Below are 108376 nucleotides of genomic sequence, written 5' to 3' on the forward strand. Positions count from 1 at the left end.
CAAGCGTGTTAAGGCGTCCGTCTCGTAATCTGAGGGTGCGTTATAATGTGACGGTCAATCCCACTATTCGTTAGTAAAAGAGTAGCTCAAGAGTTGGCAGTGGGTGGTGATGACAAGCTGCCTTTCCTCTACTCTTATGCTGCTAAATTAGGGACGGCTAGCGCAGATAGCCCTCGAGTAGCTTTGTGAGAAATTCAAAAAACAAAACAAACAATCCTTCACAAAATTTTCACAAACACTTCCAAAAGATTAAAATGAAAAGTAATAATAATCTTCAACACGCGTAACACAACCAAACTTTACAGCGCTCAGTATCACACTAACACTCCGCTAATTTCACTCTCCGCAATACAGCCACACACTCCACAATCACGCGATCGCAAGCCACGCCCACTAAAACTAAGATTGTCAGCACCGGCATGTGCGATAACTGATCCTTCAGCATAATTCCTCTGTAATCCTTGCTGATCCGAAATTTCTTTAATCCTTGACTCAAATCTAGCATTAAAATTAGGATTTAAATTCGTAACTATATTTAATAACAATGAACATCAAACTTACCTTTTAATTCAGTGGACTCTCAGTTTATATCCGGTATATAATTATGAAGCTTTAAATTTTTTTATTTACCTTTTATATTAATTTTGATGCAAAAAGGAGCTCAGCCAACATATTTCCGCGAGCCGCACATCGTACTTGATTTAAGTTTTAATTTTATTTAAAAAATACGATGAGCAAGTTTGTTGTCTGAGGTGTCTTGTCCAGGTAAAATGTTCAAGATAATTTTAAATGCTACAGTACTTTTGTAATAGAATCCACATTGTTCAGTAAATTCACCATATCTTTTGTTTTCACACAAGGCCCGGCATGGCCAGGTGGGTTAAAACGTTCGACTCGTAATTTGAGGGTCGCGGGTTCGAATCCCCGTCGCACCCAGCTAGCTCGCCCTTTCAACCGTGGGGGCGTTATAATGTTACGGTCAATACCAGTATTCGTTGGTAAAAGAGTAGCCCAAGAGTTGGCGGTGGGTAGTGATGACTAGCTGCCCTCCCTCTAGAATTCAAAAATCAAACCATTTCTTTTATTTTCACACAATGCAGCAAGATTTTGTAGTTTATTCAACAGCTTGCATCAGTATGAAATCTCAGAGTAGAATAATCATACTGTTTTGACAATATTTTTGATGCAACAATTTCAGTTTTTGAAAGTATGAATAGAATTATTTAAAAGTTCTAAGGTCATCCAGATTGTCAACTTTAAATAATCTTATTAGTCAATTTGTTCGTTTTCTTGACGTAAGTCTCACTAAGGCCAGGCATGACCATGTGGGTTAAGGCGTTCGACTCGTAATCTGAGGGTCGCGGGTTCGAATCCCCGTCGCACCAAACATACTCGCCCTTTCAGCCTTGGGGGCGTTATAATGTGACGGTCAATCCCACTATTCGTTGGTAAAAGAGTAGCCGAAGAGTTGGTGGTCGGTGATGATGATTAGCTGCCTTCCCTCTGGTCTTACACTGCAAAATTAGGTACGGCTAGCGCAGCTAGCTCTCGTGTAGCTTTGCGCGAAATTCAAAAACAACCAACAAAGTCTTACTATTCTAAATACACTGCTGGCCAAAATTTTAAGGCCAATGAACATAAAGATAAAATATGCATTTTGGGTTGTTAGACTCAACCACTTATCTGACTAGAGCATCAAAAGATAAAAATAAGAAAAGGGAATATAAAAATAAAAACCTTTTAGCATTTAATAGGGAAAATGTGAACACTATGAAATTAGCCTAAATATGAGCTGGTCAAAAGTTTAAGACCATACCAAAAAGAAATCCTAAACAAGGTAGGAAATGCCCAACAAAAGGTCTCAGTAGTGAGTTGCACGGCCATCATTGCGAATAACTTCAAACATTTGCTTTGGCATGGTCGATATAAGCGTTTGCAGAAGGCTGGTTGAAATGTTATTCCAAGTGGTGAAGATGGCTTCACGAAGATCATGCACTGTTTGGAATTGACGTCCATTTCTATAAACTTCCCTTGCTATCCACCTCTAAACATTTTCAATGGGGTTCAGTTCAGGCGAACACGCTGGATGGTCCAAAAGAATCACGTTATTCGCCATGAAAAGTCCTGTGTCCTGTGGGCATTGTGGATTGCAGCGTTGAAAGATCCAGTCATTTCCAGACAAGCGAGGGCCTTCAGTCAATAAGGCTGCTCTCTCCAACATGCCAATGTAGCTACCTACTGTTTGACGCTCCTGTATAACCTGAAGCTCCATTGTTCCATGGAAGGAGAAAGCACCCCAAATCATGATGGAACTTCCTCCAATGTGTCTTGTAGAAAATGTCTCCGGTGGGATACCCTTATCGTGCCAGTAACGTTGAAAGCCATCTGGACCATCCAGGTTAAATGTTTTCTCAATAGAGAAAAACCTTCGTCCACTTTTCTACGTCCCGTGTTTGGTGTGTGTCAGCAAAGTTTAATCGAGTTGTTTCGTGGTGTGGAAGACGTTTATGGGTTTTAAAGTCTTTCTCTCGAAGATGCCATCTTGTTGTTCTTGAGCTGCATTCTCCGCTCGTAAGGGCCTTAATTTGGTTCGACAATCGGCTGGTGTCTTGCTTGACAACCCGTCGAATCCTCCTGCTCGAAATTTTCTTGAGCCGATCACTTGAAATTCTCGTTCTGTATCCCTCAGGGTCTTTTAAGAAATTTGCAACAGTAGTTTTAGGACGGCTAGTAATTAGGGACGGCTAGCGCAGATAGCCCTTGAGTAGCTTTGCGTGAAATTCAAACAAACAAACAAACAAACCGTCCACTGTGATAAACGGAACTCTGAAGTTTAGAATTATAAACCCAGAAACGTGCCTGCTGACCTACACGTAGTTAGTAGTTATTAGTAAAATCACAAAAACATCTGTTTTGGACTCCTTCTCTTGTTGGTGTGTACACAAATATTTCATCAGAAAAATAAAATGATCGTTTATTTGACATTTCGTAATAAGATCTATTCTATCGCACACATATTAAAGCCCCCAGTGGCTCAGCGGTATATCTGCAGACCAACAACGCTATAATCCACGTTTCGATACCCATGGTGGGCAGAGCACAGACAGTCCATTGTGTAGCTTTGTGTTTAATTCAAAATATCAACAACATATATTTAAAAAAATATAAACTATCTGACTTTCCTTACCGCCGATCTCAAACTAAACTGCCCATCCCAGTGTCTCAGTGGTAAGCTTTCAGGCTTGTAGCGTTAAAAATCGTGGTTCGAAACCCGAAGTAAGTACAGTGCGGCCAGCAGGTTGCGTAATCATGCGCTTAAGCCAAAAATAAACCTAGGTATTTGTAGTTACTTTAAATAAAAAAAAAAAAAGAATTTTGCGGTAGATTACTTTAGGATCAATAATAAGAAATGACGTTTTAAAATTGCAAAAATAAATAAATAAATGATTGTTGTATATATTGTTTCAAATACTTTTATTCGCTGCTAAATACCCTATTATAAAATGAATGTGAATCTTATAACTGCAACAAATAGTTCTTCTCTACTTGTAACAGAAAGAGCCTATCTAAAATATCGTTCATCTTTTTTTAAAAAATTCTGGAACACCCCCAGTGTCACAGAGGATGGTCTGCAGACTTCTAACGCCAGAAACGAGTTTCGATATTACCAGTGGTGGGGAGAGTACAGATAACCCATTCCACAGCTTTGTGTTTAAATACAAACAAACTTTTGGAGAAACACATAACGTTATTTTTAAGAGTACATATCTTTTAAACAGAAATTATGAAAGGAACGGTAAAAAAACACTTAACAACTTTTGAAGGGATTTCTTTTTCATTTCGGAAAACGATACTAAACAAAATATACATTTAAACGCCTCCTTTGATGTGAATGATTATTAAGGATACGTATAAATAGTAGACGAACAGAAAAGGAAATCAGCGTAGATTATGGGAGTATTTGAGAAAATCTAGAACAAGTTACTGCATTTATACAACAAACTTCGAACGGAAGTATTCATTTACTAGTAGCCTCTTTCTTGATTCGAGACATATTTAGTTATGTTTAATGACATTTTAAAACTCTTTCACCATTATTTTTACATGCTAAGCTTCCATTATGCCATTAAGGAGACATGTTTGTGTGGTAACACCTTTAAAAAATTACGAACGCTGCAAAACAATTGATTTATTTATTAAATGTGTGCAAAACTAGTCATGGGGTATTTGATGTAGTTGTCCTCAAACTTGAGGTGTTAGACTAAACGGAAGGCAGCTGGTCAACACTAACTACCGCCAATTCTTTTACCGATGGGACGTGGTATTAGCCCTAACGTTATAGTACTCCCACGACTGAAAGGACGAGCATGTTCGGCAACGAGATTCGAACTTGCAACATGCAGATTGCGACTCACTTACCCTAAATATACTTGGTTTCTGCAAAAAACGCACACTATGTATAATTTTTCACCCCCTGACTTGTGTTCTGACATGCTACTTGGATAACATTTCTACTTAACTTCAATATTAGCCTCGAAATTTATAGAATTCAAAACAAAAAACTTCTCAGCAAGATTCCTACAATAGCAGCGTTACCTACTCGTCATGGCAAAAGTATATTTTATTTTTTAATAAGTAACGGATAAATATATGACAACCTGGTATACTGACATTCATAACTTTATATTTTCGCTGTAAGTGTTCTTTTTCTTTTTTCGTTAGTGCTTGCCTGATTTCTATTGGCTGAAATGATATTGAATATATTGATCCCTCCACCCTGTTTAGCTGATAATTTACTTTTATGTATTTCATATGTAATTCATATTCGTCTGAACCAAAATCATCCTACGATATTTATGAAACCACATACAGTATAAAAATACAAAACCCCTTTTTTCCTGCTATGTCAAGATATAGACTAATATCAATTTTTGCGCAATTTCCTCATTTGTTCTTTAATTAGCACAAAGCTACACAATGAGCTATTTCTCCGTGCCCTGCATGTCCAGGTGGTTAAGGCACTCGACTTGTAATCTGAGGATCGTGGGTTCGAATCCCCGTCACACAAAACGTGGGGGCGTTATAATGTGATGTCAATTCCCGTATTCGTTGGTAAAAGAGTAGCCCAAGAGTTGGCGGTGGGTGGTGATGACTAGTTGCCTTTCCTCTAGTTTTACACTGCTGAATTAGAAACAACTAATGCAGATAGCCCTCGTGTAGCTTTGCGCGAAAATTAAAAAAACAAACAATAATTCTAATGCTTTAAGTCCGCAGACATGCCACTGTGCTACTGGAGAACTTTTGGCACGAAAATTTTGCTCCAATAAACTACATTTAGCAAGACAAAATTCCCTTCAATTAAATAATATAATAAAGTCGTGTCAGTTAAATATTTATAATCCTTTTTTGTTCCTTGTGTATAATTGTAAACGTATGTTACGCGATTTCTTGTTTGCAATTAAATTTTAATTAAATGATTTGAATTTTTACTTCGTGTTTTAATTTTTTGTCATTTGCTTTATATATTTTATGCTGGTGATAGAATAAGTTTTTTAAAACATTATACTGTATATAAACACAATGTTTTAGTTTGAAACATACACATCAACAGGTTTTAGATTTTTTGTATAATTTGGATTTCTAAAGTGCTCAGTACGGCCTTGTGTTCTCCAGTGGCACAACGATATGTCTGCGAACTTACGCTACTATAAATCGGTTTTCGATACCTAAGGTGGGTAGAATACAGATAGTCCATTGTGTAGCTTGTGCTTAATTACAAACAATCAATCAACCGCTTCATGACTGACGTGCTGGACTGTGGATCTGAGGTTTTGTGTTTTATTCCCAGTTGCCATAAAAAAACTAATTAAATAAATTATCACCCTCTACACTTCTCTTAGCTGTAGATGCTTTACAAAAGTAATGGTCAAATCCAAATTTTCGATTCGGATAGCCAAAGAGTTGGCAATGGGTAGTCTTGACTAATTGTCTTTTTTTTAGTCTACCACTTCAAACTTAGAGACCACTAGCACAGACAACCATCAAATAGTTTTGTAGTATATTCAACAACGACTCAAAAGTACGTTATTTTAAATTGAGACAGATGACAGAAACTTTGTCTCTCTCTGACTCAGCGGTAAAATTTGTGACTCATAATGCTAAAATTCAGGGTTTAATTACTGTAGTACACCTGGAGTAGATAATATATTGAGTATCTTTTCACTTTGGCTAAGAAATATTTTCAGAATTGGTTCTGTTTCTCGAAATATTGAATATGTCAGGGATAACACTGTTGTGAATATATTTGTTAATTTTACATTTTAATTATTTTAATACCGCAAAGCTTTAAAAAAAACTATTAACTGTCCATAAATAAAGTAATATGGTTTCAGTTATTTGTTTTTACTTTTCTATTAAAATAAGTGAAGTATTTATTTATTTATTGGTTGATTAATTTAAATGTTATTGCAAAGTTATACGATGGTCATATGCGATAAAGCCGTCTCAGATTTATAACTGATAAAGTGTAAGGAAGGGAGCACCAACAGAGAGGTTCTTCGGCTTTTCTCTTTAATCAGCAAATGGTATTTGACCGTCACTCTTACAACACATTCATGACCACAGAATGCAGAGTATAGTTTTGTAGAAGCGGGATGCGAACCAACCAACGAGTTCACAATCTGACAAGTTATCCAAAGGCCACAGCCACCTATTTTTAATGACTTACTTCTTTTTTTTTTTTTTTAATTAGTTACAATCCATATGTCAAGTATCTCATTTAAACTTGAAGTGAATGTAAAACAGAGACAATTAATAAAAGTATTAAAAACTTATTTCAAACACGAAACAAGCATCATCGTTTCGGCCTGCTTAGGTCCTTCGTATTTCATCAGCAGGTTGAAAATGATAATTATCTTAGCAGGTGAAAACGTTTTTATTTGTTTTGTGTTTTTAAAAAAACTTGTTAACACCTCATCAGCCGTCTTTCTTTGTATATATATACATATATTATATATTTAGTTACAGTATACTCTACTAGGGGACACAATGGGCCTCATATGGCCAAAGAGTTAGTTTAATTCTATAAATTTTTAAACAATAAGCTGGATTTATATGAATTTTGCTCTGCAGATAGTTTCTTTAGTTGTCATAATTTTAATTTAAAATTAATGTATCAGTGCTATTTATTTAATACGTAGGTAAGTTTACTATATCATACAGGAACTATGTGTATTATTATTAACCCTGAAGAAACCGTAAAGATGAAATTTTGGTTTAAATAAAAAATACATATTCTTTTGTATTTATCTGGAGTGTAAAGGTAGTTTTTTTCTGAACTTTTATGAAAATGTGTAAATTCTTCCAGTATACACTAGAAATTTTGTAATATAAAGTTGGTTGTTTTAGCTTCCCCACTGTCTATCGACGATTTGATGAAGTTATGTTTGAAATTAAACGGAATATCAGTTTTTATCATCGTACCTTTCCTTTAAGGTCATTCCATGCCAACTCGCCTAGGGCTTTCCAGTTCATGCCTTAGATTTCCTTGAAAAAAATTCAAGCAAAAACTTCATCTTGATTTATTCAGCCACAGAGTACAGCTTTAGGATTCTGCATGGCTGAATAAATCAAAATAAAGTTTTTGCTTGAATCTTTTCAAGAAAATTTATAACATAAACTGGGAAAAGTTCTTTTTTTCTGGATGAGTTGATATGGAATGATTCATTAGTTTAACTTTAGAATACTATTTTTATGACTATTACAGGGTGGCTCATAAGTCCCTACCCATCCATATATCTTATGTATCCAGTGCATCTGTGTGTTGTCCCTCATTCTTGCTGCATAATATTATGTGATGATTATGTCACAATATGCTCTTTAAGTGTAAATGGGCTTACATCAGCCATATTTCAATGAATAAAAAGAAACAAATTTATAATACATGCTTAATTGAATATAACATAATAACATGGATGAGTAGGGACGTTACGGGCCACCCTGTATAACGTAGATTAACATTTGACGACTGGAAGTTTTGGTTCTATGTGTTTTGCCAGCGAGGAAGCCATTAATATAGAAATGTTATCCATTTACTGTCAAGATAGTATGCCAATTCTACTTTTTAATAATTTTTGACATCAACTGATATGTCTACGTCCACTTCTATTTTATTTAGTTCCTTTTTAAAGTTTATTAGGTGGCCCTACAAAACTTTTCTGTGATAAGATAGCATACATGGGTTACTAGGTTATAACTTGCAGAGTGTATTGTAGAGCATTATAAAATTTGCATAGAATATTAATAAAATAGATAAACAAAGGTCATGACAACTCTTTTTCTCTATCAGTTGATGATAAAAATTATAGTTGCTACTATAACTAGGTTGGAACTAGGTCTGTTGAAGAAAGATGAAGATGAAGGAAAATAAGATATTGGTTTTCATTGTTCACCAGTTTTTGACTTTGGGACATACTGGATAGATGAAAGGAACATATACACTGGAGATAAAGTAACTATGCTGGGTAGTTATCCATATCTAGCTTTTGATAACTTGTAGAGAAGAAAATTCAGATGTTCGTGCCATCCCTACATTGGTAGTGTTAGCACACTGTCCAATTTTGTAATGGTTCTAGGCCCATTTTGTACTGTAAATTACTGTTTATTATTACCTGGAAGCAGGATTGCATGAACAAAGTGAAATAATGCTAATTATGTTAATTAAATTAGTGTGAAAATAAATTAATATAACTTATCTTGATTGATATCATGTCATTTTAACAATCAGTGTTAGCTTCTTGTAAGTATTTCTGTTTTTGAAAATGGATAAAATACTAAGTTGTATTTCTTTTAGGTAACTAATAACAATGCTGAAAACATTTGTAAGTACATGCATGTTATCAAACCAGATCAGACCATGTTCCATCTATCAACAGATAAGGGTAATTTTATCTCTGATTCTTTATTGATTTGTTTAATGTCTTTTAGTTGATAGCTGAGAGCTAGAGAATTGGCTGAATAAAGTACATGTTTATTACTGTAGTAATTCTGTGTTTATTTTTAACAACAAAATGTTCTTATTGTATTTAATCTCACAGGTTAATGTTTTGTTTTTGTTCAAAATTATTGTTTCAAAAATGTATTATTTCTCAATGGTTATACTTTTATTTTCACAATTTAACTATTTTTAGAGATTTGCAAGTGCTTTGTTTCTTCTAAAATTTCTATTATTTATATACCTTCAGTATGTTTAAAGGAAATTTATTTTTTAATTAATGAGTGATTAAGGTTTAAAGAACTTTTAATTTGGCAAGTTGAAGTTGAAAAGTTTTGTATATCTAAAGGAATGATGTAAACTTTAATAAAATATTATATTAACAGTTTAAATAAGTATAATAGTAACTGGTTAAGTTTGCAGGTGATATTAAATTAATAACTATTGATGATGTTTTAGTTTTGGATAAAGAATCACATTATTTGGTGTGATGGATTAATGTCTTTTAATCTTAATAAAAGTAGAGTTATCACAACTTTAATTACATTTATAGCATTACTCTGAGTATATAGATTTTGGCATTACTGTTACAAATTATGTAAAGCCATCTAAACAATGTATGCCAGCTGGTGGTATGTAGATACACAAATACTAAGCACAAGTGCAAAGATCTCATTGGTTTGCTGTGTAATAGACTTCATTTGGACCACTATGTTTAGTTTTAACCATCTTATTTAAAAAAGGATATTAATTCATTAGAAAGAGCTTGAAGAAGGGCCACCAGGATGATTCTAGGCTTGGAAAGATTATTACAGAGGAATAATGTAATGCTTGTGATGTTTTATTTTTTCTTGGGAAAACACGGCTCAAGGAGACATAGTTAAAGTTTTAAATATTTTAGAATACAGAGCCAAAACACTCATTAAGAAAAAAAAACTGCTGACAGTAAAAGTAGAGGGTGCTGGTTTAAAGACATGGAAAGAAACATGGATTTACCTCTAGTGAAAGTAGTGTTAGTATTCTAAAAGTGGCAAGTCTGTAGATTCCTTTAGGTGTGATAGATGTTGAAATATTGAAGAAATTAAGAGGAAACTGGATAGGTGAGTATTTTGGAGGTCAGAGTTGAGCGTGGGAAAAAAGTTTCTATATATAGTCTTTAGGAAGTAGATGGATCAAATTACTCCTTGTTATCCCATGGAAACAAAATGAATTACATAATTGTTATTAATGAACTTTTGAGCCTGAAGGTGTCAGTAGATTATTATAGCTACTCAATTCAAGTGGATTGTTGAATTTTGTATCTTTCTAGGCCAAGCAAATTGAAAATATTCTTTGAAGATACAAGGGGAAGTTTAAAACATTTTTTTTAACATGAAGTTAATCCTTATTACCATAACATGAATAATTAACCAGCAGTAAATGTCAGTGTAAAACAGTGTTATTTATAACATCCTGTGGGGAAGTTGTATAGTTCATTAATTGGAAGCTGCACAGATGTTGTATTCTTCTTTGTTTCTGAGTTGTTGTTTTGAAGATATAAACAGTTGTTGTGTTGAAGCTCTGTTTTGGAACTGGTCTTATAAAGACCTCCAATTTTAGTACCAGTTCGTGTAGATTTGCTGCCAACAGACAGTTAGTTTACAAATAAGTTTACATATACAGTGTTAAAACTCACCACAAATCCTCTTGGAGAAGATAAGCTACATTTTTAAATATTATCAACTATATTGTAATCTGTTCAGTCTAATAAACGTACAAAATTAATGTAAAAGATGAACAGTTTTGTGTCTTCCAGAAGATTATGTGCTGGTGGGTGAGCACTGAAGTAATGCCAAGCAAGATAGAGTTAAAATTTTTTCTGGCTTTATAACCTATGAAAATGATAGCATGTGATAAGTGTGTATGTAATTTCTTATAGCAAAGCCACATTGGGCTATCTGCTGAGCCCACGAGGGGAATCAAACCCTTTATTTTAGCATCCATAGATTTACAGCTGTACCAGTGGGGGGCATATGTGTGTATGTGTGTGTGTGTGTGTGTATACTATTGAGAACTTAATGTCAGGTCAAATTAAGTTTCTTTATCTCAGTTTAACAGGTGATCTACTGTCCCATATGATATTTAAATAGAAAACGTTTATCTGACAACTGTTGGATACCAACATTCATATTTTGGCACAAAAAAAAGAAAATATTTATTTTGCTGTGTTACTCATTTGTTAAATATTGTGGTAATCCATCTATGTTTTATTAATATCTTCATACGTTAAAACTGAAACCAAATTTTTATACTAAAGAACTGTTTTTAATATCATACAATTCTACTAAAATGCATGCAAGTTATTATTGCCTGGGATTTAACTAGTAGTGAATAATTGCTGCATGTATTTACAAGTTTTATAAACGAGACCAAAACTTGCCTTTTATAATATTAAACTATATTATGAACATGATACTAAAATTGTATAAAAAATTAGTACTATATGTTGTGAGTTTTCTTTAACAGTTTGTGTTATATTCACCAAATTATGTTTTTCTCAGTTGTAGTCATGACATTTTTATATAACTTAAGGAATGTTTATCTTATTTGGAATGTGTGAGTCAGGATAAATAGAATTACTTTTGTAAATTGATAAAAGTAAAACTCGTAAATTTTCAGAAACCTTAGTTTAGTAAATGTTATCAATATGTACCGTAGTGAAGTTTCACCAGAAACACACTTAGGCCTACTTTGTGTGTAGTCTTGATTCCAGCTTTGTAGTGAGGCTTTTATATTTTGATTTCATACAAGTTTTTCCTAGGTTTCTTCATCATTCTGGTTTTAAAAATACTGTCAGTACTGCTGTGGTTTTGTAGGCTTATTACATTAACATTAAATATATGTTTTTCTAAATTATGTTAGACTACTAGTAGGAAAAAAAAAAGACTTGCCAGTGGAGTGATGAATTAAAAACTTTTGTTGACTTAGTCACTGTTATTAATAAAGGAAGTGAAAATTTGTGTAGCATGGAATGACTACTCTAGACAGGAAATACGAGGGCTGTTCAAAAAATACACGGACTGATGTCATAAAACAAAATGTACTTTATTTAGAAGTTACAGGTCTGGGTCCCCTTCAAAATACTCTCCTCCCCAACGCACACACTTATCCCAACGGTGTTTCCACTTGTTGAAACAGTCCTGGTACGCTTCTTTTGTAATGTCCTCCAGCTCCTTCGTCGCATTTGCCTTACTCTCAGGAATCGTCTCAAATCTTCTTCCTTTCAAGGGTCTTTTGAGTTTGGGGAACAAGAAAAAATTGCAAGGAGCAAGGTCAGGTGAGTAGGGAGGGTGGGGAAGAACAGTGATCGAGTGTTTGGCCAAAAACTCACGAGTTCTGAGACACAAATTTTGCAGCAATGTGGTGCATCTTCAATTTTTTGGTCAAAATCTCGTAACAAGATCCAACTGATATCCCACACTCTTCAGCAAGCTCCCCGACAGTCATACGTCGATTTGCCCGCACCAGGGTGTTGATTTTGTCGACGTGTGGGTCGTCAGTTGACGTGGAAGGATGTCCAGGACACTCATCATCTTCAATGGACTGTCGACCATCCTTAAAACGTTCATGCCACTTGAACATGCCGTACGCTTCATAGCAACATCACCGTAAGCCGTGTTAAGCATAGCAAAAGTTTCAGTCGCAGATTTTCCAAGTTTAACACAAAATTTCACAGCAAGTCGTTGCTCCTTCAGGTCATTCATTCTGAAATCCTCCAAACGAAAAAATCGCACTTTACTTAAAACCGCATACCTAATACACAAATGAAGATATCTGCAATCGGGAAATGGCATCGTAATCAGCTGATCTGTGCAAACCTAGCGACACCAAGCGGATTTTCCTGGAACCAACTGGAGCCACGCAATTTAAACAGTCCGCGTATTTTTTGAACAGACCTCGTATATGAGCCTGATGATCTGATTTTGTCAAAGTTGAGGGGTCTGCTTATTTGTTAATTCTATCACTACTGGTCAAAGGGCATGTCATCATGTTTGTTGACTTGCATTCAAAAGTTTAAGGAACTAATATTTTTTGAATTTACGTCAATAAGTTTGGTATCAATTTGTAGATTATAGCTCAAGTTTTAGTATTATACTTTATGCAATTCCATACTTTAAAAGTAAATATTAATAAAACACTTAAATATCAGTTTTAGTATGCCACGTGGTATGTTAAATGCATCACTGGTTCAGATTAGATGTTTGTGATGTTCAAATACTAAGTCTATGGTTTTGAATGAATGAGGAACTCAAATTACCAATATTAACAAGCAAGAATATAAAGTAAGAACCTCCTATCATTTTTATTTCATTTGTGTTCTGAATCAAACATGGTGGCTCCACTCACCTTACATACACTTGTATATGTGACAAGTGAATTATAGATTTAAAGCTCAGAATATCCCTCTAGTGACTTTGTCAGCTGTATTCGTATATTAGGATGCCATATCATTTTCTCATTTTCAAGGAAGTAAGTTGTGTCTTTAGTATGGTCAAAATTTGATATTGTTTTAGACCAAAATACAGCTGCTTAGTTACTAAACTTGATGAATTATAATGGAATTCTGTGTAATTTCTTAAGGCTTAGCAAGCTACAAGAAGCAGCAACCAAGTACATAGGTCACAACAATAAGAGATAACTGTTTTTTGATTTACTGTTTTATGTTTTAAGAAAAAATAATATTAAAAACTTGTTTGTAAATAGTAGTAATCTCTATATAATCTATGATAATTGAAATGTGACTGTATTTCACAAAGTTTTATATTATTGGCTGCAGTAACACGTGTATGCCCACTCAATTCATGAATATTGGAAAGAAATTACATGTACTGTTAATGATGTTGCATCATATTAATGCTACTTAGAAACACACATTTTATTACACAGTATTTTTAATATGATTATGTTATTAAAGTCTGAAGACGAAAATGAAAATGTCATTCTCTTTTATTTCAGTCTTTAATGAGGGCATTATGTCCAAAATGTTGTACAAGTAAATATGTATTTCTAAGTGGCATTAAAAGACAGGATGATGTTTCTGTTCTGTTTTTTTATGGTTTAATGTAGTGTGGAATGGTGTTCCACATGTACTTGAAACATTGTAAAAAATTAACTTTTAAAGTTGTATCAATACTATATCATATTATTCATTCTGTGCTGTTGCCTGCGCCTACTATAGTGCTCTTTAAGTATAAATTCGTATGCACCCTTATAATTTTCTTTTCTCGCTTCATGATGTAATGGAACTAAAATGAAAGTAACAAAGTATTTGTCTTTTCATCCATGAAATTTGTTTTTTAACATTTGTTAATTTGCATTATTTAGTATATTATGTTTCACACTTCTGCAGTAAGGTCTTTATACTGTGTTTTACTTAATTACCTTTATATGTAGGTATTTTCTCTTTCTGTTTCAGAACACATTTGTTTTAAAGCGAAAATACCCTATCACATTTTCTAAGATAGGGGGCCGCCAAAAACTGTTAAAGGGAAGACATTATGTATATGACCTTGTTGAAAATACTGAGTGTAGAAAACAACAGGACATTAAACTAATTTTGACACAGTTTGTTGAAGGTAAGATCACCTGTGAACATTGATAAATTTGTATATGTGTTTGGGTATTGATATACCAATGAAGCATGAGAAATTCCTAAATTCTTGAAGTTTTATTGATGCTGCTGAGAAAATTAAACAGTAGTTATAGGTATGTTTGTGTTCTTGTTATTTTTAATACAGAGGCTTGTGTGTATATTGTATATGTCAATCAAAGAAACATGCATGAAGGTAGAAATTTGGTATGTGTTAATCAGAGGGGTGTACAACGTTAGCTCGTGTTACAGACAGTAGTTTATGAACTTGTTGATCAGAGTGATAATGTAACATAACCAATGGATTTGAAGTGAAAGTTTGATCCATCAAAGTTGTCCTTCCAACTCCTCACCCTTGGGAAAAGTAAATATTTAAACTTACCATTTAGTTTTCAGGAAATATTTGATTCCCCTTTAAGACTTCACAAACTGTAACCCATTCCTTAAGTGAACCACCCTGTCAAAAACATATAACTGTCTTATCTGGAGCCTCATCTGTCTGTCTTTTATAAATTTTAAATTGATATATTCTTGTCTTATTACATACAGAATATAACACAAAGAAATCTGAGACCTTATTCCTGTTGATTCTACAACAGTAACATTACCCGTTGCCCTTCTTTTCTCAAGATATAATATGTTAAGATATTCTACTATCTCTGTAAGGTAATATTTACATTCCTAGAATCATCCTTGTAACTCTTTTCTAAACCTTTTCCAGGAAAGCGTTATCCTTTCTCAAATAAAAACTGCACACAGTATTCTGAATTGGGCCTGAGTGGTGTTCTGTGTAGAAGAAAAAATTACCTAGATTGGTTTGTGGTCAATTTGTCTATAATTCTATTAACTTTATTGTTTACAACAGAGTACTACTTTGATGGCTTGAATGAGTTGTCCCCCACAATATGAAGATCCTTCTCTTCACTAATGCTGTTGAGTGTTGATCTGAGTTAGGATATCCCATGTGTATTATCTTGCACTTACTGTAATTAAGTTCATTTGCCCAACTTGTCAGTTGAACAGACATTTTGTAGTACCCCAGTTTCTTCAGTGTGGCTAAAAATACTCAGTAGTTCAGTAACTCCAGCAGACTTTAATAATTTAGTGATTATGTTCCTATCATTATTGAAAGGAAGGAAGAACAAATGTCCAAGCACTGACTCATGAGGTACTCCATTAATTACATCTATTAGACAATGACCATTATTAAATACTACTAAACATAATAAAAATAGAACTGTTCCATGGGCCCCTTGATGTGGATTCCTGTTCGTGGTGAGGGGACCTCCCAGAGAAGGTTCTGTTCTTATTGTTTGATCTAAACATCCACCTGCATGTTTGCCGTGCGTATTAACCAATGAAGGGGAGGAGAGAATCCTGGTGGTTAAGGGGTCCAACTCCAACACACCACTTTGGCCTTGAATTCCTGTAAACGGGCAGTCGTGGGGTGGTCCCCCCAGGATCAATTGGCTAGTCCATTTGGGCCAGGGTCAACTGAGTATCAGCATAGGACGTCCACAACAGGTATTGTGGACATTGTGTCTGACATTGGTGTTCGGGTACAGTGATCATGAAACCTTGGCGTTGCTGCAGTTCCCTTAAGGCACTGTAGTGCATCCCCTTGTAGATGGTGGATGGGGTCAGTGGACAACAAAAAGTTTTCTATTTATTATGGATAGTCCTAAAATAAAAAAATAACACAACTTGAAACCATTGAGAAAAACCCGACTACTGGAAAACGACCATGTATTGATGAATCTGTACATCCTAACTCACCACTTGAATCTGTCCCGCGATTCCTAATTTTGCATTCCTTAAGTGACAAACTTCTAGGGCAGATGTCCCCATTTTTTATTTAGAAGGGCTTGCTGGCTCCCCTAAATTGGTAAAAAAGCTATGTTCAGGAGACATCTTAGTGGAAACATCTTCATCACAGCATTCCAAACTCCTCCTGACATCAAAGGCCTTGGGGGACATACCCATTGAAGTTACTCCTTATTCCACTTTGAATACTTCCAGAGGAGTCATAGTTGAAAGAGATTTAAGGGCTGTCCCCGAATTGGAGATCCTCACAGGTCTCACCAGCCAAGGTGTCACAGCAATACGCTGAATTTTCACTCGAAAAGATGGAATTCTGGAACCAAATAATGTTCTAATACTAACATTTACTGTATCACATCCTCCCACCACAATAAAAGCAGGATATCTGAATTGTAAGGTGTGACCTTATATTCCAAATCCTGTGCGATGTTTCCATTGTCAGTGATTTGGTCATTCAAAACAATCTTGCCGTGGTTCCTTTACCTGTGCCCGTTGTGGTGGTAAAGACCATAATGCCACTGAATGCTAACTCAAACCACATTGTATGAAATGTAATGGTACTCATCCTTCTTATTTTACTTCTTGCCCTAAATGAGTAGAATAAAAAGAAGTACAACATCTCAAGACAGTTAACAATCTCACTTACACAGAGGCTTGAAAATTATTATTACCTATTTTGACAGGAACTTATGCTGCTGTTACTCATTCTACTACTACAGTAGGAGTCCAAACAGACCTTACCCTATCCCCTACACAATCTTTACCAGCAAATATTAATGAAACACTTCCCAAAATCAACACATTTCACGAATCAGTGTCTCCTTCCATCTCTGTCCTGACCACACCTTCCAGTCATTTCCGAACTTCACCTTCTTCAAGTCAAGATGTTTCCATGGGGTCGCCCTCTCTTGATACCCCAAAAATTAAACAAACAACTCGTCTACACTCTCAGTCATTACTACGTGTACTGATAAATTTAGATGAGACCATTCGAACTATAGCAGGATCCATAGAGGGGCGATAGACCCGCATCCAATAAAGAAAAAAAACTAGGTCGTAAGCAGAAGGACTCTCTATCGTCTTCTCCTCTGAAATAATTACGCATGCCCATACTAATGCAATGGAACTGTCGAGGTGTCCAATCAAATGTGACTGACATCAAAGATCTGAATTCCTTTTATCATCCCATATGTCTTTCTTTGCAGGAAACATTTCTACAGCCTACAAATACAGTTACTATCTGTCACTATTCATTATACTGGAACAACAGGCTATGTGTAGGACGGGGACATGGGGGAGTTGCATTGCTGGTTGATCAGCATGTGCCCACCTGGTCCCTGTCATTGACCATACCCTTGGAGGCTGTAGCCATCCGTGTCTCCTTGGGTTGTACCATCACAATTTGCTCTGTATACCTTACATCAGAAATGCATTATTATCAATCAGACCTAAATACCCTCATTGAGCAACTGTCTACCCCCTCTTTTTTATCTTGGGAGATTTCAATGGGCATAATCCCTTCTGGGGTGGTTCCTATATTGATATGAGAAGGTGTGCCATAGAGCATATGCTCCTGAACCACAACCTGGCTCTTAAACATATTTTCATGCACCTAGTCAGTCATTTACAGCTTTGTGTCTGTTCCCCTTTGCTACTCACTCACTTTTCCTGGGAGGTTGACATTCATCCATGAAGTAGTGATGATTTTCCCATCATCTTACAAGAGATTGGTTGTGATCAGTACCACCCGACACATGTACCTCAGTGGAAGTTGGTCTAGGCCAACTGGCCTTCTTTCACTACTCTCTTGGAACTGGATCCTGCCATCTTATGTAAATCATCCATAACAGCAGTAACCAACAGTATTATACAAGCTGCTACTCAAGGCATCCCTAAAACCTCAACATGTTTCTTACGGCATCCCTGCCCTTGGTGGAATTCTGCTTGTTCTATAACACTAAAAAACTCAGAAGCGTGCTTGGGATACCCCACGCTCTCAAACTGCATTGCATTTCAGCAAGCCTGTGCACACGCTCGGCAAGTTAGACATCAAAGCCAAAGGAATCTTGGATTAAATACACCTCCAGCATTTCTTCAATCACCAGCACAAAAGTTATATGGGATAAGATCCAGAGGGTGAGTGGAGGATATACTTCTGCCCCCCCTCTCTATCTTAATATCTGATGGCCATGAAGTTGCAGATGCACAGAGCAATGCCAGCACTCTTGGGGACTTCTTCTCTCATGTATCTAGCTCTTCAAACTTATCCCTTTCCTTTTTAGCCTTTAAAACACAGGCGGAGTATCTGCCTCTTTCCTTTTCAACTGACCATTCTCATGGTTACAATCGCCCTCTTACACTGATGGAACTCAAACTTGCAATTCATCGGTCTGACAATACATCAGTTGGACCTGATAATATACATAATGAGATGTTACGCCACCTTTCCCAGAACTCTCTTACTATTCTCCGAGTTGTCTTTAATCGGATATGGCAGGAAAATGTCTATCCAGATGCTTGGTGACAAGCTATCATGCTCCTTGTTCTGAAACCTGGGAAGGATCCAACAATTCTTTTGAATTACCGTCCTATTGCTTTGACAAGTTGTTTCAGTAAGATCTTAGAGAGGATAATCAGTGCTTGCCTCGTCTGGTTTCTTGAATCAAACAACCTTCTCTCAGCTATCAGTGTGGGTTCCGAAGACAACGCTCTACGTTAAACCACTTTATTTGCCTTGAAACATCAATCAGAGAAGCCTTTTTAAGGCAATAACATCTTGTTACTGTTTTTTTTATTTAGAAAAAGCTTACAATACAACATGGAGATATGGCATCTTACGAGACTTTCACTTGTATGGATTGCGTGAAAACTTACCTCTTTTTCATCCAGCAATTCTTAATGAAGTGCCAATTCTAAGTCCGTGTAGGCTCAACACTTTCTCATTCTTTCCCACAGGAACTTGGGGTCCCTCAGGGCTATATTCTGAGTGTCACACTTTTCATTATAAAGATTAATGCCATCAGTGAACAGCTGCCCCCTATAATTGCAAACTGTCTTTTTGTTGATGACTTTCACATCTCATGTCAGTCATCAAACATGTGGTTTATTGAACGGCAGCTACAAACTGCAATCAATCAGATAGTGAAGTGCACCATGGCAAATGGTTTTAAACGTTCACTCTCTAAAACCGTTTGTATACATTTCTGCCGCACACAGGGAATCCACCCAGATCCAGAACTTCATCTTGATGATGTCGTACTTCCTGTCGTCCTTGAGGCAAAGTTCTTAGGTCTTATATTTGATTGTAAATTAAATTTTATATCACATATCAAGCAACTTTGTATCAAATGTCTAAAAGCATTGAACATTCTCTGTGTCCTCTCTTCTATTTCTTGGGGAGCAGATCGATACTCCATGCTCAAAATTTAACAATGCCCTCGTCCGATCCAAACTTGACTATGGGTCTGTGGTTTATGGTTCTTCCAGAACCTCAGCACTGAAAATGTTGAATCCTGTCCATCACCAGGAGCTTCAGCTTTGCATTGGAGCTTTTCATACTTCTCCTGTACAAAGTCTGTATGTGGAATCTCATGAACCCCCTCTATATATTCGCTGTTTGCAACTGTCTCTAACGTATGCTTCCAAAATTTTATCCTTACCACAGCATCCTACCTGGAGTTGTGTTTTCCAACCACAATGACTACACTTTTTAATAACAGCAAATCTGCTATTGTTCCTTTTAGTTTCTGTATCCAGGTGCAATTAGAAGAATTGGATTTATCCTTGAATAACATTGCAGTTTCTACAAATCAGCCTATTTCACCATGGCAAATTACTGTCTCCAATTGTTACCTGTATTTGAGTCATCTGAGGAAAGCAGATATACCAGATTGGAAATAGCACTCTTTCTTTGCTGAACATCTTTCATATAATCCATCCATTCCTATACATACAGATGGTTGCAAATTGGGTGACTCAGTGGGCCCAGCCATGGTTTGTTTTTCGTTGCTGGTGTGTCAATCCCAGAGTTCCTCTGTAATATTTTACATCATTCACATCAATTCCAATACTTCCAGTAGAATGCTTATGGTTAGGAAAATTACCAAAAACATCATTTGCAATGAGTTTGACCAGCTGATAGAATAATGTATTACTATGTTTTTTTTAAGAGGTATTTGCTTAAAATTTTGAAACAGTATTTATGGGTTAAAGACATTTCTGAACAATGTTTCAGCTCTAACAGCAAGATGTGATCATTTATATGTCTGTTACATCTCGTACATGATCATTTTACTGTTAGAAATGAAACATTGTTCAGAAATAAGTTTTTATCCTGCAAATAGCTGTTTAAAAACTGTATAGTGCATTATTATCTGTGTATGTTAGTGTTTAAGAATGGTATATATTTGGATAGCTATACTTATTGCCCATTTTATTTTGTTGTTTTAAGAAGTTTGGTAACATGCTCTCTTGTAAACCAAATCTTGTAGCCTTCAGTAATTGCCTTGCCATCAATATCCTTTAAGGAGTTTGATCCTCCATTTTGACATTTATTTTTATCTTTAAAACATTTTGCTGTTTCTTTTAATATTATTAATATTTAGTATTATTAGCCAACTGTTCTTCATAAGTCTTTTTCAATTTCCTCTATTCTTTTTTTAATCAAGTCCCTAGATTTTCTATCATTTTGGATATCTTCTGACCCATTGGTCAGTTTCAACTTGTGGAATTATCCCTGATTTTTCTCTTTTAGCTTTTACTAAGCTGGTTAAGTTTGATCTTTCTTGTTACTTTTTTCCTGATTTTAAAATTCACACATCTTAAAAACAATTTACCTTTATAACAAATTCTAGATTTTTTTCCATCATTACTTTTTAACTTATTGTCTCAATTCACTAATCTTTAACCTTTAGTTGTGGTCTCAAAATTGGTTTTCTGAAATCTAAAGACTAAAATTTGATTTCTTTTTATACCCACATGTACTTGAACATCACTTCTCGTTATCCAATAATTAGTCTTTCTTCAAATTTTTTTCCATTATTGCAACCAGATTTTCATTCAAGGTTAAAATCCAAAATGGCATTTTCTTTGGTTGGTTCTCTGGTTATTTGTTATTGAAAAAAATCCCGTCCAGAACCACTTCAAGAAATCTCTCTTGCACCCTGTTTGACTCTGTACAATCCCAATCAATGTGACCAAAGGTTAATATTTTCGGTAATCAGTGTTCGTGTTAGTGGTAATCCTAATCTTATTATATAATTACCCATTTACCTCTTCTGTGTGACCCAAGAACCTATAACAATTTGTAAAAGAAGACAGAGATAAGAAGTTTCTGTCAATGATTTTCTTTTTAGGCCAATCAAGTAATTGATGCAATTCTAATGAGAATAAACTTGCAAGCAAAATCATACACTATGACTGAGATTTTTTTTTTATACAAGTTCTGTCAGTAAATATTGGAATCTAAAGGTCTGCTTGAACATTAATGAATAGTCTTTCTGAATCAGGCTTGGTTCTGCTTGGCACCATATTAGAAAGGCATGTCTGTTTTTGTGTTTCTTTCAAGATGAAAATACTGCTGAAAGTCAATGATAAAAGTGCTTGCAAAGTGAGAGTGCTCAACAGTGGTTACAAAAAGAAATTTGCTGCTGGTCATAGTTTTACAAAGTATCACTACTTGAACTCGAGAATGGCTCTTGAAGAGTAGAAAACATGACATACAAATTCAGCTACATTTTCTCAAAAAATAATATCCTTGAAAGAAATAATGTAATTTTGTTAAAGGTTAGTGTTTATTCCACTGTTATTTGGGTAAAAATGTAGGAGGTACACAGTATAAAATCAGTACAGTTAATTCTTTGATAGATTGTTTAGGCAAAGCATTCATTGATGAAACTCTGTTGTGGAGACACAAGTGTAGAGGAGTCTTTGATAAAGAAGACCATGACAGAAAGAAAAGATCAGAAAGTCACCACCATTTATCTACCATACCTACAACACTTCAGTGAAAAACTCAAATGCATAGACAGAAATTTCAACATAGAAGTCCAGTGGAAATCCTACAATACCTTAAGGTCCATTCTGGTAAAAAAACAAACAGCGACCTACCAAAGAGAATCTCAGAAATGTCATCTATGAAATTCCGTGTTCCTGCAACGATACATACATAGGAGAAACGGGAAGAAAATTCATTACAAGAACAAGAAAACATAAAGATAGTACAAGACTTACGAAAACACAAAATTCAGCCATTGAGCACACCACGTCAACTGGACACAGAATAAACTGGGAGAAAACTAGAATCATCAACACAGAAAAATTCTGGAAGACAAAAAAAAAATCAAAGAATCATTTTACATTAACACTATTAAAACTTTACTAAACAGAGATTCCAGAATAGAGGTGAGTAACCTGTGTCTGCCATTGGTTTAATCTACGGGAAATCTCTCCTCCAATCAGAAACAGTGTTAATCCAATCATAACACACTCTCCACAATCCACCAGGACACTATAAAAGACCAACAATGCCTACACACACACACACACCAAGTTCCATGCTAGTCACAGAGCAAGCAAGACATGCTGATATCTCTGTTATGCTGTTCAAGACAAGGATCAACTATGCCAGTTATACCGCCAGTATCACCAGTAATTGTCAACAGTCTATCATCACACCTTACGCCACTACAAATTGCCACGTTCATCACCCAAGCCAAGCCAGGGTCTACCATTGAACCTTCCAGGATCCGAGTCCTTCACCAAGGCTGAATTCTAATTCAGCCTGCTACTCTTGCTGATCAAGTTTATCTATGTCAACCATAGAACACTGAAATTAAAGTAAGTTGTTCCACAACTAAAAGTCCTGTCAGCCTTTTCTCAGTATTCCTCAGGGGTGTCGACCCAACCATCCAACCAGAAGAAATCAAACAAGCCATAGAATCTCAAATCCAGGCAAGCTACATGCTGTACATCGAATTTTTTCTAGATGCACCAACCTACCTATGTACTTCATGAAGATAGTGACAACGTCAAAGTACAGTGCTGACTGTATTTTACATGACAGGTGTTACTATCGCATATTTCACTTTAGAGCCGAACGCCCGCATCACCAACCCCTTCAACTCGTGGTCAAACAAAGTGCCCATACAACATAGACAATCAACGGACAACTTTCAACGGAAAACTACAGAAATACCGCCAAGTCCAGAACCAGCCAGAAAAGACATGAATGCAGTTTCAGGCAACTCAACTCCAAAGACGACAATCCCAATATTAACAACACATCAAGACTTAACAATCCAAGAAAGACAAGTGATAGTTCCTGCCAGACCTCAGTTCCAGTTTCATGGAATACAACCACCAGCCAGACTCAGACCATTAACATGACAACTATCGACGCATCAGTTCAAACAGAGAACCAGACCACAATCACTCTGAAGATACAAACGAAAATTACAAGAAGAAACAAAGCATCCCATGTCGATGAAGAACACTTCACTGAAGAAGAACTGTCAGTTGATTCATCACCAAGCTCATGTTTTTTTTCCATCATCACTGGGCATCAGGCGTGAATGCAAGTTCAACCTGAAGTTCCTACCTGTTCTACAAGACCACAGCTAGAAGTTTTCCTAGTTACCAGCCACATGCATACTATTGCTATAATCCAGTAGTTTTCTTTTTCATTCCAGTATGCATTAATAGCCATAATTTTCTTCCCAGCTGTTTCCGGGCACGGTCTGGGTAGATTTTTTGGTGCCAAGGCTGTGAAGTGGGTTTTCTCAGGGCACTCTTCGTCTCCCCCACACACACACACACACACACACACACCTAAATTTCTGACATTGGATCTCAAGATCCCAGCCAAGGCACCATTCTTGCCTGGTCCTGGAAGGAGCCATTTAAGTCAATGTTTAGTAACATGCCAGCTGTGAGGATATTCTGACCATAGGCTCTGCCCTTTCTTACTTTATGCCACTCTTGTCCAGGTCTCTCTTCTCTCACGTCACTTTCATATCCCCCACCTCACTTCTTCACCTTAAATAAATTAAAGCAAAATATAGACAAACTCCCATGTAAAGTTCAATAACCTTTCACGTGAGGGGACGAAGAGGAACTACAATGTTCCTGACCACCACTCTAAATTAAAACCCTACCCAGTTCGTTTGCATTTGCACACACGCTGACTTGAAGATGAAAGGTGGAAGACTTTCAAAATATCGGCCTCTACACTTATGTCTCCACAACAGGCAGTTACCATCCATTCTACAAAGTTTCATTAGTACAGTTAATATTAATTCTTTGTGAATATTTTAAATATGAAATTGAAATATCCTTTTTAACAAATAATTCATTTTCTACCCAACTTTACCCATTCTTTCAGAGTTACATTGACCTGGAACTCAGTTATGCATTCCATTATCCTCTATATTTTTTTAGCCTAACCCCTTTTCATCCCTGTTTAAAACTTTTTACTTTTAAAAACCCTGATTGTAATTGAGACAACTTTTGCATCTTTATTACAAAGTTTGTCTTCAATCTTTTCAAGCTGTATCACATTCTTTACATGAAGAGCCACCTCACCCATGGTTAAAAATAAAATCATTATTAAACCACTTATAACCTTTATATAAATTTCTCTTTAAAGATAATATAGAACTTATTCTACACTAAATCTACCTTTTACAAACAGTTTTCTGCCCTAGCTAACCTGTCAATTTGTTTATTCACAATTTCCAAGTTTCCTCACCACCTTTGGGTGTGTAGTTTAAAATATCTTCATTTAATCTGTTTAGAAATTCCCAAAAAAAACTTGCTTTGGTATAACTTATCTATCATGTAATGTATCCTCCCTCTGAAAACTATCTTGTAAGCTGTGATGGACTCAGTATCATATATCTATTTTAATACTGATGTTTGTTTAAGTTAACTTCATATTTAGAAATGTACATAACTTACACTGTTAAATCTGTATTGCAAAACTCCCACGTGTTCACTAAAGCTGTAAAACTTACTGAATGTAATATTCAACAATGTATGTGTACATAAACACTGGTTTATCATCAGTATTGTTGCCTTAAGTGAAGTTTTGAGAAACTCTTGTCACACCTATAAATATAGTCAACACATTGTGCCAAGAGAAAGTATATATTATTGAGTTGCTATAGACGGGGTGCTATAAACCTTTGAAGTTATAACTGATCGCTCTGACACTTATTAATCATGAACTTAGATATTTCTCTAGGAACATTTATAGATTTCAAACGTTACGAACCATTCACTAATCTGTTATAGCTGTGATGTTTGTTAATGTGCTACAGATCATATTGATCTCTAATCTGTTCTAGTTGCAACATTTGTTAATGTGCTACAGATCATATTGATCACTGTTCTGTTATAGTTGCAACATTTGTTAATGTGCTACAGATCATATTGTTCACTAATCTGTTATGGTTGCAACATTTGTTAATGTGCTACAGATCATATTGATCACTAATCTGTTATAGTTGCAACATTTGTTAATGTGCTACAGATCATATTGATCACTAATCTGTTATAGTTGCAACATTTGTTAATGTACTGCAGATCACATTGATCACTAATCTGTTATAGTTGCAATGTTTATTAATGTGCTGTGGATCACATTGATCACTAAATATTTTCAAAATCACATTATTTGCTAAACTCTTTAGCATTATTTTGAAGAAACTTTTGGAGTGTCAGTAGTCCATAATGAAAAATGACCATATATATATGTATAACTCAATGTGTTTTTGAAAGAGAATAAAACTATTTCTGTAAGAATGCAAGTCAGTAAATATATTCTTACAACAAGAATAAACCTTAGAAATTTCTTAATTAACAAGGATGTTATGTAATTAATCTTAACATTTTCATACTTAATCAGAATAGCTGGACTAATGGATAAAATATAGTTCACTGTTAAGTCATCTGTATGTTGATGTAAAATCATGTTAAATTTCAACTTCATTTTGGTAAGAACTGTTTAATAAACAAGTTTAAATCATATTTCTGCACCAGTTGTATCATATATTTTTGTAAAATGAACAAATTACAAGTGTTAAAACTTCACACAGAGAAATGTTTAAATATAATAAATTAATATAAAAACTTAGAGCCAGTGATTAGTGAACATTTTGTTATTTAAGTAATGATGAAAAATTACAATACCTTAAATTTAATAACAGTTATGAACTTAAAAGGTTCCAAAACTGTTATATTTTAGGAGTAATAATGCTAGAGTCAGTCTAATTGAAGAACAAGATTTGTTTCTGTTATGCTAACTATAATTTGAGCCAACCAACTGAAGTGAAATTATCGTTTGTAACACCTTCATCGTTTAACTGCAACAAATAACTAATGTTTTCACTCGAATATATACTGATGCTAACCTCTAAATGTTTGAAATTAACTAGTATTGTAAGCTTCAGTTAACTAATCTAAAATGTTAAAAATACTATTATGTGCTTTCACAAGTAGTCTGAAATATTCCAGTTGCTCTTATCTACTTTTATAATAACAATTTGATTAATAACTTTTAAGTTTTAACAGCTTGATTTTATCACTACTTGAATTATTTTGAAGTCTCTTAAGACTATAGGTTTGGAAACTTGACAAAACTAATCCAGATATTTCTGTAGACTTTAATGAAAACAAACATTCATTTGAGCAAATTGTGTATTCAAATTGGGAGTTATTTTTTTTACCTGTTGTCTTTGCCATCATTTTTTCAGGTCTAGGAGACAGAGGAGACATAGTCAATGTAAGACCTTTTTATGGGTATCAACAGTTGTTGCTGCCTCACCTTGCTGTATATGCTTCCCCAGAAAATCTGGAATTATTTGCTTCAGAAAAAAAGGTAAACTATGTAACTTACTGGTGCAGCAGAATTCTTCTGTAGTACATCTTGTTTTCTTTAGAAGATTATTGAAAGTGTTTTCTCCTTCAAAATTAATATTTTTATAATGTTTCTATTTATTTCTCATTCCATTACGTGAAAATAGATCACATGCACTGTTTAACTGTGGTGCATTATGTGAATGACAGTTAAGTTGCCACAGTGTTTGATTAGAGTATCTAACAAGTTCATAGTAAGTACTGTTTGCTGCATTACATCTGATTTATCAGTGGAAAATTTGGGATGGATAGTGATGGTGGTTTTTGGGTAGCTTTATATGAATATCATAAACTTATTAGGCAAAGAGGGAACTTTATTTAGCAAACGTAAAGAACTTTGTAAAAATCAGTGTAAAAAAAATTATGCTTTATTGGTATCAAAGGGAATGTTAGGTATAACATTTTTAATATACTTTATATTGAATTTTATTGTTTGGCACAATAATATGTAAAGATATGAACAAGATATGTGACAATGTGAGATTATACCAGAAAGTTGCATCTGAGTATTTTTAAGTTAATAAATAATACAAAACATTAAAATAGATACAAAATTAAAAATGTTTTTAATTAAGGTCAGTATGTGACCACTAAAAAAAACTGTTTTGAAGTTACAAGGTCACGTTCAGGAAGGAGTTGCAAGACATAATCATGTTTTGTTCATACTTTGTGTTGTTGTTAAATAAACATTATACACAAGTATATTGTTGTATGATGAAAGTTTCTGTAAGAGGGCCAAAAGCTCACAAATAAAAATATTTTAACCTATGAAAACGTCAGTGTATAATTCTACATATTAACCGTGATACGAGTCTTAAACAACTAAAAATTGAAAATGTTAATTTTCTGCCAACAAGGAAAACACTTAGAAAAACTTTGTTTACAATTCCAACCAAATATTTGAGCTTCCTTTTATTTGTTATTCATAATTATGTTTTGTAATTTTTAAGGAGAACAAAAAGAAAAACCCACATACAGCTCACATTTTGCAAGCAAGGTAGGTATTAACCATGAGAACAGACTTTAACCTAAAAATTCAATATAATGTTCTTCCTTTTCAGAGTTGCCATCACGGCAAATTAATAGTCTAAGGGTAGACATTTTTGGGGGGGTTTTATCTATCTAGTTACAATAGGCTTCTGAAAGATATGTTGATGACAGACCATATGTAATAATAATATGAAGTGTAATTAGGAATTCTAATTTTCAGTCTTTACCAATAAGCACTGATGGAATTCCTTCTCCAGTACAAAATAAATACATCCAATAAATGGAGGAAAAGCACTGAAAATGGTTAGTTAATTCATATTAACTTTTCACCTTTCTCCATTGTAGTTACTTGCAGTATCTCTTCTTCCTCACTTATATTTAGCATTTGATTTCTTTTCACCTGCTGAGAGTTAGCAGAAGTTAAACTTATATGGAAGTAATGCTTGAAATATAATATATATATATATTATATTGATGTTGAGGCTATGGAGATTTCTAGAAAGTCTAAGTGGCAGATGTATAAATTGTTATGATCAGCCAAAAGAGAACAAAAGTAAAGCCATGTGAAAGAGAAGATTGGGTAGAGAAAAGTTGTAAAACAAAGTTAATTTGTCTGAGTGAATGACCTAACAGTTGATATGTTAGAGTGAAATAAACAGGTTGAAAAAGATAAGGAGAATAATTTGTCTTGTCAAAGGGTGTTCTGAACTAATTAAACTCAACTGTCTGGATCTTCATAAAAGACAGGCAATTAGTGGAGGTACGAAGAGCAGATAATTATTGGTAGTTTTGTATACAACTGTGATAGCTCATGCAACAGCATAAGTGAACTGTACACAGATGCTGTTGTGATAGAAATAGAGAAAAATAGTTTGGCTTAACTGAATTCTAAAGCAATTGAATTAGCCTAAGGGGACTTTTGACAAGAAGAAGAGAACTGTAGTGTTGAAGATATAACTGTGATCTCCACAGTGTAAAGTGTCACATTTATCATCAATAAGTCACATAAACCTACTGTACAAGGATCCTAATCCACATATTTACATTACTATATATACTACCAAAAAGTAAGTTTTTGACATGGATACTTATTTTGGGCGGTCATCTTACGTATCATCTGTGCTTCCATGTCCTTTAAAAAAAATTTACACATTTGTTGTATAAAGTAACTAAACATTTGCTTTAAATCAACGATAGTTCATCTTATTGGTGAATGTTCATAAATAACAGTGTTATGTAATTAACTTAATCAGGTTTTTTATTAAAAGTGCAGAATGAGGCTGTAGTATGCAAAGAAAGAGAACCAAAGTTAACTTTTCACAACATTAGTTTAGATCTGACTGAGATATATCTCTGGATTACAAGTTTTTACTCCTTGGAGCTGCATAACTTTTGTTTTTTCTGAAAATTGAATAGCAAAAATAAAAACAATATTACACGTAGTAATGATAAGATATTAAAGTTTTGTCTTTTTGAGAGTAGCTTTTATAAATATATTTAAAACCAAAAGATGTGTGAAAACCCGAAAACATTAAATATATTGTAGAGTAATGAAAAATGTGAAACTTGATACTCCATGTGGTATAACTGTATGGAATACATTTTAAAGCTGTTTTTTTTTATTTCTTAGAAGATAAAATCTGATCTATCTGTAACAGTGAATAAATTCTCGTAGGAAATAATTTTTATTTCTATTATAAAAATATTTTTTGTGCATGCTCCTTTATAGACACTTGGCTATTTATCAACTCGTTTAGTGTCAGTATCAATGAATAGAGAAAATCCTTGGACTTTAGAGCCGTGGCACATCCGTGTGGCCTTTCGGAAAACTGTAAGTAACTCCCTACATAATTATTTAACTTAATACAAAAACTGTATCTACATAAGAACTTACACACCTACACCGTTATTAATTTTTAATACAAGATCTCGTTGCTACATAGGTTTAATCTTATATTTCACAACAATGTAATGAAATAAAAGTATGACATGAACATCTTCCTTAGTAGTATATTTTTGAGGAAATATTTATTAAAAGGTATGTAATATAAGGTTATGGACAACCATAAACTTTTGTTGGATTCTTACTGAAAATATTTGCTATGATTACTGAAAGGTAATAAAAGCAGTTGTCCCGTAACATAAAACATTGAACATAACAGTACTTGTATCCATTAAAAAGTTGTTTCAGGATATCCAATGTTCAGGATCCTTTAACACTTGGTGTGTAAAACATATTGGAGTGATTTAGGAACAGTGTCAGTTATCAACCAGAATAAAGAATTGGAAATTTAATCTTTCCTAGTCTTTCATGAAGCCATGTAATAAATTGGCTTGTTGCAGAAGAAGGGAAGGTTTTTGTGACACTGTATGGTAAATCTTTTTCTTGCTTCACGTGTTATATCTGTTTGCTGCACCAGAAGGGTTAATAAAATCTGTATAAAGTGTATCTTTTCTTTTAAAAGGTGAAAATCCTGACTGTATTGTAACACTGAAGCTTGTTTGTTGTTTTCTTTTAAGATTTGGGACACTTGTGTAGAATTGTGTACAACATTATTTCCTCACCCAGTTTTATTCCAATAAAAGACGTGCAGTAGAATTATAGTTGAACTTTATTGGTGTAGCTATGTAGCTAGTGAATGAAACTCACTGTACTGATCTAACTGACTTAGCTGATAAGCATTCCAATAAAGAAATTTATGGTAGAAGGATGGTTGAACTTTACTGGTATGGGTATGTAGCTAGTGAATTAACCCCACTATACTGTTCTAACTAACTTTAATTGATAAGAACTAAATAATATTTGTTTAACCATTTCACAATGGTCTTGTTATAATATATACGAGTTTTGTCTACACATTTGCACATGTTAAGTATTTGCACTATAACTTTTGAAACAGCATCTGTATCTACACAAACTTTGGTAGACTTTTAATAAAGATTACAAGGTTTTAGTGTAGTAAAATCTGATTGTTTTTTAAATTAAATATTTTTACTAAATATTTGTTTGTGAAAATAGTCTGTTTTGTTACTAGTCTGAGTGCAAAGTGATTTTATGTTATGATTAAACAAACTATTATTTGTTCCAATGTCAAATTATTTGCATAATCTCTAAGACCTCTAAATACATTTCAAATGTTTGTTTTCAGTAAATATTTATATTTTGTTATTTTCTATACTCTGTATGGGGTTTGTCACTTGACCAACCTCATAAAAGAATTGTGAAATAAATATAAATTATGCTTTTTTCATTCTAGAATGACTACATGTTATAACAAAAAAAATACAAATGTGTAGTCTAATTAGCTTAAGTCTCATAATGTTATATATTTACAGATAAATTATTTTTTATTATGTTGACCTTCCAGTCTTACTTAGGCAACATTACATAACTTGCACTAATGTGGTTACATATCCAGTAATATAAAAGTAACCCTTAGTCTTCCCTGTCTCAGCTGTGTTGTAGTGGACTGTGGTATTTTGTAATAAACAGTCACATTTCAATAACTGCACAACAAAGTTTTTGCTTCTTGAACACTGTTGGGTGTTCCTTATAGATTTTTGGCTGCTGATCACGAAAATCACATCCAAATTTGCCCATCACGTACCATTTCATCAAACTCTTCAGTTTCACCAGGACATTGCTACAATGAAAAAATGATATCAGGGCAACTGGAATTCATCAATGCTTGCTGACTACTGTTGGACACTGCAACATGATTCACCGGACATTGAATACAAACGAAAATCAGGAGCAAAACACTTTTAATTATGTTGAACTTAATAGCGTATTAGAAACATACATGCAATTAAATACGTTATTGCCGGTAAACAGTTAACTGTCTATTTCTCAGAGTTCCAACGTGATGAAGCAAAACCAAACCTATATTTGTTCATACCAACCAGGCACCTGTCACAATCAGCAAACACTTTTCAAAAAAAATTGTTGTGCATTGTTTTTATACATTATATATATGTATATGTATATATCATTACTATTTAGTAACAAATTATTAAAGTTTTTTTTTTTTTTAAATATAGAACAATAAATCAAGAAGTAAAACAAACAATTATCTCTTCTCACTATGAACTTTGTACTTAGTTGGGAGAATATCAAACAAAATGTATGTACAGTTGAATAACCAAAGAATCATAAATAACTACACTGATGTCATAAAATTGTACTGTAATTTATTAGTAACTAAGACAAAGATTTATATATTTTTTTAAATAAAAATATATAAATCTTTGAGCAAACTAAATACACCCTACCTCATTGAAATATTTGATTGAGAGAATGTTGTAGCATTTTCAAAGATTAAAATGGCAGGGAAAACCACTTTGGGGACATTGTAACCTGTTGATTGGTTATTCATGTGGTATCCTTAAAATAAGTATATATGTAAGGGACTATTTCAAAAAATGGAAGAGTTAAATGGGGCTACCTTGTATGATTCAGTATATAAACTATATCTCAGCAAAATACATAAGGTTATAATTTTATATTCTAGTTTGATAATATTAACAATTTGTGTTCCAAATTTGTACAAAACTATAGATTTAGTATTTATACATCACAAATATATAATTTTAAACAAGACTTCATATTTATACATCACAAATATATAATTTTAAACTGGTGCATTCAGTATACCATGTGACTCACTAAAATCTATATTTAGATGTGTTCTTTTAATATTTACTTTTAAATTAAGGAAATTAACTCGTATATAGTATTAAGATTTGGATTATAATCTACAGTTTGATTCCAAACTTACTGACATAAATTAATTAAATAATAGTTAAATAAAATTTTGAATGCAAGTCAACAAACACGATGACATGACCTTTCACCTAACGTGAAAGGGTTAACTTACTATTAAGTACATTTTACTAATTTGAAAAAAAAATGTTATTGTGATATTAATAGGCTGTTGATTAAATCTGTAACAAAGAAAATTTGTAGCTACTACTGAAGTTACCACATCATCATTTCATAAAGAACAAAACAATACAATACTTAGCAAATCTTAAAAATACTTTACTACCTTACAAGTTAAGATGGCTTGGTGGTTATGACACTTCATTCACAATCTGAAGGTTATAGGTGCAAATAATGTGTCTGCATGCACTTTTCAGCCACAGGGGTTTTAGTAATGTGATGGTCATTCCAACTATTCATTATTAAAGAGTATCTCAAAGGTTAGCAGTGGGTGGTGGTTAGATATTATAACTTATTTCAGATGAGTTTCTGATTTATTATGTCATGCACATTGTGTATTACTGATTGAACTTGAATTTAAAATTAGCTGTTAATTTGCATGAAATTTATTTGTCAACACGATCTAAACACAGTTTTCTTTTTAAACACATATTTCAATATACAATATATATATATATAAAATTTATAATAATGGTTGTTGTTAAACAGTTATTACAAGTTATGGTTTATATACAAGAGTTTTACAAACTTACAGACAATAAATACTGAATCTTATATCCAGTTCATAATGAACATATTAATTCCAAGTTGATATTGTCACAACTCGCTTAAGATAACAATGTCTTTCATGGCTGACCTCACACTGGTTAGAAACTCGCTTCTTACCAAAGAAGATATTAAATGTTCTCATAGAAATAATAACATCTGAAGTAATTCACTGAAGCTGAACTATTTATAATGTTCAAAATCTATAAACATTTCTGGTAAAATTCTGTAGTTTTCCAATTGATATGCATTAACCACACTTACAGCTTCCTGGCCTAAAACTGACTGTTGCTGACTAATAATAGTATTCCTTGTCTCTCGTTGCATCAGTTTTTATATACCAATCATGCAAGTTTTTAGAATATTTAACAATAATCAAGCACACCAGCATTTCTATAAAACAAGTATTGTTGATTCTTACACTGGGGAACCTTTTACAAATTGTTAGGAGAGATAAGACTTGTGTATTACACAGCCAACAAAATACACCACAGGTGAAACAAACATAGGTATTAAAATAAATGTATAACATCAAATTGTTATATTCTTAAATGTGATTGTATTCTGACAATAACACAGGTTGACTTGTTTATATCTCAGTAGTTAAGGCTTCTAACTTTGTTAAAGTAACAACTAGATGAAAGAAACCTTACACCATCCAAGATAAGTTTATACTTTATTGGTTTTACAGGTATCATGATCATTTTGCAAAAAATTAACAATTCTCTTCCTAATAAATAAGTACAGTAAATATGAAATATAAAAGTATAAAATCTTAGAAAGGAAAGATCTACAGGGTAACTGATGTGTGGATTGTAACTAAATATTAAACAATAGATAAATTAACTAAGTTTGTATTAAACTTTAAAATATATTATTAAACAGTAAATAATTGAATATTTCAATACACATTCTCTGAATCATACAATATATATATGTGTGTGTTTAATCTTGTGCATGGACTATGAATAGACTTCCTCTGAGTCATCCATTTTAATACTGACTTAATATTTTTATTACTAACAAGTGATCTGTAAGTGGAATATTATTATAAAATGTTCATGTAGTTTTATGTTGTGAAGATCTAAAAATTTCATACAATTAATAAGCACAACACATGATTGAAACAACAGAAAATTAATGAGTAATTAGAAAGTTTTCAAGGAACAAATTTTATTTGAGAATCATTATTTTCAGATAGTTTAGTAGGCAATGCTATTAAGTAAGGTTTTAAATATGGTAAATAAAACAACATGGAGCCTGTTGACTAAAAATTAATATTAAAATATTCTGTGTATTACAACCTTAAGAAATAATGACAAACAGTCTTGTGCAAATAAGGGTATTACACTAATGGCTGGAATCCTATAATAGCAAAGATGAAACATACAACTTAATGTTTGTATTAATAATTTATTTAATGAAAAAGTGTATCTGTGTCCTAAGATTTCAGATGTTCAAGTTTCTTCTCATTTGAGTGTCCATCACATTAGTGCAGTAGTTTTCTGGCTACGTATCAAAATATTTCTTCTTAAAAGACCAGATTTTTAAATAACTAGAAAATTGTGTTAAGAAGTACAATTACCACATACCTTTTTTCTTAGGGTATTATTGTCCCAGAAGAAGCTATAGAACTACCCAAACAACCAATTTCAGGACCTGATATGGACAAGGAAGACAAGGAGTTTGCTGTTTTTATCACTGTAGGTTTTTTCTTTCTTTTATTCTTAAACAGTATAATTTTAGTTCTGCATATAATTCTTGTATAAACTTTGTACTTGAAAAAAAAAACAATATTTTGTCCATTTCTAATGTTTAATATTTTAGAAACATCATTTTCTGGTGTTCATTAGTTCATTTTTGTAGTAAATGAAAAAGGAATGTCTCAATAATAATTGCATGTAAAACTTTCTCATGTAAAATTTAACTAAAATTTCAGAAGTACTAATGGATATAATTGGTTGATCATATCCTGGTCATTGATGACTGTTTGTGTATAAACTCATAGAAATATTAATATAGAATTTAATTCTAACTATTACTTATTTGACCTAACAGATCAATAGAACTGAAAGAGTCCCAGTACGATGCAAAATTCATCACTGGAGCCCCAACTATCTTGAGAGAAATGATACTGGAGAGTACTGGAAACCATCAGAACCAATCTTACCTGAACAGGCCACTTTGCTGAGTGAGATGCCAAGATTTGATAAATCAAAAGACTCCACCTAGTGTTATAAGTACAGAAAATTGTTTCTTGAGTTTATCTAATATGTTTTTAGAAAATTAATAAATGAAAGGTTATGACATCCTTGTGGCTTGATATTTATTGCATTTTTAAAAACATTGTATTCAGTGTAAATTGTTCAAAAAGATATTCTTAAAATGTGTGGCATGTATCTGAAGTACAGTTTATACTATTATTTCAAAGAACAAAAAATTTTGAAGAGAAAAATGGAATACTTACAAAATAAAAAATATATTAAATTTTAAAATGTTTACAAAGAGATAATTTTGAGATTATTTTTTTATTTCAAATAAAATTCCTCAAGCATGCCCCAAAAAGTCCAAAATTGTTCATACTTCCCTTTATGGTTTATAATTTTCTTTTCTTGACAAATTACATTTTTAATTACACTATTTTGAAAAGTTATAGCAGATGCTGCAAACAATATATTTCTAGAAATTATTGTCAAATACCATTCTCCACCCAAAGGCCTAGCATAGCCAGGCGGTTAGGGCACATGACATGCACTATGAGTAATCCAGATTTGAATCTCCCTCCCACCAAACATGCTCATCCTTTGAACCATGAGGTATTGATAATGTGATGGTCAATCCCAGGAATCATTGGTAAAGGAGTAAGCCATGAGTTGGTGCTTGATGAGGATAACTGCCTTCCCTCTGGTCTTTTACTGTTAAATTAGGGACAGCTAATGTGCAGGTAGCCCTTTTGTATCTTTGTGTAAAATTCAAAACAAATCTCTCACTACCCCAAGCAGTTCATTGTTAATTCTGTAGTATGAAAGCTTAGAATTTTAAACATTGGGTTTTGTTACTCAAGATGACTACAGCATAAATGACTGTGTAGCTTTGCACTTAATAACAAACAAGAACCTGAGGACTAAATAATTGTTTAAGACTTAGATTTAATCAAATCTTTATTTTTAATTAAATCTAAAAAAAATAATAATAATTGCTGTAATATTTTGAAAGTTAACTTTACCAGTAGAGGGCAACACAGTAAAATATATATTCATAGCGTTCAGTTCACAAAGCAGTTAACGTAAAGCAGGTATCGAGAGAAGGATGTTGCGTTAATATGTTTATTACTGTACACTTGCTGTCATAATGTGAAATTAATAGTTATCTGTTTCGTTACCTCAGAGACCGTTGAAATGTTTTGCATACTCGGTTATTATCCACATTCATAATGGATGGAAAGTGTGAGATGTGGTGATCAAGAAAATAAGTGTTCCTGAAAAGTGGGATTATCAAGGGGTGTCGAAATTTAGTAGAGTGAGGAAGAAAGTAGACCCAACTAGGCCCAAAATGTTCCCAGGATATTCTTCAGAAGGTTTAATGAAGACATTTTCATTAATATAACTAAAGGCAGGATTCATGGAATAAAGTCGAGAAGGAAAAAAACACTGGATCGATGACATTAAGGATGCTTCCAAACTCCCGTAGCATTAACGTATTGATTGTGCTTAGCACGACATGTGTTGTCCTTTATCTCATAAATTACAACCCCACCTCTCAGACATTTTGTATTATTGGCAGCTCCACCTCTCGAGTGTAAGTTTCAAAATTTATAACGATAAAACGAGAAGAACATCCAGCTGTGTACTCAAGAACAAAAACTTTTATTCGCTTGTAATAAACGTTGAAGATCGATAGAAGTTACAGCCACTCATGGGCTGAGTGATTAATAAAATTATATTAATATTGTGGAAAAATGTTAGTTTTTTGTCGTGAACAAAATAATTTGTAATACATTATGCAGTTGTTACAAAACATGACGTAAAGGTGTCGTACTGTGTGTTTATTGAATAAAGCAACATGAAACTGTAACAATTAAAACATGCTCAACAAGTTAATTCCAGAAAGCAACTGTAGGCCTCTGTTGTTCCCTTACAATGAAGTCCAAGCCATCGTCCGAAATCTAGAGCCCTTCTGCAAGCTTCTGGAGTTCTGTAACAATAAAGTCCATGTCTTCTTCCGACAAGGAAGGTAGACAGTGGACAATTAACCGGAAAAAGTTCGGAAGAGATTTAGATGATAAAGGCTGATAGGAGATCATCATTGTCCCTTGCTTTGTCATTTTCTCTTTAAGTTTCGGGGCTATCTGAAAAACAGGACCGATATAAAAAATGTTTTAAACGTAGTCTCTCTAAAGGGTATGGAGCTTAGACTAAACTTAAATAAGTAGGGTTTTAACGATTTTGGGATTGCAAAAAAAACACACATTAGAAATTAGTGAATTTGTGTCGTCTAGTTGCTTTCCCTCTCGTTTGGGGTCAGATAATTAGGGCATCGACTCGCAATCTGAGGTGTTTGGGTTTGTATCCTTGTCCCACCAAACACGCTTGTCCGTTTCAGCCGTGGTGGTATTATAAAGTTATGGTCAATTCCACTATTCGTTTGCAAAAGAGTATGCTAAGGGTTGGCGGTGGGTGGTGATGACTAGCTGTCTTACACTGCAAAATTGGGGACGGCTAGCGCAGATAGCTCTCGTTTAGCTTTGCGCGAAATTAAAAAACAAACAAAATCCCTCGTCTGTCACTTGGTGATTGATTGTTGTTAAAATTTACGTTGTACACTAACCAACCAATATCAGAAGTGATAAAACGGTAGGTCAGTTGAGACTTAGTATTTATTGTACAGAAGTGCGAATCTAGAGAGTCCATGGTTCGCGTTTGTTGCCGCAATAACTATCTCCACATTTCAGAACCGTAGATACGTTATAGGAACAAATATCAAATCTCACTGTTCATTAAGAGTAGCCCAAGAGATGGCGGTGTGTTGTGTCGATTAGCTACCTTATTCATAACCGGATTAACGCGTAGGCTACCCTATTAAAAAGAAGATATGGTTCGTAAAAGTAGCAGCAAGAGCGAGTTTTTATTTTAGATCTCAAATGTTACATAGGCTTAGGGTCACACTAAGCCTTAGTCCGGCCTTGGCCTTACTTGTAGTATATGGAACTTAAATTAAAGATAACTGGTACGTATAAAATTGTATAGCTTTTTTGTTTGTTTGTTTGGAAATTTCGCACAAAGCTACTCGAGGGCTATCTTGTAGCCGTAATACTAGGAACTAGTCATCACCACCCACCGCCAACTCTTGGGCTACTCTTTACCAAAAGTGGGATAACTGGTACATGTACGCGGGCGCGAAAAACTGATTATAGGCCATGCCGGGCCGGAATTGTATAGCGCATAGCTTTGTAGGAATTTGCAAAACAAACATAACTTACATTGTGCATTAAAGATCGTTAATAAAGATAACAAACAGACACATCTATCAAAAAACTCATTATATAATTATTGACCAGTTTTCGATTTTGATTAAAAGACAAATTACTGATACACTAGTAGTATCTCCGGTGGTAATTAAGCGTTTGATAAATTTTTGTTTTCCGCTCGGAAGAAATTTTAAAATACGCCTGGAATTTTTTTATGAAAGTTTTTCCATTACGACAATCTAACAAACCTTTAAGAAAATTCGGTGACGTTTAGCTAAAGGAGATTTTCATTAACATAGTTGTTTTTAAATAGTAATTAGTACAGCTGAGCACTAAGTTTACGTTTTTTATTTAAATTCACATTAACTAGATATTTTCGACTGGTAATTAGTGTTTCCTTACCATGGATAACTGGTTCCAAAAGTCGGGTGTGTGTTCTTTACCCTGTAGACTTGGAGGTACGTACCAGAAACAAATATTGGTGAACTGAAACTGATGTCATATAAAACTAATTAATGTCCCAGTGAAATCTGGAGAAAAGACTTAAAAATTGTTAAATTACGTAAAAAGGAAATATCTTAAATTGTTTTGTTGTCGCTGTTGTTTAAGTAATGGCAACTACTCCTTAAAGATCAAACGTTAATATTTAAAAGTATAGAAATCAGACGTGGACAGTTTTGAACAACATCAATAATAACAGCAGTTTTGTTGTAATATAATAAATATTTATAAATGTTATTGATATATTTTCCAGACGCTTAGGTTATTAATAATTCTTAGCATGATTCACAGTGGTTTATGTTAATTAAACACCATTTGACATTGGTTTCGATTGATCGTTACGAGTATCATGTTTGTCTTTGATTGTTACACTTATCACGCATGTGCTCTTCAGCTTACCTCGGGTAAAACTAGTTTAAAATCTTTGGCGTGTTTTATTTTTTCAAAGAAGTATCTGGAAAACAAAAAGAAAATTTTATAAGCCTTAAACATTTTAAAATGTACAGAATTTGTTATCTTTCATATGCTTTTACTTGTTAAGTTTCGATTAAAATATAAGTTATTTAGCTAATGTAACTTAATGTTAGGAATATACCATAAGTATGACAGTACTTACAAGTAGGAATGGGCAAGATGCGTAATGAAAGTTAAAATCTGAAACAGCATGTAAACAAATCTTTATAAAACTTTATACATACTGTGGAATAGTAAATAAGCCTACTACAGAGTAACGAGTCATCAAATCACTTGAAAAAGTCTGTAATATAACAAAAATTTCACGAAACTACAGATTTGTCAATCTGGCTAGCTGACTAACGCTATTAGAAAAACACAGCTTTCTTCTGCCTTCACTTTAAATAAATCTATATGCACAGAACTGAATTATGCTAGCTTGGTTAAAAGAGTGTTTCTTAATTTTACTTATGACCTTGGTAATAACAAGTAATAACTGTTTTGTAATACTACTAAAGAACTAACAATGCACTCGTTGTTATGTTCTATGACTGCAAGCACGTTCTGTGAGTGGTCAAATTGTAACCCACTCTTTTCTCACGCACGGGTACACGACTGTTTATGCGCACACTATGCCTGCAACCATATCAGCTAGATATAAAAACGTGGACTACGTAAATTTTATAGCTCCAGGTTCGAAATAAAATTCTATGTTTATAACCTTGGAAAGTATATGTCCAAGCGAGAAGAGCATAATTACAAGAATAGTGATAAGGTTAGAAACAAGCCTTGGTCATTGATTTCACCCATGTAAAAGGTTGCCATCCAGGTTAAATGGAAGAAAAACTAAAGCAAATATATCAGACAAAACCAGGGAATATCAAGGAATAACTCTATGAAAAACTATGAGAAGGATCGACATAAATCCCAGTCACTCTCGAGAATTAGTACAAAAAAGTGTGAAACAATTATAAATAAAAAATTAGGAAACAGGAATAGGAACACTAAAAAGTAAGGAAGCAAGGTAAGAATTAATGGGGTAATGTTACAACAATTGGTGGTTTTTGACACGAAACAACCTCAAAGTAGGTATGGCCATCTTTCCACCCATTCGTACTACGTGTTATATTCTGAACTGTGGTCCATCAATAGACTTGAATCGAGTTTTGTCAGTAGCCAATCCTTTCTAAATACTTAGTGAATTTTAAATATTCAAAAATATTGTATTTCACCTGTTTAGTGCTGTAGACGCGATAACTCGTCCAAACCGATCGGTAACACAGTGCCACGGAGTGGTTTATTCGTTCTCAATAATACCTAACTTCAACGCTAGATGTCAGCACCATACATGCATGTGACTTACTTACAAACTGTTTCACTTTCGATCCAAAATGGCGTCAGGAAAAACGTTACAAAATGAAACATTAGAGTCGTATTGTAGCAGCTGAGATACCTGACAGTCAACGGGTTAATAGTAGTATTTTGGTCCACCTGTTACCAGCCAGGTAGCTATAATGTTCCATAAGCTCCCTGTCTCACTTGTGACATCACAAACGCCCTCTTTGTGATGCCATGCATTTTGTTAGGGTCGCATAATTTGACTGCAGATGTGTATTTGTACTTTGTTGTTGACACACAGTTTGCAACAGAAATTTAGCAATACACACCTTTCATTTAGTTTGAACAATGAACAAGTTACAAAAAGCACCCAAGGTAGAAAGATTGCAACGAGGGCCAAACCCATCCTCTCAAAAACTACCAAATGTTTTATTAACCCGCCTATTCCTACCTTGTTTCGTTAGTTTTTTATTCTCCCGTTCTTACTCCCCATCGTTTTTATTTAATTTTTTACACTTATTATACGTTAAACTCACTTTGTTACTAATATTCCTTTATTTGTGTAAATAGCAATTCATACAATATATGAACTGGTTTAATTTTTTTTTTCCAATCACCTTTAGAGCAGTATCTTCTGCCGTTCTTTGGTGACATTTGGAACCAAAATTTGGGGAAGGCAAACAGATAAAGGGCTGATTTAATTATCGTGAATGTCGTGTGTATTCCATACCTCACAGGCAAAAACGTGGGGTAAGCAACTGCCTCCCCTCGCTTTCTCCCATAAATCCTCCTATGCTGTTCTTTATAAACAGGTTTACAGTCCAGTAAACAAGGTTTCTACAGCTTTCTTATCATGATGAAAATGGTCCAAAGTTTTAAATGAATGAGATTTACGTTATGAACTAAGTAATTAATGAAAGCAAGCAGCGTTAACTGTCTTAGCATTCAGAATGTACTGAATTAATTCTCCTATAAAGAGTCAAACTTTAAACTTTGACATTACGATAATGGATGCAATAGAAAAAAATTAACATGGGTTAATCACGCACTGTAATCAAAGTTAAAATACACCATTTTCAGGTTTATTGTGGCTAGGACAGCTTTACAATGTTTGACTCGATGCAAGAGTAAAGCGTGAAAATCGACGTAAGAGAAACCCACCCTAAACTTCATCAAGCAGCAACCTAAAAAATATCTCCAGGATCACTTAATTGTAAATGAACAATCTATTAACAACAACATGTATGTATTTTTTTTTATGGAAATTTCGTGGCCATGTTACAGGTTTACATTATTGTGATCTTTACCGCGCTATACTATCGTTGTTTAACCAATTTTATTGGTACAGTCGCCCCCCCGTTAAAATAGCCAATCAAGAAGTTTTAACCTTTTGAAATCCTTCTGTAAAATTACCCATCAAAATATCGTAATCCTTTCATAACCCTCCGTTAAAACCCCCATCAAGACATTTGATCTCTTTCATTAAACCAATTAGTTTGTCTTGGGTTAATTCTCAGGAATGAATTTTATCTATTGTGAAGTATCTTACCGAGCCATGTTGAAAGCGTGGTTTACTAGTCGTTCCATGCCAATCTGACCACGCCCTCTCCACGCTAAGTACAACTTCAGAACGTCGACTTTACGACCGCATTGTACACTTTTTTCACCAGTGTCGTACGAAACGTCGTAAAATTTATCCTCTTGAAACAAGTACTCGGCACATGAAGAGTTACACTCGTATAAAATACCCTAATCGACGGATATACAAATACTGTTAGTATTTCTCATGTTTAAGTCCCTGTAATTGAACGTATATTGGCAGACTGTTCAATTTACCTTTCACGAGAACGAATCAGTGCTGCAAAGATATTAATAATTAATTAGGTTTAATTATAAATATTATTTCTCGAATATTTTAGGCATGCAATTTTTATTTTCATAAAATACTCCTATAGAAAATTAAAAATGATTCAACGTTTAAAACATGTTTCAAAACCTTTTATTTTTGTTAATTTTAAAATGATCTGGTCCAATATGTGCAAGTGTGGAGGTAGGGGTTATAGTTGTGACTGTCAATCTCACTATTCATGGTTAAAAGTGAATACCAAGATAGCAGGTGCTGTTGTCTGGTTACTCTCCTTTTAGTCAACATTTCTAAATTAGAGATGACTCTACCTGGACTTTGGAGATGACGTTCGTTCTGGATTTATAAATCACGGTTTATAAACTTTGCTCGTGTTGATGCGTTCTTGGCAGGTTTCCCCAGGTTTGCCTGAGGCTACTCGGGTATAAAATGGGTACTGAATAATAACCGGGGTGGTTAACCTGCAATAGACTGGAATCCCGTCCGCTCATGCAACTGAAACCAGAGTTGAGAAACTTAATGTTGATACTAGAGGTCTCTGACCTAACCGCATAAAATGACATTAAAAGTGCCAATTACCAGTCGAAACCAAATACGTTAGGAAATCTAAAGACCTTTAAGAACAAATTTAATCACAAACAAAGTTTGATGAGCAAGTGCTAGGTTTTGTGTGTTTTTAATATACTCTTCACAAAAAGAAACGCAAAAGGCAAAATTTAAGACAAATTGTTAACAAGTTTATTCCGGGTAGTTCTGTATGACATGTGTGAAACTTTGCACATTCACTGCTGAACATCCAAAGTCTGCAAAGGCGAAGTCCTCGTTCACTAGTTGAAGTTTAACGTCACTCAACGTCAATAACGAGTATGCCCCCCGTGAGCATCAATAACTGCTTAGCATCTCCTGCCCATGGAAGCGATGAGATGACGAATCACATCCTGTGGAATGGTTGTCCACTCAGCCTGCAAAGCTGCTGCAAGCTGAGGTAGAGTCTGCGGTTGAGGTTGTCGCCGTCGCAGACGTCGGTCCAACTCGTCCCAAAGATGTTCGATGGGGTTTAAATCTGGTGATCTGGAGGGCCAGGAAGGAACGTTGATGTTGTGGTGTCTCAAGAAGACAGTGGTGAGTCGGGCTGTGTGAGGACGGGCGTTGTCATGTTGAAAAACGTCGTTGGCGTTCACCATGATGGGTTGCACATGGGGCCTAAGAATCTCGTCGACGTATCGTTGAGCCGTAAGATTCCCTCGAATGTGCAAAAGGTCTGTTCTGGCATTGTAGGCGATGGCAGCTCACATCATGACGCTGCCACCACCAAATCTGTTAACTTCCTGCACACAGTTTGCTGCAAAACGTTCACCTCGGCGACGGTAAACACGGGTCTTTCCATCCTGTCTACGAAGCATAAAACGTGATTAATCGCTGAACCAAACATGCCTCCATCGTCGATGAGGCCATATCCGATGTGCCCGAGTCCACTGCAGCCGTGCTTGACGATGTTGCTGGGTGAGGATGACGCCTCTGACTGGACATCGAGGTCGGATTCCTGCACCTCGTAGACAGTTGCGTACGGTCTGATCGGAAATCCTACGCACCCCTGGTATGGTTGAGGCAGTAGACGTCGCAGTGGTGGTCCTACCCCGAAGGTGACGTAACCGGATGTAGCGATCTTGTGCGGGCGTGGTCACACGAGGTCTGTCAGATCGTGGACGGTCACGAGTTGATCCATGTTGTTGGTGACGATTCCATAGCCTTGTGATGGTGCTTTGGTGGACATTCACAGCTCTGGCAACATCTGATCGAGATTCGCCTGCTTCCAAGCGACCAATGGCGTGTTGCGTTGTGCTTCAGTCAGTCTTGGCGTAACTGTATTGCGTGTGGGTGACTTAACACTGAGCTATGAAAACCGAGAACCCTTCACTTTTATAGGGATTTTGCACATGTTGCACTTGCAGAACATGCAGATCTCTCAAACAAATTTATTGAACACGAATGCGTTTTGACGAAAAATCTGATGTTTTCCTCCGTTTTTAAAGTGCACAACTTTTATTGTCATTTTGGTCTAACAATCAGTGCCTTAACACGGGTAACATCACATACTTTGAGCTTGTAACGTTATTACATATATTTCTCTTTAAAATAACAAAACATATCCCTTTTGCGTTTCTTGTTTTGAAGAGTATATTTGAGCATCTGAGTTACATTGTGTACCTTGAAAAAAGGAGATAATTTCAGGTACACTAAAACATCTTTGAAACACAAAAACACACACATGAAATTTATGTAATAAAACTCCAAAGATGTTATTAATGACGTATGAAAGCTATTCGAAGATAGATTGATATTAATTTCTTACAAACAGTTTACTCAATTTTTAATTATTGTAAGAATAAAAAAGTTAACTTGGATTTATTAACTTGGATCATGTAGTTTCATACTAAGTTACTATTAATTCTGAGTTAAGTTGTATTCGTTTGTTCTGTTGCTATAGTGTCGAGCAGATACGTTATATTTAGTAAGTCTGTAGTTTAAGCACAAAACTATACGTTGAGCTGTCTGTAATTTGCCCACTACGGGTATCAAAACCCGGTTTCTAGCGTTGTAAGTACACACACATGCCGCTGTTTCACGGCATATAGTAAGTAAATAGAACAATTGTGGCAGGTCCTATCACAATTAAATATCGATATAACACGACTTCATTGTTCTAGAAATAAAATGCGATATTAGATTAATTTAATCGTTTTAATCGTATTATATTAAAAGGTAAGAAGAACTTGTTTTATTTAGTTAACGTTTTTTATCTTTTTGCTCTCAATATTAATTCTGTTCTCAATTTCTTAGAAATATTATAATTAAAGTTACTTTCAGAACACGATAGTTAATGTGGATAAGTTTGCTTAGTTTGTGTAATTATATATTAGATGGTTGAAACCAGAATGTGCTTGCGTTTGTTTGTCCTGTTGCTATGGTGTCGATCATCGATTACCAGGTTTCATCACCAATTATTTGTCTTGAAAGCCTAATCCGTTCTTATTTTCACTGGCAACTTGGTGTAAGAATTTATACAAAATAAATAATTAAATAGCGTAAAAAAATTAATAATTAGTTAATACGAGCAATTAGCAACAGGTTGCTGCCAACCCGATACCTTTGTCTGGTCCGTTATTAGAAATTGGGGTTTGATTGTATGTGTTTTAGGACGAAGCTGCACAAGGAGTTATCTGCGATAAGGCCATCATGGGGAATCTAACCCTGGATTTTAACATTTTATTATCACAAACATGCCGCTGACTCCCTGGGTAACTTGAAATTAACTGAACCAAAAAATTTTGAAGACACCAGAGTAGAAAATAAATGATAACGTCTGAATGTTGTTTTGTTTTTTGGAGGGGGGGTTGGTACTAGCTATTTTATTTACGAAAATGTATTGACTTGAATAATGCACTAAGTTTTTGTAAGTTTCAAGGTAGTTTATATGTAATTGAATACCTGAACTAACAGTCAACTTTAAATATAAATCAAAAGAACATTCGTTCTGTTTCTAAAGTAATACTATGTATCTATTTGCTTGCATTGGATTTAATTTTTCTAACTGTATTTGGACCTGGTATAGGCTGATGGTTAGGTCAGTAAACTAGCAATCTGGAGGTCACGGGATGGAATTCCGTCACCGAACGTGCTTTCTTTTTCAGTCGTGGGGTTTTATTATGTGATGGTCAATCCCACCGGTATGATCTATAGTTGGCATCTTTTAACAGAAGGTTTGTCGTCAGGGTGTGCCATGTCTTCCTTTTCTGTGAGGCTCGGCATGGCCAGGTAGTTAGAGCGTAATCTGCGGGTCGGGAGTTCTAATCCCCGTCACACCAAACATGCTCGACCCATCAACAGTGGGGTCGTTATTATGCGACGATCAATTCTGCTATTGGCCATAGACAGTACATAACAACTAGCTAACCTCTTTTGCGTTTCAATGCTAATGCTTTTTGCTGCCAAGACACATCTCATTTTGCAAGAGGTATTTCTTGCGTATTCTATTCGTCTTCCTATCTTTGTGTCACATTTACCATCCGCCGTAATGATTTGACCTAGATATGTGCATCTTATCATCTGTTCCAGATAACCTCGTCGTCTATGGCGTTTATCCTTTCCATATCTTGATGTTCCCTCCTTACTATCATCGTCTTTGATATTTGGTGTTCATTCTGAGTGCAAAACATTCGCCATGTCTTAACAGCTTGGTAAAGCGTTCTGACATTCAATGTGGCTATCTTTTAGAAGCAGCCTCTGCCATTCAAATTGATCATATCAGACCGTAATCCATTATCAGCTGGTAAAAAGAGTTTGTGGTGATTGGTGTTGGCTAGCTGTTCTCTCTTTAATGTATCACTTCTAAAGTAGGGACCAATAAAGTGTAGCTTTGGGAGAAGTTCAACAAACAAAATCTTTTACACTTACCAATATAGTAGTGTATAGAGAATGAGATTAACACATTGATAAAGTTATCGAAACCTAGCTGTGATGATAAAACGTTTATCAAATTATCGAAACATATAACACTGAAACAGTTCATGCAATATTTTGTGAAGACATAAGAACTTCTCTTAGTGTAAGTAGACACAATATATTGTAATGAAAATAACTGAGTTACGGAAAGTCAAACTTATTTTGCGTTTTTGAAACTATCCTTGAAATACCTAATAGACAATAAAAGACAGTTCAATCATAGTGGTAAACAAACTAACCACAGTTTTAACAGTTCACTATAGTAGTAAACAAAGTAACCACAGTTTTAACAGTTCACTCTAGTGGTAAACAAATTAACCGCAGTTTTAACAGTTCACTCTAGTAGTAAACAAAGTAACCACAGTTTTAACAGTTCACTCTAGTGGTAAACAAATTAACCGAAGTTTTAACAGTTCACTCTAGTAGTAAACAAATTAACAACAGTTTTAACAGTTCACTATAGTAGTAAACAAAGTAACCACAGTTTTAACAGTTCACTCTAGTGGTAAACAAATTAACCGCAGTTTTAACAGTTCACTCTAGTAATAAACAAATTAACAACAGTTTTAACAGTTCACTCTGGTAGTAAACAAAGTCACCACAGTTTTAACAGTTCACTCTAGTGGTAAACAAATTAACCGCAGTTTCAACAGTTCACTCTAGTGGTAAACAAATTAACCGCAGTTTTAACAGTTCACTCTAGTAATAAACAAATAAACAACAATTTTAACAGTTCACTCTGGTAGTAAACAAATTAACCACAGTTTTAATAGCTCACTCTAGTAGTAAACAAATTAACCACAGTTTTAACAGTTCACTCTAGTGGTAAACAAATTAACCGCAGTTTTAACAGTTCACTCTAGTAATAAACAAATTAACAACAGTTTTAACAGTTCTCTCTGGTAGTAAACAAATTAACCGCAGTTTTAACAGTTCATTCTAGTAGTAAACAAATTAACAACAGTTTTAACAGTTCACTCTAGTAGTAAACAAATTAATCACAGTTTTAACAGTTCACTCTAGTAGTAAACAAATTAACCATAGTTTTAACAGTTCACTCTAGTGGTAAACAAATTAACCATAGTTTTAACAGCTCACTCTAGTGGTAAACAAATTAACCACAGTTGTAACAGTTCACTCTAGTGGTAAACAAATTAACCATAGTTTTAACAGTTCACTCTAGTGGTAAACAAATTAACCATAGTTTTAACAGCTCACTCTAGTGGTAAACAAATTAACCACAGTTGTAACAGTTCCAGATATTAATACGTAGTAAATTTAAGAAAAAACGAATTTCAGTATTATTGAAATTTTAGTTATAAAATTTAGTGAGTGAAAACAAGATGGCTTCTTGCATATCACTTCGATCTAAGTTTTCAAGCAAGGATTATTTTCTACCTCAGCTAGGGCTTTTAGTAAAACACTCAGTTAATGATAACAATAATATGAAATATGTATTATATTTTAACAGTTTTATTTTTTACTGTCAAGACCCCAAACACAAAAAATACCCAAAATGTTTTTACTGAAACATTTAAAATAAAAATATTGTGTTTTCCTTACTGTCCATTTTGTCAGGAAGACGCTGCAGTATAAAGACAATCCAGGCATTTTATGAAAATCCCATGTTACAGAATCGGCCCTAAAAATAAATAATATGTAGATTTCGTTAAAATTACAGTCCTTCAGTTAATGAAATGAAATAAGGAAACCAAAAAGAATCATTGTTGACTCTGAGCGTCGGTTTAAAAACTGAAAACAAAGTCAGTAGAATAAATATATTTTAGGGCTAACGTGAGATGTTTATACTCAAAAGCTTCCAGTATAATCCACAAACTCTGTTTCAGAATAAATTATTTAAATTCAAACTGTATTTTTAAACTATTTACATTTTAAACTTACTTTATTAACAAAAGTTGGGTTCTTATTTTTGTTTTTTATATATTCTACTGACTTTGCATCACTAAAAGCCTAGTTTTGCTGTTGCACAGCTGATGTTACAAATAGGCTTAAAATTTTAGAAATAAAAATCACGTTAACCGCATTTTTAAAATTTCTCTTACTTTTGTATCTACTGCAGATTCAAAATCAGAGATGTAAAAATACAACGTATCAGATCTATCTTGTTTCCCGCATGTCATTGTCCAAAAGCACTCTCGTCAATACCGGAACACATCAACTGGACTAGGCCATGTTGATAAAATATTCCGGGAACACTATTTATATATACAGTTCGATTTAGATGCCGAAATCTGGTGAAGCATAAGAAACCATTAAGCTGAAAATTTATGTTCAAAGTAATGTTAATTGGAGATATTTGCTGTTGTTGCGGTCCGGTATGGCCAAGCGTGTTAAAGCGTGCGACTTGTAATCTGAGGGTCGCGGCTTCGCATCCCCGTCGTGCCAAACATGCTCGCCCTTTCAGCTGTGGGGGCGTTTTAATATGAAGTTAAATCCCACTATTGGTTGGTAAAAGAGTAGGCCAAGAGTTGGTAATGGGTGGTGATGACTAGCTGCCTTCCCTCTAGTCTTACATTGCTAAATTAGGGACGGCTAGCACAGATAGCCCTCGTGTAGCTTTGTGCGAAATTCAAAACAGACAATCTATCGCTGTTTTTGTTTCTATTTGTATATTACAGATCGAAAATCAGAAGTGTTTAAAGACAATTCCAGATACTTCCTTTTCTCCTGTTGTCCCTTCTCATATTTCGATGTCTTCTAGTGATTCAGTGGTAAAGATGAGCGTTTATAGCGTTCAAATTAAGGTTTGATTCCCATCGTACACAATAAGTAAAAAGCATATTATTTAGCCTTGCGATTAAACAAACAGACAATGTATTTCAGAATAGGTGGCAACTGAAACAAAGTTTTCAATAATTTTATTTATGGATTTCTTCAGCTCAGGTGTTTAGCACTTTAGCGTACAGTTATTTCAAGTCGCAAAATACTTAGAATTGTCAACATAAACAGCAGGCTAAACGGCCACCAGGAACACCATGATTTAAGCAGAGCTGTCCTTAATTTAAAACTGTTCATCACAGTTTGTTTTTGAATTTCGTGCAAAGCCACATGACGGCTATCTGCGCTTGCCGTTCCTAATTTAGCAATGTAAGACTAGAGGGAAGGCAACTAGTCATCACCACCCACCACCAACTCTTGGCCTACTCTTTTACTAACCAATAGTGGGATTGAACTTCACATTATCACGCCCCCCACAACTGAAAGGGCGATCATGTTTGGTGTGACGGGGATTCGAGCCTGCGACCTTCGGATTACGAGTCGAGTGCCTTATCTACCTGGCCAGTTGATCAGAGAAAGGACAACCAATCATCTCACGCAGTTAGTTTTAATTGATTACTCGAATACCGGAATTGCCTATTACGTGACAGTTAAAGCGCCACAACACAAAAATTCCGTTGTTGTTTTTTTTCAGTGGCACATCGCATCCCACACGAATCTTTTAAACTGCAGTCAGGCACGCTAAATGCTAGACCACTTTAAATTTCCACAACAGACAAATAAAATTTCAAATGGACTTTTGACTTCATATGTCTAGCACGAATTGTTTGTTATCGAACGAAAAATCTCCCGAGAAGCGATTTGAAGCAAACAAAATAAAAATAAAATATTCTACTTTTATATGTCTCTAATCATAATTATATAATGCATAAATTAATGGGAACACGAAGATAAAATTCTTTAGTCAAATGTCGTTTTCATTACATTTCTTAACCCTAATAAGTCTTGTTTTTTCCAGTTTTGGCGTTGTATAACATGGTATCATACAAATATAACTACAGATCAAGCGGAAAAATTGTCTTAAGTTCCAAATATAAGTTATTTAAAAGAGCAATCCAAAGTAGGGTAAATAGATATTTATATTTTTAATCATTTGTTTTAACCCCTAAAGATTCTGGAATAATCACTTAAAAATGTTAAGTGAGGCTAGTTTCGAAGGTACGAACAATACATTGCGAGGAGGATTAATATATATGAAAAACACAGTAATTTACCCTCAGAATTTAACAGTGATGCTAGCTACGTATAGCCATTAAATTACCTGAAAACGTGCTGGTGATATACAGGCATTAAAACACAGTAATTACATTTAAACACAACTACAAAATAATTAAATTATTTCAGGTATCTTAGCTGCTACCTGTGGGGCACTGAACTACCTGTTGACGCCGTCCATAAGGTATCGATGTGAACGTGACAAGAGAACAGTTCCACCCCACGCGGCCTAAAATGTAAGTACAAAACATAAGGGCTCTAAATGTTTGAATGGTACACAAAACGATACACACATAAATGTTGCTATCAGTATCATAAAAAGTCAGAACAAATGCACATACATCTTAGGTGGATGTTTAGGTTTTTCAGAGGATGTTACCAGATATTATTTATAAATTAATGATTTTATTCTCATAATATTTCAAGAAAAACACATTTCCAATGTTACTAACGAGAAAGACAACGTGTGTGTGCAGAAGACGTGAGCTAAATAAAAATCTTTCCTAGAACTAATCGATTATGACATATATGTTTGATATCTGATATATACATTTATATGCATGAACTCACTATAATTAAACAAAAAAAAGCAAACATAGTGTAAAATTCGGACCTAAACAATAAACTTTTAACTGAATTTGACTTGGATTCCGATTAAATTTCAATCATATTTAAAAGTACACACTTACATCAACATGGAGCCAGACGTCGTGCTTCTGACAAACATCTGCGATTTGATGGAGAGGGTCGAAGGCACCTAACACAGTTGTTCCGGCAGTAGCACACACATAAAACGGCAATTTTCCCTGAAAATATTTTTAAAAAAAAATCAGACATGAAGTAATAACTCAATACTGTGTTTATGTCAAATATAAACACAGATTTGCCCAACTTTAGAAGTAAGCACAGTTTTGAACATTGTTGTGATATGTAAACATACTTTATACTTCTTTTTATTAAAATTGATTTTTTTAAATGTTATTTATGCAAGATATGCAGGTTCCTTACAACAAGTTGATCAAGAAGGTCGTGAAGTTTCTTTTACTCTAACTACCTATTGGCCTGTACCATTCACCTTTTTACTCTAGTTCCCTAATGTTTTCTGTCTCTTTACCTTTTGCTCTAGCTACTTAGTGTTCGTCATCATTCGTCGTTCTTTGGGAAAGACATCTTCAACTTTACTTGTGATATGTGAAGTTCGAAGGATAGCCTTTCTATTGACATTCATGTAATCTCTTGAGGTTATGGCCTCTCTTATGTTTCATTGAGAATGACATGAGTGGCGTCAGTCGCTCTGTGTAAGTCTTTGTTAATGAGAAAGTACATTCCCACTGTTACAATAAACATTGTTTATTGTAGTTGTTCTATCTCTCGTTATATCTCACGAGTGTCCAAACATGCTCGCTCTTTCAGCCGTGAGGGCGTTATAGTTACGAGCAATCCCACTATTCTTTGGTAAAATAGTCCAAGAGTTGACCATAAGCTGTTGCGACTACTCGTGTAGTTTTGCGCGAAATTCAAGTGTTTTTCACAAGCCCAGTTAGTCTGATAATAAAGAGTTATTTCGCAATAAACATATTAATGAATTTTCCTTTATTCTGCGGACATATTTTGTCACCTTCAAAGGCCATTACTGTATCTGAAAATACAACACAAAACAATGCTACAAAAAAGTACTTAAAGGTACATAAAAGACATAACATGATCTTATTTACGGTTATATTTTTTAATATTCGTTTTCTGTTAAACACTTGAATGTTCACACAATCTTTAGTCCTTCGAGATTTGTAAGATGTCACTTTATATAGTATTTTAGGTTTTTAAAACTATACAACACTGAACGATTTGTCTTTTTAAATTTTGTTTGGAAAATATTGGAATTCATAATTCATATATTAAAACAAATGCAAAAAAAACCAAACTTGTTTTCGACATGGCTCGGTGATTAGGACGCTTGACTCGTATTCTACAGGTCGCGGGTTCGAATCCAATCACACCGAGAATGTTCGCCCTATCATTCTTGTGGGCGTTATAACGTAACGGTTAATCATACTATTTGTTGGTAAAAGATTAACCCAAGCTATGGCGGTGGGTGATACAGACAAGCTGCCTTCCTTCTAGCCTATCGGTACTAACTTAGGGACAGCTAATACATTTAGCCCATGTTTAGCTTTGCGCGAAATTTTTACATTGATCTGGTTGTTATTGTTACATGTTCATTAAAAACTAGCTCCTAAAGAACCAATCAGGATAGGTAACTCATTAAAAACTAGCTCCTAAAGAATCAATCAGGATAGGTAACTCATTAAACACTAGCTCCTAAAGAACCAATCAGGATAGGTAACTCTTTGTCTTCAGTGAAATGATTGTATGTGAAGATCAACTATGTTTTTCTTCATTTCTGTTTTAAAGTAAACGTCATAATCATTGTTGCTTTTCTTAAGATTTAGTTGAAAGAAAATACATGTTATATATACATAAGGGACTTTACAAACGATCATTTGAAAACAATATATTTTAAATCTAAGCTCTTTATTGAACGTTTTGCTACAAAAGTGCTCGTAATTGTTTCACTAAAATACAGTGAACTCACTTGTCGTTTAGTTTCTTTGCAAGCCCGATCAAGATCTTCTGGCACCATGCGTCCTCTGTCGTCAACTTTTATCATAACCAAATTGTCCGTGCCAAGGCCTAACCAATTTGCGCTTTTCATGGTTGAATAATGTCCCTTGAAAATAAAGTAAAAAACAACTTTTCTATAAACCTAAATAAATCACGACCTATATCTGCAGAACGTATTTTTATTAGCTCATTACTTCTTTCATAGTTTCGTCAAGAAATATCGCTATTCTACATGCTGAATCTAAATTAGAAGAGCGCCATCAGTAAACAAACATTGGCACGAGCGATTGGAAAGTTATTAAAATTATTTCTTTTTCATATCTCAATAACTTTATTGATATTTACGAGACATTTTTGTCACCGTGTTCCAAGTAGAACCTATCGTCAGTGCTCGAAACTCACCTTGCTATCATCTGGTTACTTTCCCAATACCTATCTCATCTCCACTATAAGGAAACACTGAACATCACGTACGAAACTCGACAGATTTCATGGGACAACTCAGAAAGCTACACATCAAATCCCAGGATATTATGGTCAGTTTTGACATCACAGATCTATTTACCAATGTTCCAACCTCAGAAACCCTTCACATCACCAGAAAACGACTGCTGAATGACAACTCTCTACCACACAGAACAGATATGAAAATAAACGCTATAACGGAACTAAAACCATTTGCCTACAATCAACCTGTTTCCAATACAATGATGAGTTCTACAAACAAACAGATGGTCTAGCGATGGGATTACCACTCTCTCCAATCCTAGCAGACATCTTCATGGAAGACTTTGAAGAGAGCATTTTCACCCACACCAAGTTTCTACAGACGTTATGTCGACGACACCTTTGTTATTTGGTCCCACGCTCATGAGAACTTACCAGCCTTCTTAGAACATCTCAATTCTGTAGACAAAGAATTCACTTCACTATAGAAATAGAGGAACAAAACAGTCTATCGTTTCTTGACATACTCATCAGCAAACAATCAAGACAAATAACCACAACTGTATACACTTAACCTACCCACACGAACAGATACCTACATTTCCAGTCCTATCATTCAACCTCGATAAAGTGTGGTATAATCCAATACCTAAACAACAGAGCATAAAACATTTGTGATAAGACATCCATCGAAGCACAATGCTAATAGATCATAGGTAGTTTTAAACAGAATGGTTACACCTGCTCCTTCATCAAAAACTCCTTGAAGACCACGACAGAAAGAAAAGATCAGAAAGTCACCACCATTTACCTACCATACCTACAATACATACAACATTTACCTACCATACCTACAATACATACAACATTTACCTACCATACCTACAATACATAGAACATTTACCTACCATACCTACAATACATAGAACATTTACCTACCATACCTACAATACATACAACATTTACCTACCATACCTACAATACATAGAACATTTACCTGCCATACACACAACATTTCAGTGGAAAACTCAAACACATAGCCGGAAAATTCAACATAGAAGTCCAGTGGAAATCCTACAATACCTTAAGGTCCATTCTGGTAAAAGAACAAACAGCGATCTACCAAAAAGAATCTCAAAAACGTCATCTATGAAATTCCGTGTTCCTGTAACGATACATACATTGGAGAAACAGGAGGAAAACTCAGGACAAGAACAAAAGAACATAAAGATAGTACAAGACTCACGAAAACACAAAATTCGGCCATTGCAGAGCACGCCACGTGTACTGGACACAGAATAAACTGGGAGAAAACTAGAATCATCAACACAAACAAATTCTGGAAGACAAGAAAAATCAAAGAATCATTTTACATTAACACCATTAAAACTTCACTAAACAGAGATTCCAGATTAGAGGTGAGTAACCTGTGTCTGCCATTGGTTGAATCTACAGGAAATCTCTCCTCCAATGAGAGACAGCGATAATCCAATCATAACACGCTTTCCACAATCCACCAGGACACTATAAAAGACCGACAACACCTACACACACATTGACTTGAAGACAAAAGGCGGAATACTTTCGAAACGTCGTCCTCTACACTTGTGTCTCCACAACAAGCAGGTGCCATCCATTCTACAAAGTTTCATCATGAATACTCTGCCTAAACAATCTATCAAAGAATAGAACGTGTATAATTAGATTATTTGTATTACTTTTTATTGAGTATTTCTGAGCCTAATTCCATTGTAACACGATCTCACATTGTCTGCTCAAAAACTGTAGAAAATAAACTAGAAAAGGTTTTCATTCAGTCGTGTCAGTTTAATCTTTATTATCCATTATTAACTTTTTCATCTCACGCCTTGCCGAACAACACTTGTTCAAGAATTTAAAACAAGACACATTAGGTGTACGAAACACCTCTTCATACTTGTATCTATAAGTTTATCTTATTGTATCAATACATAAACAGTATCCGAAAATATATTTCAAAGTTCAAAATATTAAACTTTTGAGAATGCTCTTAATGTCTCTACCCTAAAGGTCAACCCTTATGTTTGTTCATTTTAGGTTTCATTTTATTGATTAAAATGGATTATTTAATATCTCTGTTAGATATTATTTACTTGTAGCAGTCCACATTATTCGCTATAATGTTTAAAAATAGTATTTTTAAGTCTTGAGGTTTTGAATGTCAGGCACGTGTTCAAATATTCTATCTTATACAGGTTTTAAAATATCTTTTATATACGTCTTACAGTAGTGCTTCTCAGCCGGATTTGCCAGACGACCCCCGCGTCCAAGCTTTGGACGTCACGACCCTCCTCTATTGCTACAAGGATGAAAAACACGGCAGTTTTATTTATTTAGATAAAATGACACCTCTCGGTTCATCGTTTTATCTAAACAATGTACCAAGCGCCTGCCACAAGTTACTCCATTAACAATGTTCTCACTCTAATACCGATCACGTGGTCCACATTACGTGACGTTACATATCTTGTTTCTTTCTTGTATGCTAAACTTGTGATTAAGATTTAAGGTTTTTGTTCTGTCTTAATAGATAAGTGTGATATTCTAATTATTTTCTTCAGTGATATTACCACAAGTAACCCGAGTTTTAAATATATTTTATTTGTATCTATGTTTGTTTTTTGTCTATCAAAGTTCTTACCACGTATTGTTTTGATTCCCTTGAAAAAGCATATTTTTCTTAAAGTAGTCATTAGATTTCCCCTAGCCTCCTTCCATACGTCTTCTATTTCAAACTTTGTTATTAACCCCATAGAGGCCCGGCATGGTCAAGCGTGTTAAGGCGTTCGACTCGTTATCCGAGGGTCGCGGGGTCGAATCCCGGTCGCACCAAACATACTCGCTCTCCCAGCCGTGGGGGCGTTATAATGTGACGGTCAATCCCACTATTCGTTGCTAAAAGAGTAGCCCGAGAGTTGGCGGTGGGTGGTGATGACTAGCTGCCTTTCTTCTAGTCTTACACTGCTAAATTAGGGACGGCTAGTGCAGATAGCTATGTAGTAGCTTTGCGCGAAATTCAAACAAACAAACAAATATTAACCCTAGAGAGAGAGCTAATAACTATACATGTTTTTATGGGTGGAAAGTCAAACAAAAGTAATTAGTAGATGGTTTACTGTGATAACTTTCCTTAACATGTATTGTGGTATACAAAAACGTTAAATTTCCATCTGTTATTCTATAAACAAATGTAACTTATGAACGGCATTCAATAATTCATGAAAACTAATAAGAGTCGCCAGTGACACAGCGGTATGTCTTTGGACGTGTGCCACTAGAAACTGGGTTTCGATAGCCGTGGTGGACAATGTATAATCAGTGACGTTACCAGCGCCACAGAGTGTGGAGGGTTATTAAAAATAATTTTAAAAAATCACACATGATAACTAAACTAATTAATCGTTGTAAACCTTTCGAACATGATTACAACGATTATTACGTCATCTGATCTTTTTTCTATCTATTTCATCTATTCTTGTATTATTTTTTCTGTAAACAGATAGTTCTACGTAATGGGCTACGTTTTAAATTAATAAAATAGAAATAATTAGAAATCAGGCAGTTATTTGTTCACAACATAGTTGAACTAAGGAAAATTTTGTTTTGTTTTTGTTTTGAATTTGCACAAAGCTACTCGAGGGCTATCTGTGCTAGCCGTCCCTAATTTAGTAGTGCAAGACTAGAGGGAAGGCAGCTAGTCATCACCACCCACCGCCAACACTTGGGTTACTCTTTTACCAACGAATAGTGGGGTTGACCGTAACATTATAACGCCCCCACGGCTGGAAGGGCGAGCATATTTGATGCGACCGGGATTCGAACCCGCGACCCTCGGATTACGAGTCGAACGCCTTAACACACTTGGCCATACCGGGCCCAACTAAGGAAAATAACCGTAATTTTGTGTGTGTGACTAAAATACAGGTAAGTTGGTAATGGATACCAGAATTCATATGATGTTAAAGAAAGGTAAACCATTATAATAGTCACCTACTCTGTGCGTAACGACTGTATGATCATTTTGCAACTCTAATTAGCAGTTATGTTACCTATTACTATTGTATTAGCCAACGACCAATAAAAGATGTTAAAATTCATATTTACGTCTTCCGAAACAAACGCCACCAGCTGAGGAAATCCCAGAAGTCCTTTCGCCTTCAGGTCCGGTAAAGCTTTACGCTGAGCTACGAACATGGCGTACATGTTGGCCACAGAACCTCCTATTTGCAAAATTCACATTCTTGTATAACTAAATTTTTAAGCCATACACAAAACACATTAAAATTAACAAAATACACTGCTTTTTTCTTTAAAAAAAAGATCCTGGAGTACAAGCTACACCGTGGGATTATAAAATGTATCCTAGGTTTTGGAGATAACCGTGGAGTTAAGACCCACATTGCGGTGGGGATACGCCATACACCATTCTTTATTTCCAATTCGCTAGTCTCACATTAGAAAATTAGAAATTAGGAGAGGAAGATGCGAGTGATCGAGTCCTGAGACAAAAATATAAAATTAAACTGTCAGAGTCATATATTATTACCATGCTTGACTAATTAATATTTTCGTTTCAACAGGATCGCATTTGAGTCAAGCAGTTGTTATGTTAGCGTACTGGACTGTAGATCTTAAAATTGACGAATTGGTTCCAGCTACCACCCACAAATATCTTGCTGTGTATGGCCCCAAAACATCAGCCAAATATCACTATTCAGTATGACAAGAGTAGCCCAAAAGTTGGCGGTGGGTGGGATTTACTAATTTATCATTTTAAATTTAAATATGATTAGCGCAAGTAATTCTGTGTAGCTTTCACGTTGTTCAATAAAACCAATAACATATAATTGGCTTAATTTCATGGTGTTGTTTGGGCTGATGAAGCTTACACTGGCCAGGGTTTAGACTATATCATCTAAATCTTTATGTGAAAACGTAAACGAAAATTGTGGTGTTTGGACTATTTTAACATTTCCAACGAGATATTTTAATTAATCAATGAGGCTAACATGTCCTTATCAAGTTATGTTTTACTGTCATAATGTACTGAGATTTTGTCCTAATTCTAATATAGCAAGGCTTTCAAATCTTCGACTAAAAATATAGTCTCCAACTTGTCAATGTACAGACATTGCTTTCCTGGTGTAAGCTGGTTTTCTTTTCATCTTATAATTATAGTCAGTATTCTGTAAAAATTAAAAGACCTGTTGATATATTTACATACGTATTTACAAAGTCCTTTAAAACAGTCCGCGTTCACAAGAGCCTTGTTCACAAGACTCTTGACTCGCAATCTTAGGGTCGCAAGTTCGAATCCCCGACACACGAAACATACTCGGCCTTTCAGTTGTGGGGGTGATAAGTGAGGGTCAATCCCATTATTCGTTAGTAAAAGAGTAACCCAGGAGTTGGTGGTGATGACTAGCTGTCTTCCCTCTGGTCTTTTTACTCCTAATAATATTTTTGCAGCAATAAAATACGAACCGTAAATCCTCGGATTCACAACCTGGGCTTGCTAACCAAAGGGCCGAAAATGAAAATAGCTTGTTTTACGCAAAGCTGCATTAGGGTTATCTGCGGTGGCCATCTTTAATTTAGAAGTTATTCACTATAGGGAAGGCACTCTTCTTCCGAAGAATAGTGGGAATGACCGTCAGGTTATAACACCCCCATGGTTGAAAAGACAAACACGTTCGATGACACGAATTCAAACCCGCGATCCTAAAATTGCGAGTCGAGTACTTTAATCACCAGACCATGCCAGGCTAACGATTTGTTTGTTTGTTTTTAATTTCGCGCAAAGCTACACGAGAGCTATCAGCACTAGTCGTCTTTAATTTAGTAGTGTAAGACCAGAGGAAAGGCAGCTAGTCATCACCACCCACTGCCAACTCTTGGTCTACTCCTTTACCAACGAATAGTGGAATTGACTGTAATACTAAACTGCTCACAGGGCCGAAACGGCAAAGATGTTTAGTAGACGGGGATTTGAGCCCGTGACCCTCAGATTAGAAGTCGAGCGCCTTAACCACCAGGCCAACGAGAATAGGGGCCAAAATAATGAAAGAATAACATATTAGAAACTAGCTGGAGTACCGATCTCCTGGGCGAACGTTATGTAAACAAGCTGGAGTACCGATCTCCTGGACGAACGTTATGTAAACTAGCTGGAGTACCGATCTCCTAGACAAAAGTTATGTAAACTAGCTAAAGTACCGATCTCCTGGACGAAAGTTATGTAAACTAGCTGGAGTACCGATCTCCTGGACGAAAATTATGTAAACTAGTTGGAGTACCGATCTCCTGGACGAAAGTTATATAAACTAGTTGGAGTACCGATCTCCTGGACGAAAGTTATGTAAACTAGCTGGAGTACCGATCTCCTGGACGAAAGTTATATAAACTAGCTAAAGTACCGATCTCCTGGACGAAAGTTATATAAACTAGTTGGAGTACCGATCTCCTGGACGAAAGTTATGTAAACTAGCTGGAGTACCGATCTCCTGGACGAAAGTTATGTAAACTAGCTAAAGTACCGATCTCCTGGACGAAAGTTATGTAAACTAGTTGGAGTACCGATCTCCTGGACGAAAGTTATATAAACTAGCTAGAGTACCGATCTTCTGGACGAAAGTTATATAAACTAGTTGGAGTACCGATCTCCTGGACGAAAGTTATGTAAACTAGCTGGAGTACCGATCTCCTGGACGAAAGTTATGTAAACTAGCTAAAGTACCGATCTCCTGGACGAAAGTTATGTAAACTAGTTGGAGTACCGATCTCCTGGACGAAAGTTATATAAACTAGCTGGAATACCGATCTTCTGGACGAAAGTTATGTAAACTAGCTGAAGTGCCGATCTCCTGGACGAACGTTATGTAAACTAGCTGGAGTACCGATCTTCTGGACGAAAGTTATGTAAATTCATGATTGATGAAAGGTTACTTTAGGAAATGAAAAGTTGCTTCCCTTATATGTAACTGTAAGAAACGCTAGTATGTCCAGAAAAACACAAAACTGAACATTTTAATGTATCTCTCCATAGATCCAATGAACCCCATTACAAATATGGTGAAGATCCATTCACAGGGGTTGACGTAGTGGCAAAAAACGTCGATAAAAACGTAAAATGCAAAACTGAATATTTGAATGTATCCCGCCATGGGCCTAATGAACCGCCACACTAATTTTATGAAGAGTCATCCACACCCTACGAAATAATTACATGAAGATACGACAGACAGTGCTATTATATTTATAAAGATACCAACTGCATAATGACGTCTAAGACATCTAGCTTTTCCGCTCCACCTAGTGACAAAACCATTATAAAACAACTTATGAACTGTTTATAATCTCTGTAGTCAAATATTATTGTATATGCTCTATAGATAAAGTAGAAAAGCGTAGATGTATTAAAAAAAACTAAAACAAACTACAAAACCAGAAACAATAAAATATAAGTATCACTATACAATAACTACAAGTAGCTAATTATTCAGAAATGTATCTTTTTATCAGTGTGAAAACGTTCATAGTAAATAAACAGTGACACATACCTGGAGAAAATATTCCTTCTCCGTCATCCCAGCCAATAAAATTATTAATAATATGACGAATCAAAGTCGTTTCCATTACGGTGAATACCGGCGATATTTCATAAGTAGATCTATCAGTTAAAATAAAACATTATATGAAACGGAAATGTAGTCTTACAGTGTATTTTCGCAAAACCATTATGAAAAATTACAAATCTCACATTAACAAAACTATATATATACAGTTGTGATTAACTTACATTGTCTCCATTTACTCTCAATATATAATCTTACCCGTCAAAATGCGAATTAATTTACAGCTTGGATTAAAATTGCTAATTAAAAACAATTCACTAATGAAATGTAGGAGTAATGGCAGTTTTCAAAATATTAAAGTAACCAAACTACAGTATTAAGAATGATTGTGGAAACAGTGAATAAAATGAACTTAAAATTAAAACGTTACAAGTTTTCTCCTCCTCTTTTTTTTTTTTTAAGAAAATAAATTCCACCAATTATTGATAGTTTACACCATGACTAGCTTCATCCAACCAATCAAAGAGTACCACATTAACATAACGCCAATTGAAGGTACACGCTGTTATACTATTCCCAGCAGTCGTTTGGTAATACATTCTTATCTTCCAGTAGAGACGTGCTGAATAAAAATGAGGTGTAGAAGTCCAAGTTTTGGTTATTTCCTCCAACTAGCTATAGCTGTATGGAAATTCTAAGAAAAGTATCGCTGAAGAGGTAGCATCTTCCGTCTCTTTAAAAGTGACGTTAAGTAACTCTTTACGTGATGCACTAATTTTTCAATCTTTTGGCTGTAAGTATAGGTGTAATTATTAACTCCTGAATAGTAAAATACGAATTAGCATGACAAAATAAATTTACATGCTCAAAAACCCACTCCTTAGGAGAGCTAACCAAAACTAAAATGAGCGTCATATTTCAAATTCCTGGACGAAGAAAAGTGCGAAGGTTTTTGTTTTTCGGTTAAATACAAATTTAAATTGTTTTAGAAATGATTAATAATAGTTTGTTTTTGGCAGAAAGAAGGGTACCAACGCAGTGAACGCACAACAATAAAAGTGTGAGTTACATCTCATCTAAATGGTGTTGTACATCTTCTCAAAATTGATGGCACCCTCTCTGCTGACTGGTACAACAACACTCTTATCCATCATACTGTTTCCCGAGAAACAACACCTGTTGGACAAGGATTCGTCTTCCAGGAAAACACTGATAACAAGGACGTATTACATGTGATGAAAAACGATCGTTTGGTGTAAATGAGGCATATGGAATGCTGGTAACCGTGGCTTGGTCTTCATAAATTCCACATCCTGAGAAGGTAAGAGGACAATCAAACAATTCTACTGAATGTTTAGGAGCAGTTGGAAACAATATTTAACAAGCATACATTGGTAAAGTTAAAACCAAGTTGTGTTCTACTCTTCAAAAAAAAATACAAAATACTAGCGCACTGCGCAATTTATTCGTTTTTGTACTTTTTCAATGTTAATGTAATACACTAATGAGAAGTTTACAATTTAGTTGTAATTACTTATTGTTTATGAGCCCTATATGTCTATCAGCTCTACTTTTCCATAATTATATCCAGTATTGTACGTTAGAATACCATAGTCGTATAATAATGACTAAAGTCAATCTGAATTTCACAGCATATTTATTAAATGGTTTTGCTACAAAACTTACTGACTAGTGTTTAGGACATCGGTCAACCATGCACCAGCAACACCATAGCCGTCCATCCCGTGATACAACTGATTTAAAAACATTGGGTGACCTGTAAGATTGAATGGTGAGAATAATTAACGTATATATAGAATGATGGAGTATCCCTTTGGGTGCATTTTGAAGACACTGTGGAACAATATTTATCGAAAACTATATATAATTAATAACTACAATGCAAATTCAAACCAGATACGCTATTCGTAAAGCGACAAATTTTCAGTAAATTCCATTTGATTAGTTCTGATATATGTAGGTAGGTTGCTTTAAGTCACATGTTATTAATAATTCATATATTCATCACCATATGTTTCCTTTCAACCTCGATTTTTTCTTTCCCCTTGTTTATTGTTTGTTTTTCACTTCTTTCCTTCTGAGAACAGTCACCTACCCATGACTGCCCGCGGGCAGTGAAGGATGATATTGACGTGGAACGTTGTGGATCCTGGAATCCATCTCTTGCTCTCTTATCGTTTTTTCTTTCTTATTTTACTATCTAATTGTAACTTACATGTGAGGCTTTGCGTATGGAGGTTAAGACTGATAGGTGGTGTACTATCCCAGTAACCTTCAAAAACCAGGGCACGTTTTATACCCCACATTATAGCCAATGCCCTGGGGAATTTCTTTTTGTTGTACAGCAGTTTTGGTAGGCTCACTGTATAAATGTTTTATTTTATCGCAGATGTAGTCTTACTGTTTGCTACAAAGGCCTTTTCTTGATGTGAATATAAACTCAACTGTTTGTATAATTTTATGTTTACATTATACATACACATACGTGTTCTAGTGGAAACTCGATGCTGATGAACAATGTTGAAACATCTACAGGCGGTAGTTTTAAAAATTAACTAAATACCAGCTACTCATTACTTAATTGAAATTCATATGTACATCACATTTGTACGTATATTTATCTCGTTTAAATGAATGCTTTACATTTTATTATGTTTGTTTTGGAATTTCGCACAAAGCTACTCGAGGGCTATCTGTGCTAGCCGTCCCTAATTTAGCAGTGTAAGACTAGAGGGAAGGCAGCTAGTCATCACCACCCACCGCCAACTCTTGGGCTACTCTTTTACCAACGAATAGTGGGATTGACCGTCACATTATACACCCCCACGGCTGGGAGGGCGAGCATGTTTAGCGCGACGCGGGCCCGCGACCCTCGGATTACGAGTCGCACGCCTTACGCGCTCGGCCATGCCAGGCGCATTTTATTATGTAAAGTGGACATAATGTCATTTGAATCTTTTTGTTAAAACAGTCAGTCGTACTGTAGCAAACTAAGGTTACGTAGATATGATTGGTTTGGTTTGAAATTCGCGCAAAGCTACATTAGAGCTATCTGTGCTAGCCATCCCAACATTATCAGTGAACAACTAGAGGAAAGGCAGCTAGTCATCACCACCCACCGCCAACTACTGGGTTACTCTTTTATCATCGAGTAGTGAGACTGGCCGTAACATTATAATGCCCCCACGGCTGAAAGGTTGAGTATGTTTGATGAGACGGGGATTCGAATCCGAGACCCTCAGATTACGAGTAGAGGGCCATAACCATTAGGCCATATAGGATTTATCCTGGTCTAAAATTATTTTAGAATGACCATCCACAGTGTATTCAAAAACATGACCGCTGTCCGTTTCGTAGGTTTAGTTTGAATATGATACGATTATACTAGAGATTTGCTTCCCGATAGCTCAGTGGTTAAGTCTGAGAGCGTATAATGCTAAAAATCTGCCAACTATACCCGTGATGGGCAAAGCACAGATAGCCCATTATGTGGCTTTACGCTTAATAACAAATAAACAATAGTTGTTCTAAAGACTTATGAGTGAAAGTATAGAATAATTTATCATACTAATATTCAGTTTTTTGTCTGTCCTGAAAATGCGCGTACACCTTACTATTTAAATGCGCACGCGCGCACTTTCGTTTCAACGGATGTAAACATACTTAACAAGACGTTTTGTACAATGACGTATTAAAAGCTTATAGAATTTTTAAAAAGGACCTGTGGTAAGGTCAGAGAATAATATTACAAGTTTATTTACTGATAGTACTAAGTGTAATAAAGTTTAGCCCTAACTAAGCTAAGGCAAAAAACATTTACAAATTTTTTGAAGTTCCAGTGTTAACTTATTTCTTTATCATACTTTATAAGGCAGTGGTTCCCAAACTTTTTCAGCTTGTTACCCAATTTAACATGACACATTAAGTATGTTACCCCTTTCACAAAATGATTTCAACATTGATATATATGGCTAAATTAAACTAGAGATGTATTGCACTTTATTTATTACACTATTTATTTACAATTTATTTATATAATTTATTTACACTGAATTACACTTTTAATTATTGTATTTGATCATTGTGCATTTCTAATGAATATTGCCAAAGATGTCAAGAACATCAGTGGGATGGATGGAGTTGCATACTTGAAGCTAGTTTAGGAATTCTTGGCTTTGTGGCTGAAAGTGCCAGCCTGGCATCGTTTGCAACATTCAAGCGAGTCTTCTTTTTTGTTTTCATCCCCAGCACGGTTGAGAACCCCTTCTCGCACAGATACGTTGTTGAGAATGATACCAACAACTTCAAGGCTCTCTTGGACAGAGTTGGCGAGTCAGCTAGTTGTGAAATCCAAAAGGAATCTGCATTTTGGTTTTGGAATTTGACTTTCAAGGCTTCATTTGCTTGCATTGTGATCCACTCCTCCTTTGCAGGGAAATCATCATCATGAATGGCCTCATCAGGTACAGAAAAGGGATGAATGATCCACTGAAGACTGGCTGTTTTTAGGTCACTCTCTGGAAAGTAGTGCTGCATGCTTGTTTCAAGCCCCTTCAAATGGTCGCTCATCTCTTTGTTGATGGTCTGTAAAAGTGATCCAGTATCATAACTATTCTCCTCAACAAACTGGTCTAGGGTGGGAAACTGAGCGATCACTCCTTTCTACAAGCGTCGAATCCAGAGTCTCAGTTTTCCCAGAAATGCAGTCACAGTGTGATGGGCATCAATGACAGTCGTGTTTTGGCCCTAGAGTTGCAGATTATCACTGTTCAGCTCCGCAAATATGTCACCCAAGTAACAAAGTCGAGCAAGCCACTCCTTATCAGTGAACTTGGTAGCAAAAGGAGATTCTTCTTGTTTCAGAAATTCCTGAAGAGCCGTTCGAAGCTCAATGACTCGACGTACAACCTTGCCTTGTGACAACCAGCGAACATCGGTGTGGTAGAGCAGAACTTGATACTGCTCTCCCATTTCCTTGCACAGCTCCCTGAATATGCGCGAATTCACATCTCTGGACTTGATGAAATTGACGATTTTCAACACATCTTCAAACATTAATTTCAGATTACCAGGCAGGCTTTTTGATCCAAGAGAGTACCGATGAATGATGCAATGATATACAGAAATTTCTGGATTCACAGCTTGTATAAGGCCCCGTAATCCACGATTACGACCCATCATCGACGGTGTTCCATCGACGGAGACCTAGATTAAAAAAGAAAAACTATTATAGATTGCGTCAGTTAGTCATTCTTACTTATCTTTTGCGTTAAAATTATATGGTTTTAATTTAATTTAATTTATTTTGGTACTTTAGTATTTCAGTACGACAGGCACGATACGTTTTTGTGAATTATGTATAAAATATTAGCTACACTACAGCTACTTGTACAATAAATAAAACTATATGACTATATGCCATGTAATTCATTTTATTTATACTAATCTAGACTTTATATAAACATCTCTCCCTACCTGTTGAACGCTGTTCCAATCCAATCTATTCGTGGTAAAGAAACTGTTGATGATATTGAAGATATCTTCTCCCTTCGTGGTTGTCAGCAGACCTTCGCATAATAGGAACTCTTCTTTGATCTTGTCCTGGTGGACGTAACGAACGAACCCAAGGAGAACAGCACAACTGGATACGTCACACGATTCATCAAATTGCAAGGAGAATTTGCTATATGAGCTTTCCTTGATCTCTGTTGTAACTTGGGACAGAATATCTAATGCCATGTCATCGACTCGTCGGCGGATTGTGTTGTTTGATAGAGATTATGCACAAGGCATAATCAGATTCTCTGCAATGGTGTGGCATTTTTGTTGTTCGGCAACTTTATATGCAACAAAGTGAGATGCTTCGACCGCAGCTTGAAGCTTTTGGGCTTGAATTCCAGATGAACCGAACTGGATATTCTTCAGTGCTACAGCCCGGCGCTGAAAATAAGCCTGATCCTCATTTTGAAGATTTGGATGGCACTTCTGGAGGTGAGCTGAGAGTTTTGATGGCTTGAGGCTTTCATTTGTCAACACTTTGTGACATACTACACATTGTGGCCGATCCTCTCCACCAGAAGGTAAATTCACAAAGCCATAGCGAAGAAAGGCGTCAGAGTAGGAGCGCTTTTTAGACATTTTATTGTTTAATCTGCAGAAAAAGAAAAACTGCATAAAAAAGTGTTAACAATGTGAACTTATTATTTATTTTTCATGACATTCTAGATAGCATTACAAGAGCTTATTCAGCATAGGAATGATGTAATAGTAGGTAAATACTAACTATACTGCACAGGGCAGTACACATACATACCAGGTTTTGTCTACCTCGGCTGATGCTCACATAGAAACTGACAGTATGAAATAGAGGCAACCTCAGGCAGTGAGTGACGCGTACTGGACACGTCGATGAGTCATCAGGGTTACTGAGTGACTTGTGTTCTGAAGCATACTTGTCAAAATACTTTTAGGTTACCACACACTTAGATACATATTTTTTTTCTTTTCTACTACTGTATATTAGTTTTTGATGTTTATTATTATTTGGTTTAACTTTATTACATACTTAAAATAGGTTTAATTTACAACTTAACATACTAAGACTAAGTTAACATTAATCCTAATACCAGCTACCTCAATGTTTTCTTGATTTTCAGAATTTTAACTTTTTTTCTGTCACCCCTCCATTACCCCCGATAAACCCCCAGTTTGGGAACCACTGTTATAAGGTGTAACTAATGTTAGGCCTAAGGCAAGTGAAGCTCGGGGTCTCAGCGTCTGCGATCAGAATTATTTTGTATTACTCTAGAAATCCTGTAAATAAGAAACAAAACAAGTACTTTCGCGAAAAAAAAAAAGATATTTATTGGAACACAGTTTTTTTATTGGCCTCAGCTAGTATGTTGTAGAACATTAACCACGCATCGTTCTGCAAAAACCAGTGTCGATGACATCTTTCTTCCAATGTCAGGGTTAAGCATAACGTTTTTGCTGTGATCTGGCAAATCATGGGATTAATGTTTATTTGTTTCACAAAATAAGATTCGTTAAAATTAAAAAAAAAAGACATAAAACCACCCCTGGTGCCACTCTTAATAGTTCATCATCTTTATCCAAAGTATTGGATTGTTTTGTTGCTGTGGACAATCAAATATAAGAAAGAGATGTGTTTTAAAATTCACACAAGTTATTATCGGTTGAACAGAGTTCTTGTACGCCATCTGATGATGCCAGGTAACCCTGGTGATGTGTTGCGAATAAAATAAAGTTTTACGACGCACAACCGATAAAATTGTTTCCTGCCTTACGTAAACGAAGAAAAATTCGTCATATTTCGCGCAAAACCACAAAAAGGCTATCTGTGCTAGCCGTCCCTAATTTAACAGTGACGGATTAGAGGAAAACAGCTAGTAAATACCACTCAAAGCCAGCTCTTGGGTTACTCTTTGCTAACGAATAGTATGAAGAACCGTCACATTATTACGCCCTCACAGCTGAAAAGGTGAGCACCAGGGCCGGATTAAGGGCAACTGATGCCTTAAGCACAGCCCAACAATGGTGTCCCTCTCAGCCCCTCCATTGCTTAACTGACAGGACATTAAGACTCAATAAGTGCTGAAAGTGAAATAAAAGTTTGAAAATTTATAACCCTTCTTCAGTTTTCTTCCACGTCAGACCCCACAATTATATTAAATAAAAACTTATTTTATTTATTTAACAGGTTGGACATGGATCAAAATCAAACTAACTAAACTAAACTAACGTGGCAGGGGTTCAGTTTAGAGAGAGAGAAATCAGAAGAGTTCTCTCTCCAACTGGGGTGTTCAGGAACTTTGTAGTTCCTCTTCGTCCCCTTACGTGAGAAATGATTTAAAATATCCATGGAATTTTACTTTATTTTTAACATTTCAAAAATATTTGTGAGTGAGAGGAAGGACGGGAGAACTGGACGAAAGCAGCGAAAGTGAAGTGAGCCAGACCTTGGCTCGAGGATGGAGAACCCTGGCGGCTGGCGAATTGGTTTTTAAAATTTACTGTAATTGATTAGATACCCTTGACTGGGTAAACTGCCCTTTTCAGAATCAAAATCAAGCAATGACTGAGGCCTTTTATTTAGAAATGCTGAGGGAACTCGCTTCTTTGATTAATGGTAATTAAAAAGAATTATTTTTACTGTATATTTATTTTCACTGAGTTAACAATTTCTCACTTTGATGTTAATTAACAATTTTTCACTTTGAACTTAAAACCCTGTAAGCAAATTATTTACCTTAATATTTATTTAAATGTTTAAAAGTTTTATTATAGATTGTTTTAATTGCAAAGACTTTTATCAAGTCCTCAAAACGAATTTGGCGTAACAAATATGCTTCGATACTTAACAGAGACAAGGCATCCAGCTTGTCTTGTCGCATAGTTGTTCTGTTGGGATTTTTAATATGCTCGAGTGGAGAAAATGAACGCTCAGCTGTGCAATTTGTGACCATTAATGTTAAAAATATATACAATGTAATGTATACGTTTGGAAATGCACACTCAATTTTGTCTTTTGAAATTATTTTATAAAGTTCAGCATGACTGAATCTGGTTTTACAGTGTTTGTTGCACTGAACATATGACGCGCATATGAGTGAAACTGCTGAAGCTCGGCAGATAAATTAGTGTCCAAATCCTCTGGGTAATCATTAATTAGCTTTTGAGAAGACTGAGAGTACCTTTCAGTTTCAGGAGATGAAGTGACATCATTTGACACATCACTTAGGGAAAAAATCTGTTTGCTATTTCTTTTACACCTCTCCCCTTCTTCTTATCTGGGTTTCTAGTTTCTCAACAATTCTGTAGAAGGTGGTGATACGAAATTTATCTCTTATATTCAGATCTACTTCTTGTGCATTTCCATCATTGAGTACCTTCTTACTGACACGTTTGCAAGTTTAAGCTGCATTGTAATCAACATCTGATAGTATTTCCTTTGCAACTGCTTCAAATCTTTCAAAGTCATCCCTTAAAGTGCGTAATTGGTCAGCTAACGACCCGTATAGATCTGCACGTTTTTAAGTTCACATCTTCATTTTGCAGAACTTGACTTGCTTTATGAAACCTTTGCAAAATCTCATCCCACATGATCAACATAGAAACAGATTCTAACTCTTGCATCTTATTTGCAGTATTGTGTTTCTCTTTTAGTGTCTCCCTTTTGTGACTGGTTTTCAGTTAGACATTCTAAAGCTCCCAAAACCTTAAAGAAAGATTTCAAAATTGCTGTTGTTGCTATAGCATGTGCTTCCTATATGGTATCAGAGAGGAATTTTAACACACTTTCATTTCCAAGACAAGCTTTAAGAATTTTCCATCGGCTGGTTGAAACTTAAAAAAAATGTATAGAGCAAATGTATTGTAGAGAGAAAATTAACTGTCACTTGACAGCAGTCAACAGTACTTCGGCCTACCAGATTTAGTGAATAGGCTGCACAGGGCACATACACGGCAACCTTTTCTTCTTCTAAAATCTTTTGCTGCATCCCCTTATAACGCCCAGACATGTTAGCAGTATTGTCGTAAGACTGACCCCTACATTTTGAAAAATTAATTTTGCAAACTTCACGTAAGTATTACAATACCTGGTTTGCCATTTCCTCACCGGTATGGCTTTTCCGTTCTAGAAAGGTTAAAAAGCGTTCAATATGCTGCCCATCTTTTACGCATCGAAGTAGAATACTTAACCGATCTATATGTGATAGATCTGGCGCCGAATCGGCTGACAAACTAAAATAACCAGAATAATTTACTTCTTCAACAATGAACGCGTGGACCTTCTGAGCCATTGGTTCAACGAGTTCTTCACAGGTGGTTTTGGACAAGAAGGATTTCTTTTTCCAGAATTTCCATATTTAGAAATGTGCCCCGCTAAAAATGGATTAAACTGACTCATGAGCTAAAGCAGCCCTAAAAATTCCCATTCTGCAGTGAACCAAATGTTTCATCTGTTCCTCGAAAAGCCAGGCCATGTTCAGCTAACGTACGAATAACAGCTATTACACGCTCCAAGACATGTTCCTAGTGATTGCACTCTTCTTTACTTTATTTTTCCAGCTCTCGTCGCAAGCCTAAACCTTGTCTGTAAGTTAAATACGTTAACATAGAGTCTCGGTGAGTAGTGCTTCTGTCATAATGATCAATTACAATAGTATTTCGCCGGTCACTGAACCCTTCTCTTTCAACAAAACGCGAGGAAAACTTAGAAGCAAAAAATTTACCAACAAAGCAGTAAAATGATCCCGTGTTGATGTTGAATACAATAACCACTCTCTCTTGTATTATTGACCATTGGCTTTTACCAGAAAGAAAAGTTTTGCGAACAGCATCTCTTTGGTTTGCCACTAATGAAAGTCCGGCAAGATTTACCAAATGGCTCATTATGGTGTTGACAGTCAGTGGGTCCACAAGCAATCTAATAAACCACATCATCAGCAGAGAAATCAAGTCATAACCCTGGATCATTTGCTTTAGTTTCATCTTTTGTAGACTGAAGCATTTTACTATACTCCAGTAGATTTTCATTTTCAGTAATTATTTCAACTTCAGACTGTCTTGTTGAGCAACTTGCATCAACACTAACACTAGAGATATCAGGAGAATTTACAGACAAAGTGAGATCAGTTGTGAGACTTATGCCAGTTGAGTCAGCCTCTAACACCTCAACGTCATCATCAACTTGAAGTGGACAAAATGGTACTCATAGGTGTGGAGCTTGGTTCAACTTTAATCTTGTCAGAGTCAGATACAGTACAAGTGACTTCTGATAGCATAGAGGGTTTTAACTTAGAAGATCATGTTGTGTAAGTTGAGTGAAAAGATTAGTCAGCTTTCCAGTCTCGGTCACTAAATCCAAAACCTTTTGTTGGTTCTTTTGCCAGTTTTCTCTTGTATGCACCACTTAATTGAGCAGTCTCGAATCGATTCGACACTGGCTTCAATCAATTTTAGGATAATTAGTTTTCAGTCATTGCAAATGTTTCATTAAGGTTGTTGCTATGGTAGCTGTATGCAAGAAGCAATGTAAATGGTAATATGCAAATCCATTGTGAACCAAAAAGTATTCCAAAATAATTTGTGATCAGCAACACGTACTGTAGTAGCCTATATACACAGTGATCATTCTATACTAGTATATATACATAGGTTTACCATACGTCCCGGTTGACACTGAATTGTCTCGGAATGTTCTGGTTTTTGATGAAAAGGCATAAACTTCAAAAAGGATAAACGAAAAATGTTAAAATCTGAAAAGAGTCCTGACTTGGTGTTGACAAAAAATAATTTTTAAGTTTTCATTTTATTAGTTGATTGGTAGAGGGAGCCATTGTGCTGTAGCATGCGAATTTTCAAAGGTATTGTATCAGATGAAATTCAGACAGCTGATACGGTACCTGTACAAGTATAATGATTCATCAGTGGGCTGCTATTGGGGTTCGCGCGTAAGGGCAGCTGCAAAGCGGCGAACAGCAACATATGCAAAGCTTTGTGCTTTGCGATTGCTTTATTTATTACATTAGTCATATGGTACATGCTAAATTATTTTCGTTCTTTTATTTTAGAAATTAATCCAAGTCATAATGTCCAAAACTGGTAAAAGAAAGTGCACACTCAACAATGAATTGCAAAATGAATATCCATTCTTGAAAAACATTTGTGGCAAGGAAGACAGAGTCAAATGTTTGCAGTGTTCATCTGAGTTCTCTCTTTCAAATGGTGGCTGTTCAGACATAAAAGACCATTTAAAAACTGCTAAACATGCAGCTAATCTTTCAATAGCTCATTAAAGTTCAAGGGTTTATGTGTTCTTCAAAAAACTTGTGCCTGAAGAGAGTGACTTGTTAATAGCTGCCAAGGAAGCAACCTTTTCCTATCACAGTGCTGTCCATAACATAAGCTTTAAAACAGCTGATTACTCTTCCAAACTGATAGCAAAGTTACTTAAACCAAAGTTCAGTTCTACCAGGCTATTGAGGCTATTATTTTGAATGCATTTGTTCCTTTAGCAACAGAGGGATTGAAGAGAGACTTAATAGAGGTCCAATTTGTTTCGCTTACAGCAGATGCTTCAAACCGAAAAGATGCCAAAATTATACCTGTCATGGTGCGATATTTTTGCCAGAGGAAGGAGAGAAAGTTCATTCCTGGAGTGACATCAGAAATTTCTTGGTGTCCACTTTTAAAAAAAACATGATTTATCAAAAAAACTGTTTCTTACTGTGGTGAAAACTACAATACAGATTTTAGATGTATAAAGAGAAAGGGAAAAAACAATGTATATAGTCGACTGAAGAAGGAACTTGGCAGAAATATTGTGAGTGTTGGTTGTGGTGCTCATATTATACATAACTGTCTCCAAACTGCAGTTAACGTCCTTCCTACTGAAGTGGAAAGCTTGGTGGTCAAAATTTACAAGTATTTCTATATTTACACTGTGCATGTTACACACCTAAAATAATTCTGTTAGTTTGTAGAAATTGAGTACAAGAAGGTTCTCCAATATGGAAATACGCGATTTCTGTCTTTATTACCAGCTGTTCAGAGAATTCTCTAGATTTATGAAGGATGGAAGTCATATTTTTATTCACAAGAATAGTGTCCATTGTTAATAAAAAGATTTTTTGAGAGTAAATGTGGAGAAATGTATCTATGGTTTGTTTGGACAACTAGGCTTGTTCAATAAAGTGATTTTATCCATGGAGAAAACAAAAGTAACTCAAGTGATATTGTTGTAGAACTCAATAAGTTGAAAACCAACCTGAAAGAAAGACGAGATAATAACTTTATTCAACTTGATGCAAAACAAAACAAAACTCAATGCGCTAGAGGAAGAGAGAGGATGCCAGGTAGACTTGGTTAGGAAGGAATTTACCAGTTTTTATTATTGCTGTCTGTTTTATATTAAGCTCTGGGTAAACAGTTTTGGTGGCGGGGAATACTTTGTTTGGATAAAAATAGTGTCTTCTTGTGGCCTGACCTAGAAGCAGTTGCTGAAAAAATTAATGAAACGCTTCAAAATTCTGCAATTAATGTTGATGATGTTGTTCTTGCTAAATCCTTCTGGTCTTCAAAATGTGACGAGCGGAAAGCAAAAGAAATAGGTTGTTAAGAAATATGGGTGGGACTTTTTAACCACTTCAATTTGTTTTTTTTTTGTTTTTTTTGGAATTTCGCACAAAGCTACTCGAGGGCTATCTGCGCTAGCCGTCCCTAATTTAGCAGTGTAAGACTAGAGGGAAGGCAGCTAGTCATCACCACCCACCGCCAACTCTTGGGCTACTCTTTTACCAACGAATAGTGGAATTGACCGTAACATTATACGCCCCCACGGCTGGGAGGGCGAGCATGTTTAGCGCGACGCGGGCGCGACTCTCGGATTACGAGTCGCACGCCTTACGCGCTTGGCCATGCCAGGCGACCACTTCAAAGATCAAAATATTTCTGTGCCTAATCTCAGGCAAGTTATGGAGTACATTTTTGTTTACCAGGCACTTATGTCCCGACTGAAAGAGTGTTTTCAGTGATAAATAGCATTTGGTCTCAAGGAAGAGGTCGAATGAATGAATCAACAGTAAAAAGGCTGTTGCATTGTAAGCTCAGTATTGACTTGAGTTGCAGTGAGTTCTTTTAAAAAAATAAAAACTAAAGATATTTTGAAGAAAGTTCATTCAAGTGAAAAAAATATGAATGGTCACAAAAAAGTGTTCAGTAAAAAATTAATTAAATTTTGATGTTCCTTGCCTTGCTGAATTTAAATAAATGTTAAAGATATAAACTATCAGTATTCCTTTTTTCTTTTCTTTTTTCGTGGCAGCATTAATGCTTTAGGAGAGTTAGGTTATGAAAGCACTTCTTTGTTATATCAGTGCCGGTACCAATAATAAAAATTGAAAACTGTTCCGGTTTGAGGCTTGGAAATTTTGGTAAGCCTACACATACATAACATGCAATCAAATTGTAAACTGTACTCCACGTTGAACAACCAAATACTAGGTTAGGCCTAGGCTAGAGTACCTTAATCCTAATCAAATATCTAAAGAATGAGTTGTAACCTCAACTTTGAGCTCTGTTTTGACCTGCGTACTTTCAATGAGCCAACAAACCGTACATCAACAAAATAGGCATGTATCTGAAACTTTACCTGCATGCGAAGGTAAATTCAAAACAACGGCCTTCAACTAGGAATAGTCCACTTCATTATTCCAGGCTACAGTAGCGTTTCCAGTGTACTTACACTAAACTAGTTACGGTATTTAGGCCTTACGTTATTGTCACTCGGTTCTCAGCTAACAACACTAACGTCAGGCCTAGTACTCAGTACTAACCTTGCTCACAGGAACTTGTTCAATTTACGGACTTTTTCAGACAATCCTAAATTGATTTTGTTGATTTGTCGGTTCTTTACAGTATCTTTGTATGACCACGGTGCCACAGCACTGTACTAATAACAGTATTATAATGTATGCATAACAACGTTAAGAATTATATTGTCGTACATGCCGAAGTCCTACGCAATTTCACCTAAAAGGTCGAATTATAGCCTTTAGACTGCTCCGATTAGTTGAGTGTTTTCCCAGCTTTTAAGAAATGTTATAGAACACATACTGATCTGAATTTATAGTCGCAAAATAGTTGAATTACACTTAACAGTTTGTTGTTGTTGTCTATATGTTTCTGTCTCAAATTGTACGTTCGTCTCTTAAAAAATGTCACCAGAGGGCCGGATCAAGGCATTATGACGTCAGGATAGGATCAAGAAAGAAGTAAGGAAAATATAATTGTGATTTCAATTTTTGGGTCTGAAAATGGCATATCTGACAAAATTTTGTTGGCTATTTATTCCGTAAATAAATCTCAACTTCAGATCTGTTTATATTATTACATAATCACAAGGGATTACATACATACCCAAATACTCGTATAGGTTACACGTAATCTAAGAACTGTGACATTGCTACAGTAATATTCCTTTCTAAATGTTTTCTTGGTATGATAAATTTCAAAACATGTACTTACACACAAATGATGTTTTTTATAGCAAGTTGTTTAAAGCCAAAAAATTACAGCTCAAAAAAGCTGCAGTGAGAAAAAAATATTACAAAACACACATGAATAATGCAGTACTAACGCAAATAAAACAAACGAGATAATAACCGAAATATAACGTTCGAAAACAGAAGCTGAAAAAACATAAAAGTAGCCACGTCTCTGTTCACATCTGTCACCATTACGTTTGACTTATGTTTCTGTGTTATACTTTTATTTTTCTGTAGATGTGACTGAATAAAGCAGTAAAAGGAAAAACAAAAAGTTCCACTGCCTATGATTTCTTACAAATAACCAATAGAAAGAATGATTGAGAAAAGTATTTAATCTTCAAGGCCATACAGTCATCTTTTACCTGAAGTTTTATCAACATTTTGTACTGCTTTTACAGTAATCTTTCGCATATCAATTACTTCTTACTTCAGATACATAATTTAGTAAGTTCTCGAAAACTTAAGTCACTCACTGAGCCAAAGAAAATATTTTCAATAAAGCAGGGTAAAGTCAAACAATTACAAAAAAAAAGACTAAAATTGAGCGTGGCAGCGAAAGAGTTAAAGGCATGATCACTAGTGGAAAAACTCTGTGGTACCCCCATCCGTTGGTGCCCGAAGCACGCGCTTATTTTGCTTAATGGTTAATCCAGGACTGGTGAGCACGTTTCGGGCTGAGGATTCGAAAGCAGCTAGTCATCAACACGTACCGCTAACTGTGAGGCTACTCTTTACTAACCAATAGTGGGATTGACCGTAACATTATAACGCCCCCAGGGCTGAAAGGGCTAGCTGGTTGGTGTGGGGGGGATTCGAACCCGCGACTCTCAGATGAGGAGTCTAGTGCCTTAATCACCTCGCTATGCCGAGCCTTAAGTTTCGTTGTTGTTTGCACACTTTTTTCAATATTTTATTCAGTATTTTAGGCCTGGCTTATAATAGAAAAAATTAACTCAAAAAATGGAAGACCTTTCTCCCTTTGAGGAATTTGATTAAAAAGTAATAATAATAATAACAACAACTCCACTAAAGTATGCTTTAAAACCTTTTTAGAATTCCAGAAACATAAAGTACTTCGAAATTTTAATTTAAACTGTATTAGAAAGCTCCGCGCCAAAAAAAAATTATCTTTGCTTTAAAACAAAGTCACATTTGTCTGTGTACTATATCCAATGCGGGAAACCAAACCCCTGATTTTAGCGTTGTATTTCATAAAATTTAATTCTGTCACAACAGGGTGCCTGGCATGGCCAGGTAGCTAATGCACTTGACTCGTAATCCGAGGGTTGCGGGGTCGAATCCCATTCACACCAAACATTCTCGTCCGTTCAGCCGTTGGAGCGTCATAATGTGATGATCAATTCCACTATTCGTTGGTAAAACGAGTATCCCAAGAGTTAGCGGTGAGAAGTGATGACCAGCTGCCTTCCCTCTAGTCTTACACTGCTAAATTAAGAATGGCTACCGCAGATATCCCTTGTGTAGCTTTGCGCGAAATTCAAACCAAACCCAACTGAGGAAGGAAACACTAAATACGTTGATTATAATATTTAAACTTGACTTTTTTAGAGGCAAAGTAATGTTTGTGAGAATTAGAAACGTTTAATCGCACTTCATCGAAAATTAATGTATTTGTAATTTGATAATCTTTTATTTTAAATGGAGAAACTTGATTAAAAACAATAGGTTTGTGTGTTTTCTTATAACAAAGCCACATCGGGCTATCTGTTGAGCCTACTGAAGGGAATCGAACCTCTGATTTTAGCACTGTAAATCCGTAAACTTACTGCTGTACTAGCGGAGGACAGAAAAAAAAACGTCTATAAAACATTCCTTTATGTTATTATAATATAAAAAATAGTGAAACATTTTAAAAGTTCCTACACGATCATTTCCAAATATGTTTTGTACAACAATGAGTGTTTAAACACCTTAGACGTTCGTAAACCTGAGTTTAAAAATGGTTTAGTAAGCACTGAAGTTGTTGTGGATACGTAAAACCTGAGACTTTCAAACCAATTTAGAAACTATCGTATAACACAGTGTTTACCGATTGTAGGTTTAGTAACAGTACATACCAACAGAACCTAAATATACAATCATTTCAGCCAGCTATACATTTCTTGAAAACCTACCAGTCTTCACGCTGTATCTCATCACGTCCTCACAAAATTCAAGCAGCTCTTCGTTGCTTGCAGGTTCGTCAAGAATTTTCAAGCCGAGATTTCTCTGAAACAATTTTAATAGTTCTCAGTAAATTAACTTGTTGTTCCTCATAACTTTCAACATAAGTGACCCAATTTAACTTTGCAATTCTATGTACAGACCTTAATTTTCTAAACAAACAGGAATTACGAACACTTGGTATAATAACATGCTTCAAATTAAGGTTTATATATATTTACAATGACAAAATAATACTACTGAACTTAATGGATTCTCAAAGTTCCTTGTTTGTTTTTCAATTACATAACTGTGATTTTGTGATTCTAGGTTAAGCCCAAATGGATCTGACATTTTATCATCCAGCCACATTGAAAGTTAATGTTAAAATTCGTTTGTATTATGAGTTACAAAAATGAACCTTGAACGAAATTAACTCAGTTTTAACTCAGATACAGACATTTTCCCTTAAGTTCCACCTCATGTTTCATTGACACTGCTTCTGAACAACGTAAGTATTCCGTAAGGATTATACAACAAATTCAAAACTTAACAAACCCCTCACTGGTAAGTTTGAAGGCTTATGAAACTAAAAATCGCAACTCAATTCTTGTACTGATAGCTCACTGTGTAGCTTTGTCCTAAAAATAAACATATTCTTCCAGTATGTTTATCTAAATATAAATACAGTACAGTGGTACCTCGGTTCTCGAACTTAATCCATTCCAGAAGGCTGTTCGAAAACCGAATCAATTTTTCCCATACGAAATACTGTAAATTAAATTAATCCGTTACAGACCTCCAACTATTATGCATTATGAATCATTTTAAGTAAAAATATTGCTTATTTATACCTGTATAATAATACTTACATGTCAACCACAAAAACTATAAACACAATAAAAATAATAAATGAAAATTTAACTGCACTTTCCCTGTGCTGAGGAGAGCTGATGGTGTAAGTGAAAGGTGGTGAGGAACGTGGAGAGTAGGAGGGTTATTATTGTTTAGAAGGGGAGTCACCTTCCATAAAAACGTCAGGTGACTCTCCTTCTGGTGTTCTTTCTCTTTTCTGTCTATTTACACTGCTACAACCTGCTTGAGACTCACTAGACCTATTTCTCACAAAAACTTTTCTAATGAGGTTTGTTTCTGCCTGCATTTTAAAATGTTTCTGAAGTAAGATATGGCATTGTCATTGTAAAGGTTAATGCTGCAGTTTGCTACAGCTTTGTCAGGGTGAAATGTTTCCACAAAACTTTCTAACTCTCCCCATTTTCTACACATTTCCTTGATTAGTGAACTAGAAACATCCTCCCTTCCTTCCTCCTCATCTGAAGACACTTGCTCAGTTACCTTCTATTGCTGCTCCTTCTGAAGGTCTTGGAGTTCTTCCAAGGTGAGCTCAGTGTTGTGGTCTTCCACCAACTCCTCCATATCATCACCACTCATATTCAAGCCCATACACTTGCCTAGTGAGACAATATCCTCGACAACAGGCTCAGCCTCAAAGCCTTCAAATATCTGCTACTGAGTCTGGCTACAATTTCTTCCAGGTTGAGTTCATGGTTCTCAAAGACACTTCCCTCCAGGCTTTGTCTATGATCCTCAAGCAATGGAGGATATTAAAGTGATTTTTCCAGAGCTCTCTGAGGGTTAACTCTGTGTCAGAAGTCACTTCAAAGCACCTCTGAAACAATGCTTTGGTGTAGAGTTTCTTAAAGTTCGATATGACCTGCTGGTCCATGGGCTGAATGAGAGGAGTCATGTTAGGGGGCAAGAGCTTCACCGTAATGAAACTGTACTCCTCCACCAACCCGTCCTTTAAGCCTGGTAAGTGAGCAGGTGCATTTTCCATCACAAGAAGGGCCTTGAGTGATAACTGTTTTTTCGTGAGGTACTTCTTTACACTTGGGGCAAACACTTCATGGACCCACTCCACAAAAAATTGCCTGGTTACCCATGCTTTACTATTAGCTCTTCACATGACACTTAGTTTACTTTTCAGGACATTATTTTTCTTAAAAACCCTCGGGTTCTCAGAATGGTACACAAGCAAAGGCTTAAGTTTTAAGTCCTCACTTGCATTACAACATAACAATAGAGTTAGCCTGTCCTTCATTGGCTTGTGTCCTAGCAGTGACTTGGTGATGTAGGTCCTCTTTGGCATTTTCTTCCAAAAGAGGCCTGTATCATCACAGTTAAACACTTGTTGGGGAATAAAACCCCCAGTTTCTACATAGTTCTTAAACTCCCTAACAAATTTATCAGCAGCGTCTTTGTTGGAACTGGCACCCTCCCCATGTCTCACCACACTATGTATGCCACTTCTCTTCCTAAATTTTTCAAACCACCTCCTACTAGCCTTAAAGACATCACTTCTATCAGCACTCGTTCCAGGGGTGTTTTTTAGGAGGTCAGCATGCAACTGCTTTGCTTTCTCACAAATGATGGTCTCAGAAATGCTATCACCAGCTAATTGTTTTTCGTTTACCCAAATCAACAACAGTTTTTCTACCTCTTCCATTGTTTGTGATCTTTGTTTCGTAAACACTGTCACTCCTTTTGCAACATCAGCTTCTTTGATGACCTCTTTATTTTTCAGTATGTTGTAGACTGTAGACTTCGCCATACCAAACTGTGTAGCAAGGTCAGACATGGGGGCATCACTCTCATACTTCGCTATCAGATCTTTTTCCACCTCTATTGTGGCTCTAACAACTTTTGTTTTTGGTTTGCTGCTTTCGTTATCCTTCTTTGACCTCATGGTGGCTTATTTAATCAGAATATTTAGAAAAACAACAAAAGAAAAACAAGAACGTTCACTGCAGATTTTAGCGGGGGTGTGGACTAAGCGACAGGTGCGGGTAAAATGTTTTGGGCAAGCTTGGCGTGGGCCGAAAATGGTCGAAGAGTCGTTCGGGTCATCAGTCGGGTTATTTCGGGGGTTCGGGCCACGACAGCTTGGTTCGGGAATCGAGTTTATTCGACAATTGAGACATTTTTTTCACAAACAATATGTTTGAAAACCGAATTGTTCGACAAGGGAGTCGTTCGAGAACTGAGGTACCACTGTATTTATACAGGAAAATGAATCTGAACATGGAGCATGTAGAAATGGCTTGAGTGTTTGCCAACTTAAATTATAACCGTCCAAAGGTCAAAAACAGTACAATTACACATTTATTACCTGGTTACATGATAATTGTGAGATCTCTTTCCAAATTTAAAAAAATGTTTCTATTAGTAAATAAGATCTAAGTTAGGCCTATACGTTGAAACCACCATTACAACTGAATCTGACAGCAGTTTTGAAATGTGACTTTTCTAGGGCAAATAATCCTCCCGGTAGCTCGGCGGTAAGCATGAGAGCTTATAACGCTGAAACCCGAAGTTAGATTCCTGCAGTGGGGACAGCGCAGGTACAGTTACGAAAGAAAGTGTTCGTACCCCTGTGTCGTGAGTAGTTTTTTCCTTATAACTTAAAAAGTATCACGATTAGGATAATGAAAGTATAGTATATTTTTCATATTATACAAACACACATCAACATAAAGTTTTATGTAAATTTAACGACAATTAAACTGTTTATAAACAAATAACCAAACATAGGAGATGCAAAAAAGTGTTCGTGCGTCTACTTTAATGGTCAGTTGTGTAGCCTTTCAGGTAAATTACTTGGTGCAATCTCTCCTCATAGCCCTCCATGATCGTCTGACAGTACTCGACTGGTATTTTCTTCCATTCTTCTTTACAGAAGGCCTCCAACTCTTGCAAGTTTTTCGGATGACGCTGATGAACCCTGGTCTTCAACTCATGCCAAACGTTTTCAATTAGGTTGAGATCGGGTGACTGCGATGGCCACTCCAGAACGCTTATATAGTTCCTCTGCAACCAAGATTGCACATATTTCTATAAGTGCTTAGGGTCATTGTCGTGCTGGAAGACCCAACGACGCCCAAGCCGCAAGTTCCGAGCATAATTCTTGATATAAGTGCCTAATATATCAACGTACTCTTCTTTTTTCATGATTCCGTTAACGCGGTGAAGGCTGCCTACACCAGAAGAGGTGAAGGAACCCCATAGCATGATCGAGCCACCTCCATGTTTAATTGTAGGGACGGCGTTCTTTGGAAGATTTCGTTCCCCTTCTTACGGAAAATATAGCAAATATCATTGTGGCTAAAAGCTCGACTTTAGTCTCGTCTGACCAAAGAATACTCTTCCAATAGGTAAAGAGTTTATCTACATGCTTTCTTGCATACCTCAATCGTGCTTCTAAATGAACAGGCTTTAAATATGGAGTTCTACGAGGACGGCATGCTTTGAACCCAGAAGAGGGTAACATGTTCGTAACTGTAGAGGCGCTTACTTCAACCCCAGTTTCTGTATGTCATTACGTGTTAAACGAGGGTTCCTACTAACTTCTCTAAGAAACTTCCTCTTGGTTCTCTCTGGAATTTTGGTGAGGCGTCCGGAACGAGGGAGGTTAGCAGTTGATCCTGTAAGCTTAAACTTCGCAATTATGCTTTGAACAGTAGATTTTGGCACATTAGGTTGTGTAGCAATACCGGAAAGAGACACACGAGACTTGTATTTTACAATAATTCGGTTTCTTAAATCATTGGACAGTTGTTTTCTGTTTGCCATGATGACCAAGCACATAATGACGGAGACGGCGCTAAATTGCCAGAAGTACATTTTTTGCTGGCTAAATTACAATAATTATGAACCTAGTGTCTAGTTCTGGAATGGTATAATGTAGTTTATTCGCCAAACTAAACAAATTTTTACGGGAATATCAGTTTTTCACACGTTCTGAAATGTACGAACACTTTCTGCTTCTCCTATTTTTGGTTATTTGTTTATAAACAGTTTCTTTGTCATTTAATTTATATAAAAATTATGTAGATGTGTGTTAGTATAATATTTATAATATACCATACTTCTATTAGCCTAAACGAACACTTTCTGTCGTAACTGTAGTTCATTGGATAGCTTTGCATTTGCACCAAACAAACTATGACAAATATACATGTGTGTGAAAATCATCTTTGTGAATGCAACTCATTTAAGACTCTAACTATTGTAGTTAAGGCTCTAACTATTGTAGTCAGGTTAAGTAGATTTTTTGCACGGTTATTTACGGTAACATATGTGCAGTGAAGTAGCGGAACCGAAATATCACTCCTGGACCTTTTGTTTGTTGTTATACACAAAGATACACAATTGGCTATCTATACCGTTGTGCACCTTTGGCATCGAAACTCAATTTTTAGCATTATAAGCTTCCAGAACTGCCGTTGAGCACTAAAGACATTTGTTTTTGCAATTGATACAAGTGACTGTAAAACAAAAGCTGAAACTACAAATACAGCATTTTATAAATTTAAGCTTGTATGTTGAAACTGTTGTATAAATTACAGATAGACTATTAACTGTGTTATTATGCTTTATGTATGCCAATTAGTTATTTAAACTTAACTGTTAAGTGTCTGGTAATAATAAACAGCTGAAATGATCTGTTGGCTGGTTACTTATTTAATAGAAAACTTTGAAAGATTTACAATATACATTGTGAATTACGAACTTCAAAATTTGCTGTATGTTACCTGCTTGTCTCTCTGTCTTCTGTTAATTTATATTTACAACCACTCCCAGTAGTGCAGCGACAAGTCTGAGAGTAAGTTACATATTGGATTTTAATGCTCGTGGTAGGCAAAGCAGCAAAGCAAAGACAGCCCATTTTGTAGTTTGTGTGGTTTGGTTCGTTTTGAATTTCACGCAAAGCTGCTCAAGGACTGTCTGCGGTAGCTGTCCCTAATTTAGCAGTGTAAGACTAGAGGGAAGGCAGCTAGTCATCACCACCCATAGCCAACTCTTGGAATACTTTTTCCAATGAATATTGGGATTAACCGTCACATTATAACACCCTCACGGCTGAAAGGACGAGCATGTTTTGTGCGACGAGGATTCGAACTTGCGACCCTTGGATTACCATTCAAAGAGTCTTAACCACCTGGCCATGCAGGGCCAGCTTTATGTGGTACAACAACAGATAAATTTTATATCCCATATCTACACGTATACGTCAGGGGTAGGATTTATTACTGATAACAAACATTCTTAACTACTACAGTTGTTTAATCTAATCGTTTCTTCAAAGATTAAAAACGTCTGTACTCAGTAGCCTTGGAACCTTATTTCTTAGCTTGAAACACTGTTCATTAGTGACCTTTAAAAAATAGAAACTTCTTGATACTACTATAAAATGAATGCATGCTGTACAAATACCACGCGTGGACTTTAAGCTGTTCATTTTATCACTTAGGTATTAACGTCATAATATCAGTAAACATGTGGCTCTTACTCAACAGAAAGTAACACAAAGTTTTTATTATCTGTATTAAATTCATTCTCTGAATGTAATTATTAAATTAGAGGCAGATAAAGTAAAAGTGAAACTGCGAAAGTAGCATATGTGTGTTTTTTTTTCTTACAGCAAAGCCACGTTGGGCTACGTGCTGAATCCACCGAGGGAATCGAACCCCTGTTTTAGCGTTCTAAATCCGAAGACTTACTACTGTACCAGCGATGGACACGAAATTAGCCCATCCATTTCTACGTTACAAAGTGACTGTAATTGTAAAAAAATGGGCTGTCTGTGTTCTGCCCACCTCAATCATCAAAACCTTATTTTTAGCATCGTAAGCCTGTAGTGGGGGGGAACAAAGTATTAAATAAAAATAGTGTTTATAAAAAAATATGGCTATAGCTAAAGCAGAGAGAACTAGGGTACTGTGCTCCTGATTCGGTGGCCAAGGTTTATTTGAGAAAATGTGTTTCTGGAAACAAATAGATTCTGGATTAAATTCTAATAATTCTCCTTCTTTTCTGAGAGCAGTTTTCCCAATTTTCATGTATTTTTTACTGAAAAAGATTAAAATCTTGGACACTAGCAACCCAATTCCTACCGTGAATAGTTTTAATATGATTTACCATCACTTCGCAGTTTACCTTATCCTGCCTTTTGTCGAATAGTAGATCTCTCTAACATCCTCTTTCAGGAAATCATCTCATCCGAAGTGTGTCTGCGGACTTATACTGTTAGAAACCAGACTTCGATACCTGTGGTGAGCAGAGTACACGTAGCCTTTTGTGTAATTTTGTACTTAATAACAAACCACCACAGCCGATAAAAAACAAAGGTTTTCAACACCTCCACTACAAAAAATGAGTTAATATAAGTGACTATATAAAACATAACTCATCCTTCTTTACGTAAATTTGTTAACCGAATTTCGGACAGCGCTATTTCCTTTGGGCAAATCTTACGTTGACGGTTCAACTAGGTTACATGAAATCTAGTCACTGAAAAATCATCTCTATTCCCTGAAATCGATATTTTCCAGTTGTAACAGATTTACTAACATATATTTATTTTAATATCGTAGTTTGTTTTAGTTAAATAAATATATTCAGAAATACTTTATTGTTAAATGTGTACTGCGAAAGTTCCGCCTATTTTCTATAGTCCTAGAAGATTCTCGGGTGTAACAGCTAGTCATCACCACCAACCGCCAACTCTTGGGCTACTCTTTTACCAACGAATAGTGGGATTGACCGTAACATTAACACCCTTATGGCTGAAAGAGCGAGCATGTTTGGTGTGACGGAGATTCGAACCCGCGACCCTCGGATTACGAGTTGAGTGCCCTAACCGCCTGGTCATGTCGGGCCTCTAAAAGTAGCATAATTTATTACCAGCATGATTCTATGAAATTTAGCACGGCTCGATTGTAACACTAAATTTAAGATGTACATAAAACATTGTTTTTTGTAGGTTTCCATCCCCCCCCAGTCCTAATATAAGATAATTATATATTTCACAATTCCCAAGAGTTGGCGGTGGGTGGTGATGACTAGCTGCCTTCCCTCTAGTCTTACACTGCTAAATTAGGGACGGCTAGCACAAATAGCCCTCGAGTAGCTTTGTGCGAAATTCAAAACAAATTCACAATTCAACGTGGATTTGACTGTTTATTTAAATCATATTTTAAATATCATGTTTGTTTGTTTTTCATTAATTTATTTGTTAAGTTTAGATACTGATATAACAGTACTTTCTACATAGAACATTACAATACTTTTAGCTTTTAATATTTTTAGGTTCTATACGTACCTCAAACTTACATTTTACAATTTTTAAGTAAAAGAAAAATCAATCTCACCTTTAACTCTTCAGGTTTCACAAATTCAATCACTTTAGAATTATCACGAAATTCTTTAGAATTTCCCAGAATGCCAGAATGTATTACTCTTTTCACAACTTTCTTTAAAAAGTCTATGTCTTCCATTTAATTGAGCAGGCCTTGGGAATTTCTTCCTGTGAAAAGAAATAACTAAATACACGAGAAATAATTTTTGTTTAAGATTTCACACAAAGCTGCACAATCCGACCAGAATGTTGTACTTAGTATGTACATAGAGAGAAAGAAGAGAAAGGTAGTAAAGCATCCAACACCGTCCGCGAACTACGCTTCTCTGATCAAATAATGAACGTTACATCAAGGGGCGTGATGTGATCTGTCCTGAAGAGGTAGCAAAAGAAAAAACGGTGGATTATAAAGTAAAAATTACGTTCAGGACGGGCAATAAAGATAAAATTAATTACTTGTAGTCATTAATCATATATAAGATTAATTACTTCCAATTAAAAATATAAACAAGACATATACGTCTACTTACTTCATTTCTATGTTGTTAATTCCATCCTCATTTCCTTTTGATTGAATAAATTAATTACATCTTTATAGAAAATATCAGCCTTTATTTCTTAAAGGAGCTTTTTAATTCTATCCTCCTTTCCTTTTGATTGAATAAATTTATTACATCTTTATAGGAACTATCATCCTTTATTTCTTAAAGGAGCTTTTTAATCCCATCCTCCTTTTCTTCTGATTGAATAAATTCATTATATCTTTATAGAAACTATCAGCCTTTATTTCTTAAAGGAGTTTTTTAATTCCATCCTTCTTTCCTTTTGATTGAATAAATTTATTACTTCTTTATAGAAACTATCAGCCTTTATTTCTTAAAGGAGCTTTTTAATTCCATCCTCCTTTCCTTTTCATTGAATAAATTCATTAATTTTTATAGAAACTATCAGCCTTTATTTCTTAAAGGAACTTTTTAATTCCATCCTCCTTTCCTTTTGATTGAATAAATTCATTACATCTTTATAGAAACTATCAGCCTTTATTTCTTAAAGGAGCTTTTTAATTCCATCCTTCTTTCATTTTGATTGAATAAATTCATTACATCTTTATTCAATCAGAAGGAAAGAAGGATGGAATACATCTTTATAGAAACTATCAGCCTTTATTTCTTAAAGGAGTTTTTTTAATTCCATCCTCCTTTCCTTTTCATTGAATAAAGTTATTACATCTTTATAGAAACTATAATTCTTTATTTCTTAAATGAGCTTTTTAATTCCATCCTCCTTTCCTTCTGATTGAATAAATTCATTACATCTTTATAGAAAATATTAGCCTTTATTTCTTAAAGGAGCTTTTTAATTCCATCCTCCTTCCTTTTTGATTGAATAAATTTATTACATCTTTATAGAAACTATCATCCTTTATTTCTTAAATGAGCTTTTTAATTCCATCCTCCTTTCCTTCTGATTGAATAAATTCATTACATCTTTATAGAAACTATCAGCCTTTATTTCTTAAAGGAGGTTTTTCTCAAGCACGATTAAAGCTAAACTTGCAAGTCTCTCTTGTCGTTGTACATTTTTGATGTAGCTGTTTTATTTTTAAATGAGAGAAAGAACGCTCAACTGAGGCACTGGTGGCTGGTTTGGTTTGTTTTCAATTTCACGCAAAGCTACTCTAGGGCTATCCGCGCTAGCCACCCCTAATTTAGGAGTGTAAAACTAGTGGGAAAGCAGCTAGTCATCACCACCCACCACCAACTCTTGGGCTACTCTTTTACCAACGAATAGTGCGATTGACTGTTACATTATAACACCCCCATGGCTGAAAGGGCGTGTGTTTAGTGTGTCGGGGATTCGAGGCCCGTGACTCTGAGATTACGAGTCGAGTGCCTTAACCACCTGGTCATGCCGGGCCCTGTTGGCTGGAAGAGTCAAGGTTAACTCACAACTTTGTACGTTATTACAGGGCTGCATCTAACTTGGCATTTCGTAAACAATAAGGTAATTCATTCACTGGTTTTCCTTTCAAATCAGCGTCAGCGTATAAAACCACAAATTCACTTTTCAAGTATTCTCTATAATTATCTTGCAATGATTTTAGTGGTAATTCAGGAAATATTTTTATTCTCTTCCTGTTTTTTAGTGTCAAAAAAGTAAGGAATGTTTATCAAACTTTGAAACCTAATTTCAATTTGCCCTCAACTTACATCCAAAATTTAATAAAATAACTTGCTTTATGTTATTTTAATGCTTTCTCTGGGATCATTTCTTATTCGCTTAGTAGGGGGATATAATCCATCGACTGGTGCCTAAAATTCACCAAAATCGTCTTTCTTTTTTTGCAAAATAGTCATCATTTCATTTACTTTATTCATACAATTGGATATGTCAAATATCCTATTCTGTAGAACATCAAATATAACATTTGTATATGAAAAAATACTGGCAAGTATATTCAACAAGAAATTGAATTCAAAATCTCTGAGGTTCGATGAAAGTGACTGGGCGCAGGTAAACTATCCCAGTTGTCAAAATTATCAACAGTATTTTGAAATAAGTGAACGAGTTCTTCCTTGTATTCCAAGACAGTTTCAACAAGGCAGTGATTATAATTCCAACTAGATGGGTCTACTTTCGGGAATCTTTTCCTTAGTTCAATATCTAAAAGGTGCACATGCTTTGTTGGTTTCATAGAAAAACAAAAAGAATGATTCAAGATTTGCGAAGAATTAGAATGTGTCTTTTGTGTAACAACGTTTTTAGGAATAATGAAGTATACCACCTTAAGCAACACTTTAACAATTTTCACCAACAAATTTGATGTATAATTTCCATTTAATAACAAAAACCGCATGAATGAAATTAGCCATCTGAAAGTACAACTTCATGAACGAAATGGAGGCCTAAAAAGATTTATATTATCATCGACAGAACTAGTTACGTTAGCTAGCTATAAAGTAGCTTGGATTCTAGCTCAAAAAAATTTTCTGATGCTGAACTAGTGAAAGAAATATTGATTGTGGTCATTGAAACTCTCTTGAAGAATTATGATTCAGAAATAAAAGATAATATTCTTCAAAAGGTAAATAATTTGCAATCAAGTCGAAGAACAATTGTTCGTAAAATGCTAGAGTTAGTGAGAGACATAGAAAATCAGTTGATTGAACAACTAAAAGACTGTTTGTATTTTCTTTAGCACTAGATGAGTCAACAGATGTTAGTGACACTCCACAGCTGATAATTTGGGTTCGATATCTAACTTCAAATCATAAAGTGAGGGAAGAAGTTTTTGGCCTTTGTGGATTACGAAATCGAACATGTGGTAAAAACATCTTTGAAAAATTTTTTTAAATGTCAAAAAAATTCAATCTGGATTTTAAGAAACCGGTTTCTGTCACAACAGATGGTGCTTCCGCCATGACTGGGACAAAATTAGGATTTGTTTCACTTTTTAAGCAGCATTTAATTGGAAGTAATGTGAAGTCCATGCTGCCATCTTTCCATTGCATTTTGCATCAGGAAAATTTATGTGCTCAGATATCTAAAAGTGATGAATTGAAAAATTTGATGGACAATGTTGTGAAAATTGTGAATTATATTAGAAGTGGAAGCTCTCTCATCCATCAAGAGTTTCTTGAGTCTTTGAAGAAATGCAGTGACTGTACTTTTGATGATCTTACTGATTTTGCAAATGCAAAACGTTCTTGGAACGAGTTACTTCCTTATTTCCTCAATTAAAAGATTATCTTGTTGAAAAAGGTAAGATTGAAAATTTCCCTGAAATTGAAACTTTGTCATGGCAGTTTGATTTGCACTTTCTGTGTGGCATGATGGCTCACTTGAATAATTTGAATACGAATCTTCAGGTAAGAGGTAAAATAATAAGCGAGCAATCACAGTCTATTCATGAATTTCAATTAAAGCTAAACCTCCTTACGGAACAATTACGAAAGAGTGATTTGGCACATTTTTTAAAGTTGAATAGTTTTCTAGAAAATAATAATGACTATGATTTCTCTGATGTTAAAGATGATCTTTATGTAAACTGGATCAAAATCTATCTCAAAAATTTGAATCATGTTTCTCCGAATTACAAATTTGACATTGATATTTGAATTTTTGCATGACCCATTTCAATTTGATTTAGGAAATTTAAGTAAGGAAATTACATCTTTTTTGTCTTCGGATAAATGTGGATTTGAAGACGAGATGCTTACCCTGCAAAGTGTAGAACACATAAGGTAAAGAAAAATATTCTATCAGAGAGACGTGGCTCACGATTCTGATAAATGAGAGTCTTCTAAATTTAAATATAGTAATTTCAAAATTGTTTTCTATATTTGGATCCACATGGGTTTGTGAGCCAACATTTTCTACGCTAGATTTTCTTAAGTGTAAATACAGATCTCGGCTTACTGACATAAATGAAGAGGCAGAGTTAAGATGCTCATTGAGCATAGATATTAAGCCAAATTTCACGAAACTTGTTGATGAAATCCCCCATCAATTTTCACATTGGAGGTCAATTAAAATGCAATTATTTTAATTAAACTAATATCTTTCTTTTTTTAACAGTGTGGCCAACGTTGTTTTTATTAGACACATTTGTACCATTATAAAAAATAAATTGCCCACCCCTGACCTACACAATTAATATGGTAATTCTGGATTCTATTTGACAAGCCAGAAAAACACTCGATTTCTCTAAATGGGATTTCAATAATGGATCATATTTCTTGCACAAATGTACCAATTCCACACAGTTGCCTCGGTTAGCAGATTCTAATGATTCATCATGATCTCTAAATGCTAATTGTTGTTCTCACAGATATCATAGTATGTTGATTAATATTTTAAAAACTCTTCACCTTTTCATTGTGCATATTTATCTTATGTTGCCTGTTTAGTTGGAATTAAATCCGCGATATTCCCTACCTACTTAGGTTTAGAGTTGAAAATATATGACCGCAGGAATTTTCATGTCTTTTAATTGCCTTATGCATATTATTTGAGTCATCAAATTCGCCTGAGCTCTATGTCCCAAATTCACTGTTAAATAATAAACACGGCCAGTAGAAAAGCTTCTGCATGTTAGGACAAGTAGTTAACCAAGATGTCCTATCGTATTGGTCTACAATGAATTTTAGAATGCACTGCTTTGTTCTTCCAGACAGGCTTAGAGCTAGAATCAGTCTACCCTTTGTGATGATGCTTTCTTTATCACTACACCTTTTTATACCAAACTTACTAACAAATAAGGTTTCAATAATCTATTTTTAAATCTAAAGAGTGACACTTTACAAAAAACAATTATGCATACAAAAAACAACAGTATCATTTAATACAAGACCCAAAGCACCTGCACCTCGCGCTCTTGGCTGTTCGTTAATTAACTATAAATTATTTTTTTTATTATTATATTTGATTTGCTTATCGTAAATTTTAATTTATAAATTATTTATTTCGCTTACTTTTTAACAATTTAATATATAAACTATAAATTGTCAATAGCTCCACGTTTTAGTGTATTTTGAAATAATATGAACTGGTAATTGCTTCCTTTATGGCACAGAAGAAGCCAATATAACATCCAATATATGTTTTCTTTTTTAAATTCAAATATTAATTTGAAATTTTTATTCAGAATATTACTCACGTAAGAAGTATTTTATTGTTTAAAGAATATATTATGTAACGAAAATGTTTTAGATAGAAATAAAGCCTTTTCTAGTTGCAAAAAAACTAAAATCAACTTTAAAAAGGAAGCATTATGCGAGTTGTAGTCCAGATTTTTCCCAACAGTATAAGGTTATTATTGATTATCTACAATATAGCAGTGCTTCCGTATGGATCATTTGCAAGTTCATAAATTCATATTTAGCTGATACTTAAAATTATTTTTTAACATATACTGGAAAAACACTGCTTCCCTCGCTTCCACGGACCGCAGGTTTTTGTTCACTTTGTTTTTCTTGCGAACACCGAACCTTCAAATTCACAGCCAGAACATTCTAATTATCAAGCCCATGCGTTGTAAACCAAGTTGCGTTTTGGTTCATGACTGTTAGTTCACAAGGTCCCTAATCAAATTAGTCTCACGTATAATAATATACACAAAATATTTTCAATATTTTAAGTTCACCAATTATTACCAGCACTTATGATAATCAAGGTGCGAAAATATTCAAATTAGCTTTTTTTTTTCAAACGTTTAAACAAACTTTTGGTTGTTTCACACAATAATAATTTGACCCGCCTGTTGAAGTGCGTTAAAAACAAAATGTTTGTTCGTGCAAACCCACTCGAGGACTATCTGTGCTAGCCGTCCATAAGTTGACAGTGTAAGAGTAGAGAGAAGTCATCACCACCAACCGTCAACTCTTGGGCTACTCTTTAACCAACGAAAAATGGGATTGACCGTCACGTTATAACGCCCCCATAGCTAAAGGGCGAGCATGTTTGAGTGATGGGGATTCGAAACCGCGGCCCTCAGATTACGAGTCGAACGCCTTAACCCGACCACGCCGTGCCGTGAAAATAAATTGGATTGTACATTTTACCAAAGCTAAACACGTGTGCAAATAACTTAGTTTCTAACAAATATTAAAGTTTTTGTTCCATTTCATTGTAACTTATAACAACTAACAAGTACAAGGTAAAAGTTAATTTAATTGTACACAAAGATGTGCATATTTTGTAAGTTATTTATTACCAAAAACACTAAATCCAATACTTAAAGTCTCCTGCTCGTAGAGCGGTAAGTCTACGGATTTACAACGCTAAAATAAGGGGTTCAATCCCATGTGGCTTTGGTATAAGAAAACACGCACACAAATATTTAATTTTTTTATTTTCTAGCTGTTACTAGTTTTCAACAAAAGTGTATCACTAAATCGATATTTTGCACAAACTCATTTGTATGAAAATATTTTTGTTCTGTAATTAAGCACAAAGTTGCACAACTCAAATTGTAGCGTTTTAAGCCAACCAGTGAGTTGGAGCTGGGCAGTACAAGTCCAGAGAAAATACTAGAAGTTGTTTTTTGCTCTGAAAGTTGATGTCTGGAATGTGCTCTTGTGCAAATTGCCGAAGAGTTAATCACTGCCACGTAGTTTGATCATCATAATTATTTGTTTGGAGACAAGCACAAAGCTACACGATGGGCTATACGTGCTCTGCCTACCATGGGTATCGAAACCAGGTTTCTAGCGTTTTAAGTTCGCATACGTAATGCTGTGCTACCAGGGGACTATATGAAGACACTAAGCCTTCTTCGAGATCAGTCCTTTCCGTTTTAATTAAACAAACACACACTTGAAGTACCAAACGTATTTGTAAATTTATTTAACACCTTATTTCTATAAATCTATAACTTTGTTCTTATTTACCTAAACTGAAATTGATTATACATTTTCTCACTTTTAATGTACTTGTTGGAAGAGCTATAAGTCTTACTCTAGTCTTATAAGCTCTGTATAAAGCATGGATATTCTATTGAAGGCTTAAGACGAATTACAGCATTGTGTTTATACGTGCCTTATTTTTACGGAACTTTAATTGTTTAACGCAATAAAAATTTAAATAAAACTAACGGATAATTATAACGGTGAAAGTTATTATGAGTGGGACGCATACTCGAAAGTCCTTTGGTGTTGTTACATATATTTTCGATCTGTTTGGAGTGGGTACAAGCAATAATAGTGTAGCGGAGAAACCTATTCAGCAAACCTAATCTTATCAGCTGCACAGAAACTGGCGTGTTCATTCTCTCAAAGACACACATCACGAGACTTCTTAACGTTCTGATATAGATCGATTTTTGACTGAGAGCGAAATGTAGTCCGCAGATATACAGCTGTGCCACTACTTGTGTTGTAGCTTTGCACTTAACAACATCAAACTGATTTTAACATTAATTAGAACACAAATAATATTAAAAACTGTTTCCTCATGTAGATTACAAACTTAAGAACCAGATAATTATATTTCACGTAGCCCTATCTTTTAACTGTTATGTGTTTTAAATTACAAAATAGATTTAAAAGTAAAATATAATTTTTAAAAACCTTTCTGTTTCTCTGGATGTCATTAACGTTCAAAATGTAACACAAAAAAAGGACCTCGTCACTAAAAACCAACAATTAACAAATCTCACAATTAACTCAGTAAAGCGTTTTGAATTTGTTCTTCGGGTGACAAGCCATGATATTATTTCTTGTAACAGTTATACCTGATAAGATATGTAAGTTGTCATAACAATATGTAAATCCAAACCAGTATGGCATAAGCACAGTTATACTTATGAGAGCTTATATTTTGGGTAAAGACACTTCACTTGACATCAAGCATTGTGTAACTATATTCTATTTTAGTAACTATGTAATTCACTATCACATATCATTCTATTTTGGTGACTATCTAATTCACTATTACAAATCACGGCTAACAACAATAACTGTTCAATTCTTTCCAATATCTGTCCCCACAGGACAATGCCTAAACACTGCCTTTTCAACATTCGGAGAACACGTGATGTTAACATTCAAACAAACAAATAATTAAATATCACTAATCTTTAGTAAAAGAGTAGCCCAAGAGATGGCGGTGGGTGTCGATTACTAGCTATCTTCCCTCTAGTCTTACACTGCTGAATTAAAAACAGCTAGCGCAGATAGCCCTCGGCCGGGCACGGCCAGGTGGGTTATAGCGTTCAACTCGTAATTTGAAGATCCGGGTTGGAATCCCCGTCACACCAAACATGCCCGCCCTTTCAGCCGTGGGGCATTATAATGTTACGGTCAAGCCCACTATTCGTTGGTAAAAAAAGTAGCCCAAGAGTTAGCGGTGGATGGTGATGACTAGCTGCCTTCCCTCTAGTCTTACACTGCTACATTAGGGACAGCTAGCGCAAATAGCCCTCGTGTAGCTTTTGCGCGAAATTCAAAACAAACAAGCAATTCAGATTAAAACCTAATTAAAATGTCTTTAAATTAACATCGATACCCATAACAACAACGCGTCATTTTGGTCTCTGGTATTGAGAATAATTATTTTAAAAGACGGAAATTAAGTTCAATGAATTAAAAGAAAAAAAAACAAATGGAACACGTGCACACATGTAGAGGAATGTGAAACACATTCACCATCTCAAGACAAAGTCTACTGCAACTGTTTCAAAACTAAAACTTCCGGGTTTCGGTTTTCCCTAACTTTCATAGATCTCAGCTGCTTTATTAAGGTCAATCATTTCCAACTGATAGATAAACACCATTTCCTGACATTCCAGCTGTAAATCGAGGGCTTATAATAACGCAAAAAAAATCTTATTTTCATATGTGGGCAAAGCATAGGCCTCCCATTTTGTGCAATTTTGCTCTTAATAATAAACAAAATACATAAAACCTATATTTAATTAAGATCGCAGAGGATATGTTGAACAATATGTTTCACTTAAAATAATCTGTTTCGATTCCCAGAAGCATTGTGTAACTCCGCTTGCGACTCTGTGTCACAATCCTGATATTACAAGAACTGAGAACACTATTGTGGAAAGACAATACAATGGAAACAAAATGGCCTGTCATGGCCATGTGATTAGGGTGTTAGACTTCCAGTCTGAGGGTCACGGATTCGAATCCCCTTCACACTAAACTGGTGGTCCACTTCTTGTGCTTAGATGGCATTAGCTCGTAAATAAAAACATTTTAAGGTAAAGAAAGGTTCGTGTATAATTCAACATATCTGTTTACCTACGTTATGAGGTGTAAACAACAATTACTAAATAGCATTAAATTATTCACTAGATGTTCTTCCTCGTTAAGTGACATCGTTTGAAGACTCATAAGCCACATTTACCATGAGTCTCTACTTCTAAGAAACGTATTTAGATTCAGAGGCTTCGCTGGCAATCGGAAAGATCTTGAGCTTACACCCCTGAGAAGCAGCCAATACTCAAAACAACTGCAACCTAAGTGCAATATAATATGTATAGTTTACGTAATGTGCATTAGGGTACTGTGAAATACATCCGGGTCTCGGGCCCTGTGGACCAGTACCTAATGACGCCCGTGATTGAACTTAGTCAAACGTTTAGGAATTACTCTTGGGAAAGTGAAGTCATGCAACAGGTGGATGACAAAACCTTTCTACTAAGGGTTCAATTAGTTCACTTTTTAACAGGAAGAAGAAGATGTTAGTTTATAGTTGTTATGGTCAGCCGTTTGATTATATCGTTTCAGCACTACGTTAATCAGAAATTAAGGAGAATAATTGAAAAGTTTTGTTGTATGATATCAATGCCATCTTCTACAACGCAAGGCTGTTGGTTCTTGAGGTCTTGGCCAGGAATAATTGGGTGGTTAGGGCAATCGACTTGCCATCTCCGGATCACAAATTCGTATACTAGTGGTTATATAGCTCTAGTCTCGAGACTAATGTCACAGTTTTAGTGGCGATTACTCATGAAATAAAAATAACAGTATAGTAAGACGTGATATTGGACTCAACAACGTGAAGTTCTTCATTTCAATGAAACAAGACTTAGTACTAATGCATAACGATGCCTGTTGTTTTCGTTTGTTGTCGGTTTTTCTGTACAGTCCATCATAGTTCATCAAGAACGTTCCAGCAAGAGATCCTCATGATTCAAATCCTATAACACTCTAATGAAAGGCCCGGCATGGCCAGATGGTTAGGGCGCTTGACTCGTAATATGAGAATCGAGTGTTCGAATCCACGGTCCTCGAAACATGTTCGCCTCTTCAGACATGGAGGTGTTGCAATATTCTCAATCCCACTATTCGTTGGCAAAAGAGTAGCCGAAGAATTGGCAGTTGGTGATGACAGCTAGCTTTCCCTCTAGTCTTTCACTGCTAAATGTGAAACGATTAGCGTAGATAGCCCTCGTGCGGTTTAGCGCGAAATTTATATTAAACAAACAATAAACTTAAAACATAATAAGGCTTAAGTAACTGAGCCGAAAGCTTTGCATTAAAAATAAATAAAAACGTGATAATAGTTCAAATAAATTACCTAATACAAATACGAGAACTCACGTTAAAAGCCTGAAAAGTACCTATGTTACAGTAATACTAAGTTTCATCATATTTGGGAAACCAAGAACGAATAACGCATACGATTTGTTTACGTACTCGATAAATGTACGTGTACAATTAGCAGGTTGTACAGTGACACCACGTCCAAATATAATTCCAGACATTCACTACCATGGCACGTGGACCAGAATCTTCATCCAAATTAATCAATTTTTTAACAATTGTTAATGATTCTCGTATATTTCATTCATTTTTATTGATCTAAGTTGAAATATTCTTACTTTTTCACATCTTCTCTACTTTTATATTTTAACTTACCTAAATATTTCAGCAGCTAAAACTACACCAACTCAATCATTACAAGTATTGTTTGTTAACATTCTCCTTTCTGATGTTCTTTATTTTTCTTACCTTTATTTCCTTTCCCTCTTTATTCTTCGTAAATAAAAGTTTTTCTATATTCCATCAGCAGATATTGTTTCATATGATAAACCCTTAAAATGCTTGGAGATGCCAGGCCTTTTATATTCCTTTATTGTAAAACAGCTAAGCTACAAAGTTCCTAACTAACTTGCCACACAGCTGCCACACAGGTATTTCTGTGCTGATCTGAATACAAAGATACGTCAAGTCTACAACGCCTACGTATTCGAGGACATAAAATAAGAAAATACAGGTGCACAGACTTATAGTATAGTGGTGGAATAAACAAAGACAATACTCTAGTTAAAGCTTTACAAAAATAAAGGAAAACAGAATTAAAGACAATTGGACTGATTGAAAACAACTACATTGATTACTGGGTAGGTACAGAAAGGTGGGAATGAACTACACTTGTAGTATAGTGGTGGAATAAACAAAGACAATACTCTAGTTAAAGCTTTACAAAAATAAAGGAAAACAGAATTAGAGACAATTGGACTGATTGAAAACAACTACATTGATTACTGGGTAGGTACAGAAAGGTGGGAATGAACTACACTTGTAGTATAGTGGTAGAATAAACAAAGACAATACTCTAGTTAAAGCTTTACAAAAATAAAGGAAAACAGAATTAAAGACAATTGGACTGATTGAAAACAACTACATTGATTACTGGGTAGGTACAGAAAGGTGGGAATGAACTACACTTGTAGTATAGTGGTGGAATAAACAAAGACAATACTCTAGTTAAAGCTTTACAAAAATAAAGGAAAACAGAATTAAAGACAATTGGACTGATTGAAAACAACTACATTGATTACTGTGTAGGTACAGTAAGGTGGGAATGAACTACACTTATAACTAAACATAAGATTCTGACTACTTACTTGAAGTAAGATAACACACACCATCAGCAGCAAATGTAAACAAGACTTTCACAACGAGTCTTGATTCTTTCAGACCAGACTCGATGCTGTCTCAAAATACTAAACTGCACCAAAATTCACTTTCTTCCTGTAGTTGTGCGGTAGGAATTTACCCTCTCTCTCTGTTTGTAGTGGTTCAGTCAGATTCACTCAGAAAATTGCACCAAAACATTCTGAAAGTATCTATGCTCGTAGTTTAGTATTCTCTGCACTTGGTGAATTAAAAACCACAAACCAACATCCCAAGAAACAGCAGGCAATGTACATAATTAGTTGTTTCTACAGATAGTGAAGCCTAATCTCCCTCTGGGTAAGTTGTGCCCGTGATTATTAATGAGGAATGGAATTTTCTGAAATCAGTATAACCCAATAACTCATGTTGATCAAAGTGTAGATTGAACTGGACCTATCTTGAACTTAGAAATTAAACAATTTTCGGAATACTAAGTTTATTTGTAACATCTAAGACTGAATTTAGCAATTGTCCTCGATCTGAGATGAGATGTTCCAAATTAGGGCTTATTAGGAATTATTCACCATGAGAAAGTGAGGTACGTGGTATTTGAATACTACATACCTCTATGCATAGTAAATGTGCCTTCTCAGTTTCTACATATTTAATGGTTTTATGACACCCATGTGTAATTCAAAGTTGTTGACTTTAATTAATACCTTTTCCTTTATCACTCTGTTCATTTCATTCCTCATACACACCAGAAAGTATAATCTATCTTTAGTCTTAACGTTATTCCATCTTATTTTTACATATGTTCCAGCATTATTTGCCGTGCCGTCAGTTAGCTATGTTTATCGTTATTTTTCTGGCTTTAGTTAATCTATAGCTTTCAGCAGCGCTATAACACTTCTACAGAAAGATTCTAAGTCATTTTGGCGTTATATACAGAGTTTTGTTTTCATGTTTCTGAGCTTCTAAGCCCAACATCCATAATTTTTGTTTAAAAAAGATTTAGACCGTGTGTCTGTGATGTTAAGGAAATTTCTTTATGATCGTAACAACCTGGTGTAGCAATAGTATATGACCCTCTTTACTTTCGTTTTCTCTCTTCAGAACTAAAAGTGCGAAACGAAACTATCCACAGCAACGTAATGAATCAACAACTGCTAGCACAGGTTGTTGCTACCAATAAGGAAACTTTGTCAAACATTGGTGATTTTCAATGTTTGTCTGCAATAACCACTGTTGCCTAATAGCGTCATTTTCAGTACAGATATTAATTTACAAAATTATTGATGTCCAAGGTAACGTCCTTACATTTTTAGCCAAAACAACGTATTATTTGTTACTTTTAAAGTCACTAATGTTATAGCCTACTTATATATATATAAATATAAAATAACTGACAATAATTAATAGTTAAGATAAAAACTCTCTGGTTACAACAATAATTAGTGAACTAGTAAAGGTAATCATATGTATGGTATTTGATTGAAACATTACCACACAAGATCACACAAAAGTTATCACAGGTCTCATTTGAAAACCAAAATATAATAAACAAGATACTTTTATTTGAAAAGTAATACTGGAACATCACCAGATATATAAAGTATAGTACATGTATTCTTGATGAAACGTGTTTTATCCTGTTGAAGCACGTTTTAAACAAATTATAAATTTGTACTCCTGTAGTGAGGGTTGTCACACTAAACAAGGACGCTTTTGGTGTGCATTTTCTGTCAATCGTCTGTAAGTTATCAGAGTGGAAAATTGTGTCCAGCACTATGTCATACGAAATTGGTATAATTTCGAGTAAAACCTCATGTAATCCGGGAGCAAATCTCGTTAAAAGTTTATTGGAAGAAACATTGGAGACAACTTGTGACAAGAGCGCTTGCTTTATTTCCTCTTAAAAGAGATTCAATGTGAACAATAAATCTGCAAGCAACTTAAAAGAAATAAAAAAGGGCCACCATGGCCAGATGGTTAGGGCTCTCGATTCGTAATCTGAGAGTCGCAGGTTCGAATCTTCGTCGCACCAACCATGCTCACCCTTTCAGCCGTGGAGACGTTATAATGTTATGGTCAATCCCACTATTCGTTGGTAAAAGAGTAGCCCAAGAGTTGGCGGTGGGTGGTGATGACTAGCTGCCGTCCCTCTAGTCTTATACTACTAAATTAAGGACTGCTAGCGCAGATAGCTTTCGTGTAGCTTTGCGTGAGATCCGAAACAAACAAATGGAACAGGAAGAACTGAAAACTCGACTGTAAAAAAATGAAAACAGGAATTTTATCTTAAATCTTGAGATATTGAGTAAAATTAAGCAAAGCTCACTTTTCTCTTTTCATCTGAGCAGAATGCTACTGTTCGCAACCTGTTATAACAAGAAGATAACATAACCCAGGGAACTTTCTGTTCATATTTATTAATTACCTTATTTCTGAATGTTGAGGACTTTCTCCAGGATGCCCAGACTTGGTGATTATTATTCTTCAAGTGTCTTGAAAAACAAACATACACAAGCAAATCATGTATAAATGTATAATCTAAAAAACTTCATTTTTGAGTTACTAAATTATATGATCTTATCGTATCTACTTTGGAAGTTGAAAGTTTGAATTTATGGAAGTTAAGGTGCGCGATTCGCAATCTGGGGGTCGCAGAGTCGAAACCTGTCGCTAAACATGCTCACTGCTTCAGTCGTAACCGTAAATTTTCTTGTAAAGAGTAATCCAAGATTTGACAGTCGATACTCCTGGAAGGTTGTCTTTCCAGAGGTTAGCAGTTTAAAATTAGGAATTACAGCCTTAGTAGCTTTACTATATAGCCAAACAAACAAACTGTAAGTTAATTAGATTGATAATGAAGGTATAACCGTCAGTTATATGTTTCACTTTCATCTATTTCCCAGTATCGGTGAAAATAGGTTTGTCACTTACTGCTTACGTAATAAAGAATTTGTTTGTTTGTTTGTTTTTTGAATTTCGCATAAAGCTACTCGAGGGCCATCTGTGCTAGCCGTCCCCAATTTAGTAGTATAAGACCAGAGGGACAGCAGCTAGTCATCACCACCCACCGCCAACTCTTGGGCTACTCTTTTACCAACAAATAGTGGGATTGACCGTAACATTATAACGCCCCCACGGCTGAAAGGGTGAGCATGTTTGGCGCGACGGGGATGCGAACCCACGACCCTCAGATTACGAGTCTCACGCCTTAACACGCTTGGCCATGCCGGGCCATGTAATAAAGAAACGTTGTCTCTTTGTTTCGTTTTTTTAACCTTCCGAAATTAAGTCAGAATACAAAGACATGTTTGAATAATAATAACTTAACCGCGAGTTCTACAAGTGACGTCTACAGAATTTATTCCAGGTGGGCACAAGTGCCCATTATCAGTGAGCATAGGAAGCATCGTTGTTTCAAGGGCAGGGGGAAATTTCTCTAGAAAAGTTCGAAAATCGGATACCTATTCTGTGGCGTTGTGGATCTTAGTAGCATTTGGAAATTAATCAGGCAATGATGGTGATGGTAATAAACCAATTATGAAGTGAGAACAGAATATTACTGTTTTTATTTCATGAGTGAATGGGCCCATTGACCAATCCTACAGACGGTCATGAGCTCTGCATATACTTTCAGCGATATGATTATAAACGGATAGATATCAAATTTTATATTTTGTATTAATCTTAGAACCACGGGAAATAATATGTTTTGTTTTTATTAATGGTTTTCATGCAGTTCCAAGTAGCTGTTAGCCGTTGTTGGCATACCGGTGGTCCACTTCTTGTGCTTAGATAGCAATAGCTCGCAAATAAAAACATTTTAAGGTAAAGAAAGGTTCGTGTATAATTCAACATATCTGTTTACCTACGTTATGAGGTGTAAACAACAATTACTAAATAGCATTAAATTATTCACTAGATGTTCTTCCTCGTTAAGTGACATCGTTTGAAGACTCATAAGCCACATTTACCGTGAGGCTCTACTTCTAAGAAACGTATTTAGATTCAGAGGCTTCGCTGGCAATCGGAAAGATCTTGAGCTTACACCCCTGAGAAGCAGTCAATACTCAAAACAACTGCAACCTAAGTGCAATATAATATGTATAGTTTACGTAATGTGCACTAGGGTACTGTGAAATACATCCGGGTCTCGGGCCCTGTGGACCAGTACCTCATGACGCCCGTGATTGAACTTAATCAAACGTTTAGGAATTACTCTTGGAAAAGTGAAGTCATGCAACAGGTGGATGACGAAACCTTTCTACTAAGGGTTCAACTAGTTGACTTGTTAACAGGACGAAGAAGATGTTAGTTTATAGTTGTTATGGTCAGCCGTTTGATTATATCGTTTCAGCACTACGTTAATCAGAAATTAAGGAGAATAATTGGAAAGTTTTGTTGTATGATATCAATGTCATCTTCTACAACGCAAGGCTGTTGGTTCTTGAGGTCTTGGCCAGGAATAATTGGGTGGTTAGGGCAATCGACTTGCCATCTCCGGACCACAAATTCGTATACTAGTGGTTATATAGCTCTAGTCTCGAGACTAATGCCACAGTTTTAGTGGCGATTAGTCATGAGATAAAAATAACAGTATATTAAGACGTGATATTGGACTCAACAACGTGAAGTTCTTCATTTCAATGAAACAAGACTTAGTACTAATGCATAACGATGCCTGTTGTTTTCGTTTGTTGTCGGTTTTTCTGTACAGTCCATCATAGTTCATCAAGAACGTTCCAGCAAGAGATCCTCATGATTCAAATCCTATAACACTCTAATGAAAGGCCCGGCATGGCCAGATGGTTAGGGCGCTTGACTCGTAATATGAGAATCGAGTGTTCGAATCCACGGTCCTCGAAACATGTTCGCCTCTTCAGACATGGAGGTGTTGCAATATTCTCAATCCCACTATTCGTTGGCAAAAGAGTAGCCGAAGAATTGGCAGTTGGTGATGACAGCTAGCTTTCCCTCTAGTCTTTCACTGCTAAATGTGAAACGATTAGCGTAGATAGCCCTCGTGCGGTTTTGCGCGAAATTTATATTAAACAAACAATAAACTTAAAACATAATAAGGCTTAAGTAACTGAGCCGAAAGCTTTGCATTAAAAATAAATAAAAACGTAATAATAGTTCAAATAAATTACCTAATACAAATACGAGAACTCACGTTAAAAGCCTGAAAAGTACCTATGTTACAGTAATACTAAGTTTCATCATATTTGGGAACCAAGAACGAATAACGCATACGATTTGTTTACGTACTCGATAAATGTACGTGTACAATTAGCAGGTTGTACAGTGACACCACGTCCAAATATAATTCCAGACATTCACTACCATGGCACGTGGACCAGAATCTTTATCCAAATTAATCAATTTTTTAACAATTGTTAATGATTCTCGTATATTTCATTCATTTTTATTGATCTAAGTTGAAATATTCTTACTTTTTCACATCTTCTCTACTTTTATATTTTAACTTACCTAAATATTTCAACAGCTAAAACTACACCAACTCAATCATTACAAGTATTGTTTGTTAACATTCTCCTTTCTGATGTTCTTTATTTTTCTTACCTTTATTTCCTTTCCCTCTTTATTCTTCGTAAATAAAAGTTTTTCTATATTCCATCAGCAGATATTGTTTCATATGATAAACCCTTAAAATGCTTGGAGATGCCAGGCCTTTTATATTCCTTTATTGTAAAACAGCTACAAAGTTCCTAACTAACTTGCCACACAGCTGCCACACAGGTATTTCTGTGCTGATCTGAATACAAAGATACGTGAAGTCTACAACGCCTACGTATTCGAGGACATAAAATAAGAAAATACAGGTGCACAGACTTATAGTATAGTGGTGGAATAAACAAAGACAATACTCTAGTTAAAGCTTTACAAAAATAAAGGAAAACAGAATTAAAGACAATTGGACTGATTGAAAACAACTACATTGATTACTGGGTAGGTACAGAAAGGTGGGAATGAACTACACTTGTAGTATAGTGGTGGAATAAACAAAGACAATACTCTAGTTAAAGCTTTACAAAAATAAAGGAAAACAGAATTAGAGACAATTGGACTGATTGAAAACAACTACATTGATTACTGGGTAGGTACAGAAAGGTGGGAATGAACTACACTTGTAGTATAGTGGTAGAATAAACAAAGACAATACTCTAGTTAAAGCTTTACAAAAATAAAGGAAAACAGAATTAAAGACAATTGGACTGATTGAAAACAACTACATTGATTACTGGGTAGGTACAGAAAGGTGGGAATGAACTACACTTGTAGTATAGTGGTGGAATAAAGAAAGACAATACTCTAGTTAAAGCTTTACAAAAATAAAGGAAAACAGAATTAAAGACAATTGGACTGATTGAAAACAACTACATTGATTACTGTGTAGGTACAGTAAGGTGGGAATGAACTACACTTATAACTAAACATAAGATTCTGACTACTTACTTGAAGCAAGATAACACACACCATCAGCAGCAAATGTAAACAAGACTTTCACAACGAGTCTTGATTCTTTCAGACCAGACTCGATGCTGTCTCAAAATACTAAACTGCACCAAAAATTCACTTTCTTCCTGTAGTTGTGCGGTAGGAATTTACCCTCTCTCTCTGTTTGTAGTGGTTCAGTCAGATTCACTCAGAAAATTGCACCAAAACATTCTGAAAGTACCTATGCTCGTAGTTTAGTATTCTCTGCACTTGGTGAATTAAAAACCACAAACCAACATCCCAAGAAACAGCAGGCAATGTACATAATTAGTTGTTTCTACAGATAGTGAAGCCTAATCTCCCTCTGGGTAAGTTGTGCCCGTGATTATTAATGAGGAATGGAATTTTCTGAAATCAGTATAACCCAATAACTCATGTTGATCAAAGTGTAGATTGAACTGGACCTATCTTGAACTTAGAAATTAAACAATTTTCGGAATACTAAGTTTATTTGTAACATCTAAGACTGAATTTAGCAATTGTCCTCGATCTGAGATGAGATGTTCCAAATTAGGGCTTATTAGGAATTATTCACCATGAGAAAGTGAGGTACGTGGTATTTGAATACTACATACCTCTATGCATAGTAAATGTGCCTTCTCAGTTTCTACATATTTAATGGTTTTATGACACCCATGTGTAATTCAAAGTTGTTGACTTTTAATTAATACCTTTTCCCTTTATCACTCTGTTCATTTCATTCCTCATACACACCAGAAAGTATAATCTATCTTTAGTCTTAACGTTATTCCATCTTATTTTTACATATGTTCCAGCATTATTTGCCGTGCCGTCAGTTAGCTATGTTTATCGTTATTTTTCTGGCTTTAGTTAATCTATAGCTTTCAGCAGCGCTATAACACTTCTACAGAAAGATTCTAAGTCATTTTGGCGTTATATACAGAGTTTTGTTTTCATGTTTCTGAGCTTCTAAGCCCAACATCCATAATTTTTGTTTAAAAAAAGATTTAGACCGTGTGTCTGTGATGTTAAGGAAATTTCTTTATGATCGTAACAACCTGGTGTAGCAATAGTATATGACCCTCTTTACTTTCGTTTTCTCTCTTCAGAACTAAAAGTGCGAAACGAAACTATCCACAGCAACGTAATGAATCAACAACTGCTAGCACAGGTTGTTGCTACCAATAAGGAAACATTGTCAAACATTGGTGATTTTCAATGTTTGTCTGCAATAACCACTGTTGCCTAATAGCGTCATTTTCAGTACAGATATTAATTTACAAAATTATTGATGTCCAAGGTAACGTCCTTACATTTTTAGCCAAAACAACGTATTATTTGTTACTTTTAAAGTCACTAATGTTATAGCCTACTTATATATATATAAATATAA

General features: G+C 35.2%; 2 protein-coding genes across 13 annotated transcripts; one reads left to right on the forward strand and one right to left on the reverse strand.

Annotated features, from left to right (window-relative positions):
- Positions 1-7018: 7018 nt before the first annotated feature.
- On the forward strand, positions 7019-36145 carry mRpL9 (mitochondrial ribosomal protein L9). 10 transcript variants are annotated; one of them, XM_076453331.1, is made up of 9 exons: positions 7023-7199; positions 8383-8522; positions 8852-8939; positions 14448-14607; positions 27194-27318; positions 28306-28353; positions 30076-30177; positions 35439-35537; positions 35893-36145. In XM_076453331.1, the coding sequence occupies exons 3-9, from the start codon at positions 8865-8867 to the stop codon at positions 36064-36066; spliced, it is 783 nt and encodes a 260-aa protein (XP_076309446.1). In that variant the 5' UTR covers positions 7023-7199; positions 8383-8522; positions 8852-8864; the 3' UTR covers positions 36067-36145. The 10 variants fall into 10 exon arrangements, with proteins under 10 accessions (XP_076309444.1, XP_076309449.1, XP_076309447.1 ...); XM_076453330.1 differs by having other exon boundaries at positions 8383-8509; XM_076453333.1 differs by having other exon boundaries at positions 7028-7069; positions 8383-8509.
- A 1713-nt stretch (positions 36146-37858) lies between these two features.
- LOC143224894 (acidic amino acid decarboxylase GADL1-like) lies at positions 37859-99750 on the reverse strand. 3 transcript variants are annotated; one of them, XM_076453340.1, is made up of 14 exons: positions 99601-99750; positions 88146-88300; positions 79887-79980; positions 64343-64433; positions 62642-62751; positions 59187-59302; positions 54568-54702; positions 52664-52780; positions 52139-52203; positions 49524-49602; positions 43143-43342; positions 40202-40256; positions 39704-39793; positions 37859-38182 (listed from the first exon to the last, which is right to left on the reverse strand). In XM_076453340.1, exons 2-14 carry the CDS (start codon positions 88269-88271, stop codon positions 38000-38002), a joined length of 1461 nt encoding a protein of 486 aa, XP_076309455.1. In that variant the 5' UTR covers positions 88272-88300; positions 99601-99750; the 3' UTR covers positions 37859-37999. The 3 variants fall into 3 exon arrangements, with proteins under 3 accessions (XP_076309455.1, XP_076309456.1, XP_076309454.1); XM_076453341.1 differs by lacking the exon at positions 99601-99750 and adding an exon at positions 86932-87042 and having other exon boundaries at positions 88146-88275; XM_076453339.1 differs by lacking the exon at positions 99601-99750 and having other exon boundaries at positions 88146-88460.
- Positions 99751-108376: the final 8626 nt, after the last annotated feature.

The sequence above is a fragment of the Tachypleus tridentatus genome, chromosome 9, assembly GCF_004210375.1.
Source record: "Tachypleus tridentatus isolate NWPU-2018 chromosome 9, ASM421037v1, whole genome shotgun sequence".
Lineage (NCBI taxonomy): Eukaryota > Metazoa > Arthropoda > Merostomata > Xiphosura > Limulidae > Tachypleus > Tachypleus tridentatus.

Excerpts from the sequence above, each read along its gene's own strand:
- mRpL9 (XM_076453329.1), top strand. The coding sequence starts at position 8,865 with ATGCTGAAAACATTTGTAAGTACATGCATGTTATCAAACCAGATCAGA. Across the intron at positions 14,608-27,193 it reads TTTGACACAGTTTGTTGAAG|GTCTAGGAGACAGAGGAGAC; the intron begins GTAAGATCACCT and ends TCATTTTTTCAG. Across the intron at positions 27,319-28,305 it reads TATTTGCTTCAGAAAAAAAG|GGAGAACAAAAAGAAAAACC; the intron begins GTAAACTATGTA and ends TGTAATTTTTAA.
- LOC143224894 (XM_076453340.1), bottom strand. The coding sequence starts at position 88,271 with ATGGAAGACATAGACTTTTTAAAGAAAGTTGTGAAAAGAGTAATACAT. Across the intron at positions 62,752-64,342 it reads GATGTCCTAAACACTAGTCA|ATCTACTTATGAAATATCGC; the intron begins GTAAGTTTTGTA and ends TTTAACTGATAG. Across the intron at positions 54,703-59,186 it reads TGGCGTTTGTTTCGGAAGAC|GGACATTATTCAACCATGAA; the intron begins GTAAATATGAAT and ends TTTATTTTCAAG.